At 37.6% G+C, this 144,179-nt stretch overlaps 1 protein-coding gene and 1 long non-coding RNA gene across 3 annotated transcripts; one reads left to right on the plus strand and one right to left on the minus strand.

Annotated features, from left to right (window-relative positions):
* Window positions 1-18,048: 18,048 nt before the first annotated feature.
* fign (fidgetin) lies at window positions 18,049-84,014 on the minus strand. 2 transcript variants are annotated; one of them, XM_022680030.2, is made up of 2 exons: window positions 83,930-84,014; window positions 18,049-21,756 (listed from the first exon to the last, which is right to left on the minus strand). In XM_022680030.2, the coding sequence occupies exon 2, from the start codon at window positions 21,746-21,748 to the stop codon at window positions 19,520-19,522; it is 2,229 nt and encodes a 742-aa protein (XP_022535751.2). In that variant the 5' UTR covers window positions 21,749-21,756; window positions 83,930-84,014; the 3' UTR covers window positions 18,049-19,519. The 2 variants fall into 2 exon arrangements, with proteins under 2 accessions (XP_022535751.2, XP_007230476.3); XM_007230414.4 differs by lacking the exon at window positions 83,930-84,014 and adding an exon at window positions 82,275-82,817.
* A 40-nt stretch (window positions 84,015-84,054) lies between these two features.
* Window positions 84,055-88,855, plus strand: LOC125804969 (uncharacterized). Its single transcript, XR_007441185.1, has 2 exons — window positions 84,055-84,226; window positions 88,266-88,855. It is a non-coding gene; the product is annotated as an uncharacterized LOC125804969 (long non-coding RNA).
* The last annotated feature ends 55,324 nt before the right edge of the window (window positions 88,856-144,179 follow it).

A 144,179-nucleotide genomic window follows, 5' to 3' on the forward strand; every position in this document is an offset into this window, starting at 1 on the left:
AGAACTCTGTACAGTACCAAGAGTCTTGGCTAGGATGAGCAAGACGGTCGATGCCAGAATGCTAGACTTACCTTTTTTTTTTTTTTTACGTTACTGTGGATAAGATCATGTTTCAAAGCCATAATAAATGAAAAAAAAAAATGACCTTAGTTTAATTTTTTTTTCACTTCCGGACAAAAACAGAATATCAGAATTGTTTTTTTTGTTGTTGTACACACTCATTTGCAGTGTGTATTTTACTGCATATATTAATTGTCATTGTTAAAAAATAAGTCATGATTTTCTCTTTCTCATTTTTGGTAGAGTTTAATCCAAACGAAAACTCTTGCACTACAAAGAAAGAAAATAACACAAGTTACAGATTCTAAATCTAAAAACATTAATTATATATTTTTGCAATATAACAGTGTTAACATATATTCATATGAATAATATCAATCACATTAAATTGAATTTGTTTGTCTTATGTTTTACTTATGTAGTTCACGATAGAGTGAGGAAGAATGTTTTTTGGGTTTCAGCCAGAAACATACCGTTCTTCACTGTCCACATGACAGTATTGAAAATATAGTTTTCAAAAATTTCACCTTTTTTTTTCTTTTTTTTAAGAAAAGCTTAATTTTCTGTGACCAAAAATGACATTTTCTTGTAGCAGGCAAAGACTTTGTTATTTATTTATTTTTTTTTAATATGTGTATATGTATGGATGACACTCTTAACCAGTGATGGCATGGTTACTTTGAAAAAGTAATCCAATAACTGATTATTTCTTTAAAAAGTAACTTAGTTACTTTATGTTACTTGAATATTACTTGAATTTAAAGTAACTAAGTGCCACCTCAGAAAGAGGGGGGTTTGCTGTGTGTGTGAGGTGGAAAGAGAGGGGTGCTCGCTATGTGTGTGTGTGTGTTTGTATGTGTGAGGTGGAGACAGAGGGGGGCTTACTGTGTGAGTGTGTTCAGCCCGAGTGTTAGTTTTAGCCTGTTAGATTGTTAGCTCGCTAGCCTGTTTTTATTTTGGCGTGGTTACTGTAACAATTACAGCTGCGCTGTCCCTTTAAGAGATGGTAGCTCTTTTTTTTTATGTGTGTATATATATACAGGTTTCTTTTCATGAGAGCTAGTTGTAGAATGACTCCGAGGACCCATTTTGATAGACTCTCTACTACTTTACTACTACAAGTGACACTGTTCTGAAGCTTTATGTTGTACTTTTCTTTTGTGTACAAATAGAAAGAGTAGCAGCCGTGTGACCTGGCTTTGTATGGTCTGTGGTGCTAATAAATTAGCCCTTGTGTAGCCCGCTCTAGCTGCTAAAGGCTAACTACTGTAGCTACCCACCATGCAGCCTCCATGACCGGAGCTTCTAATTCTTAAGCTGAAGATAAAATTAGTGGGAATCCAGCGTTACATTACAACCGACAGTTCCAGAAATAAAATGAAGACTGTAAACGTCTTTCTCGTCCATCCTTTCAAGGCGCCCAGTCGGACGTTACAATATCTTTTTACTTATTAAAATTATTAAAAATAGTAATGCAAACTGACTTGAATAAGTAACTTTAATCTGATTACGGGATTGAAAATAGTAAAGCCTTAGATAACTCATTACTGAAAACGAAAATGGACAGATTAGAGTAACGTGTTACTAAGAAATGCATTACTGACATCACTGCTCTTAACCTATTTAGAAAAAAATTAAAGGGCTTGTATGCCTGAGTGTGAGTTGACCTGCAGTGATTGGCTACATAGTGAACTTTCCATTAAACATAACACTGTTGGATGCCTGACTGTGCTCGAATGTGTGTGTGTGTGTGTGTGTGTGTTGGTGATAAAACAGCAGAGAGCGCATTAGAGAATGTGAAGCAGGAGCAATAAAAGCGCTCACGTGAGCCGCACCTGTTTAACGGTGTGATCATCATGGTAAACACACGGGGAGAGAGAGATGGAGTCTGACATTTCTGCGTGAGTCTACTCGGCGGGCCTAAAATGACACAGCGGCGAACGTGTCGGGGGCTTCAAAAAATGCCACTTCAGATGTGGAATCAATTTGCATTTCCCCCGAGCCCGGCTAACACGAGGCTGTCAGACGGGCCTCCAGATACGCCATCGATAATGATGTTATGGAAGAGGCTTGCTGAGGGGAAGAGAGATCAAATTCAGAGACTGATGCTATATGTTTCAAATGATTGCCCTTCGCTTTGCGTGGGTGTGAGCGTCTGTGTGTGTGTGTGTTTGTGTGGGTTTTAGTGTGTACATGCATGTATGTATGTATGTGTATATGCCTGTGTGTGGGGGGTGCACGGGTGTGTGTTTTCTATTCAGGGTTAAGAAACAAGAGTACAACAAGAGTGCAACATGTCATGTCTGGCATTTTAACCACAGAAGAAAGGAAAGAATAATTAAAAAAAGGAGCAAAAAAAGGAAAAAAAAAAACAATAACCAAAGCTGGCGTGACTCCGTGCTAGACCCGCTTCTATATTTGAGATGACCTACAATAAAAAGGAGTGCGAAGTATTACAGTCAATTAGGGATTTCCAAATAGTAATTAAGGTATTAATGAGAAACCAAACTGTCAGTGTTAGTGCCGTCCTGCTCCTACGTCTTAATTTATTGTTGTAATTAAAATGTTACTTGGAGAGTCGGCTCTCAAAAAAAGGGATAATTGCCACCAAATTAGAACAGAAAAACTGTGTCACTACTCAGATCAAGGAAAAGAGGGATTATTAAGACATAACTTTTAAATAATGGCCCATTCTTTTAGTTCCTTGACATTAATGAGAATATTTATTGCGCAGCGGCAGAAGTACAGGTATCAGCTGCGATCAGCACATCATTAAAGTGGCCTCGGCGCCAGCTCTCACCATGGTAAAAGGGTAACTACATGACACTTTGGCCACTTTGTGAAAATGTGCAGCCAATGAGGGATGATTTTAAGACGGCTGTGGGGAGGGGAGGGAGGGAGAGAGAGAGAGAGAGAGAGAGAGAGAAATCAGGGGAAATGGGGGTGTGAGGTGGATGGATGGATGGATAGATGGATGGATGGATGGATGGATGGATGGATGGATGGATGGATGGATGGATGGAAGCCCAGCGGTCATGATGGTGGTGGTGGTGGTGGTGTTGGTGGTGGGGACTGGCGGGGTGCATTTTCGTGGCTCGTGCTCTTTTTTTTTCCGCCTTGTCCAAAATGTGGTGTAAATATGGGATAGAGGAAGTGGTGGGAGATGACCTCTGAACCATATTGCTGCATGCTCGTTATCAGGTAGATAGATGGATACATGCATAGAGAGGGAAAGAGAGAGAGAGAAAGAGCGAGAGAGGGGGACTGTGGTAGGAGGAGTGGAATGCTCCATTTCTCGGGCTAGAATGGGGAGAAAGAACATACTGACCCTTAGCAACAGCCAGATACCTTCAGCCGATACATTAAAATCCACCCCCCCCCACCCCCCCAACCGTTCCCATCGTTCTTAAACCTGAGCAGTCTGACCCCCTGACCTGTTCTCACACGCCTCTCGTCCTCCATGATGGACAGATAGAGGAAGGTGTAAAAGTTGTGTGTTTTAAGAACTTTATGCAGCACGTCTAAGCACTAATTGGAGGTGGGTAGTGGTGCCGGTTTGGCTGGAGGCCTCAGTCACCTGTTCTCTCTGACATACACACGCACGCACACACACACACACACACACACATATATATACTGTCAGTGAGTCGTGCCTGAAGCCAGACAGAAGTCCCGGTGGCCTCTCACTCCTCCTGCATCACTGAGGAGGGTTTCAGAGCCGCTGTTCAATATCGATTATTTGGGAAGCTTTAAATGCATTTATAAATGCACAGACGCACCAGTGCTCTAACCCAGGCCTGTTCTCTCTGAATACATTCACATTCTCCCGCTCTCTCCCTCTCTCTTCCTCTCTCTCTTTCTCTTCCTCCTCCTTCTCTTTCTCCCTCACACACTCACATATTTACACTTTCAACAAACTGTTGAAATGTTGAAGATGCTCCTACTAATCCTGATAATCTGAAATCATCTGAAGCATCTGTGCATTTGAATGTCATTTAGCTTAATTAATAACGTGCAATGTATGTCAAAGTTTGTAGACACATCATTTAAGTGTGAATGCATAATTGGTGAGTTGCTTGGTTAAATGGTGCTTCAAATACAAGAGAACCCTTTTCCAGTACTGTATAGAACCAGCAAGCAAGCAAGCTGCCACTGTTGGGCTCTTGAGCAAGGCCCTTAACCCTAATTGTCCACCGCTCTAGGCATGTGTGCTCACTGTTTGTTACTGTGTGCATGTGTACGTGTGTTCACTAGTGTGCATGTGTTTCTGTGCACTGCACAGATTGGTTAAAAGCAGGTAACATTCAATCTGTCTCCCAGAACACAGTGAATATGGATTCTTGTTTCTTGGATAGTAATCCACAGTACTGGTCTCCAGTGATGAAACTCCATCCAAATACTTCTGGGTTGAGTTTGCAGTGTAATCAGAAATCAGGGATAGGTTACTGACTCTAACTAAGGAGCTTCTTACTGTTAAGGTTCTGAAGCACCCCTAAATTGATGTCTCTTATGATATGAAAATCTCTCTGGCTACTTTTTTAACATATTCTATTACCACTTTCAAATACAAAGGGACGTACAGTAACAGACGTGCCTAGAACAACTGACAGTCTGGATGTTCTCTGTTGTCTTTTGTACAGAATCTGATGGCTATTTTCTTTGTTGTTGTTTAGAAATGAAATTTCAACCGTAATTTAGTAATTTTCTGACACATTTGTCAAAAACAGAAAATCCTTTACTCCTGAGAGACTTTTTTTTGGATACTTCTTTTGTACCAAACCATTATTACAATCACTTGCTGACATGATCTTTTTATACCCAGGAGTGGATGTTTATTAACAAATTAAGTTTCCCAGACAAACCATAAAATGTACTGATTTCATACTATCTGCAATAAAACAGAGGTCAATATGAATGTGAGAAACTGTGTGTTTTTCTCTATCTTTATTTTATGTGTATATTATTTGTATTCAATGTTTTGGGGTTGTAGAATTACGGTAAAAAAAATAAATTCAGCATAGCATGCATTGATTGGCTTGTTGTTGGACGTTAAGGTGTCTTCCTGAGGCCTTACAAGTGAAATTTGTGGTATTATTGCATTATTTGACATGGAAGAAAACAAAATGATAATAAATAAATTTTAAAAATGTGTGTATGATGTAGTAGTAGAGGAGTGAATATTCTTTATTTTTGTTATTTTTCTGCAGTGCTCTTGTAACGTTTCCTTTTATTTAAAGCTGTTCACTTTTATGGAATGCCACATTCCTCATATTTTCCATTTTTCTGAAAAACAGGTAGAAGGTTTTGTTCCCTGGAACGCTGCAGGTGAATTTTTTTTGTATACAGAATAAAATCTCATTAAAATAATCAGGAAACAAACTGTCTGTGGGTGAGCGAGCGAATGAGTGAGTGAGCGAGTGAGTAAGTGCATCAGAGAGGGAGAGAGAGAGGGAAAGAGAGAGTAGGAAAATGAGAGAACAAGTGAGAGATTGAAGTGCGCTAAACTCGCTGCTTGCTTTCATCAAGGAAACTACAACCTGCTACAAGCTTTAATAACAAAAATAGCAAAGCCTGTTAGCGCTCCATTCAGAGTAATAATGGGTATTGTTTACGGGTGGGTCTCAGACAGACAGATAATGAGCTGTATGGGCTTTTAAATGGAGAGAATGATGGGGCTTTATGAATATATGCGCAGGACAGACTGCACTAGTCACAATCTGCAATCAATATGGAACGGCCTCTTTCCTGCGTCCCCCTCGGACGGGCGTTAAGACGTCCCTCTGGGGCCTTACGGGCGAACAATGTGGATGGATTGCATTGTCTGACATGGGGGGAAAAGAGAATGATAATGATAAAAAATAAATAAAATCAAAAAATAAATTAGTTAGTTAGTTAGACTCTTGTGTATGGCTCTCACACACATATATATACGTACATATGCTTATTTTCAAAAGAATACATACATGCAGAAGGAATTAACTTAGAAAATGAAAAACTTACATGCTTTCATTTGTATGTTGTGACAGTTTGATATTGAGGGATTTAGAATGGCAGTGGATCATCTTCAATTAGCATTTTTTCTTTTGTCTTGGTGGAGAAGAGCAATAAATCTGTGTGTGGAGACACCGTATTTACTATTTAGTATCAAGATGAACCAGAAGGCCTATTATTATGGTGGTGTGGGATGAAATTTCTTATGATATCAGATCATCTTTCTTCTTCTTCTTCATTTTAGGCACTTTTCAGGCACCTTTTCTGTATGCACGCTCTAGCGCACTATTCCAACAGGACAGTGCTCGTCCACATACTGCTGCACCTTAAGGGCTTGGCTTAGAGACGCAGATACTATGCCATGGGCAGCCGAAACACCAGACCTATCTCTGAAATGTTTGAATATTTTATTGAATATTCTTTCTAATAAGACCCCATTAAGAACCTAAAACAACTCTATGCTGAGACGTCTGAGATGTTGCATCACACATACGTTAACAATCATAAATGCATAACACACTATTCTGTATGTGTAGCTCAATAAATATGGCCAAGAATGGGCAATTTCAGCCTATTTTTTTATTATGTATTGTTTTTGGTCACATTTATTTTCCTTTTGAATAGCACTGAAATCTGATACTTTTTTATTGGTGCTTATTGGTATTTTTGCAACCATTTTTTTTTTAAGTGAATGTACATACACAGGCTATCAAGCTCTAACATATGCTCTAACATTTCTGTCTCTCCCACATGCACACACACACACATACGCACACACACGTACATAGAGAGGAGATTGTGTGTGCATGGCTTGTTAGAAGTGGGGAGATAAAACTTAGCATAGTGCTCCCAATTAGCACAGCAGTGACCATGTGCTGCCTCAGTCTAATGTCCTCTCCTGACGAGCGGCTGGAGGAGGCACAGCTCGCAGGGCTGTGTGTGTGTGTGTCTGTGTGTGTGGGGGGATGTGTGTGTTGGAGAGGGGGTTGAGAGGGGGGGTGAGAGGAAAAAGAGGAAGCGAGAGAGAGAGCGGGAGAGAGAAAGAGAGAGGGAGAGTGATGGAGGTCTGGGAGAGAGCATGAAGAAAAGACAGTGGGGGGAGTGGAAGGATGGAAAAAGGCAGAGAGAAAGAGAGTGAGAGCTAGAGTAAAATAGAGAGAGAGAGAGAGAGAGAGAGAGAGACGGAGAGAGATGAAATGGCTTAAGCATTCATTTTGAGTAGAGAGACAGGTCCTATTAACATTTAACAGCATTTGTGCAACTTGGTGCGGAGGTTATGATGCAAATGAGGGAGAATTAAAAGTGGCCAGGGGTTTGGCATTGATGGATTGCAGTCTGGCAATGTTCACACTTCCCAGTGTCCATCAGAGGCGATTACTATGTAATTAAAGCTTATTTCTGGACTCTCCGCCGCATAATTACTTTGTGAATGTAACCATCATCTAAAAGCTAGAGAAAACGCTTTAGCGTTTAGTCCGGCAGTCATTTCCACCAGCTTGTGTCAGATATAGCCATCAGACAGTGCAAAAGAACTGTCACTTTTAATAAGAGGCAAAAAATTAAATGAAACAGTATGCTTATTACAGAAAAATTAGGCTTTCAAGAGTCCTTTCTGCTATTTGCATAATTTATTCTTTTTTTTCTCTGTCTCTCCCTCTCTCTCTCTGTCTGTCTTTCCCTCTCTCTCCCGCTCTCTCTCTCTCACCCCAAGCTTTAGGCAATTTCCCTCACATTTAAATAGATTGCACATTTAAGGCTACTTAAGGAAAATTATCACTTTGCATATTTTAATTGTTATGAAGGAAGTGATTTGAGAGGTCTGTGGCTCATCCTCTTGAGCGGTGCAGGGTGTGTGAGTGCGTGTGCGTGTATGAGTTTGTGTGTGTGTGTCTGTGTCTGTATGTGTGTGTGTGTGTATGATGTGGGCGCTGTGCGCTGTGGCGTCGCAGATAACCCCCAAGTTCACACACATCCACTCGACTTTCATCAGAATGCTAATGAGGAAGCTAACACTAGGACAAGTGGATCTTTGATATTTACAAAATAGGCACTAATAACTGGAGTGTAATTTGTTTGACACAACTTTATTTCCCTCTTTTCTTATCGGCAGTGGAGGGTCTGCGTTTTTTCGTGTGTGGTGGGCAAATTGCTTTTGTTCGGAAACAGGGCGAAACACAAAGGTCCATTTATAGACTAGACACACTCACACTCGTACAGAAACACACAGACATGCACACACACAACAATGCAGACAAATCAGATAATCAATAACACAAAGAAACTGGAGTAAAGTCTGTGTTTTGTTCAAAACAAAACAAAAAAAAAAAAAAACATACAGACCAACACAACACAATAGGAGGTAGACACAAATAAATACATCCCATAAAATTATATATTAGTATTCTAGGGTTTCCAGACGCAGACTACTCTACTAGAGTTTATTGTTCCTCAGTGTTTGAAAACTTAATTTAATTTATTTTATTTACATAAAACATTTAATCAATATTCCACCATAAAGGAAGCAAGAATGATCTAACCTGTAGTGTTGTCATATTAAAAAAATAAAAAAACATATCAATAACTGATGGTTATGAATGTATTCCCTCAAAACCCTCTCAAGTATTAGAGCAGTGTTCAGAGAAATTTGTATTCTCCCACCTTACCATGCATCCTGATGTCCAGTTTAACGTTGACTCCATGTGTAATACCGGAAGCAGACAGAGGGGGAGCTGTGTGTTAAGACAGTAGGAAACAATGACTGATCAGAAAACACCAGAAGGAAGTTATGAGTTCATGAATCTTCCCCAAATCAACTCAGAACAATAATAAATAGAATATAGAAACTAAGCACTGGTTCAGTGGTTCATAAACTGTAATATATACAGTATTGTGCAAATGTTTTAGGCACCTGTGGAAATTTTAAGTAAAGAAAAATCTTCTTATCTTTAAAGTAAGTGTTTAATAGCTCAGTAAAACATTAGCATTACAATACATACAAACAAAAAGCAGAATTTTTACAGCACTGTTTTCCTTAAAACATCCCCTAATGCAACAAAATATATGCTGTTTTCCAAAAATCTGATATATGACCTACATGTCCCTCAAATATGTACACTGTCTGGTAAGTCAATAGAGTTAGTTTCATCTTATAAATACTTAGGCATTATGCTAGATGATAAGCTCTCTTTTAAATCACATATTGAGTATATCACTAAAAAGCTAAAGCTGAAACTTGGATTTTATTTTAGGAACCGTTCTTGCTTCACTCAACAGGCTAAGAAAAAATTAGTTGAAGCAACCTTTTTACCTGTTTTAGATTATGGGGATATAATTTACAGATTTGCCCCAAAGACGACACTGCAATCGCTGGACTCTGTTTATCATTCTGCATTGAGATTCATAACAAGTGCCAATTTCTTAACGCATCATTGTAAACTGTATGAAATGACAGGTTGGGCTCCACTATCAGTAAGACGCCAAATACACTGGGCAGTTTTTGTGTATAAAGGAATTATTGGTCAGCTTCCCTCATATTTGTCTGAATTTTTGATAAGAAATGGTTCCTTGTATAATTTACGCTCTAGTAATTATATAACACTGGATATTCCTGCTGTTCGGTCTGAATTTGGAAAGAAGTCTTTCAGTTATGATGCACCTTCAACCTGGAATGATCTTCAGAAACATTTTAGATTAGATCAGTTTATTTCACTGAAGGAATTTAAATCAGCTGTCTCAAATCTTTATACATATGCTTGTTCTTGTTAAAGTATTTTGTTTGTATGTGTGTTATAAGGGTGTAGATTAGTTGATTTGTGTTTTTTGTGCTGCTGTCTTGGTCAGGGCTCACTTGTAAAAGAGATTTTTAATCTCAATGTGACTACCCTGGTTAAATAAAGGTGAAATAAAAAAAATATATATATATGTGGTGCTTTTTTCAGGCAAAAACACTCGTATTGCTGAGATAAATGGATTAGCAAAATTTGCTTAGGTGCCTAAAACTTATGCACAGCACTGTATATCAGTTATTTGTCCCTTTTTTATTTTTGTCCACTTTTGTATTTACTTCCATTACATCTACTTTTTAATATAAAAAGTTATCCAGTATGAAAAGGAAAGAAAAAGAAAAGCTAATTTCTGATTATCATGATCAGATCTCCTTTCAAATGCGTTTTACATACTTTACTATTTTAATGTAATGTTTTACAATTTATACTGATAATTCCAAATGTCCAAATGTTTGTGGACACCCCTCCTAATGAATGTACTAAGCTGCTGTCAGTTGCACCCATAAAATATTGCAAAGAGAACTTAAATAGACTCTCTGGAGCAAATAAACATGTATCTATTGGCATAATGCCTAATTCCTTGTGTGGGTTAGTAGAGGGATATAAAGCAGTAAATTTGAGAACCATATTCGTTGGAATGATGGTGGATCCTCCAGCCAATACTTATAATTTTTTCAAGTATAAACTACTTTCTTAATTTCCTTGATTGAAATGAATACAAACACCATAAATTTAATGCTACTTTGATCACTTTTATCACCAATTCCTTTTTTCCAGCAACAAAATGCTGATGCTGAAGTTTGGAGCCAGTGCCGGTTCCTGCAATGCAAATTAAAAACCTCTGGATATATATAATCTAGAGAAAGATGAATGATCTCAAGTCATCAAACCAAGCTGAACTGCTTGAATTTTTGCACCTGGAGTGGCATCAGGTTATCCAAAAGCAGTGTGTAAGACTAGTGGAGGAGAACATGCCAAGATGCATGAAAACTGGGATTAAAAACCAGGGTTATTCCACCAAATATTGATTTTTGAACTCTAAAACTTTATTAATATGAACTTGTTTTCTTTGCATTATTTGAGGTATGAAAGATCTGCATCTTTTTGTTATTTTCTGCAAATAAATGCTCTTAATTACATTATTTTTTTATTTGGAATTTGGGAGAAATGTTGTCTGTAGTTTATAGAATAAAACAACAATGTTCATTTTACTCATTTTGTTCATATACCTATAAAAAGCAAAATCAGAGAAACTGATTTGGAAACCGAAGTGGTCTCTTAATTATGTTTAGAGCTGTATACCAAAAAACACCTTCTTTGATGCAGTAAATAGTATATACCTTTTTCTTAATCAGGAGGAAAAAAAGAGCTGCAGAGTGACTCAGCAGAAGCCACACACTAAGAGTGACCCACTTTAGGCTAAAGACCAGGTTTAGCGTAAGATCAGTCATTACATTTTTACAAACACTGAACCAATCATCTCGTCATAAAAAATTAAAATTCAATCAGTGAGATGAAGAGAAAAAGCAGCACAGATACTATAAATATCTAGCACACTTCATCATACTTCATTTAATACATTATAGACATATGCTTCATTGTTGATCTCCAGGATGTTTTTTTTTTTATTTTTATTTGAGTTCTGCTATTTAAGAAGCACAGACAGAAATTACAAATATGAACACAGGAAGAAACACCTTGAAGACAAATAAAAAAAAGAAGAAGAAAAAGAAGCAGGAAAAAAGCCCCTAAATCAGCCGTCGTCGTCTCTTCATCTCCGGCTCTGATAACCTTTGTCTTTGTGATTCTGTTGGAGTGTGTTGGCGGTGTCTCTGAGGGGAACCCTGCTGAATTGCATCCATTAGGAGAGGCTTCTTTTAATGTGCACAGCCGTGGAAATGACACACAGTTGATCACAAATGAAACGGCGACGGGCACCAAATGCACCTAGTTCCCAATGTTAATTGTACAGCAGCATCCTACGCACAAACCATCAACTACATAATTATGCCTTCAACATGGAAAAATCTAAAGCATTAATGTCTTGTTCACAATGAAATGAAAGATTTCTCTGTTTTTTCACCAAATGTGTAATAATGCAAACTGTATTTAAGAAAGGCAGGAAATGGTTTGGGGAAAGCAATAGGGGTCATCTTTCAGGCAGATGATTAGTGGGCAGTGGAAATCGGCGCGGACATTACACCAATCAGCCTTTTGAATAAACTAATAAACTATAACTATACTATAAAATAAACTATATTCAAGGTACGCTGTGAATTTAGTAGAACCTATTGTTGCTTATGCTGCTGGATTTGTTTGTGTTCAGAACCTGAAGAAACATGGAGAAATGCTCTGTTGTGTCCAGGTTGTAGAAACTAAACACTGGTTTAGTAGTTCTTAAACTGTCATATGTACATTATGAGATTTCTTACTCAAAGTGTCAGAAAACTGCGTAGAGGTGAGGAAATATGAGAGAAATAGCAAGATGTAAGATTGGAGTTATATACGAACAGTTCCATTCCTTCCATTAAATAAATATATATTAATAATTTCTCCCTTTTTGGATAAATTAGTTTTTTTTTACTATTGTAATTACTTTAGTATGAATAGTTTTCCAATTTGAAAAGAAAAGAAGATAACTGATTTCTCTCAAAATAGAAAAAATGTTTGTGTATGATTATTTGTTGGAATGGAATCAATTGATATATCATTTGTCACTGTATCCTGTATCTCCAAAAAAAAATAAATAAATAAAATTTAAATTAAATTCACTGTGAAAATAGCTTGGTTTGAGTCATTTTGAAATATTTCTATTGGTCTATTCTTCATTAAATTTTAATACATTGAAAATACTAATCACTAGATTCAAAATATGTCAAATTTTTAAACAGGTAATAAATGAAGATACAAAATTTTAGAGTTGTAGCGATTATATGGGAGTGTGCTTTGCACATGTAAGAAATATAAATGATTAGTAATTATATTATTAGATTAATAAAACTGCATTATTTTTGTTTTATTCACCATACCAGTAGCTGTTATTCTCTTCAAAACTCTTTATAATCTAAATTCTTACAAATAGATGTGTGTATTTGTATTAAACCCTTATGATCATTTAATTTTGAAGGAAGTTATGTAATTTAATGTACGTTTAATGTATGTTGCTTTAAAGCTGCTTATAGTATAGCATGATCCTATACTGCTACTGGATAATTGATGCTTACGTATGCCAATCAGATGCCCCCCCCCCTCACCCCCCCTTTAAACAACTAAGGGTTAAGTGCCTAGCTCAAGGGCAGAGCGGCAGTAGAGGAATGTTATCAGTTGGGCTCAAACCCATGACCTTATAGTTCAGGGCCACTTTCCCCGACCGCAGGGCTAAAAACCACCCCATTATTACATTACAGATGCTAAACGCAGACCCTCTTCTTAAACAGCAGTTTAGTCGACGCGTGCACAGGTTGTACGGGGGGTCCTCGCCACTGCCAACGGGGGGCAGAGCACATTTTCCTTGCGTGACAGCATAATCCACTCAATCTGTAGAACTGCAGTGACTACCTCTAATGTTTAATTACATTTTGTGTGGCTCTGTAAGAAACAACTGGAAGCTTATTAAGTGATATGCATCGTTTTATGGGGTATTATGTATAGCACACAGCGTAATGCACTACTGAGAGGAGTAGTATTTTGATATATGTCTGAATGTGTAGTAGAAAATATACAGTAGAAGAAATATACAGTAAATATGCAGTACTGTACTGTGTGAGAATTTAAGCACCTACGCACAGCATTTAAAACCATGTATGTAGGTATGTCTTAACTAATAACCATTTTGGTTTGGACAAAAAATAATAGTAATAGAACTTTATTGCAATAAATATATATATTTTACTTTTTTTCATTTTCTCCCGTTTTTTTTTTCTCCCAATTATTTGTCTGGCCAATTGTCACACACCTCCGATGACATGTGTGAAGCCAATCACCGCCTCTTTTTGAACTGCTGCTGATGAATTATTGCAGAGTAGCATTACAGCGCATTCAGAAAAAAAAGCAGTGACTCATTTCACATCAACACATCAGCTCACAGATGCTTGTGTTGATTGACATCACCTTTTGAAGTGATGAGGGGAAACAACGCAATCTACTCACCCAGAGAGAGCAAGCCCAATTGTGCTCTCTCAGGGCTCCGGCAGCTGGTGGCAAGCTGCATGACCAGGATTCAAACCGACAATCTCCTGATCAATATTTTACTTTTAAGTCCATTTTATGTCACTGATAAAATTATAATTTTATAAACAAAACAGTGCATTTACACCTTACTTTTAATGAGCAATGTTTTTTTATTCTTAAGATTTTTTTATTTAAAGTCAACCTTCAATTATAAGCAAAGTCAACATTGTGTCTTATTCATGTTAATGGGTTCTCCTTGCTATGAGAAACATATTGGGTAGTATTTACATCAGGAAAAAAAAAATTTTTAGTCATGTCCATATATTGTACTTTTATCTTTGCAGTAAGAAAAAAAACATTAGATCACAGGCAGGTAAAAACATAAATACTGTAAAAATAGCAAGAATTTTTAATATGGAAAAGAGTACTTGAGATTTTATGAGCTAATCTGAGAAACCAGGCTTGGGTCAATATTTCTATTAGATGTGTTTAATTCTATTACCTGCTCACCTGTTTTACATCATTAAACACTGATTTGTTAAACCAGGTGTTTTCTATGACAGGATGATAACTACTCATAATACTAAACTCATATGGAGAGAGCTTTGGTGATGTTTTAATTTACACAAATGTAAAACCACTATTTTTAGTAATAATGTTATATGTATTTATTGTAGTTTTAGTGTTTTGTTGATTCATTTTCACAAGAGCACAGTACTGTATGTATTACTGTACATTCACAAGGGAAATACATGTAAAAACAATACTGTTTATCTTTTAATGTCTTAAGATGTGTAACAGCAGTACAATAGAGTTGGAGTCCTTTATCTCTCCCTCAGACTAAATTATCTTGAGAAAAATTGCAGTTCATTTGTTTGCTAAAATAAGAAAAACACCCAGATGCTCCAAGTGTTTATTGTGCAGCGTATAGGTCTTTCCCAAGAACCACAATCTCTCATCTCAGTATTGTGTCACAGTTAAATAGGCTTATCAACACACTAAATGAATAGTGAATATATATGCTTAACACTCTAATTAATGACACACACATCCACTCATTAAATTTGTTTTGATGTGTCTCGTCTCCAGCGGGGGGGAAAAAAAGCACACACTGCCGTTTCGAAAACCATTTTAATGATCTTTTATTGTCCTTTGTCCCTATGAATACATGAAAATACATTTACGTCGACTGTAGTTATGGCAATATTGTACATACACACACATATAAACATGTATGTGGTGTGTTTCAAAATGTTATATCAATAGCAAATGTACATTAAGTACACGTATGTGCAAGTGTATCTCATGTACAAATACAGTATATGAAATGCAGGTGCATTTCATATAGAATTTCCATATATAAAAATGCACACTTACACACTTAATAATAAGTGCACACACATTCACATGCACACTACAATTCACAAAGGAGTAAAGCGATTTATTAGAATCCAAAAACGGAAATCTGCATTTAGAGACCTTGAAGAAGACCTATACAGCCCACAATATCCTTTACCCATTGTGGTTTTTGTAAGTAGATTTCAGAAAGTTTTCGTTTGTATCTTAAGTAAGTGTGCAAATATTCTTTGCCTCGACACTCTCCGGCGTGTCTCATCGTTTCGTTTGTGCAGCTACTAAAAACTGCTCAGTGTAGGGACAGTCTTTCTGAGGTAGACTGCTCAAGTCAAGGACAAGCGTTTTCTTTTTTCCCCCACTTTTATGTTTTTCTACTTTTTTTTCCTTTTTTATACAAATGCATGACATTCAAAAAAGACAGAACATAGGTACTACATGTGTGTATGTAGCAATGAGGTAGAAATGGTTTTAGAGAACAATGTTTGAATAGAAAACTGGAACAACAGCAACATCTGGAAGAGTGCTGAAGAACACAGGACAAAGAACATACACAGGGAGGTGAAAAAAAGAAATACACAAAGCAATATTCAAGTGATTTGGGGGGTTGTTACCACACTGAAAAAAAAAAACAGAAAGAAAGAAGTGTGCTTTAAACCTTTTGTACTTCACAGAGTCAGTTGCATTTTCCACTGAATGCAGTTTCTTAAACTCGACGCTTTTGTTCTCAATCACTTCAACAGTTATCAGGGGCTTCCAAGTTAGGAACGGTGTGTCCAGAGACCTTCCACAGGGAATACATGCTGGTGAAAGCCCATTCACACAGCACAGTGGTGTTCTGCTCGCCTTCTGCAAACGATGACACTTAAATATTGTGTCTTTCACGGTATGACAGGGTGTCTGTGTGAATCAGTGCTATTTGGCTTAAGCGTACACATGTACTTCTGAATGCAGAAGCAGATATTAAGGTCTGTGCCATCATTACACTGTAAATAAGGGGAAAAAAAACAAGACAAGCAAAAAAAAAAGAAAAAAGAAAAATGATTTGTATGATTTTGAATAAAAACGCATGTGGCGAAAAAATTTTTTTAATGTTTAATTCAACTCAATTTTCTGCAAAATCAGTGCTGTTCAAATAAACAAATGTCCCACTTTTTACAGTGTAAATTAGCACAGGCTAAATTACTGTTTAGCATATACAGTACTGCACAGAGGTTTTAGGCAACAATCACAATATTTAAAAATAATTGTCAGTAATTACAAATAGTTAAGATACAGATGCCAGTAAACATACAGTCAAAAGTGGACAAATTTAGCCAGTGTGTGAATGTGTTTCATCATAAACTCACCTGATTTAACAGCATTACGCACTGATTTACCAAACCAGGTGTTTAATTATGACTACAAATAATAATAATAGACTACAATGAAGAGAGCCTTGGAATTGTTTTATTAAACTCTCTGTTGTAAGACCACTACTTCTGTTTGAATGTATTATTGAATTATATCAGTGTTTAACAGAGGAAATAAATGCTTGCTGCAAAGATACTGTACTTGTAACTCTTATAACTATACATTTTTAACAAGTACCTAAAACTTTTGCACAGTACTGTATATATATATATTTCATTTATATCATTTAGAGATTTGGGATCTGTCTGTCTTGAAGCAAAATGGCTGCATTTACTTTGGTGCCAAGAGGAGACACTTGGCTTGAAAGCAACATTTTAAAAAGTGCATTTGACAAATTGCACAAGAACATTTACTTACTTTGCCAAGATGAAATATGTAATTACAGGCCAGACCAAATCCAAAGGTGATCTACTGGACGAACACCAAGCAAGGTTGGCGTCTTGATCTGCTGAGTGTACTGATCACGTTATGAATGCAAAACAGTAAAACAAGTGACATTTTACAGCTAATAAATAGACTAACTGCACTGTCCGTCATAAAAGGAAGGGGTATGCACTGATGGAAGTCATATATATATATACATGTGGTGGAGGATGCGATGGCTCCAGCGGCTAAATAGGCACCATCAATGGGGGAAAATTGCAGTGCTGAGGAGAAACGTGTCTGGGCCAACACCAGAGGACGTATAATATCCTCGCTAGCAATCCCGACGCATTATATAGCGGACGGGAGCAGTAAAAGGCCTGGGAGAAACAGAGAGGGGAAATGAAACAAGGCAGCTTCCCTCCGAGCGTCTGCAGGGTTCTCCTTCAGTGCAGCAGCTGTTACACGGGCAGCTCTGCACCACTCCGCTAGTGCTTCACAAAACAGCAAACTCATAAATGCTCAGGAAAAAAAGAAAGATAAAAAAAAAAGGCTGAGAGCAAACAAACAAACAAACAAATAAAAACATACATTCAAACACAAGGCTTTCTCTTACTATTCCTTGTGTACAGTAAACATAGATGCAGGCTTCCATAATCTTCAGTGCTGATGCCCAAGCATGTGACTAGCTGTTGACTGTAAGTGAAGAAAAGAGCTGCCAACAATAGGGACAGGGACACCGATAGAGAAGGTCCGGAGAACGGTGCCCTCAAGAGTGCTACACAAAACCGATGGAGTATGTGTATGAGGGGGGAGGGGTAGGGTGCACCATGTTTTGTGAGCAGAAGAATTGCACAGATAGTGTCAAGAGTGGCATTTGTTGATTCTTTTGATTGGGAAAAAAAGCAGCTAGTTCTACGAGCAGGCTTTCTAGCTGAGCGAGCCCAAAAAGGTTAGGACGTCAAGCTAGCCTCTTTAATTCTGCTTTCAGAGGAAACAGTGCTAAACTGAGGTAGAAAAAAGAATGCAGGGTACACAAGATCCTTCAGGATTGTTACACAGATGACACACAGCAGCAAAACAGAGTCAAAAAACAACATAAAGAACATAAACAAGGTTTTTCAACCTCTAGAGATAATATCTGGTGGTCTCTTTTTTTTTTTGGAAAAAAAAGTTTTGGTTCACTCCAATGCATCTGTCTTTTCCGTCCATTGACAAGAGACAAATACACAGAGTTTTACAAAACACAAACGTCGTGGTCCGCTGCGTCTCCTCTTTTTGTGGCTAAGGCTTCAAACGAACCTTATCAGCACAATAAGCTGTGCCCATCTCTAACACATGAGCTCGCGCCGTAGAGTCAGTACTGTGCTATGCATGAGGACAGGGTGCTGTAGTCAATACTGGCACACAATTCAGAATTCTTCATTCTTCAACCCTCTACTTCAAGCAGTACTCAGAATGAAACTGTTTTCTTAAAGATTTGACAAAAAAAAATAAAAAATAAAAATAAAGAACATAAAAAGAAATACTCCCCTCCCCCAATCTTCTTCTCCCAAACAGCCCAGAAATTATCTGGTTACATTCAGAGTCATATCCTTGTCTTTTTTTTGTTCAACTGAGGTTAACCTTTTAACTGAATGCAAATCAATCAAAACCAAACCCAATGTTAACTGCAATATGTAGTGCTTTGACACAATCTTTTGAGGTACTGTACAAATCACAATCACTTTCCTGAGTTTTTGAAGAAAATCAAAGCAAATGATGTCTATAAATTAGGATCCGGATTACAAATGCCGCGAGAACTTTCTTTCTTGTGCCCACTCAGGGCCTGCAGGTCAGACTCAGTTGAGGAATACTGTTGTTTTTCTGTTTTTTTTGTGTGTTTTTTGTTTTTTGACAGAATTGACAAAAAGCAGAACATATCTGTTTTAGTCTCAGGTTAAAGCTTTCTATATTAGCACATGCCACCAAAGTAGATTGTGAGACAAACCAACCAAAATACAAAACAATAAAGCACCACTTTAGGCACTTGATTGCAACAGAATCTCAAAAACAGCAGAATGATATTTACACACAACGGAGTTCGTCCTCGTGGTCATCTCAGTGACACTGCACCTCAGAAAGCGATGCTCAGTTTCAGCAGAGTTGAGCCAAGGAGCGGGGTTTCTCTGTTGGACTATGTGCAAAGGGCCAGACATGGACTTAAGCATAGCTATGCATCACTCAGGTATTTCTGAATGTCCTTATCACTGTTCTTTAAGGGCCATTAGCATTTGTAACACCCACCCTTTAAAACTGCATGTTTCTTCCAAAGAATTCTGAATTGTATCCTCTCTTTAGAACAGGACAGTTTGCCCCAATGAGTTCCCCCTAACCTCCCCCTCTTACTGACTACAGCCAAACATTTTATTCCACTCAGTGTATGTGTCCAGTTCTTTCTGTGATATGCTGGGCTGGATTTTGCAAAAGACATTCTCAAAGTCTTGGTATGACAGCGGCCTCATCTGACCCGGCATGATTCCGGAAAGGTCCGCACCAGACATGCCGTGCAAGGGTCCAACTATGGCCTCCTGGCAGAGCCGGACTACGTCCAGCCCTGAAAATCCTTCGGTCCGCTGGACAAGCAGCGCCACCTCTTTGTCGCTGAGGCAGTAGTTGTGCTGGGCGAGCACCTGACTGATGAGCTGGTGTCGTGCTGTAGTGTCTGGGAGTGGGATGAGCAACCGCTTAACAAAGTACCTGCGCAGGGACTCGTCAATCTCTTCCGGTTTGCTAGTGGAACAGATAACTAATACATGGTCCTCTGGTGAGCTTATCACCCCATCCAGCTGCAGGAGCAGCTCACTTTTGATACGGTTTACAGGGCTCTCTTCACTCAGTTGGCCTGACAGCAGCAGATCTACGTCACTAACGAAGACTACCGAAGGCTGCCGGCAGCGAGCCACAAGAAATGAGGCCTGCACCACCTTGTCTCCCTCCCCTAGCCACTTGGTGACCAGTGCTGAGCCACTGATCTGGAGGAATGCAGCGCCCAGTTGGCTAGCAATGCAGCGGGCCAACAGTGTCCGTCCTGTGCCCTGAGGTCCGAAAAAGAGGATGCTGCGAGGCAACGGTGCCAGGCCGCTAAACATGTCCGGTCTCAGGATGGGCCACAGGACCTCCTCTTTAATTGTGGCCTTGGCCAGCTCCAGGCCAGCGATGTCACTCCAGTCGACAGGGGGCGTCTGCTGCAGAATCTCTGTGGTGACCATCTCCACGAGGCCGGAATCACTATTCTTTAGCTGTTCCTCGGCAGGATGGCCACTTGAAGTCAATGTACCGATAGAATGGGACAAGTGCTGCCTGTGCTCTTCCCCGTGCTCGCTCATGACAGGTGAGCCAAACTTCCCGAACGACTCTCCCGATCGCACCGAGCCCATGGACCCTTTGGATGACCTGTACGATGGAGGAGTAATAGCTCTGCCGGACTGACCACCAAATTTATGCTGCTGGTCTGAGGACATTGACTGCTTTGTGGGCTTAAACGGCAGAGATGACGCGTCAGCACTTCTGTCAAACCCATTCCCTCTGCTTGAATCAGCAATGCTGTTATCTGGCATCCTGTACATGGGGCTTTGAGTTGAGCGCTGTTGGCTATAGCTGAAATTTCCATAACTGGAGTCCATGTCTCCTTGCCCCGTCATGTAAAAAGCTTTCCTTTTCAGTGAGTTGGCTGAGCTGCCATTCAGAGGTGTTGGTGCGATCGGTGCATGGCTATGCGACTGGTAGGAATAGCCAGGGAGAGTGGAGGGGGGCAGTGGGGTGGGCGCTGCAATGCCTGAGGGCAGGTAGGCTGAGGGAGGTGGGGCTCCCCCAGGGCTGTAGCCGGGAGCAACAGCTGCCTGGGGGGGATAGCCTGCAGGAGGATAGTTGTAGCCAGAGAGGTTGGGCGAGCCGGCATTGTAGCTGGGCACCAGCGTTGGAGGAGGGGGAGGAGGAGGCGGCGGAGGAGGAGGCTGTAGGAGCCCACTACTGTGTAATGGCGAGGGGTGTGGAGAGGCCAGGGATGGGGTACTTTGCCCACCACTGTAGGTGGAATGCAGGTATGTGCCATTGTAGCCCCCAGCAAATTCCTGAGAGGGGATCCCCGAGTGCAGGGCGGCAGGTGTGTGGCTTCCGCATCCACTGCTGGAGTAGCTGGGCTCACTCAGGCTGCTGGGAACCCCTGCGGAGCTGCAGACACTGGCTGCAGAATCCCCCGGGGGTAAAGCGGCAGGAACGACAGCCTTGCTCGCGGATATTACGTCTGCAGTGCAGTTCATTGGGTAGATCCCTTCTTGCCATGCTTCACCTTCTGATTTGCGTCCGTTCAAGAGTCCCGTAGCACCTTCCGGATATGAGCACAGCAGTGCTCTCTCGCCGGGACCTTCCAAGATGCCCGAGTATTTCTCTGCGTACTTCTTCAGGAGGTTGGAGGCAGTGAGGGCTGAGATGTCATCGTTGGCCCAGGCGTACTGGTAGGTTCTTTGCAGGTGCCCACGGTACGCCTCAGCCTTATGTGCAGGCGAACGTGTTGTGGAGGAGATGTCGAAGTGCTGCTCTGCCCACTGCGCATGCTCTGGGGTCCACTGCATCTTTAAGCCTAAACATCCCCAAAAGAACAAACAAAAGAACAAACACCAGTGTCAGAATCTTGATGAATAACGTTCAGGATCAGCAAAGCACCCCCCTCTTTTTTTTGTGAAACTCTGCAGAATCAATGATCCAATACATGATTGCTTTTAAACAGAGAGAGAGAGAGAAAGAAAAAAAACAGCAAGAACAACACAAAAATATTACTTTCTATTTCCTACTCTGCAGCTCTCTTGGAGTGCAGGCTACATATCACAGGCCCTGCTGACAGTTAGTATCACAGGAGCAGTGCGGATTTGGGCACCCAGCACCTGGTTAGCACAGTATAATGCACCCTGCACACAGCGGAGTGACACAGACATCGCAGGTCACTCTATAATCCAACTCTCATCTAAAGCAGTCCCAGACAGTTTCAAATCTGCTTGGAGGAGTGCAGCAAAGCAATCTCCCAGGCAGCGCTCCGCTGCTTTCATCACACAAACCCCACAGCACGGCATGAATTACAACAGCTCTCTGTCTGCCTGCTGCCTCCTGGAGCACTGCGAACTGGAAAAGGGGAAAAAACATGTCTCTCTTGTCTTTTCTTTCTCCCTCTCTCTCTCCCTCTCGCTCTCTCTTTCTCTCCCTCTTCCTGGCTCGCTCTCTTCTCTTTACAGCTTCTCTCTCTTTTATTGCCTCCGGGGCTCAAAAGCCACCATCAAGTTTAATCCCAAACTCCATCTGCAAACACAAGTAGTTACATATGCTGTCATCTTAGACTCAGCATGGGATTATCAAAGAGACATTTACTCGAGAAGCGGCGGGATGACACAAACGGTCCGCACACACACACACACACACACACACACGCACACAGTACGGACTACTGATGAGAGTGGAAGTCAGTCTTGTTATCCCAGAGGCATATTGTTGTAGCCAAAAACAGACACACACACACACACACACACACACACAGACACTAGCTGATTATCTGGACTCACTGGAAATAAATGAATACATGCAATATGAACACACACACGTACATGTTCTGGCCAAAAATACTACAGAATTTAGGTGTTTTAATACTTTTTATTATATATTTTGCCACAGTTCCCTGATCTGTGAATACTGTTTTATTGTATTGTTCAATGCAATCAATGCAATATCAATATTATTTATGCAATACTATCTCTGAAAAATAATCTTTTGATACCAAGACATAAACATTTCTTACATGTAGATGTTTTAATGCAATAACCCAGCACTGCATAAACATTCTGCTGTTCTGCTCTACTGCAAAAAATGTTTGGTATACCAGATTTGCGTTATCATTGTGCATCACTATAGAAAATGACATTAAATTCTCCTAATCCATCCTAAACTCTGCCAAAGACACAGAAAACAAACAAAGACACACCTACCCTACTCAATGTTTATTACATTACATTACATTACATTACATTTGGCAGACGCTTTTGTCCAAAGAGACTTACAAACAGGGATTGTGCTGTTTACACTGTGAATGGTGATTCTCCACAGTTAATGCTTTTAAGTCTGGGACTAGGTGAAGCGCGCGTGTGTGTGTGTGGAACACTGACTGACCCATGGTATAAATCTCCTGCTCTGTTCTAAGAGTTCAGAGCCAGTATAACAGTACAGCAGTACACAGCAGAGTTTTTTTTTCCCTTTCCTACAGTAGCAGAGAGAGGCATGTGGTTTTCCCCATCCACCACCACTACCACCACCTTCACAGCAGCCTGCCTCAACAGCATGCACACACACACATACATACACACACAGACACACACACGCACACACTGAGCGCTAATTAGCAGGATGATGCTGCGCTAATTGTGTTAATTTACAAGGTTTTAGTCAAAGGGATTGGCGCTATGGCTGGCAAGGCTGTCAGGCCTGCGAGCTAATGACTAAGAAAGGCTAAAGACAAAGCGCTGGCATGAACATGGCAGGCATGCCAGGAAGCCCATTAATAACATCAGCAGTAAAAGCTGCACTCCAAACAATGGCAGGAGTCAATACTATTACTCCGACAAATCATACGCGCTTTGATTATTAGGAAATTAATGCCACATTTTATGCACTTTGCTGGAAAGCGCTTTTGATTTGCTATTATGTTGCGTTTTGCAGTGTTTTATGTGTGCTCCTGGCCAGCGTGCGACGCATTAGGCTACGCCTGGTTTATGCTGTGGGACATGCGGTATTCCCACGGCAATCCATTTGAGATGTATGTAAAGATTTATCTTGGATAATAATGTGTACTGAGTGGAGGACATATATTTTCCTTGATCTGAGGATGAGCTTTCATTTCTCCGAGCAGACTATAAACTGTGTGGCGTGTACTCCAGTGCTGTTAAAGATTACCTTGGGAATTTGGCGGCTCAGTTATCTTTGAGCCTCAGTACTTCCACTCGTTAATACATTTATTACTCATCTTTCATGTTCCACTTTCTAACATATATATATATTTATATTTATATATATTTATATATATATATATATATATATATATATATATATATATATATATATATATATATATATATATATATACTGCTCCACTCAAAGAGGTAGGTCTTTACAGAGGACGTGGGTGTTAAACTTGCTAGAAATAAAGTAAGACGCTTGGAGAGGCTGAAATCCTCCGCAGCACAGTGTGCACACACAGCTTTCAAACAATACTCCAGTCTCTCATTCTAATGACTTTTATGAAATGCGCCGCACACTAACAAAAGAGCAAATTCAGCTCCAGCCATTTAACAAGCCTAACAAATTACCATCCTCTCACAATAATAAGGCAGGCATGTCTTCCTCAAACCGTTTAAAGTGTTTAAGTCCACTAAAATGAGACATCAGGAGATTTACTTGCAGCGGTAACAAGGGGGTTCAGCAAATATACTGTATTATAGCACATCTAAATCCATATAATGCTCCCTAAGTCTCAGTGTTTATACACATATTTCTGCCATTCTTCCACACAAAGCACAATCCCCATCTAGCGTAGCTTCCACGGCACTTTGCGTGATCTAATTCGCGCTCGTCTTTCAGATTACACGCTGAAAACTGATCAGGTGGGATTTAAAGGCGGTGAAAACAACTGAACTGTGCGAGAGGTGAAGGAGAGGGACAGACAGAGAGACAGGAAAGGTAGAAAGGAAGCAACACAGAGACAGAGAGAGAGAGAGAGAAAGAGAGAGAGCAAGGGAGCGAGGGGGAGCGTGAGAGAGAGTGCACTGCAGAAGATGAATCATCTCCAGTTTAGTTTTAGACTGCACTAAATCAGCTGCAGCTCCTGCATGCTCTTCATGCTTCTCCGGCCCGGCTGCTAGCAGTGTGACACAACAATAAATAACACAAACACACAGACAAACCTATCTCTTTCTCCAAATATAAAAATGTCACTCCTGCTGCTCCCATATGTCATATCCTGACACTGTTTTTTGGGAACAATGTTACAGTTACAGCTCTTTACACGAGGAGCCCTGTTTACTGGAGCTGTGTATTTTGTGTATACTGTGCTCCTTTAACAATAGTATATGCTACAGTGGCCATTCTTTTAATGTCATATTTTTCAGAAAATACCAAACTAATCTTAAGTGCTCATCACACTCTTCCACAATGTGCGTTTCATATGCAGTGTGTAAAATAAATTGTGGGTGGGAGGTGTTTAGAGGTATGACTAGAATTCAGTGGCATAATAATACAGAATCATGATTTTTTTTATGTTGTGTTAATATAGTTAACACAATTATGCCTTGTCAGAAAATGTCTGGTGAAGACTGAAGATTGGATAGTTTTTGGAATGTTCTCATCTCTTTAAAAAAAATACATTATTGTCTAGGGCTGTGCAACATATTTCTTTAGCCAAAAATAAAAACATTTTGCTGTTTACTGCTTGATAGCTAATGCTGCTACCAGTGTTCACCCTATACTTAATTATATTATACATATAAATAAGGAAAATTATAAATAAAGCTGGATTGAACTGCAGTGGGTGTTTAAAACTGTTAAAGAACTGCTTGGTTACAAGGACCACATTATATTCAGCAATACATTTCTCACTCAAAATCATATCACAGTGTCTAAACGTCACAATACACCGGTATGCACAATATATCGCTGTAGGATCAAATGAATACTTACTCAGATTACACCTAAGAGAATTCCTATACATAGAAATAGAATCTGCTGGCTGTTTCCAGATGTTTGCATTGCGAATGCTCACCGAAACATTGCCTAAAGACAGTGAGAAAAAAGGGAAAACAGAACTAGAACTAGAACAACAAGCACTGACCTGCTCTCTCTCGCTTTAGTTGATTTGGCATAACTGGTGCTCATTTCATTAGAGGATGTCTGAAGACAGGCGGAGGACCTCCGCTCAAATTCCACACTCATTGGCTCACCACAAAAGCCCTTTGTTTAATTTACCAGTGTCTGTGCGAGGCTACCTTTACAGTACGGCTGGCAAATCTTAGATTACACTCGCTGTCACAATCCACTCAGCTCAAGCAGAAAGCCAAAGCACGAGGTGTGCACCGATGACAGATAAAGATTTTTTTTAGGACTAGCTTAGTCGTTAATAACAGATGAGCAAAATCCAGCAAATGATACGAGACAGTGAGTTTATTTAGAACAAAATGTGCCTGATATACTCAGGACTTAATCATCTAGAATATAAATCGTTACGAGCACAATTCTGTAAAATATACAAAAGTAGTAAAAAACTGAGCAGAATAACACACAAATCAAGAATCTGGATGAAGTGCTAATTGCTCATCCGAATAATTAAAGATGTGCAAGTCCTGTATCACCTTTTATAGGCTGCACTGTCTTCCCCGGGCCTGTCAGTAATTATGTATGGTTTGTGCAGGCATCTAATAGGTGTGTTATTAGTGAGAGTGATCAACAGTAAACCCCCGGAGAGGAAGCTCTGCTACAGCGCGCTGTTTAATTTCAGACACTGTGATCATGGCCAATGAAACAGAGAAGCTGACCTTTTTGGGAGCTATTAATCTGGCTAGCCTTAGCCGATTTTAAGCAAACAGCGGCGCGCCCGCGCTCTGTCCGTCCAATTTCCCAGTGCGTAAATTGGACTGCCGCTTGCACAATTCTCTATTCATTACTGCGCAGCTGAAAGGAAGCACAGAGGTGGCGGAGTGGTTTTCTTTTCCTTTTTTCAGTACGTGTGCGAGCGAGTGAGTGTGTGTGTGTGTGAGAGAGAGAGAGTGTGTGTATGTGTGTGTGTGTACGTGAGTGTATGAACACGCAATGGCTTCTAGCAGAATTCCCAAGCTCTCCTTCTTCCTCTCTCTCTCTCTCTCTCTCTTTCTCCCCTTCTCCTCTGCTTTTAGGCTTGTGTGGGGGGGGGGGGTGGTAGGAGGTGGGGGTTTGCTTTAGGAGGAAGCTGTCGTAATTGAAACGTGGCCTAATCAGACTCATTACCATTTTGGCCAATTTGCACCACCAAAGATGCTTATTAGGTAACTGTGTTTAATAAAGCGCTCTTTAGAAAGCTAACTGTAATGAGCTCTTTAGAGTCAGGTCCGAGCGTGATTATGCTAGTGGAAGTGTTTAGCTGGGCTCAGGCAGACGGCTACATTTAGTCATGTACAATGTCATAATTAAGCCGCACAACCTGCTTTCCCCGGCGCACAATGAACACGGCTGCAACCAGAGAAACTCGGAAAAATATTTATAATTACTGATCATTACAGCCCAGGGATTTTTATCTGTGGATGTAAACATAATTATGAGAGCCTCTTCCTTTCATAATGCGCACACAGCACACTCAACATGACAAGCGTGCGAATACTGTGGACAGACATTAATTACGTTTATAAATAAAAACAAGCTCATATTCCTCTTCTAATGCACTGTGGAGATGTGCTTCCTCTCTCTCTTTCTCTCTCTCTCTCTCTCTCGTTTTCTCTCTCTCTCTTTTTCTCTACATACACATACCAAGCACCTCCCCAACCCACCCTTCATCCTCGCCCCCCCAACCCACAAGCCCCAGGTGGGGGGATGGTATACAGTTCTAATTCAATCTCTGCTGGTAATCGTTATGGCAACAGAAGGCCATTCATCTTACATATCAACTTAAAACCATTTAAAGTCAATTTGGAAATCCATGTCCCACTCATTCTGATGGGTCCGGGAGACCAGAGGGCATCATTAAGCTCCTAATTTAGCCAAGAAATTCAGTCAATGTCCCTTTTCCTGCTGTACAGCCAGCGCACGCTACGGCTCCCGGTGCCCGGCCACTGGAGGTGATGGAGAAGAGATCATGCGGCTCTAATGACTGACCACATCACAAACAATCCTTCACTAAAAAAAAGAAAAGAAGAAAGAAAAAAGAAAGAAAGAAACCTGCACAGCCACCCTACCTCCAGGGTACAGTAATTTAATTAAGCTTTCTAAACACAATTAATCAACTAATTAGCCTTAAATGCATGTCACAGGATGAAGTCCACATCATTTAGTGACTTGGCTAATTGTGATCTTGAGCTACCCTATGAGAGGAAAATTATCCTAATACCAACAACCATAAACACTCTCAATGGGGGCATTTTACATCAGCTTGACATCAGGAGGGCTAAAGAAAACAGCAGGAATGTTCTGTGTTCTCATGAAGAATGTCTCTATATTGTAATGTGAAAAGAATAAAGCCTTACCATTCTAAGGACGTGTCACTCAAAATGAATAATTACGTGGCTTTATAGCTTAGCTAGTTTCCAGTACAAATGTATGTAATACAGCTCTGGAAAAAAATAAAAGACCACTTAAACATGATGTGTTTCTTTGATTTTACCAAATTGAAAACCTCTGGAATATAATCAAGAGGAAGCTGGATGATTACAAGCCATCAAACCAAGCAGAACTGCTTGGATTTTTGCACCAGGAGTGGCATAAAGTTATCCAAAAGCAGTGTGTAAGAGTGGTGGAGAAGAACATGCCAAGATACATTAAAACTGTGAAAAACCAGAGTTATTCCACCAAATATTGATTTTTTGATTATATATTTGAATATTGATTAAAACTTTTTTTTTTTCGCATTATTGTGGCCTCATAGCTCTGCATCTGTTTTGTTATTTCAGCCATTTCTCATTTTCTGCAAATAAATGCTCTTAATGACATGATTTTAATTTGAAATTTGGGAGAAATGTCCGCAAGTTATAGAATGAAACAGCAATGTTAATTTTACTCAGAAATATACATATAAATAATACAATTTGAAGTGGTCTCTTAATTTTTTTCCAGAGCAGTATATATGTTTTGTTACCAGTGTGTACATACATTTCCTGTGAAATAAAACCTTACCTGAACTTTCCGGATAAATAAAAAAACTGCACCAGTATTGTTGGTGGATCTAGTCTGCATATAAACATCTGATTACAATGATTACAGTGAAAAACTCTCATAGTAAATTGGTCAATGGCAGATTTGCAGATTAACAGCTCCAGCTTTAGTGTGGTTATGCTGCCCAGTGGTTAAGTGGCACCGTCCAGCTGTCTGTACTCGAAGCAATAATTATGACGCACACGTCAGCAGCTAAATGAACGATTCTGATGCTCAGTCTCAAGCACCACGGATAAGGTGACTCACAGCATCACATATGTGGACAAAAAACAGACTGGAAAAAAAACAAAAAACTGCACAGACACCTAATGTTAATGAAACTAACAAGCTGTTTGGAAATATACAAGTAAAAAAATACATGCAAAAAATTACTATGCTATATATGATACATGCAGCTCTGAAAAAAATAAGAGACCACTTAAAAATAATGAGTTTCTTTGATTTTACCAAATTAAACCTCTAGAATAAAATCAAGAGGAAGATGGATGATAACGATCCATCAAACCAAGCTGAGCTGCTTGGATTTTTGCACCAGGAGAAGCATAAATTTATCTAAAAGCAGCATGTAAGACTGGTGGGGGAGAACATGCAAATATGCATTAAAACTGTGATTAAAAAACAGGCTTACTCCACCAAATATTGATTTCTGAACTCTTAAAACTTTATGAATATGAACTTGTTTTCTTTGCATTATTTGAGGTCTGACAGCTCCACATCTTTTTAGTTATTTCAGCCATTTCTCATTTTCTACAAATAAATGCTCTAAATGACAATATTTTTGAGGGGAATTTGGGAGAAATGTTTTCCGTAGTTTATAAAATAAAACTACAATGTTCATTTTACTCAAACATATACATATAAATAGCAAAATCAGAAAAACTGAAGTGGTCTCTTAATTTGGTTCAGAGCTGTATATATATATATATATATATATATATATATATATATATATATATATATATATATATATATATATATATATGACTTTAAGAAGTTTTGCTGACCTTGATATTGTTCATTGTGTTTTCTTAACAAAGAGAGAGTATTAAATTCTAATTAAAATATATTTTTAAATAATTAAAAATGAATCACTCTTAGAGTGCAAGTGCATCATTATATCATCATTACAACAAAGCCACAAAAAAGTCCTAAAATGAGAATAATAAAAAAATTCACTGAAATGCACCGAGCTCATGATCGTGCTGAGCGTCCTGTGGATGCATGTCTTCAGACACAAGGCTAGGCACTGATTTTTCATTTCTTCAGACCATCACAGCTTGAGGCTTCCTCTACCCTGTCTGTTTGCATTTTTTGACCCAGCATAAGAAATGTTAAGAAACCCTCGGCTTAAAAAGTCCCCTCGTATTAATGGTAACGTTTACCGCCATGAAACAGAACAGTATTGGGAGGGGGAATAACTGAAAGCACACTCAACTGAGTGGAAGAATTGACCAAGGGATAAAATATGGTTTTACTGTGCTCATCTAATCTAAGCTAAGATTACACGTACTTTTAAATGATAAGGTCACAATATATATATATATATATATATATATATGTATGACGAAGTAACAACCTACTGCTATCCTATTGGTATTGAATGTTAAATAAGACGTTTTACCACTATAATGCAGACTCTATTCCCTTTCTACATAATAGGAACACTAAGGGCTGGGCAATAAAAAAAAATGAAAATCAAAAATTAACGTTTCACATTTGTTATGGCACTGACTTCTCTCCCCAGTAATGTAGCTAACTCGCTGCTAAAGTTATGTTAGCATGTTGGCAAGCTCACAGCTTATGTTAGCTAGCTCTCCTCTTACCAAAGTTTTCTCCCCGGTAACGTAGCCACTTACCACTAAAGTTATGTTAGCATGTTTGCTAGCTCACAGCTAATGTCAGCTATGTTAGCTAACTCTCTGTTAACCATAGTATCTCCCCGGTAACTTAGCTAACTCCCTGCTAATGTTAGTATGTTAGCAAGCTTGCCACTAATATTAGTTAGCCCTCCTCTTACCTTAGTTCTCTCCCCGGTAACGTAACGTTACCTCGCCACTAAAGTTATTATGTTAGCATGTAAGCTAGCTCACAGCTAATGTTAGTTTGTAAGCTAGATCTCTGCTAACCATAGTTTTCTCACCGGTAACATAGCTAGCTCCCTGCTAATGTTAGTATGTTAGCATGTTAGCTAGCTTGCCACTAATGTTAGTATGTTAGCTAGCTCGCCACTAATGTTAACTAGCTCTCTGCACATCTAAGTTCTCTCCCTGGTAACGTTAGCTAACTCGCCGCTAAAGCTTGTGCTTTCCCAACAGCATGGGAAATTTCCTAACTACAGCAAATTTACAGTAAAATTAAAACAAGTGAAGGACACGCAGGAACCCTGATAAAGGAGAAAAAAATCTATAAAACCGAGCTGAAATAAATCATCAGAGAGTGTGATGCAAGATCAGGGATAAATCTACTGGGAACGAAGGAAAATGGATACATGTAAAAATATTGGTTTACTCGCTTTTCCCAGCACGGATCTAGTGCTGACTTCACAAAGCTTAACGACATTTTTCTGTCGTCTAATCGTCTGCCAGAGTTCAGAACTCAATCGCTTGCTCGGAGCTCAGTCAGTCAAGCTGTCAGTTAGCCACGTCCACGCGTTGCTGTATGCGGAGAGAGTACCTGGAGGAGGTTAATAAGGTGATTTACTTCTAATGTGCCATCTGCTTTTGTCTCAGCGCCACTGTCAGCATGCTACAACTTAACTCCCCGTATGCAAGCGTACGTCTCGCAGCAGCCGCTGCATTGTGTGTGTGTGTGATGGAGCGGCTCCATTACTGCTTTCCCTCGCTTGCTGAAGACAAATACCGCGGTGGGCCAGAAGACATTTGGAAAGGGAAAGGTGGGTAGAGGCCGGAAGCGAGCAGATGCGCGCCGTATGCTGGGAGTAGGGTGTGAATTTATATGGGGCACTTATCTTTAATGTAGTTGGCATGTCACTCAAGCAGTCAATTTCCGAAGACAAGGCCACTCTTTGTAACTGGGCGTAATATTCATGATTGTGTTCGGAGAGAAGACACGGCGCGCGCACAGCCTGCTGTGACAGAGCTGTAATCATTTCAATCTGCTAAACACCGATTATGCCTCTCAAAGCGGATGACTGTTTCACTGATGCAATGCTCTCGCGCTCCTCTCCCTCTGTTCTTCTACCCCTCCTCTTCCTCTTCCTTTTCCTCCCTATCTCTTCTCTTCTTTTCTGTGTTGACTTTGTTCCCTCCACTAGAGTATACTTGTCAAGTAATGTGAACTGAAGGAGCTGGTGAACTTCTGCTCTCATCTAATGATTCAGCAGATCTTTACAGTGAGACTGTATTTACGTGAACACTTGTAGCTTATCTGCACTCCTGGGATTTTGTTATCAGATATGGAAGTATGGAGGATAAATGCTGGGGTATCTGTATTTGTCCTGAACTCTTGCTGTACACAGTGCACTTTACTGGGGGTAATACAGTGATTTCACAAGAAAACCATGGATTTGTGGGAACTGTAGTGGTTAGGAGGGCTGCTTTGGTAACTGTGATCTTGTTTGTCCCTCCCAAACTTCCACCTCATTCTCTCTCATCTGTTAACCCTTTCTGAATTATTTGTTTATCACTCATTATTATTTATCTCTCACTCTTCTCACCATCAGATTTGAAATAACTAAAATAAATCAGTATTTAAACTATTTTGCTGTTTGTTTTACACTGCTTAATTAACACTACACTACTACATCCTGTATTAACTACCTTAAGGGGATGCTATATGGAACAAACTGTAATTCATACAACTGTGTGTTCAAATTGAATGAAAATAAACATAGGTTGATCTTAACCAAGGTTTAGTACGTTGCGCCATACTCTTACCAAACCACACGTGTTTTGTATATTGTGCACCCCTAAACAGCAGATATTATGGTAGATAAAAACGTATTTAAACTGCTTAAAAAGATAAGGTTACAGCGAAAACAAATCTATACTGGACTGATTTTGACTGGTATTTGCAACTACTGTGCTCTAGAAATGCTCAAGGATGTGTAATGCTTGTTTACAGTGCAGTGTATTTTATCTGTTTACTGCATTTACAAACCTCTATAAATCAATACTAGGTCTAGCCATCTACAAAGTGCTATTCTTGGTATATATAGTCCTGATTCCAACATAATTTATCAAACTGATACATTACATTTACATTGATAATATGTGGGAATCAGCATTATGTATACCAAGACTGACATTTTGAAGAAACCTAGGCCTAATAATCATAATAAAGGAACGTTATCATTAACCAATTATTATTTTTGTATTTCTGACTACTATACAGTACTTATAGCACAACGTACTTTACCAGCCTTTCCACCATAACCAGGAGACTAACTCCTCCTCCTCCTCCTCCTGCTGCTGCTGCTGCTGTCATCCATCAGTCCTAACACAATGAGCTAATTATTTAGCCAATAACCGCTCCACAACGCACATTACACTGAGGTAATTATAAATCATTACACATGCTACGCTTTCTGATATTAAGTGGCTGGTAAGTACAGTGGATGCATCATATTTCAAGAGCAGACAATATACGTGAACATGACAGCAGGGAGAGTAATGAGTATCCATTATCTTATATTGCTTGCAATAATAATTTTCAAGACCCTCGTTTCATGAAGGGTGGTCCATCAGATGCTTAGCACAAAGACGTTCCTACGTAATCCAAAATGGATCTTTAAAGGTCATTAGCAGAAGTGAGGTAACACACAATCCATGAGAGTCACCCCCCACCCCTTCCCTCCTGCACTCCCCTGTTTATCTCTGCATCTTCTCACTTCTAAAAAGACACTGATAAGCTAAACCAGCTCACACACACACACACAAACACTCACACACTTTCACACACATGCATACTCGGACAACATGGATCCAGAGGGAATACAACCTCATAGGACTCATATGAGCTTTGATTCATTTCAAAGACAAACAAACATCTGCAATGACTGTGTTCCAAATTGTCAATTTATATCTGAGATGCCAGGAAAATTACATTTTGTCTATGATTTTTTTATTTTAAATCCAGCAACTCGTAACTTCTTGCAACAATAATATATCTATCAAAGTAGCTGAGTTAACGCTAAGTCTATCGCCTAGTCAGAAATACTGTCTCGCAGGGTCAAGCAACACTGAGGGAAAATGGCATTGTTGTAGTTTGTTGTTTTGTGATATACAGCTCTGGAAAAAATAAGAGACCACTTAAAAAATTAATAGTTGAAACCTCTGGAATATAATCAAGAAGAAGATGGATGATCTCAAGCCATCAAAACCAAAATGAACTGCTTGAATTGTGGCCTCAGGAGTGGTATAAAGTTACCCAAAAGCAGTGTGTAAGACTGGTGGAGGACAACATTCCAAGATGCATGAAAACTGTAATTAAAAACCAGGGTTATTCCACCAAATATTGATTTCTGAACTCTTAAAACTTCATGAACATAAACATGTTTTCTTTGCATTATTTGAGGTCTAAAAGCTCTAAATGGCAATGTTTTAATGTGGAGTTTGTGAGAAATGCTGTCCATATTTTATAGAATAAAACAACAATGTTCATCTCACACATTTACCTATAAATAGCAAAATCATAAAAAAAAATATTCAGAAACTAAAATGGTCTTTTTTCAAGAGCTGTATATTCCAATATAAAAAACATATACAGGAATTTGTAACACATTTCTCTAGAAGTCAGTGCTTAGTGCTGTGCCATATTTTGTCATACAAGATAAAAAATATATTATTTTAATCCTGGATATATGGAATATTTGAGTGTAATATTATTAGTAACATGACATTCTGGATCACTGACTTCTGTTACAAATCTGATATAATTCTTGTATTGTTTAATATCTCAGTAAGGGGTGTGCCATATAATATTGTATGCAATAATAAAATGTAATTTTCATTTTGTTGCATTGAGTGTATTCTTGAAACATATATATATATATATATATATATATATATATATATATATATATATATATATATATATATATATATATATATATTCAGTGTTTTGTCATATCACCAAGAGTATTGTTATTGCAAAAATACCATAAAAACATTGTGATTTTATTTTAGGACCATATCTCCCACCCCATTTATTTATTCATTCAAAATCTGATTCTTGGTAGGTTACAGCTGTTTACAAAATTGACAAAAGTTCAGTACATATTTTTTAAGAACATTTAAAACTGTTAAACTAAATAAAACATATTTATATATTTTGTTGCAGTAGTATGGTCTTGACATTTTTCACTAGTATATTCTTGAGTTTTTTCATATCGCCAAGATAATAATCATCCCAAAAAATACCCTGAAATCTAAAATGGTCTCAATTTTTTCAAGAGCTGTATATTCCAATATACAAAATATTGTGATGTTACATTAGAGCCATATCGCCCACCCCTAGTCATGATATTAATGATGCATAATAATATAATCTGCTTTTGGTAGATCTCTCATTGGAACTCTATTTGTAGCATGACACGGTTTAGTAAGGTTTCATTTGCTGTATATGATACTGCATGCTCTGTGATGAGACTACTGCGCATGCCCACAAAACTATATATTTATCAGCCCTTTCTGTCCAGAACAAGCAGCTTAAAAATTCTGAGGATAAACACAAACCACAAAACGGTGTCTTTAATCCGAGGCCGTGTAAAGCACAAGTGGTAATTTGGTGAAAATACATAAGTGTGTCTTGGTTAAGTATAAACCATCCCAGCTGCCTAAATATGAACCTCAGTTTAGATAAATTGCAGATGGTCAAATCTGCCATATAAGTGCTCTATCAAACATAGCGTGTCTGCAATTCTGAGGAGTATCAAGTCCGTGAAAGTGAAGGAGCGGATGCCTGTAAGCACTTATTTGTCAATCATTCTTACCTCGGGGAAAAAGAGTATACTTGTGGATGGCACTGGCTATTATTGATGGTAAAGAGAGAGAGAGAGATTCAGAGAGAGAGCGAGTGAGAGAGAAAGGGAGTGAGAGGGGGAAGCGTAGCTCTTTCAAACTTTTACACAAAAATAAAAAATAAATGAAATTAAAGAAAAAAGAAATTAATCAAAATGAAATGACAAGTGAATAAAATCCTGATTCCCTGAGAAGACCTCAGAGAACATGTAAAGGGGTGATCTTGTATGAACAAGTCAGAAGATAAGCAACAGAAAAACACACACTCATGGAAATGTTCCTTTTGTACATAACCAAGGTACTGTTGTAAGAACAGAGAGCACTTGACCTTGTTCGTAACAAAGCCTTCTTTTGTGAGCAGAGAAAAATAGCCAATTGTCTATGGACAAGTTCCTTTTGCCATTTAGCAAACCTTTGAATTTAGTGAATGAATTTGATGCTTTAAAACTTAATTTCCAAAACTTAGTCATTTTATTTCAATAAGGGAAACAGCAATGCTGGAGTGAAGAGTGTGTTCCAAGGACAGACAACGGTCAAAAGCACTCTGAATGAAAAATATCTTTATATGGTCTTCTATAGAGGGGAGTCAGCACAGCCAGCAGACAAAAGGCAGATCCGTGTTGATAGAGTTCTGTTAAAACATTTAAATAACAAAGAAGAAAGAAAAAAAGGCCTTTCCTAACCACTGAAAATAAATGTTTAACAGAATTACACTTTTAACTAGACTCTACAATAGCAAAAGTGTAATTACAAAATAACTAAAACAGGCTATTCATTTTAGTCTCCTGTGTTGCCAAGGAGATCCATCCTAACACATTTCTACACTATATGTCCAAATGTTTGTGGATGCCCATTCTCATTAATGCATTCCAACATGTTCAAGTTGCACCAGTTACTAACACTTATGTGCAAATGCACACACAAGGCTAGTCTAGACCTTGTCCTTGTAGAGGAGCACTGCCAATAGAATAGGACTCTCTGGAGAAGAGAAACAAACAAAAAAAACTTTCCCAATGTGAGGCGCATGTTCTCTGGAATGATGGTAATGAGTTTTGAATGAGGTGAGGTGGTGATCATCCAACATCCTTACTCTGGTTGCTAAATGCAATCAGATCCTCAATCCAGCAATTCCCTGGACAGTATAAATAGTTAAACCAACAAATGCAGAAATTTTTTTTTTTTAATACCCCTAATTTGAAGAATTAATTGTGTCCATTTATTTTTTATATACGGCTCTGGAAAATATTTAGAGACCACTTCAGTTTCTGAATCAGTTTCTCTGATTTTGCTATTTATTCTATGAACTATGAACAGCATTAGTAATTTAGAAAATTTATTTGCAGAAAATGAGAAATGGCTGAAATAACAAAAAAAGATGCTGAGCTTTAATTCCTCAAATAATGCAAAGAAAACAAGTTCACATTCATAATGTTTAAAGAGTTTTAGAGTTTTAAATATTGATTTAAGTTTTAAGACTCAATATTTGGTGGAATGACCCTGGTTTATAATCACAGTTTTCATGCATCTTGGCATGTTCTCCTCCACCAGTCTTACACACTGCTTTTGGATAACTTTATACCACTCCTGCTGCAAAAATTCAAGCAGTTCAGCCTAGTTTGATGGCTTGTGATCATCCATCTTCCTTTCGATTATATTGTAGAGGTTTTCAATTCGGTTAAATCACTTCAAATCATTTTTAAGTGGTCTCTTATTTTTTTCCAGAGCTGTATGTTTATATAGTGCATTATGAGAAATACATAATACATTAAACCAGAATAGACACTCCAGCGATGTCAAAGAAAAAATGGGCATAATAAAAAAATAATCTTTCTTCCTTTTTGGAAAACAGAATCTAAAATGAAAGATTATGGATCAAACTATGACTCAATTGTATTTGTGGCACATAAACCTTTAGACTTAATGTCTAAACACTAGATTTTCTAAGATATATGCAAACTACAAATGTTGTTCTGTAAACACATCCTCACATCTTCTGTAAATGTATTTTAATGAGTTGTACAAGAGTGACATATTTACAGAGAAGTGATAGGTAAAAAGATATGCTGCTCTACATCTAGTTAAACAGAACTAATTACACTTTCTAATAAACAGTGCAGTTGGTCAGTGTTCATCAAACACTTATAATTTCTATAACATGCTCAGAAAAGTATACTGTGTAACACAAAAGATAAAGTTATACAAATACTATGCAGAACTGTCTTACTGCCCACCCTCAACCCTAATTGATAGACAACATTTAGCTATGCAACCAAGACAAGGTGATTTTAAAGTCAGCCTAAAAATCTAAACAAGAAGCTGAAATCTCATTTTTCTGAGCCAAATTAAGGTCCCAGTTAAAGGTTCAGAGAATTGCAGTGGACAGTCAAGTGAGTTGTAATGATCGAGACCTGCATCACTGTATATGAAGTAGTAGGGGTGGGTGATATGGCCCTAAAATAATATCACTATATTTCATGGTATTTTCCCGATAACGATACTCATGGCGGTAAGACAAAACACTAGACAATAATCAAAATATATATATTTCAAGAATACACTACTGCAACAAAATGAAAACTTAATTTTATTATTGCATACGATATGATATGGCACACCCCTAACTGAGATATAAAAAAAATTACAATTTTATCAGATTTGTAACAGAAATCATTGATCCAGAATGTCATGATACTAACAATGCTCTCCAAATATCTTCATATATCCAAGACTGAAGTAAAATAAATGGTACTGAACAGATATAATCTGTCTCTAGTAGATATATAGCTCTGCAAAAAAATAAGAGACCACTTAAAAATGACAAGTTTCTTTGATTTACCAAATTAAAAAGATTGATGATCACAAGCCATCAAATCAAGCTGAACTGCTTGAATCTTTGTACCAGGGGTGGCATAAAGTTATCCAAAAGCAGTGTGTAAGACTGGTGGAGGAGAACATGCCAAGATGCATGAAAACTGTGATTAAAAACCAGGGTTATGCCACCAAATATTGATTTCTGAACTCACAAAAGAACAATAATGTTAATTTTACTCAAACATATACCTATAAAAAGCCAAATCAGAGAAACTATTTCAGAAACTATAGTGGTCTCTTAATTTTTACCAAAGCTGTATAACAGGAAATAAGAACAGTGTGAATGTTTCTTTTGCTAAAACAGCAAAAAAAAAAAAAAAATAGTACCCTGATGTAATAATTCGTTTTTAGGGTATATTATTATTGACAATATTAAAAAATGTTGGCAATATTATTACGGAAGATACGATATGGCACACCCCTAATATGAAGTAGCTATAATTTTTGTTTTGTTTATTTAGTTATTCAAATAATTGATATTTTAGTAGGAAGCGTACAGTATGAAGAACACTCAGAAATTTGTCTGACGACTTTTCTTTGAACACCTTGTAATACTGGAGTGTTTTCTTGTTTTAAAGCCTGGGCTTTTACAAAGTGTTGTACATGTTTTAATAAAATATGCACTAAATGTGAAAAGTTTATGGGATGGAAATGGCAGAATGTAGGTGGAGAAGTTGGATTTCTCCAGCTCTGAGGGTATTTAACAGAGATGAACAGCCTCTATGGATAAAACGAACCTCCTCTAGAGAAGAGCTCTACTGAAGCACTTAAGCACTAAATGAATCAGCAACATTATGCAAATCCTCAGCACATAATGCTTTTGGTGCTTCACCATCAGGCTTCACGGACCTAAATAGTTTTCAGCTTCAAGACTTTGCGCAAACACGGACAACACTTCTGCAGAGTTCCGTGACACAAAGGGACATTTTGAACTGTTTTTTTTGAAGATGAACAGTAATAGCGCTCGGCTAAATCTAAGAGAGATGCCGCGTTAAGGCCTCGCCGCTGGCAAAGGCGCACACGCGAGGCTTCCTATCTGTGAGCGGGGAGAGAGAGTGTGAAAGTGATCTATCAGTAAGACCTGCATGGAGCTGAACTCGTTTTGGCTAGCGAGCTTCCAGCACTGGCTCGAGTTTGTCCGCAGATCAGAGCAGGCAGCTTGTGTTCAGCTGCTGCATATGAAAGTGAGCTGGCCCGAACTCAAACTCTCCCCGCAGTCGATGTGTTGAATAATGTATCTCAAGGTGTCACAAGGGCCTCTGCAGCCTTTTCTGAGCCAGATTTAAATGTTTACACTCAACTGAGTACAGCTATGATACACACACTCTACCACATACACACACACACACGTACATATACACACACAAACAAGAAATAAACGCCTGTAATCCGCATTTAGCTCTTTTTGAAAAGTGCATGCTGGGGATGGATAGATCAGAGCCTCTGTCTACATAGAAGTTTATATCTGAGTGCTTATAATGTTGCATTAATGTCATGATGCTGCACTAAAAAAACTTCCCATGTAAATTCAGTTTAGACTTTTGTTAATTACAAACTAAATATGCTTATTAACATTTGCAAACCTATTTGCAATTTATCACATCAGTAATAGTAAAATTATTTACGCTTCATTCACTAAAGAAACTACTATGATAGTATAAATTGATTATACTCTCATCCAAAAACCTTGTATCCTGTATGAATCTGGCAGTTGTTCTTTACTTTTCTTGTGTCAAAGTGTCAGGACAAATGGACCAACAGAAATGCTTCAAAGTAATTTTGAATAAAGCCTCTTTACAATTTTTTCTGCTATGAAGTTGCCAGTTTGGAGATACAAGGTTTTTGCATGACAGCGATGATTTGAAAATGTGTCTTTAATTACTTTTTAGACTGAAAAAAACCCCACAAAATATTTAAAATGTTAAAATATTTAAGATATTTCAAAGTAACAACACTGTAACAAATGGTATGTTTTTAAATTAATTGATAAAGAACAATTGAAAGAAGAAAATGTTTTCAATTAATTAATTACAAAAAATCTGTATTTGAGTTTAATAAAATAAGTTAAAAGGCTTTTTAATATTTTGTCAATTATTTACTTTATTAAACCTTTTTTTAAATTCATTCTCTTTCATAGAACAAAAAGGCATATGAGAATTAGTCATTTCAGTTTGCATATTTTACTAGTTCACAGTTTCAACAGGAGTAACTGGTGCAAAAAGTATCAAAGTTCAAAAGATTTGGATACTGCAAAAGTCTGAAAACAATCTTTCAAAACCTTTTAATGCTCTAAATACTTTTTAAGACCAATATTAAGAGTATAGATGTGTAATCTGACTCTGAGAAACTTTGTTTCTTTAAAAAACTGCTAAATTATTATTGGTTAATGGATTTACTTCAGTTAACCAAATGATAATGTGAGAACTCCTTCATGTATCTAATATTGTTTTTGTGCCATATCACCTACCCCTAACTTTAGAACAAGGTAAGATCAAGTCACATCTTCCTTCCTTCCTTTCTTCAGAGTCTAAACTTACAGACGGATAGCTGTGCTGGAGACAGACTGCGATGCACTTATTCGCGAGATTCGCTCCAAGACAGCATAAAAACACATTTGCGAACAAAAAAAAATAACATGAAAAAAAAATGCATGGCCTGGTCTTTCAGTGAACAAATATGATAATACACATCACATCACACCAAATTCTTCATTACATTGTTAAATGCACTTGCATGTCAGCATTCAAATGCAAATTTAAACGTTCCAACCTTTCCACATAATCATAGATGATTTCAGAGCGGATGAGCCGCTGGTGTTGACAGAGCTGCCTGCGCAGCCTAATAGCCCATGATGGCGTTCCGTCTGCCTAGCGCTCGGCTGGCAAAAGAGACAAGTGTTTCACATTTGGCATTTTCTTATGCAAAGCAATAATTCACGGGGTCCCGGGCATATGTGGAGCGCCATTGTTCTGTCCAAGCGATGCTCATTAAGGCATGACACCAGAGGCCAAAAGACTAGCGAGCCCGTCTCGCCACTCAAGAGCTCTAAAGCACGCTAAACACGGCCAGCGCCACTGAAAAAGGCCTGATTCACTACTATATAGAAATTAATGCCCGATAGTCTCTCTATCTCCCTCACGCACGCTCCCACAAACACGGGAGGGCAGTGCATGGAGGCCTTCTTTTTTATCAATAAGACAGCAGCGTAATCTAATGTGGTCAAATACGTACATGCCTGTGTCTATATGTGTGAACAATTTTCACTCTGCTAACCTAATGATACATGACGTGGATGCAGTAGCACACAGCTGAGAGAAGCTGTATCCCTCTTAGCCTATCGGGCGTATGGTGTTCGGACTGGCTGAAAGTGGTGGCTTGGGTGACCGGCATCAACGTGGTCTGGGAATTCTGTCTCTCTCTCTTATATACTCTCTAGTCTCACACTTTCTCTCTCTTGCTCTTCCTCATGGACATGCAAAGTCTCCAGGGATCATTTACACACTTCAAAGGAGAAGAGCCTAAGACTGCGACCTTGCTACATGAAGCCTCATTGACCAAACCCCATTCCCTCCCAGACGGGCCCAGTCCCTAAGCCATAATCCCCTCAAGGATGGCTCCAGAGCATCACCGCAAATCTCGCTGGCTCTAGAAACTCACCCTAGAACCAGAGACAAACAAGGACAGGACCACTAGAGGAGAGGAGGGAGAGAGAGAAGATTCTATACGTAGATACACTGTGTGCAATAGATTTTGATCAACTGAATTTTAATTGTAGAGCCAGTATTAATTAGATGTGTAAGAAAATATCCATAGAAATAGCACTGTATCCTATTGCACCTTTTTGTTTATTCAATACTGTAATGATTTTTGAAAAACATAGTATTGATTTTTAATTATTGTATACATTATACATGTAAAGCTGGGTGGAAGACAGTGGTTTTATGTTGTGTCTAGATAAGTAAAAGTGTTATACCCAACCTTCAGATCCTACTTTTTTTATTGCTAGTTTCTTTTTCACAAAATCCAAAATAGTATATTTCAGTATATTGAATCCTAATCCCTGTATCATGACACATACTGTATTATTAATACTAATATTAATCATCCTATTTTTAGCTTGTGTACACGCTCTCGCATGTAATCACTACGTGGTGGGAATTTCACTTTTTCCAAACTCACACAAATGGACAGCCTACAATTACAACAAAAAAGGCATATGAGAACTAGTCATTTCAGTTTGTATATTCTACTAGTTCAGTTTCAACTGGAGGTGCATGTTGCTTTTAGCAAAAAAAAAATTAAAATTCACACTGTTCTCATTTCCCTTTATATATCAACAAGAGACAGATTATATCTGCACAGTATCATTTAACCATTTATTTTACTTTAATTCTGGATATATGGAGATATTTGGAGTGCATTATTAGTATCATGACATTCTGGATCTTTGACTTCTGTTACAATTCTTGTTTTTTTATATATATTTGCCATATCATATTTTGTATGCAATAATAACATTTAATGTTCATTTTGCTGCAGTAGTGTATTCTTTTAATGTTTTTTTTTTTTAAATCAGTGTTTTGTCATATCGCTAAGAGTATCGTTATCGCGAAAATACCGTGAAATATTGTGATATACCCCTATACAGTACTGTGAAAGGCTCTAGGTATACCACTGCCTACATAACAATATATCTCTGCTTTTGTATTTGCAGAAAACTTTGCAACACACCTAATGATCACTCAAATGATCCTCTAGTTCATGTGCAGCTGAAGCACACCCCTATATACCCATGTACAGGTATCATGTGAATCATGTATGTATGTATATATGGTGCAAGGAGGGTGGTAACTGTTTTTTTTTTTGTGTGTATTAATACACAAGCTCCCAAACAGTGGAGTGAAATATATTTTTTTCTCCCCCCAAATAAGGTCTGTTCAAGCCATGGCGGGTTAAACATGAGTATCGTTATCATCCCTGAAATTCCATATTAGTTTAGCAAATACTCATAAAACATGCAGACAAAAGACGATGATGAAACATGGAAAAGCAAACAAAAAAACGAGCTCATCCAAGACCCATATAAAGGACAAGGACAAGTGCTTCATACAGGTTTTATCAAACGCACACAGAACCTGAGTAGTGTGTAGGCAGAGAGACGCAGCTGAGGTACCATGAAGATACAGAAATAACTCAGCGACAGCACTTATTAAATAGCATCAACAACATACACAACTTGACCTAAGGAACGGGGGAGTGCACTGGTGTACTGGTGTGTGTGTGTACCACTGCCTTTCACTGTGTCTGTGCAAATGCGAAGGAAGCAAGCAGTCATTTGAATTACAAACCAACAGGTCTGGGCTGCTCCAAATGAGCGCATTACCTCGTTCAGTGGTCCGATTCAGGCCTGTGATTACTTCACACTCACCCTCCATTACACACACCGCAACAAAAGTGATTGTGAAGTGGAAAAATAAACCCGGCGCCGGATAATCCGATTCCTGTTAACATGTTGTTGATGTAATTAATAAAACCGTTCCAGTGCCGCCGCCGCCGCCGCTGTGTATGTACAGTTCTGTTTACAGAAGCATCAAACTCAAAGCTTGCACTCTACAAAAGGTGCAGACAGCTTCTGAGAGTCTTCTGAGGAGGAATGAAAGACGTACGCTGGGAAAACAAGGTCAAACATTTTCGTCCGACTCCCTGTGAAAGAGTCCAGGGGTGACGTTTTTTAAAAGCCAAAAAAAAAAAACCTAAAGTGAATAATAATTACAGTATTAAAAATAATTCTCAGCACTGTCAGTTCAGGCAGTTCTCTGTTGGAGATCAGTTTTTATCTATCCGCCTGTCTAGCTGTCTATCTGACTGTCTACTGTCTGTCTATTGATCTGTCTCGTCTGTCTTCTAAAAAATACAGTCTGGATATTTGAAATGTATGATATTAGGATGATTATCATTGATTATGATTTTTTTTTTACCACACAGTAAATTTGCCAGTGTTCATTCAAAACTATTCTACACTCCAAGTGTTAATACACCACTAACAGTGTTGATTTAATTTACTGTTCGAATTTACTGTGCATGCAAGCAAAATGTAACATGTATAAAACCAATATAAAAACATTTTACTTATATTTTAAAGAATAGCATGCAGCTCCCTTCAACCTTACAAGAAGCTTTTATATTGAACAAAATGCAAAAATAACGTCCTTATATTTCAGTTTAGAAAAAATCACTGCCACATAAAAGAGTTCCTTATAGTTCTTACTATAAAAAACGCATTTAAACAGTCATTCTATTAATCTATTTAATTCAGTGAACATCCTAGCACTACTAAGGACCACATATAAATATATACAGCTCTGGAAAAAAAATAAGAGACCACTTAAAATGATGAGTTTCTTTGATTTTACCAAATTGAAAACCTCTGGAATATAATCAAGAGGAAGATTGATGATCACAAGCCAACAAACCAAACTGAGCTGCTTGAATATTTGCACCAGGAGTGACATAAATTTATACAAAAGCAGTGTGTATGACTGGTGGAGGAGAGCATGCCAAGATGCATAAAACTATGATTAAAAAACAGGGTTATTCCACCAAATAGAATTCTGAACTCTATATTTATTTATTTCTTTATGAATATGTTTTCCTTGCACTATTGAAGGTATGAAAGCTCTTTTTTAATTTTCTGCTAATAATTGCTCTAAATGACAATCTTTTTATATTTGAAATTTGGGAGAAATGTTTTTACCAGAGTTGTATATTTACACGTTTCTGATCAGCCTGGTCAGTGTGCAGCATACAGCGAGAGACGGTTGGTAAAATGTGCTCTCTCTCTCTCCACTGCTTAATGCTCATCAAACAGAAGCACACTCAGCCAGTGAAACGCAACCCTACCCAGGCAGGCCTGTCGCCTCTGTCCCTCACACACTCCCTAACAATACCCCACAGTCCATCACCCTCCTATTCTCTCTCTCTCTCTATTTCTCTCTCTCTCTCTCCCACACGCTAAAGTAGGATTTTAATGCGAGTCTAAATTTAGCCGAGAGGAACCCTCGGTTCGGAGTTAATTTGCAGGTGCAGGGCGAGTTAGAGGAGGAGTGCTGTCCCTCCCTAAACCCCTAAACCTCTCCACACAAAACACACAAGCAGCTGCACTCAGACCTGAACCTCCTGCTATTTAAATAAACATTATGCTCCACCTAAAGGTTTTACCCAAAATGGACTATGCAGCTATAATGCACCACAGCAGATGCTACACGCGTATGACCCGCTGCAGTCTCCTCATTATGTTCACAGAAAAACTTTCAGCTGAGGGTGTGAGAGCTGCATGATCGACACCAGCAATATGCTCTCACAGAAAGCATATAAAAAGCTTATGTGTTTTATTTTTCCATGTATTTTTCTAATTATCCTGAACTTACGTTGACCTAATAAAACAGAGTGCCCTGCCTCACTCTGACCTTACAATAAAATGAGTAAAAATAGAACATTGAGAAAACTCATAGCTGGTAGTAAGAAACTGCAATGGCATGAAGAAAGCACACAAGCTCGGTTTCCACACTTTCAGCTCCTGAGCAATTTTTCTGGTTGGCCTTATAAAAGTAAAATATAAATATTAACTTTGTACACTGTGAAACTACCTATAAATACCAGGATAAATATATATAGGCCCATATCCCCCATGGCTGCAGTGTTAATGTGAGGACAGTGCACGGTTTAGCTGTGTGATGGATCAGTGTAATACAAGCAGTGAGATGAACTGAAATGCTTTCTTTCAATCTTAGGGAAAAATGAACAGTGTGAAAACAGAGCTATTAAACGAGCAAAATGAAGATATTTTTAATACTGCAGTTTAGTAAACAAGTCAATAAGTGTTTCATTTTCTATTGTCACGGTTAGACAAACTTTATAAATTTGTACTCTGTTTTTAGCTTTTTCCACTTTTAACTTTTTAACATGACATGGATCAGCTTTTTTACACTATTGAATGTTTACATGATATATATATTTTAAGGACTATAAGGTGCACTATAAATGAACGGCTATTTTGTGGTCTATTTTCATACACAAGGTGCACTGGATTATAAGGCACATTTTAAGCAACAACATTAAGGAACTGTTGTGTCACCATGTTTCCCTTCTAATTCAGCAGGTCTCCCCGCTGGGGGGCCCCTAAGTAAACAAAACTGTAATTCTTAAAAAACATTTTCTTTTACAGTCAAACGAGTGCTGAATACTAATCTACACAGATTTCTCTCCTGAAACTGTTTATTTGGGTGAGCAAAGCGATTCTGTACAGTAAGCTTAGCTTTCCAGTATTTTAGTGCGGTTAGCAGCAGCACTAGCCATGGTTAGCATCAGCACTAGCCACCGTTAGCAGCAGCGCTAGATGTGACTAGCAGCAGAAAGAGCTAGCACTGCGGTTAGCAGCTAATGCTAAAACTGCTTCAGTTTCGGTGATGGAGAAAGCTCCTTTATACTCCTTTGTACTGTAGCGGAGTGGCTTAACTGCTCCTTACAACCTGACAGGTAGAATTCATACATAAATTAAAGCATTTTATAGTGTGAAAAATACAGGATAAAAAACTGATACAATTTTACCTCAATAGAAGATTGAGGTAAAATTAAATACTGTATTGTGCAGCACTAAGATAGTGTTAGTTGTTAATGACCATTGTGATACTACACTACACAATAGTGGTAAACATTTCTACGAGGTTCCCTAGTACGCATAACTGATGTTAATATCTACAATGCAAAGCTACACTCACCGATCACTTTATTACACTATAATACACTATAATACAATAACACTAGCTTCCTCTTGAGTTCCTGGCATGAATTCCACAAGGTCTTTGATACATGTCTTTGAGATTCTGGTCCATGTTGACATGATTGCATCATATAATGCCTGCAGATACTGAAGTTACTTTCATGCTGTGAATTTCCCATTCTCCCACATCCCAACGGTATTCTAATGACTGAAAAAAAACACAGTAGTAAAGTAAACTCTTTAAGACAATTCTTGCTTTGTGGCATTATTTGTTGTCATGCTGAAAATAGATGTTTTATAGTGGCCAAATGGTCATGAGTGGATGCACATGGCAGTTAAGTGGTAATTCAATATACTAACAGGTCCAATGTGTGCACAGAAAACATTACCTACTACATTCCACCAATCCCATAATTTGGTTCATTTGATTTCAGCCAATAGTCTTCAGCCAATCCGGTTTTGGTAAGCATGAACCTACTGCAGCCTCAGCTTTGTGGTCTTGTCTGCAACACTATTGGCTGCTAAGTTAAATGAATGAACGATCATTCATCATTATCCATGTACTTTGGTACAGTGTTCATTTATGCCTGCACCCATATTGCTCAGTGTATCATGCTACAGGTCCCCAAGATTAATAAAGCACTTTTTGTCACCATTTTGAGCTGCTGCTGCTCCTAAAAACTGGAACTCGCTGCAGAAAACATTTAAATCGGATCATTTTATTTCTAAGTCGGCTTTTAAGAAATCTATCATGGACATTTTGAGTAAGAAATGTTGTTGTCTCAGGTCTGATATTGTCTGACTAAGAAAGTGTTCTTAATGACTTGCCTGTTTAAATAAAAAATAAATACAATTTTAAAAAGTGTACAGATGTTCCTAATAAAGTGTTGAGTGAGTGTATATTGCATGTATGTGAATATACAGCTCTGGTGAAAAATAAGAGACCACTTCAATTTCTGAATCAGTTTCTCTGATTTTGCTATTTGTAGATATATGTTTGAATAAAATGAATATTGATATTTTATTCTATAAACTACGAACAACTTTTCTCTCAAATTTCAAATAAAAAAATGTCATTTAGAGCATTTATTTGCATAAAATGAGAAATGGCTGAAATAATAAAAAAGATACAGAGCTTTCAGACCTCAAATAATGCAAAGAAAATAAGTTCATATTCATAAAGTTCAGAAATCAACATTTGGTGGAATAACCCTGGTTTTTAATCACAGTTTTCATGCATCTTGGCATGTTCTCCTCCACCAGTTTTACACACTGCTTTCACTCCTGGTGCAAAAATTCAACCAGTTCAGTTTGGTTTGATGGCTTGTGATCATCCATTTTTCTCTTGATTATATTCCAGAGGTTTTCAATTTAGTAAAACCAAAGAAACTCATCATTTTGAAGTGGTTTCTTATTTTTTTCCAGAGCTGTATATGAATTACTGTCTAGAAGGGGTTTCCATTTCTAACCTCATAATTTGATTACAGTTATTTAGAAAAGTTTTTTATTTTCAGAGTTGTACAATATTTCTAACATAAAACTTGTTCTCAATAAGTTTTATAATTAAAAAGGGAAACAGACACTTCTAGTAGCCTTTCATTGCTTTCATGAAAACACACCACTCTCAGTGAGTGCATTTTTTTATCTGAATAAAGAAGGATGGGCTGCTATACACATACACACATCCTAATTATGTGTTTTTTTTTTCCTGAAGTCACTTTTAAATTCTAGAGGTTGTCATCGGTGTAGTGTATAATTAAAGCCCTTTAGAAGGAAGGAAATCATATTGAACCTGAATCACTGTTACCCTCTAATCATGATGCATCAATGTGTATTTGTGTTCCCTGTTCTTTTCGATCGCGGTGCTATGAGATGGTGCGATAAGAACCACAACAGCTCATTTTATAACTCTGTACACTTTTTCTTTCCGTGACTGAGGTGTGCATGCTAATCTGCCCATTCGATGTTGTTCCACAAGCTCTACAGGAGTTCTAAGGGTTACCTGACCCCTCTGTTCTTAAAGCTTACCCATGGTTTGCATCATGTGTTAAATCATTTGTGTTTGTATTGATATATTCTTTGCTTTACGGCGGTCCAAGCACATCCGTGCCTACATATCCTAACAAAAGTGATCTCAATCTATTTAACGGTTCTTTGTTATGATCTTAAATATTGTTTATTTAACCTCAACCATGGTCTGACAGGTCAGTGCTATTAAACAACACATCCAGCCATCGATTTGTATTTTGACACATCTTCACATCTACTGTTCTGTTTTTTATATCTACTTTACTGTTTGTATCAGTTGGTTAAACTACAACAGCATACTAGACAACAAATTATACAGGCAGTTAGCACAAGCAACTAATGATGCTGCAATTAGGGCTGGACAATTATTCAAAATATCAATTTGTATTGCAATAACAAATGTTTTATTAATAGTAATATTATTTTTAAACACCTTTTTCCAATATTGTCTATACATACAATTTACAAGATCTATCACTTTGTAGGTGCTGTAGTTATTGTATTGCAGATATTGTAGCTTTCTATTGCTTTTAAAATGTTTATATTAATATACAATATGAAACTGTATTAAGAAACAAATTGTGATATAAAATTTTACCGTATCATCCATCCCTAGTTACAACAAAGTGCTGGACAAACATAGCTCTGCAATAACTGTCCAATCACTTATATTTAGCCCTAAAATAATATCACCATATGTTATGGTATTTTCGCGATAACGGTACTCTTGGCGATATGACAAAACATTGAATTAAAAAAAATATTTCAAGAACACACTATTACAACAAAATAAAAAATATGTTATTTTTATATAGATATTTAACAATTTTCATCAGATTTGTAACAAAATCAAATGATCCAGAATGTCATGATATTAATATAATGAACGCCAAATATCTCTATATATCCAGGATAAAAGTACAATAAATTATACTTGACAAATATAATTTGCCTCTAGTATATATATAATGGAAATAAAAAACAGTGTGAATTCCTTTTTCTTAAAAATAGCAAAGAAATAGTACCCTGATGTGATAATTAGAGGTGACTGATATTTCAGGGTATAAAATCATTCACAATATTTAAAAATATTGGTGATATTATTGCATACGATGCGATATGGCACACCCCTAGGTGGAACTATGTATAAAAAAGGCTGTGAATAAAGTGTATTAATGCCTGCGTGGCTTCACTCACAGTATAAATGTGAACATGATTGAAATTAAAGTTGACATTCTGCACTGTAACCTCATATCCTCGCTTTCATTTTCATCTTATTTTCATCAAACTGCGCTACTGTCCAATTACAGCTAGATTAAGTCTAACTAGTGCCACTCAATGAGGTATTCTTATACCTGCCTTTTATTTGACATAGACTAATAAAAACTGAAAGATGTGGTGACTGACCGGCCCTGTGGCTTATGAAAAATGTAGAGCTTTGTGGCTATTGGATATCTGAATGAAATTTAAAGAGCCTCAGTGGTACGGCAAAGCTCCAAACCACCAGCTTCCCCTGGCCGTCTACTGATCGCTAAAGAAAAGAGGACGGGTGAGAGAGTCCGACTGGGGAGAGAGAGAGAGAAAAAGAGAGAAAGAGAGAAAGTGAGACACTTGGGCCTCGTTTGATCATCTGACCAGCAGATCAGAAAATCAGTTTAGATTCATATTCTATTGATTTCTAGGTCTCTCCTGATTGAAAAGCCTTTTTAAAGTGCAGAACTGGACGTAATCGGCCTGTGGGAAGCCTGAGTTGTATATTTTACTGAAACCTAAGACATATCTAATGTGGTAGGAGTTAACCAACTTTTAATGGAACAAGTTTCACTTCTCTGAAGCTGTGGGAGAAGGGACACTATGGAAGATCAATATATGCAAATAAAAATGGGGTCATTTACATATTTTACATTTTAAAGGTAGGCTTATATCTAAGAGGGTATCGGGTGTACTGTACATCGAGGTCCTACTCAGGCTCTTCACTACACACTGGTAGGCGTTAGGAGCAGACAATTGTCACTTATATGAACACAGCTCTTGAAACTCCCTTTAGTTCGAGCAGCCTGGGAAAGCTTTATTCAGGGAAAGGTACACGCCTGCAGAATGTAATTACCTCTGCTGACCATACATCACAATGACACTCGGCTTTCTTACCATTAACACACAAGTCTGCTTACAGTGGATTAACTAGTACAGCATGTTTGGTGCAAATGTCCAGCAAGTGACCTGTGTGTCTCGTACTTCTGAAGTTAATGTGATCAAGCCAAAAGATACAGCTTACAAACAGATTCCAGATCAAAATGTAAAGTAAAAAATGTAAGAAATGCCGGAGAACACTTGAAGGGATCAACTTCAAGGAAACACGGACTGTTAAGGCTTAAATGCTATGAGATAATATAAATGTCCAGTTCTGTATAAACAACATGGCAAAAAGGTAATCTTTATCATTAAAAATCATCAGATAAAAAATATACTGTATATTCAGTTCTTGTTCTGTAGAAAAGACAAAGAGCAAACACTTGATGCTTCAACCAAATGTTGGCAAAAACTACACCTTTTAATTTAAGGTATTTGTCTATTTTAAATTATAAATACAGTACACTACTCTGTGAATATACATTTTACCAATACATGTACACATAGGCATACACAGAAAAAAATAAGAGACCACAGGTTCTGAATCAGTTTCTTTGATTTTGAGTAAAATGAAAATTGGTGTTTTATTCTATAAACTACAGACTGCATTTCTGCATTTATTTACAGAAACTGAGAAATGGCTAAAGTAACTTTCAGATAAAAAAAACAGGACAAGTTTATATTTATAAAGTTTTAAGAGTTCAGAAATCAATATTTGGTGGAATAACCCTGGTTGTTAATCACAGTTTTCATGCATCTTGGCATGTTCTCCTCCACCAGTCTTACACACTGCTTTTGGATAACTTTATGCCACTCCTGATGCAAAATTTCAAGCAGTTCAGCTTGGTTTGATGGCTTGTGATCAGCCATCCTGGTTTTTAATTTGGTAAAATCAAAGAAATCCAGAGCTGAAAATCAGGTTTATTTTGCTTTTGGGCTGGAGCTGCACAATATATTGTTTTAGCATCTATCAACTATCACAGTGTGCTTGTGCAATAGTCACATAGGGCAGGAGATGAAATGACACATTAGGCTAAGTAAATCAAATGTTATTCTTTCTTGCTGTTTATTAAAGATACATTTGTACTGTTTTCATTTCTACCAGAAATCTATCAGAGTCTTTTTATATCTGCCCAATATCATTTATTTTACTCCAATCTCGGATACACAGAGGGCATTTTATATATAACATGTTGGATCATTGACTTCTGGTAAAATATGCCCAAAATGTTATATTTTTCTCAGTATTGTAGAGCCCTATTTAAGACGTAGATAAACAGGCTAACGTATCAGGTAAATAACAATCTTTAACATACTTTCTTGCCTTTATATCTTCCCATATTTACAAATTCCCGTTTTGGCAAACAATTTCAGGCTGAAGAATATGAGGAAGAAAAGTTTTTATGCCAATTTTCTATTTTCCATTTCTCTTACAATTTTCACACCAATAATACAATCATTTCCATCCTAGTGGCTCTAAAATAGCACCATTTTACAGAATATAAACAAATAACAGTCAGAGCTAGTTGGGCTAAAGTACAGCTTCTGCACAGCAGGGTTCATTTTAACAGTTTTCAGCTAGAAAAGCAGTCTGTTTACTCCTGATATATGTTAAAACAAACACTTTTGGAACATGTTACTGACAGCATTCAGTAAAATGTTCTGCATTTTAGATACAAAAATAATTACATTTACAAGTACATTTTCCATTTTCTTTTTTTTTGGCCTAAATTTTTTTGGGATTTGCCACTGTTTAACACAAATGCTCACTAGTTATTATTAATATTTGGATTAATGATTATTTTGTATAATGTTGTCCGAAATAAACAGTACTGTTTCACCATGACTTTGCTTTTCTATCAACAGGCCTATAACAAAAATATATAAAAGTAATTTTGGAATATTTATATTGGCACATTTATCATAAACTGTTGTTACAATGTAAAAAAAAAAAAACATTTGAATTTATTCAAAAACTAAAAAGGGCAAAATTATGATACAAGGATTAAATGTAATAGCAACAGTAGGCTGCTTTATAATTAATTATTCACAATAGTCCTTAGATCTTAAAACTAAGTAAATATTTTCCTTCGTTTAGGATTTTTGTAGGCTGCTTATATTAAAGAAATATGATATATTTTTCTAGAAAAAAAAAAAACTAAACATTTTAGGGTGTGGCTTGTGTCTCTCTCCAATAAATAAATAAACAAATAAAAGAAAAGGTTGTGAGTGGGTGGACTGTCCAGACATTGTTCTTTCATCACCATTCAGATAGACAGCAATTAAGAATCCCGATAATGCTTTAATTGAACGATTAAGCGTTAAGAGCGGGAGACAAAAGGGACGGACAGCGTGGTGGTCAGCTGTAAATAGCATTGCTCCGTCTGGAGCCCCTGGTGTTCAGCGGTCACTATTGACTGCAGTGGCCGGGGAAGGTCAGCTGTGGAACACAAGCCGCTCAAAAGGTGGAATGAGGCAAGTGAAGCAATCTTTGGTCAATATGAAATAGAAATCTCTGGACTGTACTGCGCCAAAGTTACTGGAGTGAGGTAGCCCTGCTGCACTGGGAACTTTCCCGAGCGGAGGGGGGTGTTATGGGAAATTGGCTCACCCACTGGCACGCTCTAGCATGACTCAAATGGAGGAACATGCTGGACGCATCAGAGAATACAGATCTCAGCTCAGAGCCGCCTTTTTTTCTGCACAGAGAAAGCAGCCGAGTGTGTTTCAGCACTGTGGAAAACTACTGAGTGATTTATCAGTCAACAACATTATCCTTCAGGCCGACAGGTACACCGCTTAATCAATGCGGGTGTTTTTATCCACCAACACCGCCACAAATAAACACACCAGATAGACTTACTGTTGGGAGCAGCTTGATAAAAAGTAAATACTGTAAGATATGTGAAGTAGGGCTGCACAGTACTGAAAAAATAACACTGAAAATGTTTTTTCGCGATATATATCAATATACAGAGTTTACCACAAGTCAATGATCCTATATTCCATGATTCATCATTCTTTAAATGCACTGTGGGTGTCCACAAATGAGTAACATAAAATATATTTTATATATAGATATTGAGTAGATATACCTGCCTGAGAGGAAAGCCATAAAAATGAATGAATTTGAATGAAAGTTTTCTCTTTTAAACTGCATAACCACTGTAGCATGATTTCTAAATATAATTTTCCATTAAATCTGAAATTAGTTTCTCGGATTTTGCTATTTATAGGTATATGTTTGAGTAAGATTAACATTGTTGTTTTATTCTATAAACTACAGACAACATTTATCCCAAATTCCAAATAAAAATATTGTAATTTAGAACATTTATTTGCAAAAAATGAGAAATGGAGTTTCAGTATTGGTCGAATAACCCTGATTTTTAATCACAGATTTCATGCATCTCAGTCTTACACACTGCTTTTGGATAACTTTATGCCACTCCTGGTAAAAAAAAATCAAGCAGTTCAGTTTGGTTTGATGGCTTGTGATCATCCACCTTCCTCTTGATTATATTCCAGAGATATTCAATTTGGTTAAATAAAAAAAAAAATCATAATTTTCATTACTTTAACCGGTATAAAAACTTTAATTATAGAATCTTTATTATGTGGAAATTCTTTGAACTTAAATTTTGGAACATTGTGGCATCTAATTATTAATCTTTTTAAATTGTCCATTATGTTGTATACATTGTGAAACTACAATACTCAGTAATCAGAGTTAAATCTTATTGCTAAATAGTGGGCATTGTATTCTTAATAATATTATATTCTAGAAAACTGCAGCTACAAAAAAAGACATGGGGGGAAAAAGTTCACTTTGGTGTAATTAAAAAAAAAAAAAATGAATAAAATAAATAAAAAGTGTAATAATCTAGAATAAGCTAGTTTAGGATTCATTAACTCAGGCTCATAAACATTAGTAATTGAAACTCAATTTTTGAAATATGTGGAAAATATTGTGAAATTAATTAATTAGCCAGAGCAGTAATTAATATGTCGTATCTGGTCTAATTCTGGCTCTCTGTTGTCTCTTTTCTCTGCGCGAGTTTTCCTTCTGAGTAGAGCGCTGTGTTGTGCGGCACAGTGCTGCTCTGACACGTCTCCAGCTCAACCACTCATCCGTCTCCCTCACTCTCCCTGACAAAGCAACAGGTCCCTGCCTGGCACACACTAATCCATCTCTCTCTCTCTCTCTCTCTCTCTCTCTCCTTCTCTCTCTCTTTCTTTGTGAGAGAGCGATACCTTACAGCCAGGGTTTTTCTGTCATCGATTTGACAAGACAGAAAAGATATAACTCAGAGCTAATGCAGGTGTGAAAACTAATGCTCAGCTGAGCAAAAGCACATGCAGTCCGCAACCACAACCACACACACTTTCATTTAAAACAAGAACCTGCTGCTACCCAACGCTATACGACCATGACTAGAGATGCACCAATGTAAGAGACGTGGGCCAGCATTAGGCCAAAATGTAATATTTTATAGGTACTGGTACTAATCACTGCTCATATATAAACTATAAATTATTTCATTCATTTTAAAAGCCCCCAAGCTCCTCAAGCAGCAAATTAACTACAATTTAATTGATCGTAAGATTCAGCTGACTGAACAGTCAGGCCTGAATGCTGCCATCCCTACTGAATGTAAAATTTACTCATTTTACTCATACTGAAGCACACAAAGAGATTATGCAAGAAGAATATTAGTCTAGAAAGGGTTACAAAACCACGACTACCACGGTACTAGAACATCACCACAACCAGGGTGAGAGTCTACTAGAGTGTCTACAATTTTAGAACTCTAGGAACATTGATAAATCATCCCAGCATTGCTGGCCTCCTAAAATGTCCCCAAGGGCACAGTGGCAGCAGATCCTCCAGGTAGTCACCAAACATTCTAGGAGAAACTACAATGTGACGGGCATAGCTAGTCTCCTATATGAGGGAAACAATCAAGCCTCCTGCATCCTGCAATATTGCTTAAGGTCCAATTAGCTAACAGCTCTTTTTTACTTTTAAGTAAGGATATATAAGAGACCACTAAAAAATGAAGTTTCTTTCATTTTACCAAATTGAAAACCTCTGGAATATAACCAAGAGGAAGATGGATGATCACAAGCCATCAGACTCAAGCTGAACTGCTTGATTTTTTGCAGCAGGAGTGGCATAAAATTATCCAAAAGCAGTGTGTAAGACTGGTGGAGGAGAACATGACAAGATGCATGAAAACTGAGATTACAAATCATGGTTATTTCACCAAATATTGAATTCTGAAACATGATGAATATGAACTTGTTTTCTTTGCATTATTTGAGGTCTGAAAGCTCTGCTTTTTTTTCCATTTTCTGCAAATAAATGCTCTTAATGACAGTATTTTTTTGGAATTTGGGAGATATGTTCATTTTACTCAAACATATACCTATAAATCGCAAAATCAGAGAAAATGATTCAAAAACTTAAGTGGTCTCCTAATTTTTCATTACATTTTAATAGTAAGACGTACCTATATTAAACTAATAATTACAAAGTATATTGTAGGAAACATTCCCACAGGTCGATGTTGTCAAAACTGTAGACTAATCGTTGCAGCCCTAATTGAGAATACAGGATGTTGTTGGAATTTAAACCAACTACTAACTATTTGGTATTGTGTCATTCATACTACGAAAGAACAACTTAGTTTATGCACAGAGCATAAATAAAAACAAAATGATGAAAATGAAACAAAATGTGTTACATATCTGGAGTGGGCTAGTTAAAGTCCTGGGTCGAGCCCAATAGGGCTGATACTGCAGAGCCTGGAAGGAGCAGCTCATGCTAGGAAATATATTTTAATTATATTTCAATTAAAGCAGTTCTACAAAAAAGGAGCAAACTGAAAGACTGATTTTACATTGTAGGAAATGTTGATATTATTATACTAAATATAAAGTACCACCAAGATATTATTTTAAGGGCCATTTTTTATAAACGTTGATCATTGGAAAACTCCATACTCTATGTATAAAATACAAATTTTATGTTTTCAGAAATGCTATACTGTGATCTAATATAATATAATTTATATTATAATTATATTAGATAATTATATATTAATAAATATGCAATGATAAAAAGAAGAAAAGCTGTACATTAAATACTACCTAGTCTGACATCGTCCCTCCCTATTAATAATAATGATGATGATAAAACCCAACAGTATAGGCTAGACCCAAATCTGACACATATATAATCTGATGAACCAAACCTGTCAGATCACAAACAAAAGACAAACAAACAAAAATATACTTTCCAACATAAACACGACATACAGCAAGAAGCGTATAATCAGACTGAGCACTGATGTGTAAATAATGCACATTTTTTTTTCCTCCAGTGCAAATGACTGTGATGTTTCCATAGGAGCATGACCACAGGAATCCGCGTGACTGCTACGTCAGTGTGTCTAACCTTCGACGCCACAGCTGGGTAGTCCATCAAGAGCACAATAAATCAAACGGCCAAACAAAAATGCTGCTTTTAACCTCCCGGCCCAGAGTGTTAATAAATATTAATAGCTTTCATTTGCACGGCACTTTCAGCTCTATTTAAGAGCCATAAAGGCATCGTCAGCCCGCATTCGCAGCAGCGCTCGCATCCCAGCCACGTGGCAGAAAACGCAGACTGACAGTGCTACTGCACTTCTAAGTGGATGAATATTAAATTGACATTTTGCGCTCTCCTCTGATCAAGCACAGTTTTCCTTCCTGCGCGTGAAACAGATCGCAAATAAAGCCACTTGGCTCCTGGTCCTGTTGCTCTTTCCCCAGATAGAGCGCGTGACGGAGGCAAAGCGGGGTTTACAGCGGCTGAGGCGGCTCACTGGCTGTCTTAATGGCAGTAAATTGAAAGCATTAGCTGGAGTGAGGCCTGAAGGACAGCAAGAGAAAGAGAGAGAGAGAGAGAGAGAGAGAGAGAGAGAGAGAGAGAGAGAGCAAACGCAAGACAAACAAGAGACTCTTAAAGAGAGATGAGAAGAGGCTGTGATGCAGAAACATGGGTGTGAAATAAAAAGAGAGCTACATCAATTTGTCATGATTAAGAAAAAAAAACGATACCGATGAATAAACTAGAGGCTTTACCCCTCACCCACTACCCTCACAGCACTGTTAAAAAAGGGCCGGCCGATACATACTTTATATACATATATTGTGATACTGAAATACCCTTATTATACTATGTTATATATAGATATATAACGAGAATTACAATATAGGGGATAGTTAAATGTTATTTATCAGAGATTTCAGAATTAATATAAATAGGGGTGGGCGATATGGCTCTAAAATAATATCACAATATTTCATGGAACTTTCACAATAACGATACTTTTGGAGAAATGACAAAACTCTGAATAAAAAAAAATAGGATTTTAGAAGAATAAACTATTGCAACCAAATTACATATAAAATTACATTTTATAATTGCGTACAATATGATATGGCACAACCTTAACTGAGAAGTGTAAAAAAATACAAGAATTTTATCAGATTTGTAACCGAACGATATTAATAATGCACTGCAAATATATCTTCATATATCCAGGATTATAAAGTAAAATAAAATATACTGGACAGATATAATCTGTCTCTAGTAGATACATAATGGGAAATTAGAACAGTATGATTATTTTTTTATCTTTTCCTAAAAAAACAAAAAAAGTAGTAACCTGATGTGATAATTAGGGGTGGGTGATATGGCACAATATTTCATGATATAATATCGTTCACGATATTAAAAAATGCTGGCGATATTATTGCATACAATACGATATTGAACATCCATCCATTGAGATCCTAATATACAGTTTAATTAATTAAAAAATATATACATGCTTCTCTCAGGATGCAAATTTCTAAGTAAAGAAAACACAATGCAAACGCTGCATAACTCATGGAACAAATACTAGATATGTCATGCAAAATGACAATAGTACAAATGTGTGTTTTGTATCAAGCAGCAAAAAAATATTGTTTGATTTAATTTTGCTCACATGACACTACACGTGCTGAAGAGAGACTATAGTGCATCCGTCCAGTGCACTAAAACTAAAATGCTGAAAACAAATAATATATTGTCCATAACTGTTCACTTATTTTCATTCAGAAAAAAATTAAAACTGAAAAATGGGGACATTTACATACAACTGTATCTCCCCCCCTGAATGATTTAAACAGCTATAAGGTCTGTGATGAGGAAAATAATTAGTTTACAGTAAGACTGTGGTAATTTGCCATTAAACAATGTACAAGGACGTGCTGATATTGAACAAGCTTTAACTTCACATTCACTGGCATTCTGCTGCTCCACTGAGCGTAATGATTTTGTGTAGAGCAGAGTGAAACACACACACACACTCACACTCACACACACACATACATTCACACACTCACACACAGGTACTGATCACTAGCTCAAATAAACCACAAAAGGCCTTCAAGAACGGCCACCTTCCATTAAGTGCAAATGAATGTACAATTATTTATGCAGTTAAGAAACGGCTGAATGTGAATGTGCTGTATTTGCATGTTCGGTATTCTCTCAATTAAAAGCTAATTAATTAGATACAATTCTATTAAGGAACAAATCCCACCCATCAATAAACACAACCTGGGGTCAGTCGCTGCTCAAATGAGAATCGTTTCCTTGTGCCGCAAGCCGCTAAAAATAACGCATCATTTTCTGAAACTAGAAAAAGAAGAAAAAAAAAGAAAAAAAAAGAAAAAACAACACTGCAGAAATGCAGAATTGACCCCTGCATTCCCTTAAACATGAACATAAATAACACATATAAACATTAATTATGGTGAGTTATGTATACTTTTGGTTATGTTGAACTTAGCAATTCCATTTTTCAGAGCAGAAGCCAAATGGAAGGTGGTAAAGGTTATCTGGGTAAAAAGATATGCAGCAGTTAATTAGGTATTTCTGAAATATATCATTATAATACTTATGATTATATATTTATTTATACATAATTAATTATAATATGTAATCTTCATTACTACAGTACAGGAGAGTAAGTTCAATAATATATATATTCAGTAAGCTTGGGGTGTGACCTTACATTATTTTTGCTACATCTATTACATTACTACCACATTTTTTTGTTTCTACTGAATATTGGAAACTTATAATTGCATGGAATAAAACTTTACAGTAGTATATAATTGAAATTTATAAAATACCTCTCAAAGATAACTAAGCAACGCAAATCCATGACAACTTAAACTGTTAAAGTGAATTAAACAGCTTTTTACATTCACAATGCATTAGAATACAAAGTTACTGGCAGAACAGGGATGTATTCTTCTGCTCATGAAAATCCTTGAATGTTTGCCATTATGCAGGCCTTCAATGTGTTAATGTTAGTCTCTGTGCCCTTGAGCAGCGTTTACTGTGTTACCTTTTCTCTCTACAGACAATGAGCATTCCTGTTCTCAGCCTGTTTTTGTCATGTCTGTCTGTGCAGCTCCGTATGAACAAGTCTAAATGCTTCACAGCCAATTTGCCAAGGAATGCTGGTTTGAAGACTACACAATTAGGGTCGTCTTGTCCCCAGAGTTTTGCTTTGATATTGACATCAGGTATATAAGATAACACAAGATAACTCTCAACAGTGTATTAAATCTGTAAATTTTAACATTTTATTTTAACATATACTTTTAACACTTTATCATTTATTGTGTTTAATACTCTAAAACGTGTTAAAGATATTAGCAATCATGTTGCAACACCTTTTTTATGTACAACAAACATTCGTTGTATCACGACACATAATACTGCTGCTGTCATATGCTGCATCACAATTTTACAATTTGTAATTATATATCTGACTTAACCTGATTGTGGTGGTTGTCAAAATTAGAATACATTTTTTACACTGATTACATTTTCATTCAAAGTTACGTTTTCATCCAGTAAAGTTTGGAAATGGATTTGGTATCAAAATGCAAGAAAATTAAATATAGAGATAATCTATTGTATTCCTTAGTAGGTGTAACACTACATAGCCAACCAATTACACAAACATTTTCATTGTTTTTAATGACCATAGGATTCAGTACAATAAACTGGATTCAAGGTCCGGATTTGATGAACTGAGCTACAAAATAAAATGGTTTAAAATTTATCAATACACACTTATTCCAAAAGCAGTGGGTAAGACTGGTGGAGGACAACATGCCAAGATGCATGAAAACTGTGATTAAAAACTGAATATGAATAAGAACTTGTTTTCTTTGCATTATTTAAAGTCTGAAAGCTCTGCATCTTTTTTACAGCCATTTCTTATTTTCTGCAAATAAACGCTGTAAATGACAATATTTTTATTTGGAATTTGGGAGAAATGTTGTCCGTAGTTTATAGAATAAAACAACTATGTTAATTTTACTCAAACTTATACCTATAAATAGCAAAATCAGAGAAACTAAGTGGCCCCTTAATTTTTTTCCAGAGCTGTGTGTATATATATATATATATATATATATATATATATATATATATATATATATATATATATATATATATATATATATATATATATATATATGCCAATACCACTATGGGGATTATTTTATCACTGCATCCCTAATGATTAGAGTATTGGTTCAGCCATAATTACTTGTCAACGATACTGTAAGCATCCGATTCCTAATCAATACTCTTTCATACTCTTTTCAATAGCTCTCTCTTTCTCTCTCTCTCTCTCTCTCTGAACAGGCGTAAGTGAATTCCTATTATTTGAATAAAAAGAAAACAAATTGCACATTCCATAATTCACTGTGCACACTCACACACAAAGTTTTTTTTTTATATAGTACTGCCATACTATCTTTTTCCTTCAACATGCAGGAAATTACAAAACTCCTCTTCACCTAAAAACACTTGAGTGAAATGAGCTGAAACACACACAAACACACACACACACCCAGACACACAGCCTAAGGCCAGAGAGGAGGTTGTATTCCACGGTGCTGGAGGTGGTATGACGTTGCAGGTTCTATTTCCAGAGAGAGGGTTGAAGTGAGGCTGCGGAGAGTGTAACACTGACCCCCGTGACCTTTGACCCAGAAACACTGCCCGAGGCTCCTGCTCGCCAAATCCTCATTCGTTTGCAATTACCACCATGGCCCTTTTCTCACGAGAGATCTCTACCTAAATCTGTGTGCCGGTAAGCAAGATTTTAGTCAAAAACTGTGTTGAATCAGAGCCGCGCGCGCTGAACCGCTGACAAATATAACATTACCATACCCAACATTTTCACAACATGTGAAGGCTCTCAATATTTCTTGTTCATAGACAAGCAGTAAATATATATAAATATAAATTGTCAAATATGACTGTCATTCCCTTATTTTATTTATTTTTTATTAAATAAACAATACCCTCTCACAAACATATATAAAACATTATTCTGCATCACTCAATTACTCCTAATGGACTTTCTATGCAATTATTTTCTAAGCAAGAGTTTGCAAGAGAATTTAAACAAGCAACATCATGTGTTCAAGTGTTGTGCTGTACACTGTCTATGTTACCTTCTGCCTCTCTCTCTTTAGTTAGGCTGTTTTATTCACATCTGCCAGAGTCATTAGATAATCACACTCTGATAATGTTTTATATTCTCTGTTTTACATAAATCCAGCCAACACTAATTTCATCTCTCTGCTGCCTTTCTGTGTTCTCTATCTATCTCTTTACATTGAATTGAATTGAAATTAATTGAAGAATGCTGGTATCCAGTTTTTACATCAATAATATTGATGTAGCAGAATCACATCAATAATATTCTCAGAAAAGCATAACCTGACTGTAATATATATATTTTATATCGTCCACCAGTAACAATAGCATATCGTCCTACCGCCCACCCCAGCACCATGTATGCGTGTGCACGTGCGCTCTTGTGTGTGTGTGTGTGTGTGTGTGTGTGTGAGAGAGAGAGAGAAATGCACGGGGCTTCACTGTTTTGTTTCGCTCTGTCAGTGCTCTAGTTGCATGTGAAGGGAGATGAGAAGCAGAATTTTCCTCAGTGCGCTGGATCCTGCAGCCTGCGTGTCCGCACTCATCTGTCACTGCTTTACATACATGCAGTGACACCTCCAGTCTCGGTGGGCAGCCGGTGTCAGCGCGCTGCCCTGCTAAAGGCAGCCAGACTGGGTACGCCTCTCTTCCAGGTACCCCTCGGGAGAGGCATTAGGACTCAGTGACAGCATGACAGGCCCGCACATACACACAGACACACATACACAAAAGCCTACCACACACACACGCACACACATGAGCATGCTCAGGCCTCCTACACAACCCCCACACTCTCCCAAGGCAGAGCAGGGTTTTTTTTGCATAAAGCGCTGACTTAGCTCCACATAAATTTCGTCAGACACAAAATTATTTTTCACCCCCCCTGGCCTCCAAGCTACATAACTTTTGGAATGAATAATGGAAACAAAGAGGTAAAAGGCTTTTGGGAACATTAAAAATATGTGGGGGATGAAATGTGGTAAGGGAAGAAGGAGGGAGGAGGGTCTTCTATGGGCCAGACCTCCTAAAACAAGTTTAAAAAGTTAGGCAAGAAATAGGAAAATGGCAGAATTTCAGCACTAACAGCCCAAACAAGTGTTCAGCTGGTTTCCACTGATATGGAAATTGGACTTTTGAGATTTCTAATAATTAATATTATCAGATGTATTGTTGGTATTGTGCATTTTATACAGATTTAGATATCTCTTTACAATTAATAGTTAAACAGTTATTTTCTGGCTTGTATAAGTAAATAAATATAGTGGGTGTGGAATTATAGATCATTTATTTATGCTGGTTTTATGCTGTATTGTAACTGTTGGAGTGGCCATGTTAAAGTGGGCATATTTGGGAAAAAAAATTAATGATTTAATATCAAGTAGGGTGTGCCATATGATATAGTACGCAATAACATCGGCACATTTTTGAATATGTTTTGATTGCAATAATAGAATTTAATTTTCATTTTGTTGCAGTAGTGTATTCTTGAAAAAAAATATTTTACCTAGATTACAAATAATAAACAATTATTTATCGAACAACAGATACAAATGACTAAAGTTTCTTAGTTTTTTTGGGGGTTTCCTTTCATGCTATAGACTAGATGGGGTGGGGTCACATGAGTCAGTTGAAGGTTCTGAATATTGATTCATTTTTATTCATTTCTGAATAAGTGTAATTAAGGTATGCCTTTGAGTGCTGCAAAAGTGTTCAATATACTAAAAACATTGGCACCACTTTAAAATAAGACTACCTTTATAAACGATTTATAAATGCTTTGTAAATGATATAATTACTTATTATTAATGAGGTTGTAAATGCCTTAAACACCATTGATAAGCAGTTAAAACACATCAATTAAAAAAGCAACAGTGGCAACTTAAACACACTTATAAATATATGGCAGGTTTAATGCTGATTGATGGAAAACACAAAGTAAAATCAGTATCTAGAAAGATCTGAGGTTCGCAGTATAAACAAGTGTGGAATCACTACTTAGCTAATTTTCAGCTCACTGTTGCCATTTCTATTTATGTTATATATTAACTGCTTATTAAAGTTTTAAAGTATTTGCAACCTAATTAATAACCATTGATAAACTCCTTTATTAGCCATTCATAAACCCTTTATAAAGGTAGTCTTATTTTAAAGTGTTACCAAAATATTTTATCAAAATATTTACTATTTCAACATTTGGTTATGGCAATACTTAGACATGCAGACCAAACACACAAGTTGTGGTAGATTTGTTGTCCTCATATTTAGTACTGTAATTTTAATTCAAAATATGTAGCACTACATCTAATTAAATATGTACAAAAAATATGGTCCTGCTGTTATTTTCTCTGCTACGACTGACAAACCTGACAGACATTGTTCTGTTTTTTTTTAGAAGACTGTGAGTGTAAATCCTGACAATACCACAACATCTACAATCTCCACAGCAACTACACCACCAACTGAAATGCTGTGCATGTCAGATAAGCCATGTATTGCTATGCCAGGCTCTTATTCATAGCAGTAATCTAGATCCGGGCCTCCACCTGCAGCCTCTCTCTGGCCCTCGAGGGCCGAGTGGAGCAGGTGAGCATGGAGCAGGGCTTCTTCTGGAGCTGCTATTTTGGATGGTGCAAAGTCAACATTACTCCCTGAGGTCTTCTGCTGATAATGAGCACAAAGGAGGCGTCAGCCCTCATAAACCTTGGGGATGATGCTGAACTCCTTATGAGCACTCGTTTTTTTTTTCTTCTCAGTCTCTCTTTCTCTTTTAAATTAATCTAATTCCATGTGGACACTTAAAGGAACAGTCATATAGGCCACACTCTAAACAAGCTTTTATTGCTTAGCTGCTTCTTAAAGGGGAAGGCCCACATTCACCTGCCACATACAGCTCTAGAAATAAGAGAGCACTGAAAAATGATTCTTTCATTTTACCAAATTAAAAAACTCTAGAATATAATCAAGAGGAAGATGCATGATCACAAGCCATAAAACCAAGCTGAACTGCTTGAATTTTTGCACCAGGAGTGCAGGCATAAAGTTATCCAAAAGCAGTGTGTAAGACTGGTGGAGGAGAAAATGCCAAGATGCATGAAAACTGTGATTAAAAAACAGGATTATTCCAACAAATATTGAGTTCTGAACCTTTAAAAATTTCTAAATATAAACTTGTTTTTTTTTTTTGCATTATTTGAGGTCTGAAAGCTCTGCATCTTTTTTGTTATTTCAGACATTTCTCATTTTCTGCAAACAAATGCCCACACAATATTTTTATCTGGAATTTGGGAGAAAGTGTGCGTAGTTTATACAATAAAACAACAATGTTCAACATTTTTTTCCAGAGCTTTATAAGAGCAAATAAAAAATAAATAAACAAATAAATAAAAAAATAAATAGTAAAGTGCATAATATTTGTTAGCAAATTGTAAATGTCTCATTATTCTTTTTTAAACAAGGGTTTACTTAGGGTATAACCTGAAGACTATTAACAATTACATTTTGCATTCATTTTCCTTATCTTTATTTGATTCATAAAATATATACTGAGCTATACTCTGCTTCACCCTCAGTATTTGACTGTTTAATATTAATCATTCCCAGGATTCTCTGTCTCTGTATTGTTTTGGTACTTACTGTCTAGACCCCATATCAACATACTTGTTTCTGATACATACACACAGCTTTTAAAAATTGATAATTTAGGGGTGGGCGATATGACCCTAAAATAATATTGCGATATTTTGAGATAACGATACTTCTATTGTGCAGCATTGCTTGTGCTTGCTTGAACGTGATCTGCATGTAAGACTACTGGTAATCATCAGGAGACTTAACATCTGCAATCTCATTGCAAAGCTCAGTGTCTGATGTTCCTAAACAACGTTTATATGAGCCACCAGGGAACAACTTTAGCGATAAGGCTATTTCAGATACAAATGCAGTCCAGAAACTGAGGCTGAAAAGAGACAGGCTTTTATATCAGGGCAATAATCCAAAACATACCTAAATATCCCCACAAATCACTTCAACAAACAGAAGCTGAGGCTTTGTAATGGCCCTCAGAGTCCCTCAACATGAGCATCACTGGAAATATGTGGGTAGATCTTAAACATCTTGTGCCTGGAGGACAGATCTAAGAATATCACAGAACTAGAAACATTCTGCAGGTAAGAGTGGGTGACCATCTGTAAAACAAGAATAGAAAGACTACTAGTAGTCCTGAGCAATATGATTTGCTCTTTGTTTTGAATTCTCAAGGAGAACTTCTCAATGCAGCTTTCATTTTACAGACTGGACAGAGCAGAGTCATGTGATTACACATGGTAATATTTATAAAAGAACATATTATTCAAACACATAATTGATATGAGCCCTAACTCTATTAGCTTGTAGGTTTTTGTATAGTGTTAGCTAGTGCTGGGCGGTATGGCCAAAAATGCATATTATAATATTTTTCAAGATTCTAATGGTGTCACGGTATATCACAATTTTTCTTTTTTTTTTAATGACTTTTTTAAGTAGTATATTTTGCATGACTGGGCTTGTATATAGGTTTGTCAGTTACTGTACTGTACTGTCAGTTACTGTTAGGAGTACATATAATATGAAACACTAAGGCTTTAAATAAAGGCTTTATATTAGTATAGGGTTCACTTTGTCCCACAAAATTCAATATATAATCAATATATAAAGAAATCAGACTTCATTACCAGAAAAACAGCTGAAGAACGTAAACTTTAAAAAGAGATACGCCAAAAACTTTAACATGGCTTCTTTTACAAAATATAAAAAAATATTTTAAACATTTCCATAAACACTATAAATTGACATAAAAACTCAATGTTTAAGTATTCAAATAGATATTTCCCAAAAGCTCTATTGAACAAGTAAGACACAGGTTTAATATAAATTTACTATATGTTATTCCTGAAGCCATTAGACGCATTACAGTATTAAGATCAGCCACAATTCCCTTCTTTCTCCAGTCAAAAAATCCATTCAAATAATGCTTCAAGCTACAGTATTAATATATTTAAAAGGGCTGTAGTTACTGCTCTATTTTACTGGGATTAAAAACACTCATACAGTGAGAAACAGCAGCAGGAGGTGTTCTAATTTCTCTGCAAGCAGGACAGCACTAGACCAGCGTTTGATTCCACGTGTGTTTCTCTAACGGTTCTGTTCTTCACGACGCTCCACAGCACCTCTAGTGGTGTGGCGGTATGAGAGAAATGCATACCGGTTCTAGTTCCCCCCTAGATAAACAAACCGATATACTGCCCAGCACTGGTGTTAGCCATAGACTACAAGAAGCATTTTCAATCTGTTATTCCTGACAAAGAAGATGTCACTGACTAGTTTAAGGACTGAATTAGTAGTAAATTGTTTTACTAAATTAGTAAATTGTTTAAGTAATTTATTTATTAAATAATGTAATTGATTAATAATTGAGCACAACACACATGTAAACAGCATCTCTGAGAATTTTGCACAGTAATGTAGACACACATACACATAATATACATATATATACCTGTACATGCACACACACTTTGTTTTATCCATAGCGGTCACACCTAATACAGTGGTTTGTAGCAGAATCTCATTAAGAGAAACCTTAAGGCTCATTCGAAATCAAATTGCCTTGACTTTAGAATGTGAAAACAGGGTCAGTTTCCGCATTTCTTTAAAAAAGTGAAGTAAAAAAAGGCAGTAAAGAAAGAAGAAACACAGAGACAGGAGATTAGAGAAAGAAAGCAAAAAGGAAAACAGATGGAAGTATAACACCGAGAGTGAGTAAAAAAAAGCAAAAATTGTTGGTATTTAAAAGGAGAGCAGTTGGGGTTTGGAGTTTGGAGATGGGATGTGTTTTAGGCAGTTTGTCTGAGATACATCTAGAAAAAAAATACATCTTTGACCGCAGGGAACAGTCATTAGGGCTCTGCACATCTCAACCTCTCTATGCCCTAAATGTATATGACATTAATCACCTGACCCACGAACTGATAACTCAATGTTTAGTAACTATTAATATGAGGTTACAAAACAAACAGCTTGCATTACTCTAACCAATCATAGTATGGCCCTTATGTGTGCCCTGGTGAGCAACGCCATTGCTTATCCAGCACGAGCGCGAGGGTGGACAATAGCCTGCGCAATAGCCTGCATCATCCCTGATACTGAATTAATCAGAATATTTAGATATATACAAAATGCATGCAGTGCAGTTCCAACAATTAAATTCATCAAATGCACATTTACTTTCTAATTACCTCAGTTGGAGGACATGCATGAAGGGCAGTCCTCCAGCACGGGCAGACAGGCAGCTTATGTGGCATTCACTTATGCAGATTTGCTTTAATAATTGATGGGGATTTTAGCACATGCAAGTAATATCGAACATAAATTTCCTTTGGTCTTTAGTTGAGTGCAGCATCTTTACGTATTAAGGACAAAACAGGGTTAAATGTAAAGTCTATGGAAGTGCATAATGGTGTTAGATTGTAATACATGAAAAGTCGTTTTAAATTCCAGAACTTTGGATGTGATCGATCGATAGGAAAACTGAAGTTGTACACTAAAATATTGCATTTTTTTATACAGAATGTAAGAAATACATAATTTAATGTCAAATTGAATCCCATTTAAATATCTATCTAAAGAAAAGTGTATTAAGTACCGTATATTTTTAAAAAGTAGATAATTTTCATAATTAAAATATGTACTTAGATGCATAATAAATGTACGATTTTGGAACAACTTATGGCAACTTATGTATATTTCAGTTGTAATTGAGCTATATTTTAACACAACATCAAAGCATTAAATTGTGCTTTTGAGTGCTTCTTACGTACAACTTTCATGAACTTAAGCAGATTTAAGTAACCTATGTGTTTTTTTAAACATCATTTTTAATACACTTGAAGTATATTGTAAATGTATTACTTTGATGCACATATTGTGTGCACCTTAATGCTACTGGGAAAAAAATACAATGAAGTGAGCTTTAAGCAGAATTTAATGCCACTATATATATTTTATATAACACAACGTATAACTTAAATCATTGCTTAAAAACACATTTTATGGAAATACATACAGAGAAAATATATTTGAGGTGTATTTTTTTATAAAGTATATTAAATAGAAAATGCAGATTTAGTATTTGTATTCTTTACCTAATTTAAACATACTTTTCCCAAGGGCTGTCTGATTACTTTTTTTTTTATTTTTAGCAATTATATTGATACTTACAATAATACTGACAAGAATATGACATTATTGTGCATCCTAAAGTGAATAACAAGGAACAATCAAGTTTTTTTTTATTTATTCAGGATCTCACACTAAGAGTACAGAAGAATGCTGACGGTGCCTGAGCTCCTGAAATTTCTCTCTCTCTCTTTTTTTTTTTTTACAACAGAAAATATACGAGTGTCACACGAGACATACAAGCACTCCTTACTGCTCCATTAAAGCACCTTCTACAGTGTAATAATCACGAAGCCTCCAAAAAGCCAGGTACAGTATAAAGCGCGTGCAATTTATTACACATCTGATATAACAGTAGCTTTTCCGCACCCTGACACAAACAGGAATATGAGCCACAGGCCCAAATAGCACCACAGAGGCCGCATATTAAGGCGGCTCTGCCGAGGCGGCAGGGTAATGCCGGGGAAAGAGGAGGGGGGGCAGTAAAAAGCAGGGGTGAGCCGGGGTCATCGGTGTGCCGGTGAGCACGACAGCTGAAAAGTGCTGCTCCGCAGACGGCTGAGATGAGATAATTACATTACGGCCCATCATTAGTGCCGGCCGTCTCCCCACCAGCCAACATTAGAAGCCTGCAGTCAGAGCCGCCAGCCAGACGACTAGCCAACAGCCCTGGTGCAGCTACAGCTCCCGAGTAAACCTCTGCAACACTGGCGAGCACAGACCAGCGAGCACAGACCGCCAACTCTGGCCTGTCAGCGTGAGATCGCACCAAAATATTCTCCAGCATCCAGCTCAGCGTGTTTGTTTCAATGAAACAAACAGTATTTGGCGATCAAATGAAAGGTTACACGGCTTCCATAACATCGCCTTTCTACGTTTCAGTCTTCACACAATTCACACACTACAGATATCCCGGGACAGCATCCAGAAACCAGTATACACTGGTCTAAAGGTCCCGCCAGCACCCCCGAGCCCTAGTCGGCTACCGCCAGCTTCAAGTGTTGGAGTAGCAGTGGTGTGCACTAACCGCTAACCTCCCTCTGAGGCTCCAGATGCTTCAGGCAGCCCTCCCTCTACAGACCTGACACCTTAAACCTACATGGCACTTTACCAAGGCGCTCTCTCCTCGCTGCCTCCAACCCTTTACCAATCCTGCGTGCACCCTGCCTTCAGTCCTTCAGACAGGCCTCACACGGAGCCTCTCCACCGCACCCCGGCTTCGCTCCCTCCGTCAATCCCTGGCACCTCGCCAACCTGTCAGCCAGCCGGGACCCGCCGAGGATGAATGGAGCGCTGGGAAGTTAGCGTGCAGCGCCGAGCAGCAGATAGCACACATCTCCCTATGATCATCATCCTAATTAAGATCTGACTGCTTTTATGTGATCTTTAGTAGTACATCAAAATATCAATTTGAGACAATTAGCTGCTGAACGTGAAGACTCAATTCATCATTCCTGAAGGATTTCGCTTTTCCCCTTTCTTTTTTTTTTCGCCAGAGAGGAACAGGGGGGGAAAAAGGCAGCCAAAATATTGGCGCTCACATTCAAGCGCATGAATGTTTTCTGTCGTGCATATCAATGGACAATTTTTCTCAGAGGCTAATTTCAATACATTAATTACAATTTTATGTTCTCATTAGATGATATAATTCGCTCTCTCCAAGCTGAGCTCGGAACGACTGTGATCTTCTAAAGCCATGTTTTTCCCCGGCTTAGTGTAATTTACAAGGCTTCCGATGAATTTAAATGTCAAGAAACATCAAATAAATGAATAGTGGCGAAGGGTTTTTAGCACCCTGTAATAAAAGCAAGTGCAAGTGCTGCTTGTTGGAAGGAGCTGGCTGACGTTTCACACTGCACCCTTTGGGCAATGAGACAAGAACTGTTTTACAATTTAACATTGATTAAAAGAAAAAAAATCTCTCCAAATTTTCTAAAACACTGCAATTCAAATTGAGAAAGAAAATATAACCCTGAAGTAAATGCAGTGGGATGTGATGTATATTATCTGACTAAGGACTAAGCATGAATAGAAATACAGTCTATAGAGAGGAATAAAATGTACATAAAAAAGTATTGAATGTATTGATGCCTATTAAATTACCAGTAAAGGAAAGCACTGTGCAAGTTTGTATCAAGAGTACACCGGACCTGTTGCATGCATAGCCTCTGAGGCCACAGAGTTGCAGAAAATCGTGTTGATCCATCTTTTTTTTGTGTTGATGTTATTTCTTATTTTCTTACATTTCCAGACACTTCAGCAGCCATAGAAATCCTTCTTGGAGTGCACTGCGAAACACCTTGAAGGAGGACTGAAAATGCACGTCTCATTTTTCAAGGTTGTTCAATGATAAAAGCACGTATTCCTGCAGCGGCAGACGGCCACGGACAATCCATCTGCGGCCCTGATATTCTGCACTCTATAGAAAGCGCTGCTCTGCTGTGGGGCAGGTCCTGTGGAGTTGCGATCAAGTCATTCAATTTCACATTTCACAGGAACGCCAAACAAGCAGCAAACACAAGCACAAAATCTCCACAAACTGCTGGGAACAGCTTCAAATGGCAAGGAGCAGGATGAGACAACGGCTGTAAGAAACCCTATCTTAGCGAGAGTGCAGACAGAAATTCAAATTGCCCTCTGATCAGCCCTGAAACAGCTTTGATTTCACTCTCCGGCTATTAGAACATTTTGTGATTAGCTGCCAATGTCATTCCGAAACCTAATTCACAAAACCTTAGCGCACGGGTATTCAGCATTGGCAGAACCCACAGCATTTCTGGCCGGGCATCAAAAGCAAATTCAAAAAACACTAGTCTTGCACTCCAGGTCAATGCAAAAAAATAATTATTTTGATCTCAAAATATTTTTTTAAAAAGGTGTTTTTTTTTCATGGCAAGCAGAGCTGTGTGAAGAACAAAATTAAAGCTACAGTTTTTACTCTTTTTTCCCTCTCTTTCTTTTCCTTCCTTTGAACTAAAGAGGATAAAATCTCCCTTCATAAAGGCCATTAGGAATCAAAAAGTTTATAATGTCTAATTAGAATGTAAACAGAGAAATGAAGACATCAGTGATTTAGGTAGGCATCTCCGCTCCTGTCACTGGGGGTATGCTAATTGCTCACACAAAGCTGGGAATGCAGGAGGATCTCAGTAGAAGGCCAGATTAAAAGTATTACTGCTAAACCTAGTTTTGCCCACCAGGGGATTGGCTATTCTAAACCAATCCCCAACAGACGCCGCACTGTCTCTTTGCTTTATAGGCAGTGAGACAGCTCCGGTGAGGACCAGCTCATTGTTTGAGGCAGCAGGAGAATAGAGAAAACAGCGCTGGGCTCTTTGCTTATGTTCAATTTTAGTGGTCTGCAGCACTTGTGTCAAGAACATGGACTGTGTTAACAACTCCTCCCCGTGTGTAAAACACATGAAAGAACACTAGTTTTTCTCAGACCTTGTCAAGCCCATCACTACGGATGTCTATCTGCCAAACGTATAAGAACATGTCGGTCTGCAGTCCTGGGATACAGACCACCGAGAGAACAGCCACACATCTACGGTTTCACGTTTCCGCGAATACAAGCCCAACTAACGATACATGATCAGCACAACACTGAAGCAACACACCAGCTTTCCTGACATGTCCTTGTCTCTTTCAAATTCCATTGTGGAAAACCCGAACAATCCCAGACAGCAATGTGAGGAGCTCAAATCTTGATGTCAGCTTAACGTGATTGCCGCGGCTATGATGCTGTCAGCTTGTGCTGCCTCCGCCACTCGTTGTAATGAATGGAAGTCTAGCGTGTGCACTGGAACACATTTACAGCACCCTGTCAATCACAGTCACTGCCAAGGATCTCAGCGCCTCTCTCAGCGGTTAGATATGTGAGATATGGATCGAGCTGCTGATCAAAATACAAAGAACATTTTACAAAGAAATCATACAAAATTACTTTTTAATAAACTTACTTTAAATATTACTTTAATACTTTATAAAAAAAATAAAAAATAAGCATGACCTAAGATTATGGCTGCACTATATATTGTTTTAGCTATGTCATCGCAACGTGTGCACACAGCAGTCACATTGCAGCAAAAAAGTTATACAATTTTAATTTGTCTCGATACTTTTTGTGTATTGCTCTCTGCCAGATTGTTCACAGCTGACTGTTTTTTTCTTCTATTGTTGAAGTTGTTTTTTTTGTTTGTTTGTTTTAATAAATGGGGAATATAGAAATATATAGAATATAGAAAAAAATTGGGGTGTTTTTGCACTGTTCTCATTTTCAATGAAACATCAACCATATTATTTAAGGCATATTACATCAGCCCATTTTCATTTAATTCACTTCAAACTAGGATACACATCATGACATCTTGGAACTTTTGACCTCTTGAGAAATCTGGTGAAAATTCCTTTATTTTTTTTTATATGGCAATATATAATAAATAATTATAAAGAATAAAATATCACAATGCCATTTTTGTTAGTATTGTGCATCCCTACTTAAGATTAGCTTGTCTAAAAAAGTCCAGAACTAATAAACACAAATGTCTTTGTGTTTGAATGATCAATTGATTAATTAATTAAGCTACACTAAAATATATGTTCTTTAAAATTATAACTTTTTTAGACTGTGCTAAAGAAATGTTTCTGTGGGGAAGTGAGCTTGTATTTCTGAACATTTCACAACAGGCCATTCTTTTTTGGCTCAAGCCAATCAGACGATGAGTGCAAATTTTAAAATGTTTTTTTTTTTTCTTTTTCAATTTAAGTATTACAACATATTGTGTTCCGCACCACTTAGAGATGCTCTAAAGAGATTCAGAAGCTGATCAAAAGCCTCCAGCCCTTTTTTCAAATTTTTGGTGTAGTATTAAAAAACATGCTTTGTTATAATGTTATAATATTATAACAAATGCTCTGTTGATAATTGATTAAATGTTGTCTTGTTTTTGCATTCTTTTCTCTTTTATATTCTGCATTTAAAAAACACAAAATTCCACGACAGTGATGGTGACAGTGACAATGATCAACTGGTTGTAAGTGAAGCTACTCTGGTGGACCGTGCTTGCTAACAATCATTCAGAGCAGCACCTGTGTAGGTCAGAATGAGCGCTGGGCCTGAAGCAGAGGGGGGAAAATTCCGCTCGGCTCCACAACTCAGGAGATAATCTCTGATCGGACAGCGGAACAGCGTGCAAACAGCAGCCGGAGCACGGCAAAACAGCACAGATAATGGACAATATGCATTTAAAAAACATCCATCCTGTATGCTGTCAGTCACCGAGAGCACGGAGAGGAAAAAAGAAGCACAGAGCCGTCAGACAGTATGTGTCTAAATGAGCTTGTGTGTGTGTGTGTGTGTGTGTGTGTGTGGAGAGAGTGTGTTGGGGGAGGGGGAAGCAGAGGGAGCATGTCAAGGATTCGAGGTCCTTCATCTTTGCAGCAGAGCATACACACATTACACATACACACACACACACACATCTCTCAGTATAGCAACAGACAGCTGCAACCACTTTCTAATGCGCCCCAACTTAGATCAGTGAGAGAACTGACAGCGGACTCAGAAACGCACAAAGATAACACAGCCAGCTGCCACGGCAGAGAGAAAAAGAGAGAGAGACAGGCAGAGAGAGAGGGAAGAAGAGAGAGAGAGAGAAAGGTTAGGGGGGCTCTCTCTCTCTCTCCCTCTCTTCTGTGTGTCTGTAGAAATGGGATTTGTATTTGCATGAGTCTCTCTCCCCTGGGCTTTTCCTCCGTTTTCAGATGAAAAGCACACGAGACAACACTTAACATATTTGCTTAAAGATGACAACCCGGTACTGATTTCATTTGAGCCAGGCTTTGTCTGGAATGAAGACAGGGGGGAAGTGAATGAGATTTGTTACAGAGACTGACAAATGTATCCGTCTGTACGGATGAGTGTTTCATCAATTTGAAACAGCCCCCGAGATCCCCCAAGGTGCTCGTCCGCCAGCGAGCCGACTTAGTCTGAAGCTTCCTTTAATTGTCACCATTAGATTGAGATAAAAACTGTCAGTCTCATTTACACAAACAATCCCGAGAGGACGGTGTGGCGCTCAGACGCAGAGCGCGCGCGCGCACACACACACACACACACAAACATACAGTGTGTGCCTGCTTTTTATAACACTGACGATTCAGTCAAACTACTGACAAATGAGTATAAAGAAAAAAGCTACAGCACTAAAACAGCAGCAATTACATAGGTTTAAATCAGAGTCTGGAGTTAACCTGACACTGTTAGGATGTGCAACGTCACAATGTACTTTTTGCATGCTAAAATGGGATGTCAAAGGGATCAGATACTAACACCCCCCCCCCCACCACATACACATAAAAAAAACAAGCATGCATGCATATACTACCACCTATATTATATATATATATATATATATATATATATATATATATATATATATATATATATTATAATACTATTATAATATATATTATACTCAATCAATCCATGACTTAAAGATGAGTATAATAGACGCTGTTCAGGTGAGCAGAGTCACCTTGTACTTTTGGGTTCTAAAAAAATCACCAGTCACCAGTGATCAGATACACCCCCCCAAAAAAAACACTTATTTTACCTCATTCAAATAACTAATCATGTCAAAAACACAACACACACATACAATACACTTACACTGTATATACACATGACATACACCCCCCCCCCCCCACCACCACTTATACTCAATCAATCAATACATACTTAACTGAAACTGTAATGTGTGTGTGTGTGTGTGTGTGTGGCATGAGATTGTAAATTTGCTTGCTCACACACACACACACACACACACACACACACCAAAAAAAACTCCAGTAATTAATGCCTATAGTTTATGGCTACTACTGTCCTGAGAATACCAAAAATAAATATTCTCAAAAGCAGTTTTAGACAATAAAGAATTTACTGCACAGAAAAGTCTAAGCTTTAGCTAAGACCGTACAGTAGAAGGAACATTATCTTCTATCACTTTCAATGGAATTTAATGTAAAAAGATTTTATTCCACGTTATTTTAATTTTAAAGCATTTCTATGTCCTTGGTTCATTCATCTTGACATTTGGACAAAATATGAAAAATACCTGTCAGATTCATGTTATGCCTAAAAAAATTGCAAAAATGGAGATATGATTTCTGTAGTATATTAAAGATATACTGGTGCAAGTGAGTACAATTGGTAAAAACTGTAAATTAGTTAATAAATGAATTAATTAATTAACTTATGCAGACAAGACTGTATATCACCTAATTAGTCAAAAATAAAAAACACAAACACACCAAAAACACACATATGTAGATTTACACCCTCATACTGGATCAATACGTGACTTAAAGATAACTGAACATAACTGAACATAACTGAACATAACTGGCACTGCCTCCTACGACCCTCACCGTCATCCAAATCCACCTACCATCCACTAACAGGTAAACAAAAATATGCATGAGTGCAAATTCGAGAAGTGAGGTCTGAGACTGTGAATAAGGTATATATAAGGTATTCATATTCCAATCATTACACTGCAGCATTTCCAATAATAATTTCAGAAACATATCTGTTGTTTTAACAGTTTTCCCATGCAAAATAAAGCTGGATACTAAGGCATTCAGGCGTGCGATTATATTGGATTGTATTGCAAAATGCAGAGGATAATATAAAGTGAGCATATAACTGAGAATGGGCCAGTGACTTCTCTCTCTATTGTGAATTTATAGTGCGGTCATTAAAACCTGATGGTGAGTCTTATAGCTGTTAAAATATAAACAGCTGTCAGTCTATGTCAAACTACTTTTTTTTATTCTGAACAAAACTGCTACTACTGAATAAGAAAATCCTTAACTTTTTTCTGTTCAATAAAACTAATCATGAATTTAAATTAATGTATTAAATAATGTACATAATTTACAGAATTTATCTAATTAAATGAAAAATTCTGAGCTAAATCTCGGGATTTAACAGCTGTCTCTTAGCACATGTGCGTGCTCTGTCACACTATCGCGCAACAAAACCATTAACGCGCTAAAGTAGCATCAGCAAGGCTAGCAGTGCCTTCTGCGCGGCCGTGTGTGTTCCTTAGGTGTGTATCCCCAAGGCTGCCTGGCCGCCTGCTCTAGCATGTCAACACGAGACGCATCAAGCAAAGAGGGTGCTGAAAAGGGGAGGGGTCAGCATCTGTCATCAAGCACACCACAAAACTCAACATGAGGTTTCATGTCAACACACACACACACACTCACACACATATGCACTCACACACACATACACAGTCACTCTCACACTCACACATGCGCGCACACACAATCACAAGAATTGAGCGCCGCTGTCATGTTGCTTAACATGCTGATAAAGCCGGGCCTGGGGTTAAATCAGGACTAAGCCCGACCTGAACTAGCACCACAGACAGCTGCTTAAACACACACACACACACACACTTAAACACACACGGCCTCCGCTCTCTGTGTTAAATAAGCACAACCACTGCAGCCTCCAACACACTGCAACCTTCCAGTCTAATATCCCACACAGAAAATGCGATTGACTCCTATTATAATGCAGCTGATCAGAGAACAAGCATTCATGCACTTCCCACGGCCACCTAAATTAGGCCAGCAGGTCCTGCTCACCTGATCATGATCAGGAGGAGATCATGCAGCTGCTTTAATAGCTCAGGGTATCATGCATCTAATGGCTTACTGGAGGAGAAAAAAAAAACACATATGAAAAGGCTGCAGAAAAACACTTCAGCACAACAGTAATGCTTGTGTAAATGTAAAGGTACAGCGCTCTATTGATGGATCCTCGGGGCTGAAGAGGAGTGGAAAACACACTTGAGTCCATGGCTGATGATTTTAATTGTGTGGTTAAATAACAAAATGCAAATGCTACTGATGTGCGTCTTTCCACTTTTTTTTGTGTCCTCGCTTAAGAGTAATATTTTTTTCTGCTTTTTCTTTTTAATATAAAAACCTACGCAGCTGATGTTTGTTTAACTCTCCAGCTCTCCAACTCTGCACAATTATTGCAACAAGTTTTGATTTTAAAACAAATTGAGCATCTGCTTTACCACTCTGAGTTTTTATTTTTTTTATGTACTGCTGAAAAGGATTGTTTTATAACTAGGTTTGGACGATACGAGCAAAATTTATATCACAGTATTTCTCTTCGTATCTTAATTTTGTTCAATACAATATAATTCAGATATAATATATATATAAAAAATATAAAAGTCACAGAAAAACTGCCAAGAATGCATGCATCTATCAATCTATACCTACAAAGTTCTATAAAACAATTAGATTGCAAATTCTTGTATTGCACCTTGTTTTGAACATCAGTTAGTGACAGATGCTGTAAATAATGAATAATTATTTATTTAAATATCAGCAGGGTGTTTACAAAAATGATATCACAATTATATATTTTTTTAAATAATTACTGTAATTATATACATTTGTATATAATAATATATGATATATATATATATAAATATTTATTTAGAATTATAGTTAAGACCTAGTTATGACTGTAGAATAACTGTCAATAGGATCATGTTTGACCTCCTACCATTTCAAACAAATTAAGCCAGATTTTTTTAAATAGATAGATAGATAGATAGATAGATAGATAGATAGATAGATAGATAGATAGATAGATAGATAGATAGATAGATAGATAGATAGATAGATAGATAGATAGATAGATAGCATAAAAAGTCAGACAAAATGTCAACAACAAAAAAAACATTAAACAGCTACATTTAGGCCTCCTAAATACATATTGCTCGCTTTTTGCACAGCTCTGCTATATGCGCTTGATGGATGAAGCAACATGGCCAGACTGAATAATGCATGCGTCCACATCCAGTAAATAGTTCACTTCAGCTAACTTTTCTCCTCTTCCAGCACGAGCACCAGCGCAGAGAGTGCACAGAGAGCGCTTCTAACACTCTAACACTGGATGCGGGTGGGGGGGAGATAATGGATGGTGCACAGACAGCATCTTCATACATGAAATGCATGAAACTCAATCTACAAAAAGTCTACAAAAGTACACCAAGTGAAGAAAACAACGCATTCACACTCAAACATACATTATACACACATACATACATACATTCATACAAGTATACTGAGACCTGTATGCTGACATTTGTTGACTACACAGAAGCATGTAAAAGAGAATGTCCTCGCTCTCTATTTTGGTAACTTTAAGTCTAATAAATCATTTGAACACAGCAAATGTACATTATCTAAAAATTGTGTGATGAATGGACTGATAAAAAATATTCAAAATGATCTGATGAATTATTCAAAACTGGCTTTTAATAAAAGATAATTTATTGGGAAAATTAATTCCCCTGTAAAGTGAGTAATTTAGTATTTTGTTGTTATTTGGACTGTTACGATATTTAAACAGTCGTAGCTAATTTAAACACTCCTTGTACATTAACGGTACATGTTCCCATTACACCCTTAAGGATGCATGAAGTGTAATATGACTACAAGACTGCGTACTTTAAAAGAAGAGCTGTAAACAAACCCATCTGTCAACCAGCTCTTACAGAATTAAAAGAACTGGTTTGGTTTGCCTTGTTGCTTTAAAGGTAAAAGCTTTAATCTGCACTGATGAAGCACTTTATATGGAGATGTGAGTAAATGACAACACTATGTACTATTACGCAAAATAATATTATAAATGATATTTTAAAAAAGATAATAAATAAAAGTAACAAAAGTACATCTCAAAATGTAGCTTAAGGGACGTGTAGCTTAATTTATATATAGGAACAAACAATATATGATACTTAACAAAACACATTCACACACAGTGTACTCTGATTAATGCATTTAATCTAATGTGTTTGCTTAATGCAAGTCTAATTGCTTAATACAGTTCCTGCATATTATCCTGTTCTGTTTTTGTGGGTTTTTTTTCCTCAACATTGTTTAAGAAATGCACAATGTCTATGTAATATGACTACAAGACTACAAGCATGCTTTAAAATTAGAGCTAAAAAAAACAAATCCTCTCTTAACCTCTGTTAAGCTCCTGAATTACCTTTTTTTGTTTTTGTTGATATGATAGCTTTAATTGCACTGCTGGTGTAACTTTATAGAGTTATAAATCATATGTTAAAAGTTAATAACAATACCTCCAAAAAAATGTAATGACATCTCAAAATGTAGCTTAATGAATTTGTAGCACATACATGCATCAAATGTAATTTTAAGGCAAGTCTAACTCTGATAATAATTAATATTATTATCAGAGCTACTGCATTTAGCTGTGGCCAGTGTTTCTCTATGGCTATTCTATTAATTTGCAGAGAAAAGCACAGACCGGATTACTTTGTATAGACATTATGGTACATTATTTCGCTTTCTTTTTCATTAAAGCATTCAAACAGGTAGCTAGCTAGGTTATCTGTGTCACTGACGTTTAAATAAAACACACACTCATACAGTCACACACAGACCTTTTACTTAGGCTACTACTTGCTATATATTAAGCATGCACTTAAGAAGAACACATACAATAAGAATGATAATAGTAGAAGACGTACCATAAACACCGGTGCTACTGATCATCTCTGCCACGCTAAAAAAAATAACAAGAAAGGAGGAAAAGGGGGGGAAACCAGCAGAATGGGAGGAATTCCAAAGCCGGGCTTTCAATACGGCCACTTTTCCTCTCCGCTATCGCATTTCAGCGCCGAGAAACAGGGGGGCCTTTTCGTCAGGTATTCATTTAACCTACATGCATATAATTAAGGAGAAGGTAAAAAAGCAACAAAAGCTCTTGGATAACGTGCAAGAGGAGAAGAAACGCTCGTATACACACACACAGAGAGAGAGGGAGAGAGAGAGTGAGGGAGAGGGAGAGAGAGAGAGAGAGAGAGAGGGAAAGCGAGAGAGCGAGAGAGGGGTGGGGGAAAACACATGACCACGACAGCAAGCTCATGTCAGTTTTTCTCCCAGCGTCTGCTCCTGCTCTAAACTAGCAGAGATACATACAGCAGGCTACATACACAGCTACATATACAGCACGAGCTGCTACAGCTGCGGCTACTGATGATGAGGATGATGATTAACGCCACGCGCTGAACTACCCCTGCTCCTACTCTCTTTCTTTCTCTTAATTTCTCTCTTTTTTTTTTGCTTAAAGCTGAAAAAATAAATGATTGTAGTCTCGCTGTAGCAATAATACACTAATTATTTGTTTAAAAAAAACAAATTGCAACTTTTTTCCCCTCAGAGAGAGAGGTAAAAGTGCACGTGCCATTAACTGCTAGAGCTATAGTCACTTTATTAGAAACAAACAAACAAAATGTGTTTATCAGAAGCCACCAACTTTACAAACACACCCAGCGTCCACTTTATTAGAATAAGCCACTGCCCATTTTAATAGAACCACCCAGTTTGCAGCTAAACTAACTTGACACTTAGTTTACAGCCAAACTCACTTGCCATTTTATTAGAACTACCCAGTCTATTAAAAACACACATTTTGCAGCTAAACTCACTTGTCTCTTTATTTGAAACACACTCTGAGTCTACACTCACTTGCCACATTATTAGAACCACCCTGTTTGCAGCTAAACTCACTTGCCACTTTAATAAAACCACCCAGTTTATTAGAAAGAAACTCTTTGCAACTAAACTCCCTTGCCTCTCTATTAGGGAACACACTCTATTAAGAAATTCACTTGTCACGTTATTACAACCACCCAGTTTATTAGAAACACACACCTTGCAGCTACACTCAAGAAAGTTAAGTTTGGAGCAACCCCACCCCTCTCTCTCACTCCCTCTCTCTCTTACAGCCCCCTGCCCTATAACAGTGAATTGCAACACTGGCAACAGCAGCAGCAGCAGGGTCAAACTTCACCTACCCAGGCGCGCGCTCGCATGTTCGCGCTCCCCGAAAGCCCTCGCTGTGTTTGGGAGCGAGCCGTGCTCGGGGCTCGCGGGGATGTTGCAGCTGCTCGCGCTGCACGGCAGCGGTCCGGAGAGACGCGTGTTTAAGTGTTTAAGCAGGGCGATCAGAGGAAACACGCTCATACACATACACACACGGCAGAGTGCTCTTCCTTCCGTAGTCCAGCAGCTCCCGTGGCTTTTCCTCTCTCTCTCTCTCTCTCTCTCTCTCTCTCTCTCTCTCTCTCTCTCTCTCTCTTTAAACTGTTAATATCGCGGGGAGAGGCGGATTAACTCTTACCTGTGTGTGCGGCAGGGTGAGCTCAGGGCTTTAGGGCGACATCGATCCGCGCAGGCTCGCGGACGGACGGCTGGTTGAGGCTCAGGCGCAGATGCTCGCGATTTGAAACCATTCCAAGTTAGTGAGGGGGAGACTGAGCGCTGCCTCTGCCATGTTGGAATTTCAAACCCCAAACAGCTGCTGCTGCACGGAGAGCCAGCGCGCCGCCGATTGCGCATGCGCCCTGCCGAGGAGCCAAATTCAAAGCAGGGGTTGCGCGGACGACGCTGCTTTAACCACAGGGGTCAGTGCACTGAGGTACACACACACTCACACAAACACACACTCACAGACTAATGCTCTGCCTTCACACATTAAACATTTGTGTTTGAATCAGTGGGTTAAATAATTAGCAATTAGAGTTAAGCAGACTAATTAACTAGCAGGCTGCTGTGAACTGCTGTGTTTTCACTGTGGCACACACGCTGTCTACTTTGTTATAAATAAGCCACTTAATAGCCACTTTATTAGAAACACACTTTACAGCTACATTCACTGGCCACTTTATTGGAAACCCACATTTCACACATACATTCTTTTCCACTTTATTAGAAACACACACTTTACAGGTACACTCTCTGGCCACTTTATTGGAAACCCACATTTCACAGATACACTCTCTGGCCACTTTATTAGAAACACACTTTACAGATACACTCTCTGGCCACTTTATTAGAAACACACTTTACAGATACACTCTCTGGCCACTTTATTGGAAACAAACTTTACAGATACACTCTCTGGCCACTTTATTAGAAACACACTTTACAGATACACTCTCTGGCCACTTTATTGGAAACAAACTTTACAGATACACTCTCTGCCCATTTTATTAGAAACACACACAATTTACAGATACACTCTCTGTCCACTTTATTAGATACACCCTTTGGCCACTTTATTGGAAACACACTTTACAGACAAACTCTCTGGCCACTTTATTAGAAACACCCACTTTACAGCTACATTCACTGCTCACTTTATCAGAAAAGCCCACTTTACAGACGCTTACTGTCCACTTTATTAGAAACACACAGTTTCAGATACACTCACTGGCCACTTTATTAGAAACACACACTTTACAGACACACTCTCTGGCCACTTTATTAGAAACGCCCACTTTACAGCTACACTCACTGGCCACTTTATTAGAAACACACAGTTTACAGATACATTCTCTGGTCACTTTATTAGAAACACATACAGTTTACAGATACACCATCTGGCCACTTTATTGGAAACACACAATTTACAGATACACTTTTTGTCCACTTTTTATTGGAAACACACACTTAACAAAGACACTCTCTGGCCACTTTAATGAAAACACACTCTAAAGATACACTCTCTGGCCACAGATAGTACAGTTGCACATTAAGGCATTTACAAAATTACTTTTAAAGATGAATAAACTTAGCATTAATTATTAATAATATTTAAACTATGAAGTTAGTAAAACAAATAAAATAGACACAATGATTTTAAACCGGCTTTTTTACTGTTTGAAAGCTTTTCCTGCTAAGTAAACAAAATATGGATTATTGAGGTCAGAAAAATAATATTATTATTATTATTCAGAGGTGGCAAATAATAAACTACAAATATTTTATTGCCTAACTTAAGTAGAAACTTATCTATACTTTACAGGAATAATAATTTTTCGGACTAAAAATACAGACTGTGTTTGATTGTTGTTGGATGAGAAGTTTAAACTTACTCCATTCGGACACCCTGTTGGTTTATACATGATCCATCGCACCTGCACACATCACGCCACACTCCAGCAAAAAGATAGTAGACGTATGTAGCCTAGTAAAAAGATTATCTAGAAGAATCTAAGCTTTTTTAAGATATTTGCATTGTGATAAAATGCATTTATTTTCTATTGCCACATATGCCAGTGAAATTGGTAGCCTAGCCTAACATTTTAATTTGACATTATAGTCATTATGGCTTTAAAAATGTGTTTTGGGGAGGTTGGGTATAGGCTATCTGTCTTTATTGGCATTTTTCCCTTACATTACGTTTGCTTTTATATTGTAAGAAGTTTTAAAACCAGTACTTTTACACTTTTACTTGAGTAAAAAGCTTAAGTTCTAACTTCTACTTGAGTAATCAATGTGAAAATATTTGACACCTTTGGTCCACATATTGTGTGATTAGTCAATAATGGGATAATTGTGACAGGATTACTTTATTAGAAACACTCACCTTGCTGCTTTACTCCCTGGCCACTTTAATAGAAACACCCACCTTGCAGCTACACTCACTGGCCACTTTATTAAAAACACCCACTTTACAGCAACATTCCCTGGTCAGTGTATTAGAAACACACAGCTTGCAGCCACATTCTGTTGAATCTTAGTGTGATATGAAATTGGTTGTTTAAAAGTGAGTTGTATTTGATACATAAAGTCATAAAAATATGTAAGTTGATCTCAAAGCAGAAATTGGCCTTTTATCATAGAGGTTTTAAACACACTTTTTTGTGCATAAAGGTTTAAATAAATAAATAAATAAATAAATAGGGCATTGGGTAAGATATATATTAAATTAACTTAAAAATATATTAAAATTAAATATATTAAATATAATATCATATTTGCTAATATTATCATTACCTTTTATGCACAATACTCTGACTCTTACAAGATCTGTTACTGCTTACATAAAATGTTTGCACTTTTTGTAATAAGTAATCTTTTATAAGTTAAATGTTTCTGAAACATTTGAAACTTTAAAAAACAGTGAAGCTTTAACTTTAAAACTATGTTTTTAAAACTGTTTTGAGATTCTATGTAAAACATCCGCTCTAAAAGTCTATCTTAAACAGCTCTCTTAAGTTAAGGGAAGAACATATAAAAAATCTATATGCAACCACTAGTCTAAAGGCATTTAGTCAGTTACATGACACAGGAAATTATGGACTGTTAATCAAATATAAATGGTGCCCTTAAGGTTTGACCCATTCCCTTTTTTAGCTTCAGCATTTTAACAGATTGTTTGCATCCAGGATTTGTGAAATCTGTTTTTTCCTCTGCCTGTACAATACTGCCAATGCCACAGATAGCAACACAACCCCACAGCACGATATCCTTTGTGATTCCATACTTCACAGTTTTCATTAAATGCAGCTTTTATTTATTCATCCAAAGATACATCTGCTGATTGTGGGCAAAGGGTTTCTATTCATCAGTCTTATTTCTACATCTCATCTGGCTTCTCAAGATATTGTGTAGCGTACTTTAGACTTATGACTTATAACACATGCAGTTCTCTCATAATATATCTCTCGTAATCTTTCAAATCTCATCTTGACTTCCACAGTTCCCCTGAACTGACTGTTCTTGATAGCTGTCCACACTGTAGAAATGTCAAGCTGAAAAAAAAAACATTTTCGTAGTTTTCTGTTATGTTTGTTATGGAGCCAAGATTTGATGAGTATTAGTACCAAGTTTGAGTTAGGGATGGATACATTGTTCTAAATATCAATAGTATTGATATAATGACAGTATTGGCATTGGATTGATGAATTCAGTATTCAGTAAAGAGTAGACATACGTATCTGTGCAAACATGACTTCTGTTTTACTGTTATGCTGTCACGTGACCCATTAATGATTAGAGCAGACACTTGTAGGCATGGCAGAGAGCTGTATTCTCCAAAACATTTAGTGTTCTGTGTTTAACATTAAAATGAACAATTACAAAATAATTTAGTTGTCACTGATGAATGATTCACTATAATAAATAATGAGACTGCTCTCCCTGACATAAAAGTACATAATATTTGTAAAAAAAGTTCTAAATGCTTTGCAATTGCAATATATAAGGTACCACAATTGGTGACTGATTTCCTCCAGGGTGGCCAAACATTTTATTTTGACTTCACTTTGAATTCTCATTTTACAGTAGCTGTTTTACACAGTTCGTAAACGCTAGCTGCTTTTTACAGTGTGCAAAAATGTCATGATGAATGAACCAACAGGAATGGACCAAAATCACTGTTCTAAAAATAAGAGTTATTCTGTAATCTGGAGCAATTCACTAGAATGTGCTGATGACTACCACTCTGAGGTGATCTCTAGAGAATACAGCACCTTGTTTCTCCTCTAAAATAATGCGTGAATTAGCCTGTTTATGATATTAATACTATTCTCAGTTGGCATCCAATCACAATGTAAGTTGCTGTTTCCTGCCCAGAATTATGTATTGCTTTGACAGTCATGAATGAAGGATCATACATCATGACAGGTCACACTCCATACATCTCTCTTTTCTATCTGTTTCCCCAGCAGAGGACTCCAGCGATATGTTTTCAGCGCTACACCTCCAACAGAGGAGCAGGGATTGAGGATGTGAGTTCGGACACATGCGACGAGCGTCACCCATATTCCCCTGTGCCTGCGCTGCTCTATATGCTGGAGCCTTGGAGTGATGCATTGATCCGGCCCTGAGCGCTCCCCAGTGAGCTCACTGGCCATTTCCAGCACAGCCTTCAACCCCTTTGAGAATTCCTGCCCACTGGGCACCCACCTCCTCACCACTCAGCCTCTCTAACAAATGACCGACCGCCTCACTCCAAGGTAATAATTACTGTCCCGGTCCTGGCTGTGTCCGGTTGCTGCAGCTGGACCCACAGCTCCTTCGTCTTTCGCTGCTGTAGCTAATCTTGATTTAATTGAGTCCCACCCCACCTTGCTTTTTTGGCAGAGAGGACTGTTCATTACAGTGGAACAATGTGGATGTGAGGAGAAGGTGTAATAGAGGGGATACTTAGAGCAGCCTGTGAAATGTAATCGACTTCAAGCAGTAAACTAGACTGTACAACAGAGAGGAAACAGGAGGAGGAGAAAAGAGAGAGAGTGAGAGAGAGAGAGAGAGAGAGAGGGAAGTAAATAAAGAACTGAGAGAGACTAAATGGGTAGAGAGAAAAGGTACAAGTAGAGGGAGACAGAAAATAGAAGTACTGTCAATAGAATAAGACTCTCCGTAGTAGGGCGGCACAACATTGGAAAAAAAAAAGTACATTGCAAATATGATATATATCGCGATATTAAACAATGCAGGGCCCATGACGTCACCAGCTGTCTCGCGTCTGGGCTGATCAAGAGATAAGTCAGCGCCGAGCACTTAAAAGCTGAGGAAAACAGCAAAACAACAGTAATTTAAAAACGTACATTTTTGTTTACCCAACAGCTTTCGACACATGCGTTTACAAGCACGTGCCCAACTATGTGGATGGAGGCCATGCGGTTCCCTCGTGTTTACTCCTTCTCCCCCCCTCGCGCTTCTCAGGCAGCAGCAACTTTTCACTCACACAGACACAGAGACAGCGCTGTGTATCTGAAAAACATTGCAACATGACGTGTTTGATTTAATTGCCTTAAGTGACATTGCACGTCCTGCCATGTGACTATTGCACATGCGCACATCCCGATGACGATTCTTAAACAATATATCAGGCAGCTCTACTCTGTAACATAAAAATGAACCAATTGGCAATGTGCCAAATTCTAGGTATCCTCACTGCAATGCTCCAACATTTTTTAGAAGCCAGTAGAGAGAGTTACAGTTACTACCAAAAGCGAGATAAACTCTTGTTAAAATGAATATCTTTGATTTCAGCAGAAACAATTAATTAACAGGTGTCCCAATACTTTTGTCAATATATTGTATTAGAGAGATATAAAGAAAGGAATTATAAAATAAGAAAAAAAAGAGACACTCTGTGAAGGAAAAAGGAATCAAGAGCAATAGCTAAAGAGAGATAAGATTAGATCATTTCGATAGAGGCAAAAGAGAAAAAGGCAAAAAGAGAAGAAAAAAGAGAGGCAGAGAGAAATGTAATGTAAAAGAGAAAGGTAATAATGATGAATAAGGAGAAGAATGAAGAAAGAATGAAAGAGGGAGATTCAAATAAAATAAAGAAAGAGAGAGAGAAAGAAACAAAGGGAGAAAAAAATAAATGTACATAAAGAAAGGTAAAGATCGAGTGAAAGGCAAGAAAGAAAAAGAAAGAGGGAGACAGAAGGAGAGAGTGAAAAGGAAACAAAGGATCGGAGAGAATGGAAGAAAGATAGAGAGAGAACAACAGATCAAATAAAATAGACAAAGACACAAGGAAGGAAAAAAAGAAAGGTTTAGAGAGAAAGATAAAGAGAGTAATAGTGGATGAAAGGCAAAACAAAAAAGTGAGGCAGAGAGAATGAAGAGAGAAGAAAAGAACAGAAAAGAAAATGGTCAAATAAAATTCAGAAAGACATTCAAAGAAAAAAAAGGTAAAGAGAAAGAGAGAGAGAAAGAAAGAAAGAGAGGGGGACAGAGGGATATATAGAGAGAGACAGAGGAATAGAGAGAGAGAGCGGTTGAGGCAGAGGGAGAGGGAGGACAGGCGGTAGGGTAGATGTAATCAGGACAGTTATTAATCTCTGGGTTGAGGTGCTGAGGTGGTGAGGTGTGAGGCTGGCGGTGGAGGAAAACGGCGCTCATCAGTGCTGGAATTGCTGGAGCTGCAGTGTGCAGGGCGGCCGCGGCGCTGGAGGAATGCGGGAGCGGCCGGCCGGCTGTCTGCTGCCTCTGACCATCACTCTGAGGACGAGAGGTCAGCCTGAAAACAACCGCTGTGTAGTCTGCAGCCCGAGCCGCCGCCATTGTCTCGCCTGCACATATGAGAAAGTTCTCCCCGTGCCTTTTGTCCTTGTGTCAGCAGGCAGGACATTCTAAATTATTTTGCTCAGCTGCCTCCCTGAACTCTTGCTACGGCACGTCAACACACACATCATCCAGACGCGCACACACACACACATATACACATTGCGTCGAAATATGAGTGTGTTTGTGTGTGTGTATGGGTGTGTGTGTCTGCTCTGTCCTAGCGTCCGCCACAAGAGCCTTCACACATGCACACACAGATTCAGACCCAGACAGACAAACACATGGATTATATTTATTATTCCTTTTGTATTTATTGTCTGCTTATGAGTAATATAGATGTGTACAATATGTAGAAAATGTTACAGTGTTCAGTGTAGGACTGCACAATATACAGTTTTGGCATCATCATTGCTGCAGTATGCAATAATCACACCATATGATGTGCAACGTAAGGTCAATTAAACCATACACACCATTTTTTTAATTTTCCATATTTCCTGGTCTAATTAAATCTATTTTATTTTACTCCAGTTACAGACAGCAATTTGAATTATTAATCTAGCCAAATCTTATTAAAATAAAAAAAACTGCAACATACAGCTCTGGATATAAATAAGAGACCACTTAACAATGATTAGTTTATTTTTAAAGATTTTACTAAATTGAAAACCTCTGGAATAAAATCAAGAGAACGATGTATGATCACTAGCCATTAAACCAAGCTGAACTGCTTTTGGCAGAAAATTCTCCAAAAGCAGTGTGTAAGACTGGTGGAGGAGAACATGCCAAAATGCATGAAAACCGAAAAATGTGCTTTAAAACCAGGGTTATTCCAACAAATATTGATTTCTGAACTCTTTAAAACTTTACGAATATGAACTAGTTTGAGGTTTGAAAGCTCTGCATCTTTTTTTGTTATTTCAGCCATTTATCATTTTCTGCAAATAAATGCTGTAAATGACAATTTTATTATTTGCTATTTGAGAGAAATGTTGTAGTTGTTGTAGTTTATAGAATAAAACAACAATGTTCATTTTACTTAAATATATACCTATAAATAGCAAAATCAGAGAAACTGATTCAGAAACTGGAAGTGTTCTCTTAATTTTATTTTCACAGCTGTATATTGAAAAGCAACAAAATATTGCAATGTCAGTTTTAATATGTGCATAATTCAAATCAGAAACGCATTCAAGTAAATGATTAAAACATATAAAGCGAAAATAAAAAAATAAAAAAAGAGAAAGAGAGAGAAAAGTGAATGTTGAACACTAGCTGTTTGCTGTGGAGCTGCGTGCCAGACTCCAAAGCTGTGATTAAGAACAGCATTTATCTAAATGGATTTCAACTGATTAACCAGTTAAGCAGTAATGATCGGGGGCTGTGTACATGCTGCATCGGGCTCTAATTTGATAGGAATGTGTTGCCATGGTTGTTCTCTCAGACTCAACCCCCACCCCCCCCACCACCACCACCACCACCACCACCCACTCCACCACCATCACCAACCCCCCCGTTGCTGAAACTGTCCGTTTCCTCAGGAACAAGGTTAGGGGTTTACCCAGTCACGTGACGTGCTGTTTTTTAACCTTCTGCCTGCAGACTCCTCTGTCATCTCCCATCACTTCATCCGGGCTCGGACTAGGGTCTTTTTTTTCCTCTCTTTTTTTTTTGGGCTGCTGTAGAAAAAACATGCTTTGGAGGAAAAAGCTAAGCAATGTCTACTCACAATGCCTGTCGTGAGATTTGTGATGTTTAATCTAATTCGTTCCAATGTAGTGTCTAGCGCTTTAGATCAGTGCCCCATGGAGAAAATAGAGCCTGCCTTGTTCTTCATTCAGAGTGAGAACGCTTTGATTCTCTATCGTTCTCCCTTTGAATCAAGCATCAAATGTATTTTAATTGTGCAACAGGGCCTGGATTTGATTCTGCTGTCACATGGATCAGATATATGGTTTAATATGGAGAGAGCGCATCATTACGAGCGTGATAGGAGCAGGAAGATGCTGTTCTGTTCTATTCTGTTCCAGTTTTCTTTTTTCTTTTATCTCTATAGACAAAAAAACTCTAACAGGGTTGTTTAATTTTGGGGGATGTAAACTGATGAAATGATACTTATGAATTAATTTTCCATGTCAGTTGAATATTATTAGTAAAAAATGCGAGATCAACACAGTTCTTGCTAAAATAATAAAATACAGCCATTGTATTTTTTTCCACCTTTTTTTTGTTTTTCACTGTGTTCTTTATTAAAAGCACCATTATGTCACTGTAGGTGTATATGTATTTATATATGTGTGTGTGTGCTCTTAGGTTAAATGCTTTTCTGTTTAATGTACATACATGCTTTTTGGTTGGCGCATTTTCATCCCTCTGCGCATTCAGAGGAAGACAAATTTTCACATTACTCATTCTGGAAATATTAATCTGTTGGTCTCCAGGGTAACATCCAGTTTTATATCACTCAGATTTTGTAGGCAGTAATTGGAGACGCTGTAGCCGCTTCTTATCCGAGAGGTAAAAACAGTCGTAACATTTTATGCCCCAAAAAAAAAGGGGGTGGGGGGAGAGATTCAGCGCTGTTATGTTCTGACACATCTGTATAAATAACACAGGAGCAAACAGCCAAGGTCCATTAATAGAAATAAAGGAAACATTGATAGTGACAATCCGCAAGGGGGAGGCTGCAGCAGCTTCCAAGTCCAGCTGCAAGACTTAGCAATTGCTAAAGAATAGGCTTAAAGGGGAATAAAAGGCAGGCAACAAAAGGGGAGAGGAAGAGAGAGAGAAAGAACGCCAGAGAATGGAAGACAGTCAGAGAGAAGAGAGAGGAAACGGAGAAAGAGAAAGCAACAGAAAGAAAGAACGGGAGAAAAAAATGAAAGGTTTGGTTTCACATTCTATGATGATGTGTAGCCAAGTCCCTTTATGGTCTGAGGCTAACATCCTAATGGGGACAAGCTCGAAGTGAATGGAGCCCACCGAGGATAAGCTACTAAATCTTGCAATAAAAGCAATGTGATTTACAGTAAATTCCAGGCGGCTGACAGCGGCAGAGCTGAGGGCATAAACAGGCCTTTCAGCACGGCTCCTTCCCCTCGCCTCTCTCTGCTGAGAACAACAATCGCACAGCCAGGCAGCCTGGCTCACCAGCAATGACTTTGATAAATAACCAGGAAGTCCCACTGTTGGCTTAAAACTAGAAGTTGTTCAGTTGCAATTCTGCATTTGTCCTCCTTTAATGGGTATGGAAGTGGCTTTAGCTGTAATCTGGCATTGATTGATTAGGTCTCACTATAGCTCCCACTCTCCCGTCCTGGCTGCGCTCGGCGGGGAAGGCGCTCGGCCGCAGCTGGGCTCCTGGCTGTATTAGGGCCCTGCACGGCTTATTTACCTGCAACACAAACACAGTTAATTCCACTTGGGTGGACGGACGCGGCGGCGGACTCCAATAAAACCAGAAACGAGAAGTGACATGTTCTTGTTGGTGCTGAAGACATCCAGCCAGTGGATGAAGGGAGAAAAAAAAAAGCATGGATTCATAAAGCTAGGAGGAGTCTGGAGGGGAAGAGCGTCCGCAGTTTATACCAACCCACACACGCGTGAAAGCGAAGCAGCTATTAAAGCTGTCCACTGGCATTCCGCTGGGTTTCAGCAGTATATCATTGTTTAGTATGTCTAAAGTGTATCTGTTTCTCGGCTGAGTTACAAGTAACACTACCTGGATTTGCATTAACTTACTTCTGGAACAGTTTAAATACTTTCTAATACTGTAAAGGATTTTAGAAAGAAGGTGGTTTGGGCTGAACAGTTTTTTTGTATATATAGGCTGCTACTTGCAGGTTTAAAAGGTGTAAAACTCTAAAAGTAGGGATAATTACAGTCTCCTGTTATATTAGTTAGAATTTTAAATGGAGAAAGCATATGGTATGTCAAAAGTTTAGAATGCGGTTGTAATGTAATGTATTTGTAATGTTTAGTTTGGACTTGTTTTGGGACTAAATTTGAAGCTGACAGGTAATTTCAGTGTATAATACATTTACACTTGTGGTATTATGTAACAACCATAGTTTCTTTAAGTGTTCAGCAGAAGATCTAAAAAATCTACAATGTTATCTACAATTCCGATATCTACAATGTTGAAAAAAAATATACAAAAAGATAACAAAATCATTTAGCTCACAATTTTCAACGCATCTTACTTATCAACGCATTCTTACTTATCCTGTATATATATTTCTCTCTCTCTCTCTCTCTCTCTCTCTCTCTCTCTCTCCATATATATGATATGTCAGGTATTATACAACCTGCTAATGATTAAATTGAAACAGCACAAAGCAATGACCATGAAGAGAACAAGGCTTGTGGATGATGTTGGTTATAATGAAATAGCGATGTTTATTTTGAATGAGGCGCAGGAGGTTGGAAATGCAATTTAGGCAGAAAGCTGGGTATTGATTGTGTTTTAGCAGCAGATCCATTTTAATTAAATATTAAATAAGAATGTGGGGACACGGGAGCTACAAGTTGTTTTCAGTTTGATCTTCAAGCATCTTCTCAGAAATCATAATCGCTGTGGACAAGCCATTCTTTAATCAAGTATTTAAATCAGGCTTGAGTTGAAACGCAATTCATTTGACATGCAAAGAATACTCTAGTTATTTTTAACAGGAGGTCTGGCCATGAAATTCGTGTATGAATTTTAATGGAGACACTTAAATGGTAATTATTCTACTCCGGCTCAAATGCAGGTAACAAATGGAATTCAATCAGTGGCCGTGCATAATGACCGTCATTAGGAGAAAGAAAATAATAATGACATCCTATCTGCATTAGAGTCGTATGCTCTCCACACCCCGATCCCATAGCCATTATTGATCGCCATGGAGATAAGCAATTGTCACTTTCCCACAGCATTGAGCATGAATGTTAAATACAGCAGGGTTTTTTTTTCTTGTCTGTGAGTGTGTGTTTTAACAGCACAATTATTTCACAGAGGACAAGGTATTCTTCACTCTAACACATAACACACGTCAGTGATGAACTATTAAAAGTGGATACACTTTGTGCCTGTTACTGGAAACAGAGAATAGTGTTGTTAGTGCCCAATTTTTGTGTGGAAACTAATCAGACAGAACTGTACTCAAGATTACAGAAATATGTACCAATTTGACTAAAAGAGCTCTCCTTTTCCATCTGAAAAAAAAATCTTAATAATATACAGAAAAAGACATTCAAACATAACTCTGAAGATCGGCCATCAGCAGCCGGAGTCCGAGAGAGCACAGTTGGCCATGTTCTCTCTGGGTGAATAGATGTCTCTCTCTCCACTCATCACTACTAGTGTGACATTGATCAGCACAGGCATAATGTACCGGAGCAGGGGTAATGTTCTTTCCACTGAACATGCTGACTGCCCAGTGATGCTGCATCACTGTTCAAAAAGAGGGGGTTAGCTAACTTTACATGTGCTATTATTAACCTTCCTAGTACAGGTAGCATTACTAGTAATAAAGGGTGAAGTAAGTGTCCTTCCAAATAAGGGAGAAATGGGATAAAATTAAAAATAATATTTTTTAACAGTTCTTATTGAATTAAACAGTACAAACCATCAGAAAGTGATAAAGGCAAATGATAACAATAACATTATTATTATTATTATTATTATTATTATTATTATTATTATTATACAAACTGAGTAGATTAAAATATTTAAAATGAATTTAAACATTATATCAACATTATTAAACCAACAATCTATTGAGTTATTGTCCAACCATACTTTTGTCATATATTTTACCATATACAGCTCTGGAAAAAAATGAGAGAGCACTTAAAAATGATAAATTTCTTTGATTTTACCAAATTGAAACCTCTGGAATATGATCAAAAGGAAGATGGATGATCACAAGCCATCAAACCAAGCTTGAACTGCTTGAATTTTTGCACCAAGAGTGGCATTAAGTTATCCAAAAGCAGTGTGTAAGACTGGTGGAGGAGAACATGCCAAAATGCATGAAAACTGTGATTAAAAACCAGAGTTATTGCACCAAATATTGATTTCTGAACTCTTAAAACTCTTTATGAATATGAGCTTGTTTTCTTTGCATTATTTGAAGTCTAAAAGCTCTGATAAATGCTCTAAAGGACAGCATTTTTTTTATTTGAAATTTGGTAGTAGTGTTTTGTATAGATTATAGAATGCAAAAACAATGTTCATTGTACTCGAATATATACCTATGAATAGCAAAATCAGAGAAACTGGTTCAAAAACTGAAGTGGTCTCTTATTTTTTCCAGAGCTGTATATACTGTTTTTTGGGCTGGGGACAACTTATTACTATGTTGCTACTTTGTTTGCACATTTCACTTACTAAAGAAATATAAATATTGCAAAAAAAAAGACAGAAATATGTAGTCTTTTTAGGGCCCTTTTCTTGCACCCGTCTGGTCTCCAACAAAATGCAGTGAACTTGGAGCAGTCGATATTTTTATAAGCGCAGAGTTTGTATATAATATTGTGTGGACTAATTATGCACACTGCTCTGCTCTTTGGCTGAGGCCTGAGAAGATCATTTGAATGTGATAATCTGTTTGTGTGTTTCTGGAGGGGTGTGGGGGGCTGATTTACTGGTAAAGGTATGGAAACACTATTTAAAACTTTGCTCAGGCTAAATCTGCGGGATGGGGGGGGCATTACGGCGTATTGCGGAAAATGAATTTTGGCGAAGGCATTGATCGAGGATTGATTTGTCACACAGAGCGAGCGCAGGTTAGCGTCGGTTGGTCGGTATTGAGAGATGAAATAGAAAAACATGGCTGGACAGATTCAATTTCGCGTCGCATTTGCATAATGTGGTTTTAAGGCGCGAGGTATTGATGTTTACTCGAGCTGGGCCTGAACTTTTATGGGCGATACAAAAAGTGCTTGTTATTGAGGCGTTTTCTAAGTGGTCAGTGTAAAGTTATTGTAATTGCACGTCAGGCTGCTGCTGGGGAAGGTGAAGGACAATGGTGTTGAGTGTAGCCTGGCCTCGTGCCAGTGGACAGCACGCTACACCCCCTCCTCTTTTTTTTCTCTCCCCCTTCTCTCTCTTGCTCTCTCTCCTTCACTCTCACTCTTTCCCTCTCTCTCTCTCTCCCTGCTATATGGTCTTTTTCCCACACATCTCAGTCACTCTCTCTCTCTTTTTCTCTCTCTCTCTGCTGCGGACTCTCAGTGGCGTGTGTACGAGCCCACCCCAGGTGAGACAGGCTCTGCTGCTTTGATGGATCTGCCATTTCAGCCCTGTTCTGTCGGACAGCAGGAGTCAGGCCTTCACCCTTTCCTCCTCCTCCTCTCTCTCTTTCTCTCCACCTCTCTCTCTCACTCTCTCTCTCTCCCCTCTCCTCCTCTTTCCCCCTCTCTTCCCCTCCCTGCTCATCTCTTAATCTCAGAAAAAAATATATATCCTATATCTCGCAGATATACACCCCCAGAGGTACCCAGAAAAGCACACACCAGGAATGCAGACAGGCACGGCATTATTTATTTAATGGGCTGACATAGAGAGAGAGAGAGAACGAGAGAGAGAGAGAGAGAGAGAGAGAAAGAATGAGAGAGAGAGAAAACAAACAGAGCAGCAGTGGAGAGGGTGAAGGCATTGAGCTATGCTGAAGAGTTGGGAGTAATTAGTGTCATACAATAGGAAAGTGCACATATTCTTCCAGTTCCTCGATCCTCCTGTTGAAATATTTCTAAAATGCTGTGTTTCTGATCAATGTTCCGCATTCCTTTTGCAAGGACATTTGTTGTGTTGTGGAACGCTAAGCCGCCTGGATCAGCCTGTAAGAATATGCAACCATACGCGATACGCTCAGCAGATTGTCTATTGTTAAAGGAATACACACCTGGATGGACACCTTGAGCCGCACCTCTTTTGTGGGCTTCAGACATGCTCAGTACGGCCCATTATATTTAAGGACAGCTAGCTGAAGAAGGTCACAACTGTTAACCACAAAATGTCATTTCCAGCAACATTGGTCAGTATTCAGGGAGGCACGGTCAAAGCGTGAAATTCTAAAATACCCACTAAAACACAATTTCTCCTTCCTCTCCCTGCTTTTCAGCCTGAAGTGGATCTCCCCGTGAAAAGCCATCCATGCCAAGGTTGTTCAATTAACGCTTTTCTCTTTCATCCTGTGTTGGGAGCAGTAGCGCTTTTACAACAGAGAGCGTTTTTCTGCCCATCATTGTAAAGCGCCATGCCCACAGTGAAAGCCCTTCGCCATGAATCCCTGTCCCTTTTTCATAGCTGTACAGTGCGGCTCTGAGACATGCCTGCCACATAATAGAATACTAGCTACAACACACACAACTGGTAGAAGAAAATAATAAGAACATATTCAGCGGTGCTATAAAAACTCCAAAATACTGTATATTACTCCTTCTGTGCGCACTGCTGCTGCTATCATTACTTCATATAGCAGTTGTTGCTGATACTGATGCACAGCTGATAATATCAGCCTGGTCTCAGGAACAGGATTAGTCATATGTGAATAACAAAAGAAAACTGTACAATGTGCACTACATACATTTACACCTTTATGTTTGAATTACTCCACCAAATACAAGTCAAACCACAAAAAGAATTTTATACCAGTAGAATAATCCAAAGTGAAATTCTCCATAATGAGAGTGTTGATGCTGAAGAGCAGCTTGTTATCTCCAGACTCGTCATCTCCAGCTAGTTATAGGAATATAGGTTGCTGAATGAACCCGACTTCATGACCATCTTATTTTCTGCAAAAGTGAAAGCCACACGAGGCAAAAAGATACCCTCTCTTCTCTATACCTTTAGCAGAGAAATTACTGGGTTATTTATTTTGATTACAATTTTAATATTCTGAACTTAAAACACAGGGAATGAACGGCTTCAGTCCTGTCTACAGTCTCTTTAAACTGGAAGAAATGGAAAAGTTTTTGTTACTGTGTTACAACTATGCTATTATATACAGGTTTCTACCAGTTTACCAGGGCTGTAAACCAGGTAAAAAAGAAAATGAAGCAGCATTTCATTCTGAAACAAATTAACATGGTTTTAGTTGAATATCAATAAAAAATGTATCAACAGCTTGAAACTGCTTGAATTTTTGCACCAGGAGTGACATAAAGTCATCCAAAAGCAGTGTGTAAGACTGGTGGAGGAGAACATGCCAAGATGCATGAAAACTGTGATTAAAAACAGGGTTATTCCACCAAATATTGATTTCTGAACTCTTAAAACTTTATGAATATGAACTTGAATTCTTTGCAATATTTAAGGTCTGGAAGCTCTGCATCTTTTTTTTTTACTATTTTAGCCATTTCTCATTTTCTGCAAATAAATGCTCTAAATGACAAGTTTTTTATTTGGAATTTGGGAAAAAAATTTGTCCGTAGTTTATAGAATAAAACAACAATGTTCATTTTACTCAAACATATACCAATAAATAGCAAAATCAGATATACTGATACAGAAACTGAAGCTGTACATATATATTGTTTAGTACTATACAAGGAAATAAATAGAAATTGCTCTCTAAAACTGATAGACAAAATGGCATATATTACTTTGTTATCTAGAAGTGTGCACATAATCTCACTCCAACAAAACAACTGTAATTTGAACTGCTTTGTCTAAACATTTGCATGCCTCAATCTTTTTTGTTTTTTGTTGTCTTGTTGTTTTTGGAATAGCGTTGATGAACAAATGAAGCAGTAGTATTTCTGTGTTTATTTACAGTATATTTCTTCCTTCATGGAAGCGCAGCAAAAAAAAAAAAAGTCTTACCCGAGTTATTAAACAAGAGTTAAATAAATTCTTCCAGCAGTGAAAGCCTTCAGCCTGCACTGGCTTTAATAGCGTGACGCGATCGGGCACTTCACTCCGCTCTCAGAGTCAGTATGGCTGGAGGAGGTGTGTGTGTGTGTGTGTGTGTGTTTGCTTGTTTATGTTTCTGTATCTACAATATGTGTGTCTTTGAATTACAGGCTCGATATTTTTCACAATTAGAGAATTCTGCAAAGACTGACATGGCCGGTAGATGACCTTTCAGTCAGGGTCATTAGCAGAAGTAAAAAATAAATATTTTATGGACGAGATTTACTTGGAATCTATCGAGTCTCAAGCTCTTTTTCTCGCACCTGAACAGTGTGTATATCATATGAATAAATGGAGCATAGATAGAGAGAGTTTCACCTGCAGGACCTTCCTCTAATTCAAGGATTCAAGGATTCAATACCTCTATTACACATATGTTCATTCGCTCAATATATTGAGTGTTGCGCTCGGGCCGAGCCTATAGAAAGCATATATGTTTTTCAATGCTGAAATAACAAAGTAGCTCAGCCTCCTTCTCCAGGAATTTTGCATTATAGATCTGGAGAATAGCTTGCAGAAACTGGAGGTGTATGTGTGTAAGTGTGTGTGTGTGTCTGTGTGTGTGTGTCAGAGAATTTAAAGAAATGATGCTTGTTTGTCAAAAAATGAAAGGAGGAGAAGCACAATAGTGAGGGCTGGCCTGTGGTTGCAGCGTTCTTCAGAATGAAATAGAGGAGCAGACAGACAGACAGACGGAGGTGACTGCTTCCATTTGATCTGAAAACACTCTTGTTTTCTGCCACATTGGATTTCCTCACATAGCTCCTGTACTTCCTGCTCACCGTTTCCTTTCCTCCCTTCCTCTCTCTGTCTGTCATACACACATGCACACACATACACACACACACACACAGATATGTTTGTTTTTACACCTTGTCTGGACAGGGTACCCAAATGACATGAAATTTGTATCATGGGCCTTTACTTTTGGCACGTCCGATGGAAGCTAATGCATCCTGCAATGACCTGTTGGATATGTGTGTGAGCTTTCCTGCATTAAATGTGGATATGTTTGTCAATTTCTGTGGACAGTTTGAGCCAGACACTGCTGTTCACCAGGAATACATCATACAAGGCATTACCACCCACAGTGGAAAGTGCAGTGGGTGGTAATGTCTTGTATGATGTATTCCTGGTGAACACATGACACTGTGGATGAAGGATTGTTTAAAGCCTGCACAACTTCAATAGAATGGAATATCGCATCCACTATAAGGCTTTGCTCAAACTCCGATATGAGCATGCTGGTCTGTGTCCAGCCATACTCACAATATAACACCTCACAGCTTATACAGCTTATACAGGTGTGGAAGTTTCCAAGTCATTCCGTAATATAGCTCTAAATGATTAGATAACTCTCCATGATATACATGTACAGCTCTGGATCAAATAAGAGACCACTTTAAAATGATGAGTTTTTTTTTATTTTACCAAATTTAAAACCTCTGGAATATAATCAAGAGGAAGATGGATGATCACAAGCCATCAAACCAAACTAAACTGCTTGAATTTTTGCATCAGGAGTGGCATAAAGTTATCCAAAAGCAGTGTGTAAGACTGGTGGAGGAGAACATACCAAGATGTTAATTTTTGAACTCTTAAAACTTTATAAGTATGAACTTGTTTTTAACTTTGAATTATTTGATGTTCTGCAAATAAATGCTCTAAATTACAATATTTTTATTTAAAATTTGGAAGAAATGTTGACCGTAGTTTATAGAATAAAACAACAATGTTCATATATATGTTCTATAAATAGCAAAATAAGAGAAACTGATTCAGAAACTGAAGTGGTCTCTTAATTTTTTCCAGAGCTGTATATACAGTATTTTCATTTTTATATAAAAAAAATTGTACTTTAAATAACATAATTTATATCAGACAAGTGTTGTTTCTATTGTTTTAAACTCCTCTGATACACCAAATAAAAAAACTCAAAATGACCTGAAATAAATCCTTTTTACATTGATATTCATGAATTCTTTATTCATGAATGCTTTTCAAAGTCAAGAGAATTCTGTATTTTTTTTATACATACTTAGGACTTTGGTCCTGAAGATGTGGGAAAAACACACCCACAAACACACACCCACACACACACACTCCATTGCAGGCGATGGAGTCCTCTGTGTTTACTCACTCCAAACCAAATGATCTCTCTGCAGTGCTGCCACTTCAGATGTGAAATGGAATTTGCTGCTCTGTTCTATTCAGACTCCATTTCTCTCTCTCTCTCTCTCTCTCTCTCTCTCTCTCTCTCTCTCTCTCTCTCTCTCTCTCTCTCTCTCTCTCTCTGCACGCTTTACCAATTCCCAAATAGAGTTGGCCTGCTCACACATAATGCGTGTGAGGATGGAGTCGGACTCTCGGACTCGGGGGAGGCTCCTCAGGGGAGCACTGGAGGAGGATTGGACAGCGCAGGACGCTCGATTTCATTCTGTACTATTTGCCAAATTGTGTTTGTTCATTTGAGGATGGCTGGATATCTACATTTAGTGGTCAGTGAGCAAGCAATGAGAGAGAGAGGGGGTCCAGCCCAGCCACAGGTCACAACACACACTCTCAGCTCACTATAAGCCCACCCTTACCCAGCAGAAATCTCGCCTTTTATCCGTCTGTCTGAGCTCTGGCATGAAAACAGAAATTAGGAGTATTATGAATTTAATGTTCATACCAGATCATGAGTAATTAAAGGTATAAAATTATAAGCTTTTTCTGTTTTGGACACATTTTTAGTGAAGAATCTGCTACAAAATGATAAATATGTAAACCCGATTATGTAATTACTGGCCTACTGTAATACTTTATATAATATTACTGAAATAGTTACAGTGTACCTCTTATACTGTACTGCTTAATAACATACTAAGGTTCAACTTAACTTCCCTGTATTAATTTCCTCCCATTCCTTAATTTTAGGCCTGCAACATATAACACGCCTGCAACTACACAATGCTCCTACCCAGCTGACAAGTTTTGTATAGTAGATTATTTTCTGAACGTCACATTTAACATTTTTTAAATGTTAAGCTTTCTGAATGATGTTGCTACAACATCACCTATGTCAATGATTTTAGTTTAGATTTTAGTTTTGGAAATGTTACTATTAACATCTTCATAACATTAGTATTCATCTAGCTGGGAACATTATGTGAGAAATGTTCATATAACTTTTATTATGTCACCTGTTTTCAGAACATTCTTAATACAGTTATTCCTGTAACATTACAGGTCCACCTCCCTACAACCTTTTGAAAACCTTGCTAAATGTTCTTATAATAATGTTCTCTCTTAGATGTTTGAGTGTTTAAGGTGTTATTTTGTCATATTGTTCCAGCAAACATATAAAATGTTCAAAAACACTGGATCGCTGTCATATTTTTTGCCTCAAAGTGCTCCACACATTCTCTATTAGGAACAGGTTAGGTCTGCAAGCAGGCAAGTCCATTTCTGTCCCCTGTTTGTTCTGCAGCCATGCCTTTGTAATCTGTGCAGCATGTGTTTTTGCATTGTCTTGTTAAAAATGCATGAACAGAAAATATGTGATCAGATTTATATATATAGTATTTTTCTCTCTTTTATTTTTCCAAAAATCGTCAGTGTACCTTATAATCTGGTTCACCTTATGTATGAATTTTACCAGTCAGGTTGTAAGCAGCAGTCCGCTGAAGTACTGTGTTAAAAAGGAGTTTCAATTAAGTTTCTCCAGCACCAAGGCTGGAGCGGTATTAGCATTAGCCGGTAATAGCAGCGCTAACTCTTTCACCATTCAGAGGTGAGTATATCTGACTGTAGTCTGCGTGTTTACCATGTTAAAACTAGCTATGTGGGACGAATCACTAACCGATAACATTCTGGTTTACTTGAACACTCAGGGTTCCTCAGTGTAGCTCTGTCGGGTGGCATCATAGACTGTGTATAGCTGGACAGAGCATCGTCTCTCAAAAGTGAAGCCACCACAGGTCGGGCGCCCCCTGCTGTTCGGTTGCAGAAAGCTGTGTAACCCCACCCATCCCCATAGGTTTCAATAGCAAAACATACAACTTCTCCATTATTTAAATGCAACAGCTAGTGTAACCTCTACTTATATTGTCAATTTTTTATATTCCCACAGAATTCGTTTTTTAAAACGTTATTCAGCTCTATTCAAAAAGGTGTGGTTATTGTAAAAGGGGTGGGTTACACCTAGCCGGGGTGGGACCAATGACTGTATGGGCAGGACCATAGACTGTGTGAGCTGTATGGAGGCAGCCGTCAGGGGCGGGGTTATTTAAATCTGTAGGCTGTCTCTCCACAGTCTTTCTCCCTCCTCTGGTCTTTACTGCGCAGACTCAAGCTTCATTTTCATTGAATAAATGGGAACTGCGACACGGCATCCATCTCTTTTTCAAACTTTGGGTGGCATTTACTAGCACTAAGCACTGCTAACTGCAGCTAGTGCTGCTGCTAACTATGCTAAAATATTGTAAATCTAAGACTTCTGTAAATAAACAGAAGTGTTTTACTCACCCAAATAAACAGTTTTGAGGAGAGAAATCTGCATAGATTAACACCCAGCGCTCGCTTACAGAAAACAGACCAGAAAATAAATGTTCATTGATGGTGGAACTTAAAATATGGTGGGCCTTATTCTGTATAATATGGTATATACCTGTATATATATATATATACCTGTATATATATATATATATATATATATATATATATATATATATATATATATATATATATATATATATATAAAACACAACATAAAAAAAGAAAGAAAAGAAATCTTCCCAGCACCTGTCTAGGGTAAAAATCCTCAATACTGTGTTCAAGCCCAATTAAAAGACAGACAGGATAAACACAGCTCTTGTGTCTCTGTGCTTCCGGAAGCCATGATTAGCTATTAGCTGATCTATTGTATTTCTGCTCCGCTATCTTGCCCCGAACTCAGGCACCGAGCCTATGAGTGTGTGTGTGAGTGTGTGTGTGTGTGTGTGTGTGTGTTAATTGGAGTGCAGGGGGAGAGAGAGCTACATTGATATGTTCTCCACTCAATCTGTGGATCAGGCCTGGACTCAGTAAAGGAAAGGTCACAGGCTGAAGCAACTCGTCTCCCTGTGGGGTTCCAGCATCAGCCCGACCAACACCACAAACAATTACATACGCGCGCTTCCAGCGGCCCGCGCACAAGCAGCACTGGAGGCTGGAGGAGCCGGGCCCCGGCGGGTTGTTGCTGGTCACTCCTTAGAACAATAAACTAGTGGCCTGAGCAATCAATACGGCCACAGCAGCCACCGCTTCCATTATCGTCCCCGCCGTCCCCCAGAGCGCGCGTGCATGAGTATGGAGAGACATGCATTCCTCACCACCTGTGTCTCACCGCCACCGACTCTCTCTCTCTTTCCTCTCTCTCTCTCTCCCACTGAGACCAAGCAGAAGCCACCACTCAGTGCTCTCTTTAAAATCTTTCTCTGCAGTGAAGCAGCTCATCATGACCCCAAAACACAGACTGCTGCACATGACTGCACACACAGTGAGCTCCAGATCATCCATCACGCTGGCGAATACCTAAAGATATTCTCCAACAAACGGCGACATCAGTTTAGTGCTGCTCGTACCAGATGTGATGTGATGTAGATGAGCATCCTCGACACAACGTATAGCGCACACTGACATATAGCAATATGTAAATTGATCTTGATGTGTTTTACTTCAGGGGACAGCTTGGGAATGCCTAAACCTGTGTAAGTGGTGAGGTGTTATGCTGTGAGTGAGGCTGTTCAACACTGTTGAATACGGGCCAGCATACTTCTGGCCAGGCAACGTGAATTATCATTCGAGTTGGAGTGAGGCCTGAAAGTGGATTGGACATTCCATTTCCAAAGATGTGCAGGCATTTTCAAAATTTTATTTTTATTTTTTAGCTTTTTTTTTACATGGCAAAAGTCCAGGGAAAGAAAAATAACTTCTGTCCCATGAAATTTGGCATAATAGTGTATTACAGTAGAATTTTAACACTGCATCAAAAAGCACTGGAATTATTCCTGAATATTCCTGAACATTCCTGCGATCCTACACTGTTATCCTGGATACGTTAAATTTACTTTAAAAAAATCTGGCAATTCATTGCCTCATTTTTTAACATAATGTTCACTTAAACTTAATTTGAGTTAATTTGACTTAAAACATGCCTTAATTGTAAGTTAATATATTTTATTGATGTTTTTTTTTTATTATATTAACTGCTTTATTCAATGATTCTCCTAAGAATTGTATTGTAAGGCCCATGAAACAAATTTATGCATAGTTTTTTTGTTTTTTTTTATTTAAGTAAAATATAGATTGGAAATACATATAGAAAAAACTAGATGGAGAATGACAATTTTATAGAGTGAACGGTAAAAAATACAGACAACACAGAAAAAGCATCTCAGAAAATGGTGCTTGCTCTTACAGCCTACAACAGGAAAGAATCGGTCAATAGCATTTGTATGTATATGTGAACACAAATGCATATGTAACTCAAATAGATGTTTGAACTAACTGTGGTTTTAGAGTGTATTGTTGTTTCCTCTCAGTGTAATGTGCGTTTAGCAAGCTGAAGGGGTTGTAACCAGGTTAGCTTTTAGCCTTGCCCCTACTCATTTTATGAATGTGAGTTTAGCTCCACTTCTTGTTGGAGCTGTCCTTCTTGCAGACACAGACACTGGCACAGGAAAAGCTGGCCTGGTTTATGTGGACACCCATATTACCATAACTTGCATAGAGTCTGAAGGTGATGAGCTGCTCTCCAGTATCAACAACCCCATATAGTTCCAAAGTTGCTGTCACTTTTTCTCTTTTGTCAGCTTTGACTACGACTTTTGATAGTGGTCTGGGTTTATGTAAATTTCAGGAGCAGATTCATGACTAATCAAGCATTTTTGAGGTTTTGGAAGTGTCCCATTTCCAGCCCTGTTTTTTTTTTTTTTTTGCTAAGCTAGATTTAAATCTAAAGGAGAACACAGTATTTAAGGTTTACAGTGCGACAGTTCCATGTACTGAACTCTCATTATTAAACTTCTTCTAATTCTAGGGCCTTTTTAACACGGTATAGATAATTTCTCCAATTTGCTATGATTTACAGGATGGGAAATCTATAATAGGTATAAAAGGACTGTGATTGTGTAATGAAGATGTTAATACCCTAGAATTAAAGCTGACATTCTGCTTTTTAACATCATAGTCTTTGTTTCATTTCGAATCCAATGCGCTCGACAACTAAATCACTATCACTGTCCAATTCCTGACGGATTCCTGACTGCGCTGTGAAAATTCTGACAGTGCACACTTACACTATTGTCAATATATTCTCACACTTTCACACAGACACACACATACACATACACAGAGATTCAAAGCTATTTGCGACAAAATATTTTTTTTAGGATCTGAATGCGTGGAAAACCGTTCTTTTCTTCTTTAAATATGCAGCATCCAGCACCGCAAACCTGCTCTGTCAGATCCGCTGGGAACCTCAACGATCACACTGTGTTCTGCTGAGAGCCAGGGGGCATTTAGCGCTGACTGAAGATGACAATTTGTGTGGGAGTGCATGTGTGTGTGTGTGTGTGCATGTGTGCGTATGCCAGGAAACCTGCGTGTACCTGCTTTGACATACCGGCACTCCGCCTGGGGGAAAGCTAACGGAACCGCCATCAAAGCCGGCAGACACAATGCACAGGCTATGCCAGACAGCACACTCATCTGCAATAAAGAACAGAGCGAAAGAAGGGAGGGAAAGAGAGAAACAAACCCTGCAGCAGAACACAGAACCTAGCCTGAAGGCCGTGATCACGCAATGTAGTTTGATTGTTCGCCCAAATTGTTTTGTCAGAAGAGCACAATGACAGAATAAAGTAGCTTTTCTAAAGGTGAGATGGAAGCAATGAATAGAGGGGGTTCACAGGGTTCTCACAACCTTGAAAAAAACATAATAAAAAAGATACAAATTTTGCAGACAAAGAAAGAGATTATTCAGAATTGTTGGAGAAAACAATTATCACACTGCAAGTGGTCTAATGGGTCCGTTAGCCGCCGTTCTGTCAATACGCTTTAGCTGCTCTGTACATTAATGAATTCCTTCCTCCACTGTGGGAGAATGTCTTACCTAAAGCTTTAGAGTAATGGAGGCCCACAGGCATTCACTCTCAGTTCTTTCCCTGGTCTCGTTCTGTCACACACATTCACATCCACACACACACACACCGCAGATTTCCCCCTAATGCTATTGGCACATTTCCAACAAGTAGCTCTCCAGGGAGACGCAATGCTACAGTGCTTCTATAATTAAGCCATTGGCAAACAAAGAAATAGTCAGCTAAATGCTTCCTGGAGAAGAATCATAACATATCTGCTGGGATTTACCGTAGGTGATTTTTTTTTAACATTTCAACAAACTAATTGGTTCCCCTGTCTATTGTTTGTCATGCACGGAGATATGAAAGCACTCTAACTCAGAAGCGCTCATCCAAACAGGGAAAAAATAAAAAAAAATAAAAAAAAATACTGAATTTAGACACACTCAGGTCAGAGGATTCCTCCACTCTAGCACACACAGCCACACCACACATACACACACACACACACACACACACACAAACGCACTCTCTGTCACTTGGCAATTAGAGGAGACTGATATGTCTCATTTGAGCCAAACACCTGTCCATTGTCAGTGTAAGACCACAGGTATGTCACTGGAATTTCAATTGGCTAGTGTGTATGGATGCATTCCATAAACAGAAATGACTGCGAATATATTACAGCATTTTCTCTTGCTCACTTTAGCCATGTGAGCGTAAACACCACTCTCCAGGTGAAGCTGTGCATCTGGGATCACTGTAGAACATTTTTTTTATGTCAGTTTGTTTCGTTAAGTTAAAGTGCTTCTTTATGAGTGTACATATTTACATATAATAGTGCATCTAAAAAACCTCTAAGAATCTCTTAGAATATCAATGAAAAGTTACTTTATTTCAGTAACTCCATTCAAAATGATGTGAAATTCATATATTATATACTATACTATATATTATATAGTGTGGGTATGCCAAGTCCTGCTGGAAAATGAAATCCGTAAAATCTCCATAAAAGTTCTCAGCAGAGGAAAGCTTGAAGCTTGAAAGTTGAATTATAATCAACTTACCTGACAATTTGACCCTAGTTCTAGCTTCCTCCTTATTAAGCATTAGCCCCTCCTCTAAGCCAGCCAGTCCAACTAAACAAGACCAATGAACTCAATTCCCAATTATAATCAACTTGTAGGCTCTACCCCAGACAATATATAAACACTATAGACACACAATATACCTATTAAAACACAAACAAAAGATTTACCTAACAAAATCATTGCAAAAACAAACAAAACACTACTATAATACCCCCCTGCCCTAGCTTCAAGAGTGGTACGTCCCACTCCAAAGGCGGGAAACTCCCCTATATAGGGGCTCATTGGTACAGCTGCCTCTGTTTGAGAGACTCCATTGCTGCAACATGTAAGTTCTCACAATGTTTAACTTCCAAGTGAAAACCAAATAAATTATACTTTTTGAACTTTCTCTGAGGAGTGTTTTAATTTACAAAGTAGGTTAACTTATGGTTAAGCTCAAATAGAGTATGTGTTTCGTAGGGGGGAAAAAAAAGGTTCCAACAACATTCAACAAACTCATTGATCTCATAGGTGTTGCAAACAGGAAGAATTTACACAAGATGTTTCTGCCAACATGCCTGTGCTCAATATTCCCCTTTACACACCTCAGAACCATGATGATCAGTATAATCACTGTCAGTGTATCTCAATATAATAAATGGAAAACTCAAAATAAGCCAAATATTTAATTTTATGCAAATTAACAGACTGTGTACCTCAATTAATTGTTGAGTTTTTCTGATAGCAGAACATTTCATGGTTCATAAGAAAAAAAAAATGTAAATGCAAGATATCAGCTTTTGTTATCTTGAAGTCACAAGATAAATAAGTAATCATACAAAAACAGTACAAACGAGGGGTCCCCCTGTCACAGGGGGACGTAGGGCCCTCGCACACCAGCGCAAATCGTACCGGGCTAAACCGAGAAACCAGTTTAGCCCGAAACTTTGAGGTCTTGTTGAGTGTGGAAATTTTCAAGAGTTTTCTATTCTGCCAAACATGTCAAATATTTATTTAAAATATAGGTGGCACTATAGTGCTGATAAAACACATGTATTTGAAATTTTAATTCTAGATCAAAGAACAGCCTCAGATAAGCAGGCCTGTCAAATGTTGTAAGCTTTTCTCCGTTATAACCTCCTCAAAACTCCTAGAATTACCTTGGTGTCAACTTCGTGTTTTAATGTGGCATCTCAAAAATTAAACCATCTCCCATTTCCTCCTCGTTTGAGATATCAACTATTCCTTCACAAATTGTCATCACATATGTTCAATGTTTATTTTTACCAAAAAGCAAGAGAATTCAACAAATTTGTAGTAGTTTGAGTAGTTTGACAACACGCAAAAAATGTGTGTAAAATGCAGATATTTTAAAATGGTCGACTTCCTGTTGGGCGGAGTCCGTCCTACCAATACTGAAAACGTGTCTACTGATGTCTCTTGTGTTTTTGGCAAGTTTCAGGAATTTTCAATCATCTGTGTTCAGACCGTGTCATTGTTTCACTTTGGTTTAGTGTTGCGTATATAGTAAATCAATTGCCCGCCATTAAGTCAACGTTTTAGCGATCAACTAATCCTTTTGCAAATTTCATCAAATATGATCAATTTCATCAAATATGATGTATGATGCATTCACAGCTAATTTAGAGGTAAACCTGACAAAGACTTAAGGAGTAGTTTAAATGAGTTCCTTAAAAATGTGTAAAAATTTCATGAATTCCAATATGGCCGACTTCCTGTTGGGTGGAGCTAATACAAGCCAATGGAAAATATGTCACAGTATCTACACTCCTACCAAAATTTGAGAAGATTAGGCAAATTTTGACACATCCACAGCTAATTAATTATCAGAACAAATTAGGGGGCGCTGTAGAGTCCGCTAGCCACTCGTGAAAAATTTATCACAATATTTGTAAAGTGTTTTTAGGTCTTATGGAATCTGAAAAATTTTTTGAGCATTCCCGTAATGTCAAATATGCATTGAAACCTAGGTGGCGCTATAGAGCCGATGAAATACGTATATTTGAAATTTCAATTTCAGATCAAAGGAGAGCGTAAGTCAAGCAGTCCTGTAAAGTTTCGTGAGTTTTCATCAATTGTAACCTCCCCAAACACCTACCAACACCTCGGGCCCTAATGATAGAAAAAAAACTAGTTCCGAGTGTAAGACCCAGGGTGAGTTAGACTCCTACAGCAGTAGCACTGAGTGTGAGAGTCCTACAGCTGTAGCAGAGTGTGAGAGTCCTACAGCTGTAGCACTGAGTGTGAGACGCCAGGGGCCTCATGTACTAAAGGTGCGTACGCACAAAAACATAGCATACGCCATATTTCACGCTCACGGTCAGATGTGCTAAATTTGACTTGAACATGAGAAAGTGCGTTCCCCCACGGCACTTTCGTTTCTGGCGTAAGCTTTTTTGTATGTATGTAGAGGCGATGTATTGAAATTACAACTATTAAGATATCCTTTATGCACACATTGTAGTTAAGCATTATTGGGTAAAATAAAGTTAATTAATCAGACAGTTTCATTGGCTTACAGACAAAATCGTTTAACGTGTTTCCACTTAGCCTAGATTATATAAACATGCATAAAAGTTTGCGCTGGAGTTATTGGAGATGGCAACGTTGGCATTATTGGAAAATATTGCTAATGGCCAGATTCACTGAGCTCGCATTTTCCGTGACCATTATGTTTTTTTGGCCCATGATGACTGGCTTGTAAGCCGTTTTAGATTAGAGGATAAGAAAACAAGCTGAGTGCGTGATGTGTGGCTTTTTGATAAGCAACTCATTTAAAGCATTTAAATGAAAGCATTTGTTATCCATCTTAGATAATAATACAATTTAAAACATGGGTAATTATTAGTTATTATGCTATGCTTATATAATATTAATAATAATTATTATTATTACAACATTATACTCTGCGTAATTGAGGGAGGAGACATGGCAGGTGTGATGTTTTCGTGCACTTGCGCTTGATTTCGAGTTGATTGCAATGTACTTAGAGAAAGTACTTGGAATTCTGCCTACGCACAGTTTGATAAATCCGATTTTATTTTGTGCGTACGGAACTTTTCAGGTCTGAGCGTACGGAACATTTTAGAAGGAAGTCCACGCAAGTCTTACTACATGAGGCCCCTGGTGAGTGAGACTCCTACAGCTGCACTACTGAGTGTGAGACTCCTACAGCTGCAGTACTGAGTGTGAGACGCCAGGTAAGTGAGACTCCTACAGCAGTAGCACTGAGTGTGAGACCCAGGGTGAGTGAGACTCCTACAGCTGTAGCAATAAATGTGTGAGACCCAGGGTGAGTGAGACTCCTACAGCTGTAGCAATAAATGTGTGAGACCCAGGGTGAGTGAGACTCCTACAGCTGCAGCACTGAGTGTGAGACTGCGTGAGACTCCAGCAGTACTGTGAGGAGTGAGACTCCTGTGTGCTCCATGTGAGAGTGTGCTGAGAACAGTTCTTCAGCCATTACATAATCAATTCAATCTGTAGTACAATCCTTCTGCAAAAGGCTCTCATTACACACCGCTACTCTGAAGTATGAAAAGGGGTTCAAAGAGCACAACACTCCACAGCTAGAAGCTAATCTTGAAATTTGCTGCTGAAATAAGTGATGGAAAAGCGCTTCTATTTTTATAAATGAGGGTTTTCTTCCCTCCCTCCCTTTTCCTCTCTCTCTCTACCTCTACCTCTGCTCTAGCTTCATGCTATCATGATATCATTGTCCAATGCCAATTTTTCAGTTTTGACATCACTGTGTAGTTTTATATCAGTGAAATACAGTATTTCAGTTTTAAAGATTGTATTGTACACTTTTTGAAATAACCATTTTTGCTGTAGTATTAAAATTGGCATCAATAATAGTAGAATTTTAGTGATATAGTGATATTGGTAACAACTACCAAATATCTGGAATAGTGACATCCCAAAGGTGCAAAATAATGTTTAAATTATGCCAAGCAAACTCATTTATACATAGAATAGATCTAACAGGCTATTCTATGTAGTGGGATCTAGGAAAAGCCTCCACATTGAGAAATGTTTCCTTTTTTAGATTTTGATATCACAATTCTAAAATTCCAAAAGTTGGTTGATCAGATGGGTTTCAAAAAATGATTTTTAAACAGAGATTTAAAAAACAGAACTAATAATAATAATAAAAAATCAACAATCACTTTTTAACATGATGACCAAGCAGATTTTGGTGAGATTTTCCTTCTTTAGATGACCAAGAGCATGTTACAGAATAACGATTTATTGAAAACCCAATTACACCCAAAGTTTATGCACTGTGTGAAATGTTTTTAAGATTCCTTCAGATATTATAGATATAATCAACAATAGAATTAGAATTCAACTTCATCATTTCAATCATTTGTTTAATTAGGTTGAAGATATAGTGGCAGCTAAGAGATTAGATATGCACTTTTCACCAGCACCCCAACTCCCAGTTTTTTGTTCCCAGTCCATCCCTACTGGTACACACTTAAGTACAACTTTAAATGAACAAACCTTTGTGACAACAATGAACAATTAAACAGTTATTTAAGATATTAACTTTTTGTCATTATAAACTTTCTAGAAAACATCATGTTGGGTCTCTCATGTTCTAGTGAGTCCCTGATGATTTATATTTTTGCTCTACTCTATGCGTTGATGATTGTGTTATAGCAAATACTTTAGATCATCTAGAGGTCTCCATGGATCATTTTAAGAACCATCATCTTAACCAAATGACCTACACAGTGCACTTGGTCACTGTTACTTCATACAGTGTCAGTGTGATGACACTTGTGTCTTCAACTGCCAAAACAAATGCATGTCAATGATCTTCCTGCCTTCAGATCTCCCATGGGTGAATGTATCTAAACTGTGGTCTGCTATGTACATTACATAAAAAAAATGATTGGCAGGTTTGAGCTGAATAGAGTGTAATGTGTTTGTGTGTGAATGGGTGTTGTTCTTTTAGGGTGCTTTCACATCTACCTTGTTTAATCTGAACCTTCAGTCTTTTCAGTTTGGTCTGAACCAAAACAGCAGTAATGATTAGTGACTCAGACCATGGTCTAGTCCAAAGATTTAAAATTTGATAGGTACACAAAATTTCTTTAGTGCACTTAGCGAAATGCAATGTGAAACCAAAAATTAACTGAATTGAATGTATAAAATGTAACAAACAGATGATTTATACTTTAGTCTGGATTTTCAGGTGTGATTTAAGTTAATATAAAATCTAACAAAAATATATATTTGTTATATTAGGTAGATAATAGCTATATTAACTATTATACCACAGTTAGTTCAGACCCTGCAATGTAACTGGCTGAGAGGCGTTCTATGAGTGCCGTTATCAGCCGGTAATGCACTGTTTGCTAAGTGCGGACCACGCCTAAATGAAGTAGAGAAAGGAAGGAAAAAGTGGAGTGAACTCGGGGAGTTTTGGGCTGGAGTTCTGAACTGCGTGCTGAAGGAGCGTGCAGTTGGGTCGTTGGGGAGGAGGTGGGTTGAGAACATAGGGTTCGGGCGTGGTCCTTCTCCCAAACTTTTGTTATTACATAACATCATTAAACAAAATCGGCCTGCGGTCTCGTGCCTACGAATGCAGCACAGCAGTGCCAATATTACACGTTATAGCACTCCCTCTTTTGTATTATTGCTAAATTATATTGTCACTGTCCAATTAAAAACAAATATCTTCATTCTCACTGGTTTTTAGTTTACTACATAATTTGAAAACACAAACTACCCCTAACTGTCCATTCTGTTCACATTTGTTGATGAATGACCCTTACATGATTCTTACACTTATCTCTCTTCTGTAAAGTTGATGTTTTGGAGATACATGTTTCGCATTGGACAGTAATGATATATATATCTGTGTTTAATAAAAAAAAAAAACATTGTTTCAAAGTATTGAGCCTTGATCTTTTAAAGTATAGAGAGTTGGTTACATCTGTTTGCACAAACTCTAGTCTTAGGAGATCGATCGCACCTGTGCATGGGACACAACATGTAGTGCGCTTTGAGTTAAGACTGCCATTATCTAGAGATTAACAAGTTCAAGTCACCAGAAGCGGCACAGCCAGTCCTTCTCCCCCCAGCTCCTGGCCTTGTGCCAGCCATGAAGGTGACAGCAATCCTGCCGATGCTGCATGGCAGGACGGAGGGGGGAAATACACACACACGTACAAGCACGCACACATACAGGAAGGAGAGTGTGAATCTGAAAGTCAACTCAGTTATGGGGTTCCAACCTGTCCTTACAACTCAAAACAGTCAAACACAACTCCTTGACTCAGCAGATTCCTCTCCCAGTGGACAGAGAGAAAAGGAGGAACGGGGACAGGGGAAAAAGAGAGAGAGAGAGAAAACATGAAAGAGAGAGAAGGGTGGGGGGATGTGGCGACACACACATTCTAACAAACAGCCTTGTCACAGAACCTTCATCCCCATGCTATGCTAATTATTGATTGGATGATTAAGGCAGATGAAGAGATCTTTCATTCGAAAGCACGGACTCTGAGTGTGTATCCCCAACATGGCAGAATAAAAAGAGAAAGAAAGAAAGAGAGAGAGAGAGAAAGGGGGGTGAGAGGGATCGATACTCTCAATCAGGTTGGAGAGCATCTCTGTCAGTCACACCAGACTGAGGTGATTAGGATTGAGTCTTAAGACGATGAATAACTTCACACGGCTTTCTCCCAAGCCTACAGCTGCCTAGCGGGGTGCCTAATGAACTCCGCTCCACTCAGACGCATACACACCGTTAACACCAGCCAGCTCAGGCCTGCGCCGTACCCACACTCAGCCATCTCCCAGCCCACACTCACCCACACCAGCCTTTCTTCAGCCACCATCAGCTCAGACCCTCACCCACCACCCCATCCCATATACCTAATCCACCTCCAGCCTCTCTTTAGACCTGGCCTCGCCCACACCCACACCCACCCACACCAGCTCAGCAGTGACGTCTCAATTATTCACCACAGAGTGATTAATTAACCCTAATAGAGAACACTGCAGGCCAGGCCTGCACACCCAGGACAAGAGAGAGGAGTCAAAACAAGCGTTAGAAAACATGGCCACCCCATTTTATTGTAACACTTAAGATAATATTAAGATAAAACATCAAGGAACAATGAATATTGCATATACAAACCTGGGCAAGCCATGAATAATCATTCTAGTTAATTTTGTCCTTTCTTTATGAAGAGTAGGCCATAGAACTGTCCATTTATTGCCATACCTTCTTGCAGTGATTATATATAACATATATAACATATTTAACATTTCTCCTAAAACATATGTATTTCTTACATAATATTCTTTTTTCCTAAGTTTTTTAAAATGTCACATCTTTTTTGTTTATTCTGTTTAACTGTTCAATCCTGACATAGTTGAAAAATAGGGATTCAGTGCATGGAAGTGACATACCATAACCCCCAAACACTGAGTGTGTGTTCACATGCACTTAATAATAAGATCATATTCAGATTTCTGCAGTTATCTGGTAATCCAGGTGGTCAAGAGCATACTCCAGTTTCTTATCAGGTAAAAGCCTATACATTTGATTAAGAAATTAGAAACCATAAAAATATCTATTTTGTCCAGTAAAATGTGTCTATGTTTACAAAACTCTGCAGCCAGAACTTTAAAGTTTGTCACATGCTTCTGTGGGATTATTGTATTTTTTTATAATTAAATCTGATTAAACTCAAACTTTTCTCATTATCTGATTTCTCAAGAGCATGTAAACATACTGGCAAAATCAGATTTTCTGCAGTCATCAGATTATTAAGTGCATTTAAACCCACTCACTGGTGTCTATTTACTCAGAAGACAATTCTGCATAACCCACACAGAGCTGTGGGCAAATTCCCAATATCTGAAAAGGCTAAAATGCCAAAAGATATTTAACATATATTTATGTGAACACTGAGTATGAAATGTCTCAAATTAATTAGGTCATAACATGCTAACTAGCTAGAAACAGTAACTGAACAAATCAAAAAAGATAAAATAAATCACTCACTCAGTGAAACATCAGGCTGTTCAGACATCTTATCTAACTAGCAGAGCTATCTATCAAACTATCCATCTTTAGCTGAAGTAGCAATTCTTATGTGTTTGATAAAAACAGTCATTTAAGTAACACAAGGACAAACCTTAATGAAAAAAAGCATTAGAAATACATTTCAAAAGATGATGCATAAACTTTTATATATACAGTGAAAAGGGGCAAAAATATTATTAATGCACAATGTATCACAATATATACTTGTACTACACTCTAAGAAATATAAGTACAGATTTGTACTTAAAAGAGTACAAAGCTTGTCGCTGGGGCTGTACCTTATATTAAGGTTCAAAAAAGTACCTTTCAGTGAAAGTACTTTTTTGTACCCATGGTTTTTGTGCCAGTATAGATTATAAAGATTATAAACATTGTCATCAACTAAAAATGGCTCAAAAACTTGATGATACAAAATTGTCTGGCTTTCAAATAAAAAATGTGCAATTTAAATATATACTGTTCATTAGTACAGTGATGCAGAATACTGAATGTACCTTTTGGCTGGTTAAATGGTACAAATTTGTACTTATTGCTGTCAGGAAAGACATTGTACTTCAGAGGGAACAAATCTGACCCTGTAAAGACCAATATTGTACCTTTGAGGGTACAATTATAAAGAATGTACCTTCGAGTACAAAAAAGTACTCATATCGTACCTCTGTTTTTTAGAGTGTACAAGCATGTTGATCTAAATTATCCCATTTATAAGTCAGAAATAACCTGTTGAGAAATGTGAAAATGGCAGCATGTGTATGCAAGAAAATGAACATGGCTCCTGCTACTGCTCTTATAGTAATATACACTGTAACATTGCTTTCAAATGTCAAATGTGATGTTATTGCTCAAATTGAATTCTCAAATTATCACTTTTGCTGTTTACTTCCTTTAGTTAACCGTAGACATTTCCTGTTCTGGTGTTTCTAGTTAAACCATTGGCTACTTGCACAGCTGCAGAGGATTATTCTGCTTTGTTGCTGTAAACTAATATGCTCAATATCTACTATACTCTCCATTGTATGGAACTGTAGATTATGAGTTCAGATCTGGTATTTGTTTGCTTTGTGTTATGTTATGTGCTTTGTGTTACCTGTTCTAGTGTTTTCCTCAGATACCTTTAATATAATAGAGAAAGAACTGGAAGGAGATGCTCTTTCATAGGAACCAGTGGTATGATTCCTCATTATCTATCCAGCAATTTTGTTTTTTTTTTTAAATAATGAAACACTATCTCTCTTGCCACTCAACATGTGGCAACACTCAACAATGAAACTCAACATGTTCTGTTACTCAATCTTGATGTCCACTCACAATGGTGACAACGTGAGCTCCGCTTTAACCTAGACCTATCATCATCAATATGTCTATTATATACAACCATAGACTGTGTATAGCTGGACAGAGCATCGTCTCTCAAAAGTGAAGCCACCACAGGTCGGGCGCCCCCTGCTGTTCGGTTTCAGAAAGCTGTGTAACCCCACCCATCCCCATAGGTTTCAATGGCAAAACAGACATTTCAATCACGTTTTTTTCCAATATACTGTAATTCTACCTCCATTATTTGAATGCAACAGCTATTGTAACACCTGCTTATATTGTCAAATTTTTATATCCCCACAGAACTAGTTTTTAAAAACGTAATTCAGCTCTAATCAAAAAAGGTGTGGTTATTGTAAAAGGGCTGGTTATGGGCGGGACCAATAACAGACCGTCAGCTCCGCTCCGCCGCTCTGCAGTCTGTGACTGCGAGGCAGCCCTCAGGGGCGGGGTTATTCAAATGAGTAGGCTGTCTCTCCACAGTCTTTCTCCCTCCTTTGGTCTCTACTGCGCAGACTCGGGTTTACAACTGAATACAGTCAAAGTAAATACGGTTTATTTATTTAAATCTAAACCCAAAAACCTCATCTTCAACTTAATGACTAAAATGACTCTAATCATCAGGTTGGAATATTACAGACTTCATGTTCAAATATGTAACTGTAACATAACGCTGTTATGGATTGCTAATGTAAAGTAACATTATCTGATTACATTTTTTATAGTTTCTTTTTTTAACATAGTTTCTTTTTAATATAATTGTACATATGTATATTTACATAACAGAATCCTTATAAATAAAAATGTGTAACCTGGTTTGTAAAATAAAAATAAAAAACATCAAAATTATATATAAGATTTATCTTATTATACATTATTATATTTTATTCTACTAAAATTATTTTTTTCCTAAAATGAATGTAAAAAAAAAAAAAAAAAAAAAAAAATCAATGTTTTGTTATATCACCAAGAAGTATCACAAAAATCCCCTGTAATATTGTGATAAGATTTTAGGGCCATATTGCCCACTCCTGTATGCTAGGATAGCACATGCAAACTCAACTTTCTCCACCGGGGGCACCATTACCACTTAACCAGCAAAGAAGAAGAAGTCATGCAGCACAATAACAACAGCAGCAGCAGCAACTCCTTAACACACACTAGCAAACAAACACAGTGAGAGAAATGATGCCTTTATTATGTAATATATTCCTTATTTACAATATCTGTTTTAAAATGTACATTTGTAATTTAAATGTTAAAAAATGCAAACTTTGAAGTCTGTGACAACAGAATCTTTATATTGTCTTTTTTAAAGACCAGAATACACTTGCTGCATGTTCAGTAATTAATAATACTCATTTAACTTTATATTTCTTAAGCCGTTATCATATTTAACTGGATAATTTTTTTATTATTTTAACATTTTTATTGAACATGTGCTTTATTTAAACTTCTTTGTGTGTGAATGCACTTAAACGTGAATAGCTCAAAGAAAATTAAATGAGAAAAAGTAAATAAGAAAAGGTTGATATTTTGTTAATTGTTGGTAGGACTTAACTAATGAAACAGTACATTATCAGATGTGCTGGAGCTTGATTTTGAAAATAATATTGATTTTTCATCATGTTTTTTTTTTTGTAATTTAGTGATGATGTGACTTTTCTAACTCTTCTTAGCGGAAACATCGTTTTGTTTAAGTGTTTTTCATGACATTGCTCTGATGCATTCAATCAATACTTTGATGTCTTTGCTGAATTTACACTTTGCAGTGTAACTTAGGTCCTGCATGATATCTCTCTAGAAGTAAGACTCACCTGGCTGTTGAAATGTATGAAACTATATAGAACTGCATCTTCTCACTCCAGAGGTGTGTGCTTTGGTTCTATTGAGTTGTTCTCTGTAGTCCCATGGCAGCAGCTACTTTGTGACCCAGTAGTCCACTCACTGGTGTGCTGATTATGAACACACTGAATTTGAACTGTGTCCCTTGTGTCTTGCTGTGGCTGTGAACCGTCCAAGGCTATTCAGGTTACCACCATGGCTTTCAAATAAGGCTGCTGTGCTCTTAAGTTAGGGGCTGTTTCTTTCTGTCTGCCTTGTGTTTATTTGTAAAGTAAATAAGATTCAAATTCACATTACCAGGCATAGTTTGAGACTGTGTGTATATTTTCTGTGCCAGTTCCACATATTTTAGTAAAGTAGGCTATTTCTTAGCATCTTCATGAGGTCAGGGGTGTTTCTACACAGCAAATTTGCCAATTATTTGGTTTCCCAGACAGTAATTAAGCCTGGACTGTATTTTCCTGAGAGAATTACGAATCTCTATTTAGAATACTGTGTAATCCAGAACTAGGCGGTGTAACCATTAAGCCAGTTGACTATTTTTGTTGATGTACAGAACTTTGAAGGACTAAATAGATGCCATACTGATTATCTTCCATTCATATTTCAACCAGTCCTGCCACTACATACTGGAACCACTTCAAACCCTGAATTCAACACTAACAGTTTTGATACAATACTGTTCGATTTACTTGTAGCACCACAGCGTTCTGTATTTCCACAGTAGCAAGTTAGCGTTTCCTCTCTATTGTGTCTTCTGGTCATCTGTTGCTATTTTTTAGTCCGGCTGTTGTGAACAATCCCTTGTTTTTTTTTTCTCACTGTGTCTGTGTCCCCACTTCAGTTAGCTGTGTGCTAGCGCTAGCTTTGTGCTTGGTAATATGTGCTTTGACATATTTTGATTAACAAATTAGCTTGATAGCTCACTCCAGCATCAAGTCTGAGGTTAATTACAGTTTCTCAGAGAGCTCTTTGTCAAGTGTTCCCACTACAAGTATGTCAAGCATGATTTCTGACTGAGAGGCAGCAAACAAACATGTCTTGGCTAATTCATACGGTATTCAAAGAATAGCTTAAACCGGTGTTTGTTTGCAAGTTTGCTTCTTACTCACATTTTTTTCATGAGGATTTGCAATTGCATCTCCTTACATGTTACATGTTGTCTGTTAGCGAATCCTTGTTGGTACTGTATGTAGTTTTGTGGCAGACCTAAGAAAAGCTTGATAAATAGCTAGCTTATTAACTTGTGTTTAATACAATTTAGCAGTGAAATTAATTACAGTAAGTTAATCACTGTAAAACAAATCTAAATATTAATTAAACACCAGTGTGAGTCATGAGAAATGTTTGTTTAGGTGTGAGCAGAGAATTTTAGACTTTCCCAAATGGGTTGAGGAATTCAAACAAATAATAAAACTCTTTTAGCATATAATATAATGTAAGTAATTCAGCACGTATTTATTCATCAAATCAAATCATCAAACAAAATTTATTTGTATAGCGCTTTTTACAACTGATTTACAAAACATTGAACATACAATATACAACCCCCAGTAAGGTTGGGTCAGACCACTGACCAGACAGCTTTTATATGAATGTTAAAAGGTAATTTTACATCCACATACAGCTCTGTATTTTGAATTTTTGCACCAGGAGTGGCATAACGTTATCCAAAAGCAGTGTGTAAGACTGGTGGAGGAGAACAAGCCAACATGCAAGAAAACTGTAATTAAAAACTAGGGTTATTCCACAAAAATGTATTTCTGAACTTTTAAAACGTTATGAATATGAACTTTTTTTTTCACATTATTTAAGGTCTGAAAGCTCTGCATCTTTTTGGTTATTTCAGCCATTTCTGCAAATAAGTGCTCTAAATGACAATATTTTTATTTGGAACGAGAAATGTTGTCTGTAGTTTATAGAATAAAATAAGAAAGTAAATTTTACTCAAACATATACCTATAAATAGCAAAATCTTTTTTTTTCAAAAGCTGTAGTTAAAAAAGATAAAGTTACTCAAAACCGAACCTTTTCTTTATTCCTAAGTCAAATATTTTAACTTGGGATAAGACATGATCTGTTCAGTACTTATTCAGCACACAAATAACAGCAAACACAAAATATGGCATGACTTCCTTTTTATTGTATAACCATGTGTATACTTAAGTTCTTGCTGAAGACCATCTGATTTCTTTAGTAAATATTAGACACATTTCCCAAGAAAGTTATCAAAACCAGCCACAGTTCTATGAAATCATCATGCAAATTGTTATCAAACAACACGCAAGATAGTCTGTGAACTTACTTCACTGCAAAAAAAATATTGAAGCTCCTCTCAATGTGCCACCCAACATTAAACGGTGGTAAAAAAAAAGAAATAATGAAATAATAAAGCCCTCTGTTTTCTTCTCACTGTCACCATTTGTCAGAAGCTTCTACATGTAAGCCAGTCAGACTGTGTTTACCATCCTGCTACAGTAAGTCAGTATGTTAATGCCAACGATAGCACTGTGTGAATAAGCACAGATCACCTATCAGAGAGAGAGAAACGGTGAGAGTCACGAATAGAGAGAGAAAGAGAGAGAGAGAGAGAGAGAGAGAGAGAGAGAGAGAGAGAGAAGGAGAGATGAGATTGACAGAGAGATTAGAGGAGGACTCTGCTGCTGTCTCTTTGTGTGGTGCCTGTCTGTCAGCCAAGAAGGAAAAGAAAACGCCTCTTTCTCTCTCTCTCTCTCTCTCTCTCTGTTTCTCTCTCCCATCTCTCTCTCCTATCTCTATTGCTCTCTCTCTGTTGCTCTCTCTCTCAGCACTGATCTGTGTGTCCTTGTCACACTTAAAGAAAGGACTCTTTGCCAAAACTCCCCATTGTGAGCTGATGATTCCAAAGGCGGACACCACAAAACACAAGAGAATTGGTGGGGGGGTTGGGTGGTGGGGGGTTTAAAGGGAAGCTCCACTACTCTTCACTCCAAAAGCTCTTCAGTACTGCATTCTATACACAATATCTCCTCTGTGATGTCCATGTCTTCTACCACTCATCCCCTGGTTTTGTCACATTGCGCATCCCGCTGTCCTCCACCACTGATGCTGCGATACCTCCAGCCTTACATTTCAGCATTTCAGCATTTGTTTCTTAGTTCAGGAAGCTCCCAGTCATACATTTTTAATCTCAACACTGTTTGGATTTGGGTTCCCGAACATTCTGTCTCTTATTCTGTGGAATTGCACATTGCTGCTGTTGTTTAATGCATCAGAAATGTAATGTTTATGTTGCATTGCTCGGCTGCGAAGGCTAGGAGCATTTCTAAGCAACTGGATCTTTGTTTGCGTTAAAAAAATACAAAGTGAAAACTGCAGTTATTACGGTTCTGTTAGCCCAAATAATTCAAAACAATCCAGTCCAGGTTTTCAGGATCTTTTTGTAGATGGTGTTATCTAAACATGCATCCAATATGTGCATAGGAATGGAAGGCCAGCTTAAGAGGGGCGTCACTAAGAGGGCTTTAGACACCAATAAATGTCCTTGAGCACCACTAAATGTTCTTCAGCTTTCCTCAATAAATGTACCTTTATTGATGTCAAAATCAAATGGGAGAGAACTACTTAGAATCTGTTTCAATGAGGGGTGGAACATTATAGGGTCAAAGTCAGAGGCAGAAACAATCAGAGTATTAATTTTTGGGAGGAGCAGGACTTTTTTCCCCAAACAAACCTTTTTAGTATTGTGTTTATTGCAGGGCTAATTAATGTGAATATGTTGTAGGTGTTTGGGTTAAGACGTGGATTATGTAATATATTTCAGCCACACCTCTCATTTCTCAAGCTGTAGATATGTATACCGTATTATTCACACTATAAGGTGCACTGGATTATAAGGCACAAAATCAATAAACGTCTATTTTCTGGTCTACTTTCATGCATAAGGTGCACCGGACTATAAGGTGCATTATGCAACACTAGTAAGGAACAGCGTTGTCACAAGATTTTGCTTCTAATTCAGCATGTCTTGCTGCTAGGCAGCGAAAGCTAAACTAAGTTAAGTAAACAAAACTGTTATTTTTAAAGAAGCTATTTAGACAAGTCAGATTTCCCTCCTGATTTCTCTCCTGAAAACGAATTATTTGGGTGAGTAAAGCACTTCCGTTTATTTACAGTAAGCTTAGATTTCCAAATTTCTCCAGCACTAAAGGCTGGAGCATTAGCAATAGCTGCTAATTGCTAGCAGTAAGCTGCTAATGCCACCTGACAGTGCTACACTGAGGAACCCTGAGTGTTTTAGTAAGCCAGGGTGATAGTAGGTAGCAGTTTGTTCCACATATCTTGTTTTAACATGGTAAACACGCAGGCTACAGTCCAATATACTCACCTCTGAACGGCCAAAGAGTTAGCACTTAGTGAGTTTAGCGGCTAATGCTCATGCTGCTTCAGCAGTGCTAGCCAGGGTTAGCAGCAGCCTACAGGCTGATAATACTCACCTCTGGATGTCCAAAAAGCTAGCGCTTAGCACGGTTAGTGGCTAATGTTAATACTGCTGGAGAAGTAAACTGAAAATCCTATGTAACGCTGCACTTCAGCAGAGTGGCTTTACTGCTCCTTACAACCTGACTGGTACAATTCATACATATGGCGCACTGGCAATTTTTGGGAAAGTGCTCCTTAAAGTGCGAAAAATATGGTTCTTGTTTTTAACAAGTGAGAAAGCAGCTTAAAAGACCAGTCAGGTAAGAAAATTCTGACAGTTCAATTGAAAAAAAAAATAGATTGATTTGCAGCAGTTTAAAGCTCAGATCAGAGTTTAATAGTGTTAAAACAATGTGTTACTAAATATAGACAAAGAGAGTATGAGACAGAAGCTGAAGTAAACTGAAGGGCTGCTCAGGTACCAGGCTGTATTTATTGTATAGTATGTTTTAAATCCCCTTCGCAGACTTAAGAACTTTTAGTTGATCTTTCTGTTGGAAATTGTAGGACAGTGATTTAAATCTAATCTGTCTAATCATATTTATGAAGGAGCTAATCTATTGTGTGCCAGCTTCAAATAGGCCTGTATTTTTTTTTAGTTTTTTGTTTTTTTCATCTGTTGCTACTCGAAAGAATCACGATGAGAACTTTTTAGCCCCTGATTATGAAACCAGAGTAAGGTCTGCCCCAGACCAGTGCTGTAAACTAAATTCTAAAATAGAATATCGTAAAAAAAAATCATCATAACCAGAACATAATCATAACCATGGCATCCTAACTGGAGGGCAAAGGGGTACTTTATAATTTAAAAAAAAGTATACATTATAATAAAAATAGTCAGTCATGAATGTAACATTTTTAACCAACCTCTGAATGCACACTTAAGTACAAAAATATAGTAATGTATTTTCATTGTAGAATGTCTTTTAATATCTACATAATGTTCATATTTTATAGCCTTGTGGAAATTACCATAGTCACTTTTTTGGAGGGCAAGCCATTTTTTAGCCAGGTTTGATGTCAACACTGGACACTGGTGACTCCACTTGACATACTGTTGCTGCTGGTCTGGTAATCAGCACTCTGTTGAAAGTGGGTTGTGGCATAATTAGCGTGGTCTATGCTACATTGGTTTCATTTGCTGCTTCATAATCCTTCTTTCAAACTCAGTCAGAAGGGTGACGTTTATTTGCTTGCTGAGCCTCGCCATTTTTTTCATAGCTGAGTTATTGCTTATTATAACCATGCTACCACCATGTTAAACAGGCTGAGATTCAGCTCCTTAGAGTCTCCCATGATCTCTCTCTCTCTCTGCCTCTCTTTCTCTCTCTCTCTCCCCTCCTCTCTCACTCTCTCTCTCTCTCTCTCTCTCTCTCTCTGGCTGACACCGGCTGGCTTTGGGGGGAGTGAGCGACTTGTTAGTACTCTAAGCAACAGCAGGAACAGATGTGTCCCTGACAGTGGATGGATGGTCATGGTCCATCTGGCCAGTGCAGCACTGGACAGGAATGATGAATACAGCTTCATCAGTGAATGGCTGTCATCAATCCAGCGTGGCCACCGTCCACCCTGACAGCAGCCTGCCCCAGGTGGGACTACCCGGAGAGGGACCATTCCAGAATGCAGGTCAATCAGCAGCAGCCAAAGCCAATATTAGCTTTCAATATATAGAACACTATAACACATTACAGCCTGAAATCAAGTCCACGCTTAGAGAGCGACAGAGTAAAAGAGAGAGAGGGAGAGATGGAGAGGGAGCACGACAGAAAGAGATTGAGAAAGAGAAAGAGAGATGAAGAAAAAGTAAATCAGGTAGCTTTGATGTGGACATGGGGTGGCTGGTGTAGATTTATTTGCGCTCAGTCGGTTACGGCGACGCTTTCTTTGGGCGGGGGTGGTTCGCAGCCACAGCGTCTTAGTCAGGAGGATGGAGAATCCAAATGAAATGCTGCGCCCCAGCCCGCCAACACGCCCGCCCGTCCGCCTCCCCACGTGGCAGTACGGGCAAGGAGAACGATTGGAGAACCGACCTTGCCATGGCCCATTTTGAATATGTTAACAGTCCTCTGTTCCCTTGAACTGTCACAACTTCAAATCGAAGACTTTTAATGCTTTCCCAGAGCGGCTTATAATAAATGTCTCATGGCATGGCCACTGGACGTTTCACCTTGTTTCCAAAGGCCTGAAGCATCCGCACGGCGATGCAAAGGATTTTCCTCTTTATCTATATTCTCGGCCGCCATCATCGCTTCCCGTCTACTTCCTTTTCCATCCAGAGGGACCGTTGAGGAGATTGGAAGACGTGGATTGAGAAGAATGAAAACAATCGCAGGTATGATTGCCAGTCATAATGAGAAGAGGGAGGTGGGGGTGGGTGGTGAGGGGTGTGATGGGTGTGAGGAGAGAACGGCCACGCTGGACCTTGATGTCAGTGGTACGAGGACACTTCAGCTTTCAAGGGGCGGTTCAATAGCGCACACGTTTATAAATGGCAATGCTTAGAGCGATGCTGAAGAAAATGACATGCCTGAAACCCTGAACTGTAGGCAGCACGTAACAGCAGCCCAGGGAAAATATATATCATCAGAGTAATCACCAGCAAACATGGGAAACAAGCCTGCACATACACTAACCTTTATTTCTTCCCAAAGCAGGTAATGCCTCTGCGCTCTGTCACTCTTTGTTAAGGCTAAATCAAATGGAAGCAACAAGCATTATTCAACCTGGCAGCTGTAAAAGAGACATTGTTCTGGGAAAATCAGAATTACTTCTGTTGCTCTTTACTTCTGACAAACATTTGAAGATTTGATTACTCATACCAGCACTATTTTTGGCTTGCACGCCAATAAACCTCAACATCAATTACAAACATAGCTATAGTAGATTGGCGTCTGCAGAAAATGGCGTCTGTTAGAAAACTAACATCTTTGATTTGTTGCAGTTTATGAAGTCCTCCAGACTTGACACCCTATTGATTCATTGCTTCCTTTCTTTCATCCATTTTACACATTCATAGGCAGAGATCTGCACTCACAGAGGTTGTTCAGAACATGTAGAGTTATAGGGAATAACTCCAGCTGACCAGCTGTTTCTAGCCAACATGAGTGCCAAGATGACGCCTTAACTGTAGATGATGCTGTGTTCCATTTACCTTGGAAGTTGGACGTAGAAGCAGAAAATGACCTTACACTGTTTAGATCGTGTTTCATTTAAACAGATAATTTTGATAATTTTACACAGTTGCATTTCAAAATATTTCCAAATAACAGTTAGATAAAAGCAATTAGAGTCTACCACAACTGGTGGGACATTCCTTTAATAGTATTTTGGGGGTGAATCTGATTAACATTTGTCCCACTTTTATATTCCAGGTTGACATTGTACTGTTAACTGACATCAGTTTATACGAAAGCATTAGACCGTATGTTGTCCATCCAAACGACACCACAGAAATGCATAGTCCACAGATAAAGGTTGGACACTACTGTATGCATGACTGATTTAATGACACAATGATTTAATAATGAGTAAAAGTGCCAAATTACTCTAATACTTCTGCTTTTACTGCTGTTGATGTTTGATGTGGTTCTTTGTTTGAGCTTCTGCAAAAGCTAAGTGAATGTTACAGTTGAACATTCCTACATGGAACATCAGATCTTAAATAAAATGCAGCATCGTGTCCAGCAGTGTACTGTGTTGTTAAACCTGGTTGCTTCTCTTTGTGAGAGAAAGGGTTTTCCAACAGTATTTAGTAATCAATGTGCTTTTGGTTTGAGTTAATCATTAAAATGGCTCTACAAATCAAATGTTTTTAGAAGAACATTCAAAGGACTGAAAGGCATTATTTGATATTGATAAAGGTTCTGTAACAATATCACACCTCTGTTACAAACCTGGTTTTATATGGAACCAAAAGTGGTGTATTAGTAGCATAGATCAAATAACAATTTGAAGAACCTAAATGCTTGCAGTGGAACCCTGAAAAAAAGCCACATATATATATATATATATATATATATATATATATATATATATATATATATATATATATATATATATATATATATATTAAACATACAGCTATAGAAAAAAGAGACCACTTAAAATGATAAGTTTCTTTGGTTTAACCAAATTGATTATAAACCTCTGGGATATAATCAATAGGAAGATAGATGATCACAAGCTGAACTGCTTGAATTTTGCGCCAGGAGTGGCATAAAGTTATCCAAAAGCATTGTGTAAGACTGGTGGAGAACATGCCTGGGAATCCGGCACTTTCCTCTGAGTTTACTGGTCATATGAACAAAAATTTGCATAGACGATTAGCTAACATTTAGAAAAAAAAAACATATTTGATAGCCTTATAAAGGGTGCACAGGCTATTAGTAATGCACTACACATACAACTAAGGAGAACAATGGAGCTGTCGGGGTATTTATTTCTTACAGCTCATCTGCAGCCTTAAATACTTTGTAGATGTCAAAAATTGAAATGTCTACAAAGTGCAAATATCTGTGATGCTAAACCTTTTATGGTTAATTAAGTATTAAAGCTAGAATCCTAATACAGCAGTTTCTGTTTGCTGGTGGCTGCAGTGTCCGTTATAAATAGCTTTGCCATATGTAGTAAGCTGTCAAGAAGACTATAGAGAAACAAGTGCCCAGATGACCTCGCGGAGAGCTGGATTCCCAACTCTTATACATATTTATTGCTGTGATTCACCTCTAGTCTTGTTGACAGCAAGACTGAGCTTTGAAAGCCAATCCGCACTCGTGCTGTGCTCCACAGACTAGCATCCTTTGCTAAAACCCTTCCTGCATTCATTCTTTAAGGCTTAAATGTGTTTTTCTATTGGTGGGCTAAATTAAATTAAGTATCACGAATTGAGTTTTTTTTTTTTTTTTTCTCAATGTCACACAAAACCCTTGCATCTCTATTTTTGCCACTGGTCATTTTTTGACTAATTTTGAATTTGGCCATGCTTTTTTACATTATATCGGAATTGTATGATACATGGACACAAATGCTCCCAAATGATTAAGATTTAAAATATAATAATTTTACGTTGACTTCAATTGAAATTTGCCATTTACAGGAGATTCTGGAGATAGAAGGTTTTGCCAAGGACAACAGCAAATATATTATCTCCCTTTGTCTGCATCACCCTGTGTTGTCTGCATGTGCAGTCATGTTCACGCACACTGTAATTAGACATAGTAAACAGAAAACCAGACATCTTCCGCTAACAATGCAGAACAATGCGATTCGGTTTGGACAATGAATGGGGCCTGGCCTGCTTCCAGAAGCTTCTGTAACACTGCCAGCCCGCCAAAAGAAATGCAAACATGCGAATGCGTCTGGATATTAATACAGCAAATTAACATTCGAGATAATCGCAATAGCAGCCCTGGCATGCTATATTTAATTCAAGGCAGCAAACTGTGAATTGTCTGAAAATGAAGCATGTTTTATTATATTTTTATCTTGGAATTCCAGGGCTTTTCTAAAACCTGCTGGATGCAGAACGTGTTGTGGCAACGGACTATATTAATTAATAATCAACGATCATTCATTCATTTATTCAGTACAGTCACTGCCATATCTTACGCAAACACGCTTACATTAACGTAAATTACTTAAATGGAGGGACTTAGGCAGGGGGATAATTCTATACATAATTTCCAGTGGTTTTAATGGGCAGGCATAAGCCGGAGTTATTAAAGTGTGACAGATGCAATCAACAAATTATCATTGTTGAGATTCCATATGGTGCACAATCCATGATCTGTTGCTGTGAATCTGAGGGGTGTGAGAGAAAAAGAGAGGGAGAGAGAGAGAGAGAGAGAGAGAGAGAGAGAGAGAGAGAGAGGCAGTGAGGCTTGAGCCAGAGAGCTGGTTTTGTACGTTTTTGCTGCCCTGTCGTTTTCTCAGCAGGGTGTCTCTTGGGAAAATCAGGGCTGAAGGGGAGCAGAGAGAGGGGAAGGAGAGAGAGAGAGAGAGAGAGAGAGAGAAAAAGAGAGAGAGAGAGATGAAGAAGAAGAAGAGAGGGCTTGGCAAATACATAGCTCCAGCAGCATGTCTCTAAACAGAGAGAAAGTCAGCCCTGCACGCCAGCCGCATGTGATTAGCACATATTCACTTAACACCCTGTCTGATGGCATTTAATGGCTGTGTGTGTGTTAATGACACTGGCCGTGTGTGTGTGTGTGTCTGTGTGTGTGTCTATGGGCAGATAGGTAGGACTATTTGTTTTTGTACGTTTTCAGGACAATAACATCCCGACTTTGCCTCAGAAAATCAAGGTTAACCTACAATGACAGGACTAACCAAACGGTCCTGACTGTGTGAAGTGCTTTTCACAGAGATGCATGTTTCATTTGTTTAAAGCTGAAAGGGCAAATCCGTTCCTTTATGGTAACTGAGGTTAAGGTTAAATGTGGGGTTAAGCTTAGAAATTTCCTTTTTACACAGCGATACATACATCCAATATTTAATAGCTTACTAATGGGGCTTAAACACACACTGAGACATTTATTAGAAATAACAATACTGCTTTAATCTTACTTTTACTCGCAAAACAGCTTCGGTTCATTGGAGCATAATTTCCAAAAGCTTTTTAATACAAAATTCTGGTCCTTGTTAACTCTTTCAGACCTTGTACCCATTACAATGGACATCATGTATTTTTTTTTTTATGTTTAGTTGCAAATAACACTATTTGAGAGGTATATCCATCAGAATTGACCATGAACCAGCAAATAAACAAGTTAATAAACCAATTAAACAGTAACTTGGCCTTGCCCATAGACTGTATTTAGCTGGACAGAGCATCATCTCTCAAAAGTGAAGCCACCACAGGTCGGGCGCCCCCTGCTGTTCGGTTTCAGAAAGCCATGTAACCCCACCCATTTCCATAGGTTTCAATGGCAAAACAGACAACTTTCAATCACGTTTAATTCTAATATACTGTAATTCTACCTCCATTATTTAAATGTAACAGCTAGTGTAACCTCTGCTTATATTGTCAATTTTTTATATCACCACAGAATTCGGTTTTTAAAAAGTTATTCAGCTCTATTTAAAAAAGGTGTGGTTATTGTAAAAGGCCTGGTTGTGGGCGGGAACAATAACAGACCGTCAGCTCCGCTCCGCTCTGCAGCCTGTGACCAAGAGGCAGCCCTCATGGGCGGGTTTATTCAAATGAGTAGGCTGATCTCCACAGTCTTTCTCCCTCCTCTGGTCTCTACTGCGCAGACTCAAGTATCAGGACCGCCAACATGGCGGAAGATTTTGGCTTCATTTTCATTGAATGAATGGGAACGGAGACACGGCATCCATCTTTTTTTACAGTCTCTGGCCTTGCCCATTGCACTGAATTTTTAAGCTTTTTTTTTTGTAATTTGCTGTGATGTAGAACAATTTTTAAACATGTTTTTTACTGTTAAGGGATGGTTTACTGGTGGAAACAGGAGAGTTGAGGAGCACATTGAATTCTGCCGTGATTTGGGCAGCCGTGGTTTTATGTTTTTTGGATACAATCCGGGTTAGCACCCGAACATCTCTTTCAGACAGCTTCCTCTTACAGCGTCCACAGTTAATCCTGTTGGATGTGGTTCGTCCTTCTTGGTGGTATGCTGACATTACCCTGGATACCGTGGCTCTTGTTACATCACAGAGACTTGCTGTCTTGGTCAGAGATGCGCCAGGAAGACGTGCACCAACAATTTGTCTTCTTTTGAACTCTGGTATGTCGCCCATAATGTTGTGTGCATTGTAATATTTTGAGCTCTTACCCTGCTAATTGAACCTTCAAACCCTGCTCTTACTGGTGCAATGTGCAATTAATGAAGATTGGCCACCAGGCTGGTTCAATTTAGCCATGAAACCTCCCACACTAAAATGACAGGTGTTTCTGTTTCATTGTCCAACCCCTGTATGTGCTATGACTTTTACCATGTCCTATAGAGGTAAAAGAATGCTGAATTGCCTTGTGGTGTGGGGGTCTGGAGCCTACTGTATTGAACGTAAATGTGATTTTTGGCAGAATCTGTTCACGTTTACATTTTAGCCAGAAGCTGAGCATTACCACCCACTACACTGTCCACTGGGGTTGATAATGCCTTTGACAGGGTATCCTCAGTATGCAACATTGTTAATTTTTTTAATTCCCACACCACTCTGGAAATCTTTAGTCTAACCCACTATCAGGCCACACCAACATGGTATAAATACAGACTGTGTGTGTGTGTGTGTATGTGTGTGTACATGAGGACAGACAGGCCTGAGAGTTTGCGGTGGCGGTTGAAGAATGGTTGTGTCTCTGTACTGATCTCTGCACGCTCCTCAAAGCCTCCCTGAAACTGACAGTAATCCGCTTTTACTCTGAGAGACTGACAGTCGAGCGCAGCACAGACCAGCCCAGCAGCAGTGTCACGCCACACACTGAACATCACACACTGACCGCTGTCTCTCACACACAACAAGCAGCACATCACTCACACTTTACACTGACACACACAGGCATGCATTTACACTGATTTATTAAACACATTCTCCTGGATTTCTGTAATGCTCTATACAAATAAATCTGATTTGAGTTGATTTGACTTACACACAAACCCTGATACTGCTCTCCAGACTTCAGACTCAATTCCTAAACATGCTACAGTGAGATCAAATCACTGTCCTTTCAGCTCTGTTTAGCCTTAGAAACCTTAGAAACATTTATACCTTGTAATTATTAGTTATTATTAATTATACAGCAATACATAACTCAGCGGATTTGAAATTAGGCAACCAAGATGCAATTGAAGTGTGTATTTTCACAAAGTATAACCTTTCTTAACATAGTCTCTTAGGTCTTAGTTCTGATGACTAAAACATTTTTTATCACATGCCCACAAATATAATGTACAAGTAAACACAGCTTGAGGTCTGAAACCCATAGACATTACCAACAGTTGGTTATGTCTTCGCTTACAGTTGGTAATGAGAGCTTCAGTTACAGTGCATTATCGGCTAATAATGTCACTCATAAAACGCCTCTCAGCCAATCAAATTGCAGGTTCGGAAAGTTCTGTAAGATTTACACTTCAGGTTCTGCTGACAACCCTAGAATTTTAGTCCAACTAAATGTTTTTTGTAAACCAAATACGTATAGTGGGTCCAACTATTGTAAATATTTTGCATTGTGCCATCGACATTTGTTTAGTTCAGTTAATTAATAATTAGCATCAAAATTGTCAAACTAGTCAGTAAAATCTTAATCCTTTATTAGTCCCACAGCAGGAAAATTTACAGTGTTACAGCAGCAAAGTAACAGTAAAGCACATATAAGCTGAGAAAAGTGTTAACAACAAAGAACATAATAAATAAAAAAATATAATCGATAGTAATAATAAAAGTGATAATCAAAAATCTTGATAATATATATTTGAAAATAGAATATTTGGAAATAGGAGTTTATTTAAAGTTTGAACAAAGCAAACACAGCGAAGTTATTTGTGTTAGGTTTGTAAAACCCAACTTAACTTAATTCCAGATACTCAGAAATCTTCTAGAACAGCAGAGAAATTCAGGATTTATATCTTTTTAATATTTTGGTCCAGAAAATGGCAGAAATATGTGCATATGTGCAGTAGTGTCACAACACTGAAGCTCACACCCCAACTCCCATCATTTGCATTGCCTTGCCATGAGCACACTGGCCAGTGTTAAGCCTCACAACTAATACAGGTGTGGGTGGTCCCGGGCCCTCCTCTGAGTTAACAATGCAAGATTATTTTGCACACAGGATATCTGTAGAATAACTGATGTGATATTTTTGTATGGTTTAATAGAGATTAAAAAAAAACTTTGGAATTAGTTGTGTGCGGCCAAATCTTAACTCTGTTTTGATTCATTTGGTGAAGCGTGACTGAGAGAGCCTCAGGTAGCCTGAAGTGCTGAAGAAGGTGCAGTGGTTAAGCAGACACTCTGAAAATGAAACACCTCAGGTTCAAAACTGCAGAAGAAACTCTGGAAAGTTAAAGTTAATGAAACACTTAGACACTTAGAGACATATTTGGAGTGTAAACTTGTATTTAAATGCTAATATATTTAAAAAATCATTTGAGAACATTAAATATAGCCAACATCCCTGAGTCTAGCCAGATTCTTTTAAAATGTACAAACAGAGAACTTCCTAATGAAATTTCCATTAACACAGAAGGTCACATTGTTAAAAAGCTGAGTTTAGGTAAAAATGCTGTGAAACTAGCTGCCTTACCTTTTAAGGTCCAAACACACACACATACACACACACACACACACACACATACACACACACACACACACACACACACACACACACACAGAGCACGTGCAGCACCACAAATTGGAAATCCAGAGGAGATCATCTGTGAAGAACAAGCCCAAGTGTGAAAAGGAGAAATAGCAACCTGTATTTCTCTTTCTCTCTTTCTCTCTCTCTCTCTCTCTCTCTCTCTCTCTCTCTGTGAAAGCAGTTTAGGTGGATGTACAGGATGGTTTAGTAGAGGTGACAGTTTGTAGTCACTATTGCCTTGAGGAATATGGAGTGTCGTACTTGTCTCAGTCAATTTAACGATCTCTCTGTTAGCAGAGCAAATGAGAAGAATAAAATCATCAATCAGTTCTACTGAAGTCTCTGAAACACAGATCACCGCTAGGTAGTGTACTCAGAACTTGCATGAACATAATTACAAGGTGAATAAGAGACATTACAGCCAAATTAAACCAAACCATTACTCAACCAACATGTAAACTCAGATTCTGATAACACATTAAAGCCATTCAGTGTCAGTGTGCCATTTAATAGCAGCTTAGATTAGCATAATTTGTGTCAGAATTCTCTAACTACGAATCTTTCAGTTTCCTCTTAGAAGTCACAGTTATTATTATGTGGGTAAGAACAAAAGTGAGTGCAATTTCATGTGAATCTTCTTATTTGTAACTTATTGAAAGAAGAACACAGATTATGTTAAATCAGAGAGTTGTGAAATTCGGCTACACCTTTAAAAGCAAGTGATCATATATCATATTTAATTATGATTTGAGTTTGATTGAGAGGTTTTACTGGTTCACATTTACCATTTATTTTCATATTTGCTGTCTTGAGGTCAGCATAACACTTTTTTTTTTATTTTATAAAATCTAATAACACATCTCTTGAGTACAACCCAAAATCTGTAAAGGTTGGGACAGTATGAAAAATGTTAATAATGTAAAAATATATATTTTTTATTTGATTGCAGGCAGTATGACCCAAAAATAAGTTTTAATGTTTTGTCTATACTAACTTTATTTCATTTGGTAGTATACATCTATTTCAGGCGTGTAACAAATTCCAAAACAAGGGATGGGAAAATTGAAGGCTGAAATATTAAATTATGAAATTAAAAAATTTACCTCAGAAAATATAAAAAAAAATCTGACAAAAAGGAGCATATTATAGCATAATTATAACAATGGAATAAAAATACAAATTAGTCCAGCGTCTTATTGGTCTTCTCATTTTGTTCTCTCAGTATGACAACCAGTTCTTTCCTTTATGATGTGTGTTTAGCTTATTAGTCAGCTGAGAAATACCAGCTAGTTTTTTAGGGAGCAGACAATGTAGAGAAAAGATGGTAAAAGGCTAGCCTTAGCTTTTAGCCTTGCATGGTTCACTGTAGGGGTGGAAATCTTTTGGCATCTTACGATTTGCTTTGATTACGATTCCAAGAATGATGTTCTTTATTCTGAAATTACAGTATGTGTTAGTTTTACACCGGAAGTAACGGGACACACACCTTCCAAAAAGTTAAATTTTGTCATGTCAGCAAATGTGAGATGGGCCATTGTGTGTCTTTTGTTTTTGTTCAGCAGTGATTTTTTGCCTTGGAACTCATTTTTGCTCGAATTACAGTTTGGTAATCTGGAAAATGTAAGTATGAAAAAATGCAAAAACAAAAGAAATCTATTAGGGGACAAATACTTTTTCTCACCACTGTATTAGGATATCACAGGCCTGGTTTACACCAGAAACTACACAGCATGATGGTGTAAAGTGTTTCCATATTTTCCACTACAGTCTCTTTTAGGTGTAAAATGTTGGGCACTATATCTTCTGCAGGCTTCTTAAGTCAAGTGGTACAGGATTTTATACACGCATGCCGTTGTTACAGTAAGTGTCTCACGGCTGGTTTAAAGGACCACACTGATTAACACAGGAGTGCACTATATGTAGTGTCGAGCCGCTTCTGATTTAACATGTGCTTCACTTTACACAGCTGTGCTCTTCTGGGGAAATAAAGCATAAAAACTGTTTTCAAGGAGTCTTTACACTCATCTGGCCTTGAGAGCTGGCAAGGTGGGCATCTTTAAAGCATCAATAGTTAATCTGTAATAAAAAAAGTGCTACAACAATAACATTTCATAAAAATTGTACATATATGACTAAATGTGTACTTCAAGAAATGTGTAACATGCACAAAGATGTTCCATGCATATTTTACGATTTACACAAGCTGCTCCTTTGCCTAATACAATGCCCTGCCCCTGAAGAAGAATTGAGAAAAAATATTGCAGTTATACAGTTATATTTATCATGCTTTTCTCTGGTCTAAAAATGAATTAATTCAGTTCTATAAAGGAATTGATGGAGGTAATATCATATAGAAACTGTAAGTATCTCATAGTGTTCTATAGTTAAGTTAGGGTTCTGTTTAAAGGTAGGTTTGGTTTAAGGTCCAGGTTAAGTATAGGTTTAACTTGAAGTTTAGGTTAAGTTTAGGTTTGGTTTAAGGTACAGGTCAAGTATAGGTTTAACTTGAGGTGTAGGTTAAGTTAAGGTTTGGTTTGAGATGCAGGTTAAGTATAGGTTTAATGTGAGGTTTAGGTTAAGTTTAGGTTTGGTTTAAGTTTCAGGTAAAGTATAGGTTTAACTTGAGGTGTAGGTTAAGTTTAGGTTTGGTTTAAGGTGCAGGTCAAGTATAGGTTTAACTTGAGGTTTAGGTTAAGTTTAGGTTTGGTTTGAAGTTTTGGTTAAGTTTAGGTTTAATTTGAAGTTCAGGTTAAGTTTAGGTTTAGGTTAAGTTTAGGTTTAAATTGAAGTTTAGGTTAAGTTTAGGTTTAGTTTGAAGTTTAGGTTAAGTTTAGGTTTAAATTGAAGTTTAGGTTTAGTTTGAAGTTTAGGTTAAGTTTAGGTTTAGTTTGAAGTTTAGGTCAAGTTTAGGTTTAATTTAAAGTTTAGGTTAAGTTTAGGTTTAGTTTGAAGTTTAGGTTAAGTTAAGGTTTAATTTGAAGTTTATGTTTAATTTGAAGTTTAGGATAAGTTTAGGTTTAGTTTGAAGTTTAGGTCAAGTTTAGGTTTAATTTAAAGTTTAGGTTTAATTTAGGTTTAATTTGAAGGTTAGGTTAAGTTTAGGTTTAATTTGAAGTTTAGGTTTAGTTTGAAGTTTAGGTTAAGTTTAAAGTTTAGGTTTAGTTTGAAGTTTAGGTTAAGTTTAGGTTTAATTTGAAGTTTAGGCTAAGTTTGAAGTTTAGGTTTAGTTTAGGTTTAATTTGAAGTTTACTTTAGTTTCAAGTTTAGGTTAAGTTTAGGTTTAATATTAAGTTCAGGTTTAGTTTCAGGTTTAGGTTAAGTTTAGTTTTAATTTGAAGTTTAGGTTAAGTTTAGGTTTAATTTGAAGTTTAGGTTAGGTTTAGGTTTAATTTGAAGTTTAGTCTAAGTTTAGGTTTAGTTTGAAGTTTAGGTTAAGTTTAGGTTTAGTTTAAAGTTTAGGTTTAGTGTGAAGTTTAAGTTTAGTGTCAAGTTTAGGTTAAGTTTGAAGTTTAGGTTAAGTTTGAAGTTTAGGTTTAGTTTGAAGTTTAGGTTTAGTTTGAAGTTTAGGTTAAGTTTAAAGTTTAGGTTTAGTTTGAATTTTAGGTTACGTTTAGGTTTAATTTGAAGTTTAGGCTAAGTTTGAAGTTTAGGTTTAGTTTAGGTTTAATTTGAAGTTTACTTTAGTTTCAAGTTTAGGTTAAGTTTAGGTTTAATATTAAGTTCAGGTTTAATTTGAAGTTTAGGTTAAGTTTAGGTTTAATTTGAAGTTTAGGTTAAGTTTAGGTTTAGTTTGAAGTTTAGGTTTAGTGTGAAGTTTAGGTTAAGTTTGAAGTTTAGTTTTAGTTTGAAGTTTAGGTTAAGTTTAGGTTTAATTTGAAGTTTAGGTTTAGTTTGAAGTTTAGGTTAAGTTTAAAGTTTAGGTTTAGTTTGAATTTTAGGTTAAGTTTAGGTTTAATTTGAAGTTTAGGCTAAGTTTGAAGTTTAGGTTTAGTTTAGGTTTAATTTGAAGTTTACTTTAGTTTCATGTTTAGGTTAAGTTTAGGTTTAATATTAAGTTCAGGTTTAGTTTCAGGTTTAGGTTAAGTTTAGGTTTAATTTGAAGTTTAGGTTAGGTTTAGGTTTAATTTGAAGTTTAGGTTAAGTTTAGGTTTAGTTTGAAGTTTAGGTTAAGTTTAGGTTTAATTTGAAGTTTAGGTTTATTGTGAAGTTTAGGTTAAGTTTGAAGTTTAGTTTTAGTTTGAAGTTTAGGTTAAGTTTAGGTTTAATTTGAAGTTTAGGTTTAGTTTGAAGTTTAGGTTAAGTTTAAAGTTTAGGTTTAGTTTGAATTTTAAGTTAAGTTTAGGTATAATTTGAAGTTTAGGCTAAGTTTGAAGTTTAGGTTTAGTTTAGGTTTAATTTGAAGTTTAGGTTAGGTTTAGGTTTAATTTGAAGTTTAGGTTAGGTTTAGGTTTAATTTGAAGTTTAGGTTAAGTTTAGGTTTATTTTGAAGTTTTGGTTAAGTTTAGGTTTAATTTGAAGTTTAGGTTAAATTAAGGTTTGGTTTGAAGTTTAGGTTAAGTTAAGGTTTAATTTGAAGTTTATGTTTAGTTTGAAGTTTAGGATAAGTTTTGGTTTATTTGAAGTCTAGGTTAAATTTAGGTTTAGTTTGAAGTTTAAGTAAAGTTTAAGTTTAATTTGATGTTTAGGTTAAGTTTAGGTTTAGTTTGAAGTTTAGGTTAAGTTTAGGTTTAATTTGAAGTTTAGGTTAAGTTTAGGTTTAATTTGAAGTTTAGGTTAAATTAAGGTTTGGTTTGAAGTTTAGGTTAAGTTAAGGTTTAATTTGAAGTTTATGTTTAGTTTGAAGTTTAGGATAAGTTTTGGTTTATTTGAAGTCTAGGTTAAATTTAGGTTTAGTTTGAAGTTTAAGTAAAGTTTAAGTTTAATTTGATGTTTAGGTTAAGTTTAGGTTTAGTTTGAAGTTTAGGTTAAGTTTAGGTTTAATTTGAAGTTTAGGTTAAGTTTAGGTTTAATAAATTAATTAAACCTAATTAGTTAAGTTTAGGTTTAATTTGAAGTTTAGGTTTATTGTGAAGTTTAGGTTAAGTTTGAAGTTTAGTTTTAGTTTGAAGTTTAGGTTAAGTTTAGGTTTAATTTGAAGTTTAGGGTTAATTTGAAGTTTAGGTTAAATTTAGGTTTAGTTTGAAGTTTAGGTTACATTTATGTTTAGTTTGAAGTTTAGGTTCAGTTTAGGTTTAGTTTGAAGTTTAGGTTAAGTTTGAAGTTTAGGTTTAGGTTTAATTTGAAGTTTATCTTTAGTTTCAAGTTAAGGTTAAATTTAGGTTTAATTTTAAGTTCTGGTTAAGTTTAAAGTTTAGGTTTAGTTTAGGTTTAATTTGAAGTTTAGGTTTAGTTTGAAATTTAGGTTAAGTTTTATTGTGTCAGTAATTGTGTTGTATTGTGTCAGTAAATGTTTAATTTTATCAGTAATTGTGTTTAATTTTATCAGAAATTGAAGTTTAGGTGGAAAGTAACGAATTACATTTACTCACGTTACTGTAATTAAGTAGATTTTATGTGTATTTTAGTAGTTTTTAAAATACGTAATTTTACTTTTACTGAAGTACATTTTGACACAAGTAATCTACTTCGCTACATTGGAAAACTCCACGTTACTGAGGAGCTCGGATAAAATAGCCTCGTTACTCATATTTCATTCCGGCAACATAAAAAAAACAAACAGATAAATCGCGCCATCCGGAAAGCTTTTGGGTGGATACCATGTATAAACATATACCATTCACACCCTCTATTGGTGTGTATTTGATGCATGACCTGCACGTCACGTCAAACTCCAGAAGTGCGCCAGTGAGAAAGTTGATAGGAAGACCCCAGTTATGCGTCTCCAGCTGCAGAGAGGGGCTTTGGAATGGTTGGAAGCAAAAACAACTCTTTTTTAGGATGCGATGCAGCTCAGCACCACGAGATTTCAGAAATTCACCATCTAATTTGAAAAGGCATATTGAGGTAAACTGAATGTTTCCTACAGTTATATGTTGATAAGATATTGTATTGTCCTAGTGATGCACTAATGGTGAATTTGTAATGTTTGCTATGGCTTGGTACAGCCCATGACATGCCAAGGTTTGTTTGCTAGGTCTAGGCTATAATTTAGTGTTGTAAATTCGTTTGAAGAGCGCGTGTGAGCTTTTAATTTGATGAGTTTAGGTGTAGAGGTGGGTAATCTAGGTTCAAAAAGTAAAAATCCATCCCAGGATTTCGCTCCCATTGCCTGGCTGGCTCTGGAGCTAGTTCAACCTAATCCCTGGGATGGATTTTTATTTTCTGGACCTGGATTACCCGCCTTTAGCTCCGTGTGAGTTTGGCTCATCCTTAAAGAACAATTATAGGTTTCAAGCAGAGCTAAGAGAGCGTTGCAAAAGCTTTTACTTTATCGTCTTAACGCGCCCTGGCCCACCCGCGGGCCAGATAAATATAATAATTAATATCTGGCTGTGTTTATGAATAATTATAGGATCAATATATAACGTTACACCCACAATATGCCATATATTGAAGCTAAGAATCTCTGGCTTTCACTTGTCTTGCCTTTTTAGCTGTATTTGCTTTTAGAAAATGAACATTTACGGCGAAGTATGCCTATTTATTAAAAATATTACTTATAATTTGCATATTTGCTTTTTACGTACGTCCATATTTAATCCAATGCGGACATGTTATACATCATTCAAACCGTCTGACTCTCAGGATTTCCTGGGTAACTAGAGGTCAACACACACACACACAGCCCCCACCAGCGCTTACCTCTCCCTGCTGCTTTTAAAAAAATCCATCAATCCAATCGCCAATAATCCTCATTTTTGTCAAAGCAGTGCTTATTATATCGAATTTAACGTGCTATTTAAAAGGTTTGACTGGGTTTACAACTTATTAATGTACATTCACAGAATAAATAGAGTCTTCTCTGAAGAAAGACATGTGAATCGAAAATCTGAATAGCACCTGTATTCTTTTTCTTGTTTTACCATATTTTGAATATTACATGTTCATCAATTGTATATTTTTAAGTGTTTTCAGTTAATTTTGTAATATTAATTGATAAAATTAAAATTCTCTGAATAATTTAATATTAGTGTAAAAAGCTTTAAAATTTGAGGTGGAAATTAGGCTTGGAGCTTAAGAAGTTATGAAAAAAGCTTTTGTCGACTATTTTTATGTTTAGTTTACTGCATAACTCTGTAAATTCATATGTCATTGATTTGATAGCTTTAATATTAATCTGCAACAAATGTAGAAAAAAAATGAAAATTGACTGGTACTTTATATTATTGCTATATGCAATATTTGTAAGTTCATTGTGCAGAGCTACAGTCTACAGCTGGTTGGTTAAGCATGTAGTAAGGACAGGTATGATGCTGTCTGTGTGAGTCTGTCTGTAAAAGATTTTCATAATATCCCTCTGAATCTCTGAAGACTTAGCACCATTTCAGTACTTATAGTCATCTAGTCATCGGGGTTAGTGCACTATAGGCCCCTGTAGTGCGGCCTAGGCTTCTGTTTATAAAGTCATTTTTCCCCTTTCATTACTTTTACTTTTATACTTTAAGTACATTTAAAAGCAGTAATTGTATACTTTTATTTAAGTAAAATGTTTGAGTTGATACGTCAACTTCTACAAAAGTATTTTTAATCCCCAGTATCTATACTTCTACTTGAGTAATGAATTTGAATACTTTTGACACTTTTGCTACTAACGTGTATTAACATCTAAATAAATAGTATATTAAATTCACTGAAAGCTGTATGAAATGAGTCTGTCGGCGCGATGTTAACAGGCAAAGGTAAATAGCAGTAAATAGCAGCATAGCAATGGCAAGTTAAAAAAATAATAATGAACTGTAAAACTATAAAAATACGGTTTATAGTCACCTATACATAATTTATGACTTTTTTACAGCAAATAATTAAAAGTAACTATGTAACTTTTACTCAAAGTACATTTTAAATTGAGTACTTTTTTACTTTTACTCGAGTAGATTTTTAGATGGGTACTTTCACTTTTTGTAGATCATTGGGTTAAATTATTATTTTGATTAGTCATCACTGTGTATGTCACTCACTTGAAGGCGGAGCCTAACAGCAGTCTGTGTTCAGTGTGCCCGGTGGAGTGTTAATAAAGACAGCAGTCGAGAACTGCGGATTAAATCTTAGCAAAGTAAAGGTACTTTTACTCAATTACAAATTTTCTGTACTTTTTCCACCTCTGTTCATCAGTAATTGTGTTGGGTTTTGTCAGTAATTTGTGCATTTGGAGTTCCATTTACACAAATAACTACATATTTTACTAATAGTAAAATGATTATTTATTCAATAATTCCTCCTGAAAGTGGACCGGTGTTCTGTCGATTTATGTTACCCATCAATACGTGCTTCTTAAAGGTACTGCGCA

Source organism: Astyanax mexicanus, chromosome 11, assembly GCF_023375975.1.
Source record: "Astyanax mexicanus isolate ESR-SI-001 chromosome 11, AstMex3_surface, whole genome shotgun sequence".
NCBI classification, from domain to species: Eukaryota; Metazoa; Chordata; class Actinopteri; order Characiformes; family Acestrorhamphidae; genus Astyanax; species Astyanax mexicanus.

Coding starts and splice junctions, on each gene's coding strand:
- fign (XM_007230414.4), bottom strand. CDS start 82,299: ATGATCAGTAGCACCGGTGTTTATG. Junction 21,757..82,274: donor CAGTAGCACCGGTGTTTATG/GTACGTCTTCTA, acceptor GGGGATGTTTAG/GCTTAAAGATGCAGTGGACC.